This window comes from Corvus cornix, chromosome 11 (genome assembly GCF_000738735.6).
Source record: "Corvus cornix cornix isolate S_Up_H32 chromosome 11, ASM73873v5, whole genome shotgun sequence".
NCBI lineage: Eukaryota > Metazoa > Chordata > Aves > Passeriformes > Corvidae > Corvus > Corvus cornix.
Genome location: NC_046341.1, coordinates 4,342,703 through 4,483,715, shown reverse-complemented (window position 1 = coordinate 4,483,715; position 141,013 = coordinate 4,342,703). Strand labels below are relative to the sequence as shown.

Genomic DNA, 141,013 nt, shown 5'->3' with positions numbered 1-141,013 from the left:
CCTCAGATTAGTCTGGAACAATCTGTGTTTAGAGGCATGGTTAAGGTAGACAGGAGGTGGTTATGTCAAAGCCAGTATATTGCAATTTTGTTGTAGGTTGCTGGGAATATAATGAACCAGCTTTATGCTATAGCAGTACTGGGTTCTTTTGCCTGTGTGCTTGAAGTTGCTATGATCTAGGCCCTGGACTTCTGCTGCTTTGGAGACAGATGATAAGAAAACGAATTTTGATTGTGTCACTGCAGGAACTCAGCAGTAGTTTTATAGTGTTTTTGCTGAAATCCTGAAACTTTCCTGCTCTGATAAGAAATCTTGTAAAATGAGGTATTTTTTTGTCAGAGCTTACCTACCCCCAAGTTATGCTGTTTTTTATTAGCTTTATTAGTAGCAACATGAAGTTATGCAATGAAATTTATCAAAGAGGAAGGTTAGTCAGCAGCTTTGTATACTAGGGTTTATATAAGCAAGTTCTGTCTTGATTTTGTGTTGATTTTGTTTTGATGTTTACCATAGTATATTTTTTTTTTCAGCTGACTCTAAAGATGATACTGATAAATGGTTGTGTGGCTTGAATATCTTGTATCAAGAGGTCATGAGTGCTCCCACACCTGCAATCACAGAGAGGTACGTGGATGTGTTTTCACTTAGTGAGACTGGGAATTGAAAGTGGAAAATCTGAATGAAATTTTTAAGGTGCAGCAAGTGGTGCTTGCCAGTTACATTAAGAACACTCTCCAGTTAGTGTATGACACTGAAAGATCACATGGAAATTCTCAACGTCTATTTTGCTACATACGTGCTCTAGAGTCACACTCTGCTTCATACACTAATGTGAACTTGTATTTCACCTTGTACTGTGCACCCAAAACAAAATCTCTTCATGAGATCACAAGAACACCTGGTGTTTGTGTGTTGGCTTCTTGGAAAATTCAAATGTCAGCCATATGAAGGTGAAACTGCACCCTTAATCTTCAGAGGATGTTGCACGTGAAACTGCTCAGGCTCAGATTGCCGGTTCTGTTGACAAGGTTTCAGTGATACCCCATTGCTTTTCATCACTGCTGGCATTTTTGTTTGTGGCCACTGCTGTTACTTGTTGTGAGGATATGCTCTGCCCTTGCTTGCTCCCTGACCAAACTGTGGCTTTGACACTGATGTTGTCAGACAAGAGTAATTCCTATTGAGGCTGAAGATCAGCTTAGCAGTGCATTCATCCTTTAGGTCAAAATTGTGTGTATATATGTACGTAGTTACTATTGATGCAACTAATAGTATTTTACTGTGCATCTAAAACTGACATGCACTGTGATGACGATTTTCCTTAAAATTGTCTAAACCCCCTCTCCCTTCCCTCTAGTTTTTAATTTTTATGCATCTAACAGATATCTAAGCCAGCAGCTCAAAGATAAATCTGGCAGAAATCACTGACTTTATGGAGTTACTCCAGTTTAGATTAGCTGAAGTTTTGGCTCACTTTATCCTCTTACATTTTTACAGCTTCTGGTTACTCATTCTTTTCTGTCCTGCCCACCCTTCCCCTTCCTGTGTTGTTTACGTGACTTTAAAATGCAGCAGAAAAGTACATATTTACAAGTGTGGTTAAAAAAACTGGCTGGATCCTTAGATGCTGCACTAGAAATGTTTTTGCTTTACTAAAAGAAATGAATCTTAAGACTTTTAAGTACTTCTATTGAGTTTTGTCTGTGGATTTTGAAATTTCATTGGCTGTATATTCTTTATAATTCTTAGATTTATTTCTTTTTTCTCCCTCCTTTCCACAAGCTGGCTGAGAAAGCAGATCTATTCTGTTGATCAAACTAGAAAAAATAGGTAAGAAGCTCTGTCTTTTTTCAGATGTTTATAGTAAACTTTTGTTTCAGATTCTAACATGGAATGAAAAGAAATAAAGAATTCATTGTCCAAAATGTCGAATATGAGACCCCTGAAAATGGCATTTGCCCTTGCTTTTGCTAAACACCATGTGTCCATAGCACTCACTCAGGTTTATATACGTGGTATAGTGAGGAAACAAATGATGAAAACGAAGTATTTTAAATTTTAGCCTAGAATTACTTCGCCAAAATGAGTGAGCAGTGTGTTACTGTAGAGGTTGAACGCAGCTGTGCAGGTACCTCAGGTTGCTTGCTTTGTAGAGGCCTTTGCCCTTTCACAGCCGAGTAGGAGCTGCTTGGACTGTGCAACCTGCTGTGAGCTCTCCTGTGCAGCTGTGCCACCAGGACTTCCCTCATTGCTGAGCTGTGTTTGCATTGGAGTGACCAGGCTCTAACACAGACAGACCAGAACCAGCAACTGGCCTGGCCATGGGCTTGTCTCTGCCAAGTATTTGAACAGACCAAAGTCAAAGAATCACCTCCAACCTGGTGCTTCTCATGTGAAAGAAGTCCTGTGGGTTATAGCTCCCAGTGTGATGTGTGGCTTCATGTGTTTGAATTTCAGTAGTTCCTTTCAGGTCTATGTGTGATGTGGGTTTGTAGCTTTTACACACAAAGGAGACCTTTTTTTAAAATTAATTCAGCTGCACACCTCTCCTTAGAGTTACCAGAAATCATACGACACTGAGAAGAATGTTAACCTTTCCTCCCCTCTGTGTTACTATTTCACCATGATTTTTCTCTTTGTCTGGAATGTGCATTTGTTTCTGAAGTGTAGAAAGGCTCATGCTTTTCCTTTCATGTTCACCTTTTCCCAAAAGCAAACTGCCGTGTGGTGTTTCATTGTGCGACTGAGGCCGTGTTATTGCAGGAAGTTACACCCTTGTGCAGACAGCCTGTGGCACTCTGCAGGGTGAGCTGAGACCCCACTTCAGATCTGTGTTTCCTAAACTGGCCACAGCTGGGAAGGGGACAGTCCCATCCTTTACTGGATATTGACTTGTACCTCCTGATGCATTTCGAGAAGTAACTCTGCAATGGGTGTGTTGTGGGGGTTCACAAAACGAAAGCAAATGTTTGGATGGAGCAGCTGTGGCTGACAGTAGGTGTCTGCTGAAGAGGTTCCATTTGTTGCTTTAGGGTTGTTCTACTGCTACAATGCAGTTTGGTTGGGACCAAGGAGACTTGCACTGCGGAGAGGGTAGTTCTTCCTTCTCTTCCTAAATGATTCATGCTCTTAGAAAAATTCAGGAAAGGAGTTTGGACTGAGCTCTGTTGTGTTTAGAGCTGTGGTTTTTAGGGAGGTTAATTGTAAAGGTTAGGCTTCCAGGCAAGTGCTGTTCCACAGGTTGAGTTTTTTTCTGGTGGTCATGAAGTCCCAGCTGTTTGTTTTCTCTTGCACTTATCTGGCCAGAGGAAATTGTTTGTGCTTGGTGTTTAGGGTACAAGTGGAGTGCTCGTTCTTGCTTCTAATAGTGGTTTTTTCCAGAGGTCTGGCGACAAGGCGGAAAGCCAGGAATTTCCTGAGTTCTAATCTGGCTTGGGCATGGACTTTGGCTTAGTTCCTTCTTGCTTTGCCTCTTTCTCTACACAATGGAGATGAGAATATCTCACGGGGTAGCTGCTTGTATGGACACTGTAGAATGGGAGCGTTACTTTCATCTATGTGCTAATTGGTTCTCTTGCTTTCAAGCAACTTTGTTCTGACCCTGGATTTGCAGAGGTTTAGTGGTTCTGAATTGCTCTGTAGGTCAAGGCAGGGCACCTCAGTCTTGTTTTGTTGCTTGCTTTAATATTTTGTGGGCTTCAGCAATAGGACTCACAGGTCTTGTAGTTGTGCTCTCTTGACTTGCTGCCTTGCTGTTATCTAGAATACTTTGGTTTTTGAAGTGTTGCTGGGATATCACTGGGCATTCTGAAACTCTGCAAAAAGAATCAGCAGGTCTGTGTAAATGGAACTGGAAGGGAAGACTTGGTTGGGAGAGGAGGATGAGATCATGTTCAGATGTTGCTGAAGGGAAGAGCCTTGCTGCTGTAAATCAGTGGTACCAGACTGAATAACATCTGGAGGAAAAGGTTAAAACGGTATTGAAAATTGGAGCTTTTTATTTTCTGTTTGTGCTCATCTGTTTGGTACAGCCTTTGTATGATGTTTTCTGTGTCTGGAATCCAGTTTCAGTGGAAGAAAGGCTGCAGTTCATCGGAGCATGTATAAACATCTACATTTGAGCTGATCATCTCGATCTGATTGATTGTTGAGAGAGAAATAGATATCTCTGCAACACGGTTCTTTTCATCCCAACATGGATGTCCAAATTAATTGAAATGCCTGTTTCTCCATGTCTAGCTTGCTTCCATGTAGGTGTTAAGTTTATAGAAGTTTATGGGTATGTGAGATGATCCCTACCCAAAATGTTTCAATAGTCACATTTTTGTGTTGATAGGAAATATATGAGTAGCTGACTAGAGACAACACAACTATGGTGATTTTGCTATCTTTTTTTTATCCTTTTTTTCCCCCCAGTATCAGTCTTAGAGAGCTGAAAACTGTCCTTCCCCAAGTAAACTTCAAAGTGAGCAGCATGAAGTACTTGAAGGATAAATTTGCGGTAATTACCTGATTACTTAAACGTGTTTGGTATTATCTGATAGGTGTTGATGTTTCTTTTTAGGACACTTTCTATATTTTTGATTCATATCATGTACCGTTAAATAAATTATATTGATTAATTTCTCTGGTTGGCTTTGCCTGTATCTGAGGATATAAGAAAATACAGACATAGATGTTCCTTCTTTCTATTGTGTGGTTGACCAAAGCCAACACTGGGTTTTAAGCTCCAGTACTGGGCAAGTACATAGAAAAGTATTTTGTCTTTCTGTTTTTTCTACATGAATTTTATCTTAATTTTTTTTTTAAATATGATCAAATAATAACCTCTTCTCTCCAACTAATGCCAATATTAATAACTTTTGAAGGTCATTCCATTCCTACAGGAACCTAGAATATCCCCACCCTTTCCTGCTTTCCAGCTCTCCACCCCTAAAGCAGACATTCTTGTTTCTGCTTCCCCAGCTAACAATGAGTAAATGAGGCTCTACTTCTCTCTCAGTTGTGGAAATGGAGTGAGGGTGCAAAGTGCAAGGCCAAAGATGGGGGCTAGGAGCACTGTCATAAACCATCTGTTTTCTTGTTTTTATTCTTAAAAACATAAATAAATTTAAAAATCCCAAGTGGTTAAAAACAAAGTTTTTAACAAAGTTGGAGTAGAACAGAATGCATGAGAGAATGCCAACTGGAGTAAGAGTAACTTGTTCACTGTGCAAGTTCAGGGAATTCGGAATTCACTGCACGCTTCTTTCTGTTGTAGGAAATAGGTGCTCACAAGGAAGAGCTTACTTTTGAACAATTTCATTTGTTCTACAAGAAAATCATGTTTGAACAACAAAAATTGGTAAGCTTTTCATAAATGGTCTTCATACTGTTCAACTGCTGCATCATAATAGTGAGAGCTGATTATCTTTTTGTTTGTTACTTATTTTCTTTTTTCCTCATTCTTGTAACAGAAAAAGGGTGCAGTGCTGTACCTGATGTGTAGATAACAGTCACTATCAGCAATTGGCCTAAGAAGATGAATAAGTCATTCATGTTGATTCTTGTGTGTTGGTAGTAGAGATAGGCAGAGATACGGGGTTTTTAGGAAGAATTCTTCTTGTGAGTTCGTTCAGGATGCAGAATGTCTTTTCATTAGGTTTGGCTGATCTTTTTTATGATAGAAGCAATTCCATATTCCAGATTACCAGCAGTAAGTCCATTACAGTCCATCAGACAGTCCTTGGGAGGCATAAATGCAGTGGAATTACATTTTAGCTAATTTAAGTGGGCAACTGCCTGACTACTGTTTCCTTGTGTTCACTGTACGGATTCATGAAGCTGGTGGAAACTGCATACATTTAGTGACTCTGAAAGTTAGGAACCCTTTAAAACTGTGTGAAAACACATAATTTGAAATTACTTGCATGAATGTCTGTGTTGACTATGTTCTTATTGTGTATTCAACTTTAATTTTGCAGATGCTAAATTAGAAGCTCCGATAGTCAAAGTCAGTGCTGTTTTTCTGCCAATAGAGCTTGTGCTGTTAAAAAGTGATGCTGAAATCTTGGTGGAGTGATAAAAACCCCTAGATTTACTGACGTGGTTTTAGTTTTGGCCATGAAAGTCCTGTTAATTAGCTTGAGCAGAAAGCTGAAGCATTAAACACACAGTAAGGAGCCTCTCTGACTTTGTTAAGCTCTTGTTATTGCCCTGTGTGAATCATTGCAAAGAAACATCTCAATTTGTTTACAAGTGCTTCGGTCAATTGATAAGTTTCCTGCAATCTCTAATGATGCTGTGCCAAGCTAGAAACCATTTAGGTTTTATATTCACTTGAATAAATATGATGGATGATACTTAACTCCAGTTTTTCTGGGATATCAAACAATAAAAGCTCCCCAGAAATTTGGCTATTTGTATAAGGTGCTTTATCTAAGCAAGTATTTTGCCTGAGAATTGTGTTCACATTGAAAGGCCTGAAGTGCAGTTGCCAGCCTTGGCAGTATGTTTTTTTAAATGCATTTAATTACAAATGTGTCTTGCCAATTTGTATGCAACTTCTCTAGAGCAGACAGGCATTTATTCCCCCTTTCCAAACCAATCGACATTATTAGATGGACTTAGATGGAAAATTGGATATTCTTTTATTATTTATTCTTTTTCCCTTTTTTATGTTTGTTCTTTTTTTGTTTGTTTGTTTTTTGTTTGTTTTAAGATTCTTGATGAATTCAAAAAGGATTCCTCTGTTTTCATTCTTGGGTGAGACTCTTCATTTGTATTATTTTTCCACATTTTCATATGGTCGTAGTGTTGCAGGATTGTTTTTTAATTACCTCACTGTTTTTTTAAAATTTTATTTATTTTTTTTGTTTTGATGTTTTAGTAAGTGAAAAGAAATCATGTATATTTTTGCATTCAGAAAGGTGAACTTACATTGGAAGCAAGTCCTGGTGATTGTTTTTTACTTTCTGACTACAAAAATGGTATGGACTGAAGTTACCTGTCCTCTGAATTTATAAAGAACTGAACAGAGCGATGGAAGGACAATTTGATGCAGATATTTTAGCTTCAGTCTGGAGAGTGGTGTGGTGCACAGGCTTTGCCTAGACCTGAGCTGAATGCTGACAGTGATGGTTTCTGCATCTTCCACTTGACAGACTTGACAGTTTAAGTAAGATGTGTATGGCATGAAGAAGAGGTCACAGGCCGTGCTAACCTGTTGATTGTGGATTAAACCAGTTTATCTCTTGAATATTACACTAACAGAGGAAGGAAGTAGCTTAAAAAGTCTGCTCTGAGTGTACTGAGTATTTCCTTAGCTCTGGGTCTTGTCATTAATTAAACCGTGAGACTGCTTAAAAGCACGGATTTATAAGCACCTTCCTGGTACCAGATGCTGCTGTGTTTGTGACTCACAAAAGGCAAATCAGTGATATCACTTTCCCTTGGTGCAGGTGCACCTTGTCTCCTTTTTCAGAAGATTTTGGTCTATCACAGTAGTTAATCTAAATATTGCATAGAAGGAATTACTTGTGGAAGTGTGGCTCTGTGATAATTTAAAAGAAGTTTTTCCATGTACCTCAACTAAACTTACAAACAGCCCGGTCAAGTTAATGCAGCTCATTTGCTTCAAAGCAACAAGTACAGATTTGGTGCTTTTCCCAATGAATCACTCTCAAAAGTACATCAGGAATCCAGGAGGCTCAAAACACAGTAATTGGATAATACAGTATTACAAGCCTACTCTAAATCCCACTGAAATTGTAAAAAGTCTCTTGCTGGTGGCAGCACCTTTGTACTGTAAATCCAAGATACAAATCCATGTCATCTTCTGCTGTAATATCTGATTACCCTCTGCTATTTCTTTAGCTTCACTTTCCTTTTCTTTTTTTAAAGAAATACTGACCGTCCAGATGCTTCAGCAGTTCACCTCCATGACTTCCAGAGATTCCTGCTACACGAGCAGCAGGTGGGAAGGTTACAGAAATACTGAGCTCTTTTTCTTGGGGTTGTATCACAGAATTCTGTGCTCATTAAAAAGAAATGTGAAGTGTCATAGAATATGATTGATGTCACTGTAATACTGGGCCTTGGAAAGATTTTTCCTTTGTTGCCATTGAAGTCCACAAGAACTCTTACTTTTCATCTGTATAAAGCCTCTGAAGGTGCACCAGAGGACCAGAGGGAGGACAAAGTAAATGAGGTTTTAACAAGCCTCCCCTTAGTCATGTAAATAAACAGACAAGGTTAGAAGTAAATGCTATGTGCAGTCAGAGATGAATGCCTGGCCTGGTGGCTGCTGTCACCAGAGGCACACTGGGGCAATGCCTTGGCCATGGCCCCATTTTTGCAGCTCTCACATTGCTGCCTGCCTGCATTCCAGTCAAAGGTAATTTCCTATTGAATGGTGCCAGTTAGATGTCCCGTGCCAGCAAGCACTTAAGGATGAAGGCAGGGATTGGAACTGTGTCTTCATGGATTTCTGTAATGCTATTTAGCACAGACTCCATGGGAAAAAATGGTGCAATATTTGCTAGGCACTGCTGAGCTCCAGGTTTACAAATGTGATTGAAAAGTGAGACCTACACTTCCTGTATAAGCTTGCTACTTTCTTTTTCTCCCAATTTCACAGTTTTCAAAGGATGTTCAGATTGCACTTAGAAATGAGAGAGATTATAGTTAAGGCATGTCCAAGGAGGCCAGCTTTTTTCTGCCTGTCAGTGCATAGATGTACTTAGGTAGTGTGTATGTATTTGTAGATCTCTCTGTTCCTTGTTTGATTTTTGTACTGAATAATACCACTTCTAAAGTTTTTTTCCTACTGTATTGTAACTACCTGAAGGAATCTTGGGCTCAGGATCTCAGTAAAGTCCGAGAACGAATGACAAAGTTTATTGACGACACTATGAGGGAAACTGCTGAACCTTTCCTCTTTGTTGATGAGGTGAGATAATGGTACTTTGTAGTAGTTCTCATAGACTTCTTTCACAGAATTTTCACTGGGTGGCAAGACCCCTAGACCCCTCTTGCTGCATTGCTGGATTTCTTTTATTCTCATATGGTAAAATTGTTTAAATTCAGTCTGTCTCTTTGTATCGTAGTTCCTTGCTTACCTTTTTGCAAAAGAAAACAGTATTTGGGATGAGAAATATGATTCAATAGAAGTGCAGGATATGAATAATCCTTTGTCCCACTACTGGATTTCTTCCTCTCATAACACGTAAGTTACCAAAAGTCGCGTTGTTTTTCCCTGTTCAAATAAATGTAGCACATGTGAGAGAGACAGTAAATTATGCCAGAAATGTGCTGTGTGGATGTGTAAAACCTTCCTACAGTGTGGTATAAATGTTGCAAATGGAGTTTCTGGGACTCCTTTTTCCCCTTCTCATAAGATCTTAGAGGTTTTGAGATACAACTCAGCTCAGCTGCCAGAAAATCCAAGTCCTATTACAAAAATAAAAAGAAGTATTGAGTTGAAACTGTTCTAAAAGCCTCTCTGCTTTCAGAAATTTAAGTTACTGAAGGGGCTTCCGTTCTTTCCAAGCACCAGTAGCCTCACTGAGCTCGTGTCAGAATTCATTAATTGTACAAAGTATGTGATGATGAGTTTGAACTGTCTTCAAATGAAGGGGGTTTGCTCACATAGCATTGTAGTGGAAAAAAAGGTGTGAAGGGAGGGAGGAGAGATAAATAAAATAATGCAGGGTATGCAATAAAGTGGATATGGATATGGCATACAGGTGTATTTTGAAGTATAAGGTGTGATATCACTCTAAATACCTTCCACATCCCTCCCACATGCTTATGCCTGAGCATGATGAGGTTTAAGCGTGTTTCAAAGCTCATGGTTTGCTCTCTAGAAGGATGTCAGAGTTGTCTGCTGTTTAGATTGAGCCTTTAGCCTCCTATAATTTGGTCCATTCAAAAACCTGATAGCATCACGCTGAGCAAAATCTGGTTCTTCCATCAGAAGTATAAAAAAACCCAAACCAAACCAACAACAACAAAAATCAGGATACATTCTCTATGACAGGAGGCAAAATATCACTGAGTGAGTGAGAATTGGTTGAAACTGACTCCCTGCTTTTTTTACCATTTTCTTTTACTCCTTAGATACCTGACAGGAGATCAGCTTCGCAGTGAATCCTCTACAGAAGCTTACATCAGGTGCCTCAGAATGGGATGTCGATGTATTGAGTGTGAGTAAAGAGCTTGTGGAGTGGTTTATAATATGTTGTCTGCACAGGTAGTTTCCTCTGTTTACCAAGAAAGAAAAAAGAACTGAAATCAAGAACTGTTTGTTTTCTGAATTTGAAGTTAGTCATATAAAAAACACTGATTCCTTAAATTGTTTTGCTTATGTCTCACCAATGCCTCATTCACTTCCTCTGATTCTTGTTCTCAGGCAGTTTTAAGATAGTCTTCCTAAATCTCCTCACTTTACAAAAAAATTCAATCTTGAATCTATATGAAAGCTTAGGATTTAAGCTGGAGTACTTGTGTAGCATAGATAGATAGTTTATTTAGCTGCATGGTAATACAGACAAGCCTAAGGCACAGAGATTTTTGTGATGTGGTGTCTTTTGTCATCCTGTTTAATTTACTTGTAAATCAGGTGATGTCTTGGTGCATTTGTTCTCCATCGATTGTGTATGTGTCTTCAGCTCTGTGCTTGTGTTCCTTATTGATAATTTTCACTTTAATTTCATGTTGTTTATTTGACTAATGCAAAATATATCTCATATTAGAGTTTCAGGGTTAAAATCAACAAAAGACAGAAGCTCTCAACTTGTCACTTGTTAGAGTGTCTTTACCCCTGGAAAATTACTGTAAACTAGTAGATCGACACTATAGTTGCCTGAATCTCTTATTTCCAGATTCCCACATAATATTGCTTGGGGAAACATTTTGTAGTGTATTTTATTTGTCTTGTTCTTACTTAAGTAAACTCAGTTTCCTCTGTGAGAGATAGAAATTCATCTGATAGACTATTTTATTAGAACAATAAGGTCTATGAATCAGTATGAACACTGGAGTTTTTATGTATCCTTTTTACTAGAGTCATTTAAAGAACTACTTGCTTTTTTATTTTTTCCACTGCTTGTCTTTCCTAGTGGATTGCTGGGATGGTCCTGATGGGAAACCCATCATTTACCATGGATGGACACGGACAACAAAGATCAAATTTGATGACGTAGTGCAGGCAATCAAAGACCATGCCTTTGTTACATCTGAGTAAGCTTGATTTTCCTTCAGCCTGTTTTCATATGCTTAGACCTTTCTGAACATAATTTCTCTGCAACCTAGAGAAAAAAGTAATCAGAGATTAATGGATTCCAGTAGTCTTCATTATTGCCACTTCTGGGTCTTTAATAGATGCAGTTTTGAGGAAAAGTCCCAGTGCATAATGATTTATTGCTAAGGAAGATAGTACCCTAAAGTGGTTTCCAGCTCCTTGTTTGGGTCTTTTTTTATTAAGTTGAAAGTGAAACTTCAAATGCTTAATAGTATGTCTTAATTCTTTTTCAAAAATTAACAAAATAGTACAATTGACAAATAATATGTCTGTCAGGTGGTGTTTGTGTTGTAGGGGAGGTCTTAGCTGAGAAGATACAAAACTCATAGCATGGCTCCTGAATTGGTAACATGGGTTTAGATCTGCATCTCTGCCCTTCTGTGACTTGTACTGAGACGTTCTTAACATGAAAAATATTACCCAGTACCCGGGAAAGAAATCAAGCTGTCAGTGTCCTGTTTTTCCATGTTACCACTTGGACACAGAGAGGCAGTATTTTCCCATGTGGATCACAGGAACACTGTGTTAGTGACAACCATAATATGCATTATGGTTTCAGACTCTTCTCATAGTCCATGTGAAGGAAAACAGACACGATTTTGAGGAGAGGAGAAACAAATTTTCACATAATGGTACTTCAGCAGTGCAACTGTGCCCAAAGAGCTTGAAGGGAATCTTTGTCCTTGCAGATATTCAAATCTCTGCTGGATAAAGTTCTAAACAACCTGATCTAACCTAGGAACTGGGTCTTCCCAAAGAAGGGGGGTTAGATGGACCTTCACAGGTCCCTTCCAACCCTGGCGTCTCTGTGATTGCACATCTGTTATTACTTGTTGTGTCTATATCTTCCTTTTGTCTTCTTGTTTCCTTTAAATATTTTCTGTCCTCTGGGGGCTGAGGGAGGGTGTTGTCTTCCTTGCCTTGCCAGCCGTAACAAAAAGAAATTGTCTTCATTCACCTTGGTTTTGTCCGCCAAAGATACCCAGTCATTCTGTCAATTGAAGAGCACTGCAGTGTGGAGCAGCAGCGACACATGGCCAAAGTGTTCAAGGAGGTGTTTGGGGATCAGCTTTTGATGAAGCCTGTTGAAGCCAGTGCAGATCAGCTCCCATCACCAACCCAGCTGAAAGAAAAAATCATCATCAAGGTAGGCTTGCTTTGTGTGCTGGGAGATAAAATAGGAGAACAAGAGCAGGACCAGAAATACTGTTCCTGACTTCACAGATTACTTTCAAGAAACCCCTTGCTTGAAGTGTTTACTGGTTACATTTGACAGTAATGTACAGTGTTCTGTAAAACTCTGTATTAAAGTGCTTGCTCTTGGTTTTCTTTGCAGTAAGTGTTGGCAGTTCAAGTGCCAGATCAAACGTCAGCTCTTTTCTAAAGGTCTTCCAGCTCCTGAAATGTCACTCTAAATTTCAACAAGGGTTCACTGCTGCAGATGTTCACCACAGAGGTTTTACACCATGTGGCATAAAAATGATAGAAGTATGTTCTTGAATAGAAAGATAGATCAATATTACTATTTTTCAAGACTGCCTTTCATTCAAGTGAAACCCAAAGCTCTTGCGGCTGCACACTGAGGTTGTGAGGATTTCACAAATTGATGAGTGTTTGCTAACTCAGTGTGATTTAAATACACAGTTTTGTGAGTCACTTGTGAAACACAGAGGCCCTGCTCTGAGAGGCAGTCCCCATTAGTGTCCTACCTTGTGGGCAGTGCAGGTGCCCACATCAGCTCTGTTGTGCAACAACAACACAACCAAAAGAAGACTGAAACTGTGGTAGAACTTTTCAAATGGCAACATTTGGTGAAGAATCTCAGGGCTGCTCATGATCTCTGTAGTAAAACAATAATTGCTTTTGTCCATGCTTCTGTTTTCTTGCTCTTGTAACAGTATTGCATCCTGTGTATTAAATATCTGAATGGAAGAAATAAGGGTATTGAATGTAAGATTGGAAATAATAGAACCCCACTATAAGGTGCAAAAGTTCTGTGCTTAAGTTTTTGGGGTTTTTTTTGTCCTCCCCAGACTGTCTGTTGTTTCCATGCAGAGCAGAGAGGGAACTTGCATAGGCACATGATTAGTAACATGACAGATCTGGTTTAAAGGGAATTACAAACTATTATGAGTGTGCACAAGAGAACATCCATATCACTCTGTGCTGTCTAAAAGGGCATTGACGAGTCTTTAAATAGATCAGCACCTGCCAGTGACCTGGTTGTGTTGTTTGGCTTTTGTTTGGAAAATGTTGTCAGTAGACAGTCAGAGGCAACACTTACTTCTCTGGCCTGTGAGATTTTTCAGATAGGTCTATCAAACTGAAATCAGCCACGAGTAGGCTGTGTGAACTGAACGTGGTTGAGGTCTGATGTGAGATGATTAATCCCATCATTAACTGCAGTTAAGTAATTGATATTGTCTGTGGCCCCTTGAGACACTTCTGTGAACCCTCTAAGGAAAGTAGAACTTGACTCCTTTTTCAATAAAGGATTTCCCCTTGTACTCATTTTTGTCATAAAAGAGTGAATTCCTCATTAATTTTAATTCCTTATCTTTTCCTTTTGATTTTTGTTCCTTATGTGCTGCTTTCTGCAGAAGGATTGCTGTTTATCCTTGTTTCTTGGTATGTGTCACTTCATGTTTTCTGTTCTCTAAAGAATGGTGAGATCTTATCAAACTACTTGTTTCTTCACTGCTTCAATGATACCTCTACTAGTTTTTTCTAACTTTTATTATGGGATCTAAATTTTAAAGAAAGAAGTTCCAACCCTGTTTTTTCCTTGTGGAACAACTGCTCTTATGATAATGACAGAAGGCGGCTGTGCAATGGAGGGAGATACTTCCAGTAACACTGAGTGTGCTGAAACATTATGACCAATTTTATGTGTGGTTCTCTCTGAGTGTATGTATGTTGGTTTTTTTCTTGTTTTTAAGCACAAAAAACTGGGGCCAAAGGGAGATATTGATGTGAACTTGGAAGAAAAGAAAGAAGAAAAGAAGCAACAAGGAGAACTTTACATGTGGGACACAATAGAACAGGTATTGTTTCTATGACATCTGCTGCAGGTTGTTACTCAGTTCTGTAATACTGAAAATTGACATAAATTTTCTTAATATTTGTGTAAGTAATATTATCAGTTGAACAGGTGTGGATGATGGGAAGAAGGTATTTTTTTTGTTGTTGCACCCTGTTTTGAGATTGTGGTTGAGAGTGGTTAGTGAGTTTCCCTCTGTTAATTGTTTTAATATCTCCTAACTTTCAGAAATGGACTCGGCACTACTGTGCTATTGCTGATGAAAAGCTTTCATTCAGTGATGATATAGAACAGAATGCTGATGAAGATTCATCCAAGGTGATGGCTGTGTTTTATTGTTTAAGCATGTTCTTTTTATTATCTCAGATTCTTTCAATGTCTACAGATGTGTGTTTTTTATGCCAATGAAATTGTACAGGTTCCATATCAGATAACAAGTGTGGAGATAAAAGAACTAAAAAAGGGTCTTTGACAAGGTCAACTCTACTTAACCTTATTTTTAATAAAATAACTTTTTCCCTTGGTTAATTGAGGACTTGCAAAGAGGAGTACAAGGACAATGAAATATAACTTCAGTGCTTATATGCTAGTGCTGATGTGTGCACTAAATCTTTTAAATTTACTGCTATTCTTAAACTAAGCAGAATGAACTATGTGTATTGTGTTGCTAATGTGTTACTTGGCTGTTGTGGATGGTAAAGCAGGGTAACAAAAAGGTGATTGGCTGGAGAGTTCAGGCCTACGAAGAGCTGAAACCCTGAAATAGTAAATTGTTATATATCACCAATAACAAGTACTTAGTTTCAAAGTCATTAAATTAGAAATGCGCTTTAAAAAATTCTTATTTTCTGATCTAGGAGGTGAAACGCACTGAACTGCACTTAAGAGAGAAATGGTTCCATGGGAAAATGAAAGGGGGGAGAACAACTGCTGAGAAACTGCTCCAGGAATATTGTGCTGAAATGGGTGGCAAGGATGGGACATTCCTGGTTAGGGAAAGTGAAGCTTTCCCTGATGATTACACCTTGTCATTCTGGTATGGTCATTGTCATACAAATTTAATGGGGGATTTATTTATTTTATGGCATTGCACAAAAATGTGTGCATTTTTCAAATACGCATTTATATATTTACAGCTGAGAAGAAGTAGGAATAGCACTAGAATGTTGTTGATGGGATTGGTAAAGACTACTTTCTAAAAAACTTCAGTATAGCATTGTGCATTTTGGCAAGGTTGTCAGGGCAGGAATAACCAGTTTGATTCCTCCCCCTCAGCTTTTCTAGTGTTCTGGCAGGATACAGGATTTGTTATTTCCTCAGTGAGTGGGCCAAAATTAGATATTTTAATTTAGGGATAAATTGCTGGTTTCTACACTGAAAAGGTAATCTCACGAGTTAGTCTTTGTTAGCAGAGATTGATCTTTTCAGTGTAAGGATTTTTCTAAAGGAAAATAATAAAGAATTTTCAGGGGGCTTTTTCTTTATGGGTTTTTTTTGTTTGTTTGTTTGTGGTTTTTTTGGGGGGGTGTTTTTTGGTTTGGTTTGGTTCTGGTTTTTTGTTTGATTTTTTTTTTTTTTTTTTTGTTTGTTTGTTTGTTTGGTTGCTTTTGGTAGTCTGGGTTTGGTGTTTTCTTTTTTCTTCTGGTCGGGACATTATGAGGGATAGCCTCAGATGGATTTCTGAATCAGAGAGCTGTCAGAGCAAATTTTACAGAATAAGTTTATGCCAGATTTTAAACTACTGTCAGTTGAAAATTATTTTTTTGGTCCTGTAGCCTCCCATGTCAGAATTTTTGTTACTTGTTACATTGGCTGTTTTATGAGATGACACAGATTTCTTGCCTCTTAACAAGCTCTCCAAGTAGTTGACCAGGAATGGGTGGGGAAATGCTTTGAAAGAAGAAAATCTGTTGCAAACTCTGCATTTCCCTTATGGCCCCTCTACTCCTTCAGGAGGTCAGGCAGAGTCCAGCACTGCCGGATCCGTTCCACCAGTGATGGGGACACTGTGAAATACTACCTGACAGACAACCTCACCTTTGACAGCATCTATGATCTCATCCAACACTACAAGGAGGCCCACCTGCGATGTGCTGAGTTTGAGCTGCGCCTGACCGATGCTGTGCCTAACTCCAGCCCTCACGAGACCAAAGCGTACGTAGAGCAGAAGACAAGCACTGCTGTCATGTCAGTGCCCTTGCCTTGCTTTAGGTGGGCGTGGATTTCTGCAGAGAAAATCCCCTGGATTCAGGAGCACACTTCAGTGTTGCTTGTCCATGGAAGCTGGGGGAATAGGCATCCTGAAAGATGCTGAGTGAGAGCACTGACTTTGTGAGAACCTGGTACAACAAAGAGTGGTCACTGAGAAAGCAATTTCCTAGCAGCAGCTGGCAGATCAGTGAGAACTGTAATGCTGTGGAAATGTGCCAGTTCTTCCTTTGTCTGTGCAGTGTTTTACAACACCCAGCGGGTTGGGTTAGATATTTAGTAGCTGGCTGTGGTTTGGACACTAAGTGGTCATGGTCTGTGCCATCTGGAAGCTCTGTTACTGGGGCAGTGAGCCCAAACAGCTACGTTTGCCTAATCCCACCCACCACCTCACCCTGTCAGAGCTGGTTAGGCTGACTTCACCCCGTGTGATAGGAACTAAGCATGGTGTTTATTTCCAGCTGGTATTTGTCTGCCATAGATCCTGGGCAGAGCTTATTCTTGTTTTTTGGCAGAACACTGTAATCACTGCCCTTTGTTCTGTTTTCTTTGCAGTGGGCAAAAGTAAATCTCCTTTGCATGTAAAATGCTAATCTGTGACTTTAAATTTATTTTTTTTGCCCCCCTGGGATCTGGGAGTCACTGACCACCCACACATAACTTTGGAAGTCAGTGAGAGGGGAAGGAGAATTTAAAGGTTAGAATTTCCTGCCTTTCTGCAGAAGCTGGAGCTACACTGCCAGTATAAGTGGCCACAGTTTCACTGAAGGCACTTTGGAGCCAAAACAGCTCCATCCCTATGGTGAAAGATAAAATCAAGCTCTGAATAAAAATTCAAATCCCTGGTGTCTTTCTTTTGTCTGTGTTTAGGCTTTATCTTAAATCTACTGTGTCAAAATGTAATAAGTACTGAAAACCGAATGACAGACTAAAAGCAGGATGCAGTTCCTTTGTTTCAGGAACAAATGCAGATTTATGTTTTATGATTTCAGACAGACAAGGTGTTCTGATATATTCGTGATGCTTTCATCCAAAATAAACTGCTGTCTTACAATGTTTTGTAATAAACTGCTGTCATAGGTGCCAAGATGGGGAAAATCTAATGCATAATTTTTCTTAGAACGTTTGAAACTCTGTTGTTAATAATGCTGTCTGTTATTCTTCATAAATGACATTTAACAAGCCTTGTAATGCCTTGCCTGTTCTGGTTTTTGACTGTTGCAGTTGGTACTATAACAACTTGAGTCGGGGTGAGGCAGAAGACATGCTCATGCGAATTCCTCGGGACGGAGCCTTTCTCATTAGAAAGAGAGATGAACCTGATTCTTTTGCCATGACTTTCAGGTAAGAAAAGACAGATAGGATTACCTTACCTAGCAGCCCAACAATATTCTGGTTTTTCTTATTTAAAAAATAATGTTTTTTTAGAGTCATGCTATTCTTGCTTTCAAACTATGAATAATTACCGTAGTTGATTTGTGCAGCAGGCCCATGTATGAGAGTGTGTGCAAGAGTTGATTTGTGACTGGCCTAAACGTTTATGCTTTTATAAAGATTGTTTGAGCACCAGCTGTCCCTTTCTTCGCATACAGAACTATGGATGGCCCTTCTTTCATTCCCTGACACTCCTTGCTAAAGGGTGTTATTTTGAAGTTTCCTTCAGTGCAGATTCATCAATTATGCTATCTCCCTATCACCTAGAAATCCTGACCTGTCAGATAACTGAAATGTCAAAGTGAAATTGTTGGCTCTTCTTGCCAGGGAAAGTAGTTTTGAATAGTTTTGTGATTCTTGTAAAAACATTAATGAAATATATAGAATTGGAGTGTTTTCCATTGTGCCTTCAGAGAAAATTGTGTTTCTCTGAAAATGTGTAATTTAGCAACATGTAAAGTTGCTTACTTACATGCATTGTTTGTTGAAGATGTCCAAAATTCCCCAGTCTCCTGTGTACTTTGGGTTGAAATTTTCTGTTGTTACCAAGGTGGATATTGAAGTAACTGGAGCTGCAGCATCTCAATAAAACCATTTCAAAGCAGCATCTTGAAAAGGGTGTAGGGGTCTTTTTGGGTGGGATGGTTGTCAATGGATGGTTTTACTGCATTTATCAATGCAAGCACAAACCTTGTATTTGACCACAAGAGATTTTTTTTCTTTAATAATTGATTTCTGTAGATACCAAAATGGTTATAATAATCATAATAATTGAATAAAAGAGACTTTGTTAGAGGGAGAAGTCATTTCACATGATGAAGGTGCACAAAACAGCTTTGGTCCAGTTCAGAGCCCTGGTGCTCTCCCTGCAAACACCGACACCTCCTGAGCTGTGCCCTTGTTCCGCAGAGCGGAGGGGAAGGTGAAGCACTTCCGAATCCAGCAGGAGGGGCAGCACTTTGTGCTGGGAACCTCGGCCTACTTCGAGAGCTTGGTGGAGCTGGTGACGTACTACGAGAAGCACCCGCTGTACAGGAAGATGAAGCTGCGCTACCCCGTGACGGAGGAGCTGCTGGAGCGCTACAGCACGGTACTGGGATACTGGGATGGACTGGGGCGCTGGGCTGGGCTCTGTCTCTGGTACAGGATCTCTGGGGGAGGTTAAGCAGGTCACTTTCTGTGAAACTGAGATGCCTATACTGACTTCTTTCACAAAAGTGTGAAGGACAGCTTCATCTTTGATTACAGGCCAACTTTTGCCTTCCCCATGATTTGATTAGAGAAGCCCCACTGTGTACTGGGAGTTGTTGCCCTACTAAAATGAGTTTTTTGATAATAGCCTTGCCTACCGTTGGCCCTGTCTTCTATTGCTGAAGTGGGCAGTGATTCTTAAAATGGTCATGCAGATGCCATTTGCTAAGTACTTCAGAAAAAATGAAATATTCTGCTGTACCTCTCACTCTGGACATTTCAGGGACAGTGTCCTACTGCCTTCTGTGGTAAAAGATACTTCTGAAGGCTGACTATTTGAGATAAGCATGAGGAAATCTCCCCAAGAGACTTATCTCTGGCTATTGACTAAACTAGGAGCCTGGATAATTGGCTGAGGATAAAGGTCTACTATCTGGATGGATGTGTTTCATTTTGAGGGAGATTTGCTTTGAAAAGCCTGAGGTGCTGTCTTCACTTTTCAAGTATATGTCTTTTAGAAGCTGCAGGAAACTACATCTGGCAGGTCTGAAGAAATCAAAACCTGGGGATTTTGTTTTTTTCTGGGGAGACTAAAAGGGACTAAAAAGATTTTAGACCTCAGGATTTTTATAATGTTGCCTACAGCAAAGGTTCTGTATCTTAGGACTGGGTTCAAATGGAATCACAAGGAGAGAATAAAATGAAAATATGACTCTGTATATTGTTTAGAGTTCTTACCTAATAGTGAAACCAATACTGGTACAAAAGTACTGTAACATGGAGATCATAAGGGCAGGTATTTCTTTTCTGGTTGCACACAGAAGAGTAATCACAATCAAAAAACCTTTTGACTGATTAAGTGATACCTTTATGAGGTATTGCTGTTCATTAAACTGAGGCATCAACTGATTAAATAACAAACTCATCTTCAGTTATGTTCAACTATAGAAGTGAGCAAAACAGAGGTGTCTGGCTTCCCTTCTCTTCTGCTGGGCTATGTGCTATCAAAAAGGTGGTTTCAGAAATGATGGTTCTATAAACATGAAGTACTTTTATAATTTTTGATTCCTGAAACTTGATTATTTTTTTCTTTCTTGTTTTTAGGAAAAAGATATTAATTCACTCTATGAAGTCAGGATGTATGTGGAACCTAGTGAAATCACCCCCACAGTGGTATGCTTAAAGAGAGATATTCACACTTACTGTAGACTTCTGAAAATTAGACTTATTGGTTTCCTGTTAGCAGTAATAAAAAGAACTGAAAGCATCAGGCTGCTTGATCTATGGGGGACTGGACAGCAGAAATTTAAAGGGTGTGACTTTTTTCTAGCCTCTCTTCAGAATTTGTACCCACCTATTTTCTTGTACAAATCCTGTTCATTTAGACTCACTTGGGCTCATTTGGGCACTTTTTGCTCTTGGGTCTGTGGAGGTGATTTGGTTTGGTGGGCTCCCAAATTAAATACCTGTGAGAGGGTTCAATTTGAGAAGGCCACATCTTCATGGAAAGAAAGTACAACATGAACATTGCTGTGCCTGTGGGTGTCTGTACACACTCGTTCCATTAGCAAGCATGTTCTGCATGCACAAATAAGTGCAGGCTTTATTCATGTGCTTTCTATAAAAATCTGGTGCCTTTGGTCTATTAATGAGTTATTAGAGTTTTTATTCATTTAAGAGATAGATCCCATTTTAAAAACAAGTGTCACAGCAAACACTGCTTATCTGGAGTTCTTGCTAGTGCCTACCTATTTGTAAATTCTCAAGAAAATCACCTGCTTGTAAATTTTGTGACTAATTCTTTTTAGTCTTTTTGGCCAGTGAATTTGCATTGCTGCTGAAGCATTTGTGTAGTAGTAAATTCAAGATAACGGTTTAGCTCATCCTGCTAAAACTGCGTGTCTTCCTAAAGGAAGTGTGACCAGCAGGATAGCTGATGTGATTTTGAAGTGGAGGTTTTGTAGGCACCTAAGCCTGAAAACTCCAAATGTTTATGAACACGTGTTATAAAAATAGAGGATTTATATTTCACCTTGTAGTTTTTTGTGTTTTTTTTTTTTAATTTTTGTTTTCTACCATAATTGTATTGCAGCACCCAAAAAAGAAATTTTTTTTATTTTTCCTTCTTTTCCAAGATGATAGTTGAAGAATACCAAAGTAGCATCACTTGCTTCCACCAATAGATGTCACTCTGGAACTTCAGTATTTTGTTTTCTAAGCTTCATAACCACAACAAAAAATAATCCAATCCTCTGTATTTTTTTTTTTAAGATTGCATTATTGATTATTTTATGACCTGTCCCCCCAGATGACCCCTTTGCTCTGTTTCTCTTAAAGCCTCAGAGAACAGTGAAAGCCTTGTATGACTACAGAGCCAAAAGGAGTGATGAATTGAGCTTCTCTCGAGGAGCTTTAATTCATAATGTCACAAAGGAAACTGGAGGCTGGTAAGGACAAAGATTCCTCTTGGGAGAACTTCTGGTGACTTACTAGATGGAGGAAAAAATGAACTTTGAGTAGTAGTTTTTAAAAACTGCCTGTTGTCTGATTGCTGCTTATTAACTGTGCCCTTATAAATCTTAATGCCAGTGTATTAAAAAAAAAACCCCAAACACAAAATCCCCTCATCTTCAATTCTCCTTTCATGTCTTTTTCATTTTTCTACCCCGCAGCAATAACCTCAGCCTGCAGAACCTTCATAGCCTGGTATATCCAGTATTTTTCCCATACTATCCAGTATTTTTCCCATACTATCCAGTATTTTTCCCATCTACCCTTCCTGGACATGTGTGTGTTCTGGGAAGTCATGCATCTCTTATCATTGCAATCATTGCTCTGCTTCTGTCCTTGCTCTGCTAAGCATTTTTCAGGAATCAAACCCACCTTTTTTAGTGCTCTGTACAGTCTCCTTTCATAACAGGTTTTCTTTTTTAGCTGGCTTGTAAATTGCTTGGAAAGCTTGGGAATCTAATGTTTCCCTGTAGTTTCTACAGGGTAATCAACCACATAATAGTATTTTTAGTACTGGAGGGGGAAAAAGCCTCTTAAGTCATTAATTGCAGTTTACAGTAACTGTAATTCCTCTGAAATCATCTGTTACTATAGTTAATGATCACTTTGTTAGAGCTTTTAGCTACTTCATCATTTATATTTTGGTGATAGCCAGCTAGACAATCTAGTGTGGGGTATTAATGACCAATTTCTTGGGGATTATTGCTTCATTAATGGCCTGTTGAAGCTCTTTAACTTTTTTTTTTTTTTCATTCTGTCTACTTTTCTGTTTAAATTCAGGTGGAAGGGGGATTATGGAGAAAAAGTCCAACATTATTTTCCATCTAATTATGTTGAAGATCTGTCATCTGATAGCTCTGCTGAGCTTGAAAATCAGGTGAGGGTTACGGTTTGAACACTACATTTCCTTGGCTATCTGCTGGAAGTGGAAGTCTGGTTTATACACTCACAGCTCTGTGTGCTGTGTTTGAGAGAGCACAGAATAGAGGAATGAATGCATTTTTCATTGTTCTCTGCTGCTGAATATTTTTTTCAGGGCATCCCATGCTGAAAGCTATTTAAGGAGATAGAATATCATGAGTTGGAAGGGACCCCTAGGTATCTGTGATTCTATGATAGCTGAATTGGTGAGGTTTTAGGAGATTCTGGTTGTTTCCTGCTCATAAAAAATCATAAACAGTTTAGATTTTTCATAGTTTGGCTAAACAATAACATGCCTGAAACTTAACTAGTTTTCCTTTATAGTCACTGTCTTAATATTTGCAAATAAGAAAATTATATGTCCAAACACACCTTACTTGTCATTTTACTCTTCATTATAGGGTTTTTATGCATAGCTAACCCAATCCTGTTTGTCAAAAGAATCTAAAAAATATGGTCCCGTGTCTTGGACAAAGAGCTCTTGAACAAAAGAAAACAGAACTCCACAGTAATAAGTTTTGACATTTTTGAATTTTAAAAATAAAACATTGAATTCTTTTGTTCTTCTGAAGCACTTCCAATGATTTTCTAGAAGTCTTTGTAGAAAACCACAAGTATTACATTTCCTGCCCCCTGGTTACTGTAACCTTAAGCAGACTTAAAAAATGAACAGTTGTGTCAGGACAGAAGCTACTACAAAGTAATCTTGTTTTGACTGCTCTCACTGAAGAAATCCTCGTGTGTTTTTTAGATATGAAAACAGGCTTTTAAACACAGGCTTTCAAACATCATAGTGGACATGCTTTCAGTAAAGCTGAGATTAGATTTAATGGTGCACATTTATTATTTGTTAATGTCCTGTGCATGTTCACTCAAGAGATTTAGGGTCAGATTTAACTCATGTTTTTCAGATCATTGAGGACAACCCACTGGGCTCTCTGTGTCGTGGCATTCTGGTGCTCAATACATACAATGTTGGTATGTATTTTCTGGTGCTTATATATGGACACCCGACCTTTCTCTGTTGAGTAGACTCTTTTATGTTTATCAGGAGGGATTTTAAAAAGACCAAATCAAGCCCCCCAAACACCTACTTGTATTAATATAGCCAGTACAACTAATATGTTGAAACTTCCTAACAGTATCTGCTGCAATAAATCAACAATGGCAGCTTAGAAAAAGAGCTGTTGGATTTCAGTATAAATTTCTTGCTATGGTTTTACCTAATAGTGAAAATGCCGCAAGGAAAACACAAAAAGCCTTTTGTCTTCATTCTGGAACCTAAGAATCCAGAGGATCCATGTGTTGAGTTTGCAACTGATAAAGTAGAAGAACTCTTTGAATGGTACCAAAGTATCCGTGAGATCACTTGGAAAACAGCAGAAGAGGTATTGCTACAAATTTATCTGTTGTTGTTTTAAATAATGTACTGCTATAAATTTACAATAGGTTTTGTCTTTACCTGCCCTCTACTGCTATATGTTGCTCTCACATGGTCCTTGACCCTCTTGCATAGTGCTGTTGTCTGTTTATTTTATTGATGCTGTGATTCTTGTTCCATAACCTCTCTGGGGAATGGTAGGTGAATTAGCATTTTACATAAATTGATGTTAACAGGAGTTTTCCAGCAGAGTACTGTCTGTGATGCACCCTGCCCCTCAGTGAAGTGGGCTTGCTAGGCCAGAGTAGATACCACTGCAATTTTACAGCTGGTCACACTGGTTCATCCCAGTGTTAAGCAGCAGAAGCTCCGATATCAGACTGTTCTTTTCAGAGCTGTGAATCCACCAGTGAGAATGTGTGAAATCTGAGCTGCCATTCTCTAAACTCCTCCTCTTTGCTAACTATTTTCCAGTGAATGCAGTGGCACTGATAGAGAATTGTTTGGCTAATACTTTGTTTGTAACTAATAACCACATTCTGGGTTTCCCTGTTCTTCAATAGTAGTATTTCCAAAAACTTGCCTAAAAATTGAAGGATTCTGCCTAAATTTAACTTCTATGTCCCTCTACTGCCACTTAAAGACATTCTTCAGGACTTGCTTTTCCTGCTCTGATGTACTAATTTACCTCCCTGTAATCCTTTCTAGTATTTAAGAAGTCTCTGACTTGACCAAAAAGTCCTTACTTTGGCTGTTCTTAAGGATACTTTTTTTTAATATTGCTTTTATTCACCTTTTATTGTTAAGTGGGTGATATGGTTGATGGAAAATGTGTTTCAGTATCACGTTGGCTCATGCTGTTTATCTGTCATGTGGAATGGAAGTGCTCTGAGGGTTGTCCTGATCCTATTTATAGCAGACAAGTTGATGTCTCAAGCAGAGGACTGTAAATACAGCAAGGGGAGAAGCAACAGGAGCTGTTGACCTATTGTTGGGGGAGGAGAGATACAGTTCTTGTGCCAGGCTTTCATTTAGAAATAAAAATGAGAAAAAGAGAAACATGACCTAAAAGAAGTGTCTCCAAATCGAATGTTTTTTATGCTACAACAATGGCTCTTCAGGAACCTGGCAGCTTTTTCTCTCTCTGTACAGTTGGAGAAGTATTAAACAGTCTGTGTTCAAAGATGCTTTAAAACTCATTTCTGTCACTTGGGAGGCCTTTCTCACAGCGTGGCCTCTACAAAGTTCACATGATAGACTGACTGCAGCATGGGGAGGGGATGAAGATGAGGCAAGGCCCTTGTTGTCAGTACAGTTAACAGGCTGAATTTTGGGAAGGAAAAAGCACAGTGAGTTAAGACTCTGCTGCAATGTGATACAGGGGGATTTATTAATGAGTTTGGTTTTGGGCAATGTCTGTTATGTACAAAAAATAAAACTAAGCTTCGTGTATCTTGTAATCTCTGCTCAGTACTGATACTTGCCATGCTCCCCGGGGTGGTTGTTCCTTGCTCTCCTGCTTGGTTATCACTAGAGGTTTCTGTCTAGAGAGGAGCTCATGCCACCTAAAAGTGATCTTTTACTGCTTGGAGCTCTGGTTACTGTTGAGCAATGTCTGGGAACTGTGGTGGATCACTAAGTACAATGAGGTTTGTACAGCTTTTTCTGAAGGTTATTTCCAAGTCTAAAAACTGTATTCCTCTTTGTCTTTCTTAGACTTCAATGTATAATCCTGGGTTCAGTGAGATATTCTGGAAACTCATGGCTCCCTAGTTCTGATTTTCATTCCTTTTATGTTTGTCTTGTTGAGGGAATTCTTTTAGAAGGCTTCCTGATTGCTGCTGCTTCATGATCTTTTGTGCCAAAGCTAATCACTGTTCAGTATGGGACTCTTCTAACATGTTTTATTCTGTAGCTGCTTCTTATGCCTGAAAAGCCTCCAGCCCAAATGTCTCCACTCAGGACATGTCTTTCTGCTTTCAGCAGTTCCCAGTCTCTGCTGGCAGGGAACATTGCTCAGCTTCCACAGAGCAGGTGCTTGCAAACGTGGAAGTAGAGAGTGGGTTTAGTAGTGGGGATTTCAACAAGATTGCACATGATTTTCTTACAGAACATGATGGGTTTGGTGCACAAATAGAAAACAACATAAGAATGATGCACAGAGGGTTTGAATTTCACTGTTTGGGAGTTACTAACAAGACTTAAGTTCTGCCAAGGATTATAAATAGATACAGAGACACTTCACTACCCTTTGCATTTTTTCTGCATACATTTGCATTTATATGAGGTATAGGGTTAAGAATGTAACTAAAATTGAATTGAGTAGAGCCACATTAAAAGAAAAAAAAAATGTTGCCAGGATTCTGAGCAAGACTGATCAGGGAAGAACTGAAACCCTTGCTTGTAAAAACCCCGAACACCACCTTTCTCCCCACCAAAAAAAACCCAAAAGTACTTCCCAGCTAAACCTCACTGTTTGCTTATTGCCTGTTCTCTGACTTGGATCTGAAAGGCCATTACATCTGTGCAAGTGTGTAAGGTATCAGGTAGGAATCTGGGCACCAGAGAAGGCATTCATTAGAGTGCACCCTGGAACTACTGTGCCATAATACTCAGTGTGCCTATCATCTAAAACTTTGTTATGTTTTCCAGGAGAACAGGAGGAAATACTGGGAAAAGAATCAGTTAATTGCTATTGAATTATCTGATCTGGTAATCTACTGCAAGCCAACAAGCAAAACCAAGGACAATTTAGGTATTGCCTTTGATGTTACATTGGAATTTTACCCTTCCTACTATCTTTACAGATGTTAGTTGGGATTTTAGGTCTGAAGATACAATCTATCCTACTGGAAAACAAAGTTCTGCCTCACCTAGGCAGTTTTCAATAGCACTTTGAAGCTGTACACCAGGGAACTTGGTGCTGTTCATCTATCACAAAAGAACTCTCACAAATTTTAATTAGTTAACTAGAGGCACCCTCTCAGATGTATATTCCATGGGGAAGCTCACTAGTTACATCTCAATTGACTTTTTTGAGACTAAAATCTCTGGCTGAACACTTGTGATTTGTTTGTAAAAAACCTTCATAAATAGGTTTACTGTGCATTTTTAAATTTTACTGTAAGAACATGTTTGCCAGGACTAAGCTGTTGGAATGATGTATGGCTTCATAATATAACTGGGCCTCTGTAAGTGCAGCTGTGGATTGTGACACTGAAATACGTACTTTTTATTCCAGTTTTTTGTCATTGCTACTGGAGAAGCCAACAAGCGTGCCCTTTTTCTTTAAGTTTCTTTGCAAATGTTTTTAATAAGCTGTCACTGCATTTAAGACATTATAATTATAGTCATTGTTTGAGGCATTGGCTAACCCTGGCTCACCCTTTCTTCTCCCCATTTAAACCTAGGAAAAGATGTCTCATTTAAATATGTGTTATAGTGATCAGAAGTACATTATTAGCAATGAGATGAGAACATGACTACAGGCTCTTATCTGCCCTTCTGTAAAGCGTGTGGCAGGCAGGCAATTTTAACTTTCAGCCTTGATTTTCAACCAATTTGCCGTGTCTGCGTGAAAACTGTGCCAATTATTGCATTAAAGGACAAGGCAAAACAAAGTAAAACAAAGTGTTGGTAAAAATACAGTATAACTGTCAACATCTTTCTTCCTTTGGTAACCACTGTTCTTCCTCCCATCCCTGTGTAGACAATCCTGATTTCAGAGAAATCCGTTCTTTTGTGGAAACCAAGGCAGAGAGCATCGTTAAGCAAAAGCCACTGGAGCTGTTGAAGTACAACCTGAAGGGTTTGACTCGCGTCTATCCCAAAGGACAGAGGGTTGACTCATCCAACTATGACCCGTTTCGCCTCTGGCTTTGTGGCTCCCAGATGGTGGCTCTTAACTTCCAAACTCCAGGTAATTTTCCCTATGAAAAAGGATCTAATGCATCTTCCATTTCACTATAAATGAGCCCTTTTCTGGCTCTTCTGCCTTTCTAATCACCATCCTATTTATTTGGACTTCCTGCAAGAAAGGGTGTTTAGTTTGCTTTTTAATGTGTGGGTTGCCATCCAAAGCTGGGCCCCAGAAACAGATCTCCAAAAGCCCTGTCTCTGAGCCTAACTGCCCCCAAACCCTGAAAGATTTATTTCACCTCGATCTCTTTGTGATAAGCAAGGAGACATGTTTACGGTGAGTTTCAGGTGGATGAATGGTTGTGCAGCCACAGGGAAGGCTGTATTCCACTTCCTGGTGAGGGCCAGCTAGTTTGTGACACATTGATAGGAAGCTAATTGGGGATGGAGATGGGGTTTTTTGGGATTAAAATTGGTGAGAAATGGCCTGTCAGATTCAGTTACTGAAGGAAGCAAGTCTCCCACCGTTCCAGCTCTTTCTGGTAAAGTGCTGACCAGAAAGAATTGCAGAGAGGAGCTGTTAATCTGGTATTTCCTTAGCTTTATTCCAGGGGATCTTGTGTTGTGACTGTTTAACTCTCTCCCCAGATAAATACATGCAATTGAACCATGCCTTGTTTTCCTTGAATGGACACACTGGCTATGTGCTGCAGCCGGAAAGCATGAGAAATGAGGAGTATGACCCAATGCCAAATGACTCCAAGAGGAAATTGCAGATGATTATGACAGTGAGGGTAAATCTCTTTTGTAAATTATGCTTTTTTACAAGTCATAAATATCTATAAAACTAAAAATAAAGCTATTATGTTTCAGAGCAAGATCTGACAGATTGTCAAAATACTGTTTTTAAATGTCAGTGTGTGTGAGAATAAAAGTAACTTCACTGGTTCCTGAAAAGAAATACATGTCTTTATCATGCTAATGAAGAACATGCTATAGGACTGAAACCACAATCCTGGGATGATTTTGTGTAATTTCTAATAAAAACATCAAATGAACTCACTTGAATTTCCAATCAAATGGGTTCTTAGTAGCAGTGTCCTACTGGAGATTGATTAGCAGCAGACTAACTAGTTTAGGGATTTTGAGTGTGAAAGAAAGATATTTATAATGACATGTAGAAACTAAACAGAAAACCTAATAAACTGACCCCCACTTCATCATATTTAATCCACTATGACTTAATCTGAATGTCATTCTCATTTTTCTTCAAGAGATGAGTTTATCATTGGAAAGTTTTGCCATCTTGACTGGGTGCCAGACAGGGTTGGACTTGTTTCTGTTCTCAGTTGCTGTGCAGTAAGACATGTCCTTTCACAGTATGTTTTCTGAGAAAGAGGAAACTCTTCACTACAGTTTAAAGATGAGGTAAACGGCCTGTGAATTCAAAGCAGAAATGTCTTGAAATGGGTATGTAATAAAGAGAGAAGAAAGATAACAAAACTTGTGCTACAGGCCTGGCCTGGAGCTGCACACTGTGTGTAATGAATGTCAGCTACAGTGCCTTTTTTTTCCACAATGAAAATCATTGAGTTACCCAGACTATGGAAGGTATTGTTATTGGTGGCACAGATAATACATGCAAACATATTCAAGAGAGAGAATGTGTACTTTTCCATGTTCTGGATTTTTTCCCCCCTCTCGTTCTGTAGGCTACTTCTGTTCAGCAACAATGATTCCAAGTTTCCTTGGGAGGTGGTTATAATTTACAGTTGCTTTTGCAGGTTTTAGGTGCTCGTCATCTCCCTAAACTTGGTAGAAGCATCGCCTGTCCCTTTGTAGAGGTTGAGATTTGTGGGGCTGAATACGATAACAACAAATTCAAGACAACAGTTGTGAGTGAGTATCTGGGTTTCTGTGTTGCTGGGATATGGTTGTACTTCCAGGGTACTTAAACAACGTGAGCAGAGGATGAGCACTATAGGGGGAGTAAGTTAACTGTAGCTCTGGACTGATGAGTCACAAAGGCTTGTTCTCTTGCTTATCTCGGGCCCTGTTAATTTGAGAAACTTCATTGTATATCAAATTTAGGAAAAACAGTACTGTTATAGTTTGGGGGAAAAAAGTCCCATTCTGTTATGTTGTTGCCCAAGCATAAGTTTTGTGTATTTGCATATTTTAAAGTATTACTGTCTTGAGAGTGCCTCCAACAGTGCTAGTCAGTTCCCAAAAGTCTGGCCCAAATGGGGAGTTACTACTGTGAGATCCAGACTGTGTTTATTTAAACGGAGGTTCTAAGACTGGCACTCCCTTGGAGACAGCTTGGGTGTATAGGGCTGTAAAACAGAGTAACTTGCAATGCATTAGAAGTCTGACCAAAGCTCAGTCCTGGGGAGTTCTGGATAAGGAATTTGTTTGTGTTTACATGAACTTAAAGAGTACTGAAATGGGACAATATTTCAGCCACTTCATATTTCACCATTTAGTATTTCTGGATGCAACAGTGTTCCTCTGGTGAAAAACAGGCTTTGGTTCTGATTGTCCAAACCAGTGATACCAGTGGAAAATAAACACAGAATCAGAAACAGAATGTGCATTGTGGCTCCTCGGTACTTCAGAGAAGATGATTATGATTTAAACTTTCTGTGGGAAGTGACCAAGACTTTAGAGAGCGAGCTTCCTGGTTGTGTCACATATAGCAAATCTTGGTGTTCTGTACATGACTACAAAAATTGGGCCAAGGTACATTAATCTTCCTAGTGCTTTTTTCCTGCTTTCTCTTGGATATGGAGCGTGAGGCTTATATGAGAAATTAATTAGCTTTCTTTTTTCTCTTTACAAATACATGTCCATGTACGAATACAAATAATAGCTTTTCTTCATGGATTTTCTTCCCTGCCAAGTTTCCTCCTAGTTCTCCCACCAAGTAAACAAATACAAACTTTCTGAAGCAAGGTTACAACATAAGACAGATGGTAAATAGGATTTTTGGGCTTCTGTATGCCTAGAAAATGTCCTGGGATACATACCCATATGTGAATGAAGTGAAATTATTGCTTCATCCTGCAAATGTTTCCTTTTCATTGCAGATGACAATGGCCTTAATCCAACTTGGGCACCTTATGCAGAGCAAGTGAAATTTGAAATTTACGACCCAAATCTGGCGTTCCTGCGCTTTGTTGTTTATGAGGAGGATATGTTCAGTGATCCCAACTTCTTAGCACATGCCACTTTTCCCATCAAAGGAATCAAATCAGGTGAGATCAGTGGTTAAAATGAGGTGCTGTTAAGCATTATTGTACTGTGCCAGACTCTGCTGCCAGGCTCCCTCCTGCCTCGATGAAGCTCCTTCCTCTGGCTTTAGTTTTCAAGAGCATGTGAAATCAGGTGTTTCTCAATTTTGCTAGTCTTGTCTTTTGCTTCTCTCCAACTGCCATAGCAGACCCTGCTCTCAGCAGAGGAGCATTTGAACACTGAAGAATGTTCACAGTGTGCACCATTTCTGTGAGTGCAAATTCCCCCTTGATGGTCTCTAATTGCCCTTTGTTTTCATTCCCCTTGCCCCAGGTTTTAGGTCAGTTCCTCTCAAGAATGGCTACAGTGAAGATATAGAGCTGGCCTCGCTTCTGGTGCACTGTGAGATGCAACAAGTTCTGGTGAGGACCACTGGGGTTTGTTTTGTGCACTTAGTGTGTCTGTTATCAGTTCTTTGTGGAAAGCAGGAACTGAGGATTCAGTTTTCTGTTCTGTGTCTGATGTGCTGTTGTCAGGCATTTCTTCTGCAGGTACTGGGGAAGACAAATAGCACAAATTGAGTTACTCTCCCTCTGGGTGGACAGATTACACGGTTGTTAAAAGAAATAATGCACAAACAAAGCCTCATTACCTCCAATAGTTTTTGCTGTAACAGCATGCTCATTGTCTTTCCTTGTTAGCTGACTGATGCCATGCAAAGTTAGCTAAAATCAGCTTTGGCTTCATAGAATCATCTTTTTTTTAAAGGTCCTACATAAAAAAAGAAATCACCTCAGCAATAGAAGATAGTAATTTCTCCCACTATTTCATTAAAATAAACAACCCAACAAGAAGACATATCTGGTTCTTAAAGAACTGCTAATCTGCTTCTTTTAAGCCTCTCTAAACACCTACTTGAAGTAGTAGTATTTTAAAACACATAAGGGAAAAAAAAATGATGCATCCTTGCTCATGAATGCAGGCATTAAAGCAGCTGATTTGTGAACAGTGTTTGTTGGTGTTCCAAGGGTGCTGCTGTATCATGTTGATTTGAAGGATATTTCTCAGAGTCTTTCTCAATAATATATTATGTAATTTAAATATACTTGTGATATGATGAAAGTTCAAAGATGCTTCTGGGAAGTGGCTGTTTCAGGGTGCTTTCCAGCACTGTTCTGATTCAGAGAAAAAAAAAAAGTTCAACTTCTTATTTGTAGTCTGTCAAATCATTCAGGCCCATGCTGCACTTCACACCAGTGTACATTATTTTTCTGATTGAAACATCAGCTTCTGTGAACTCTTAAGTCATTATGTCTCTGGAGGGATTTGTGCCTGCAGTTGCATACACTGAACTGGGAATTTCTGAATTCAGTCACACTGTTTTTCCCAAAGGAGTGGAAGCCTTTTTCAAACATGCTTTGTGGAGGTTTGTACGAAGCCACCTTATAAAACCTGATGTAAAAGGACAGCGTGTGCAATGACAGTGTTGAAAGCTGTAGTAGGTTCCTGTAGGTTCCTTCTGTGAGCCAGCCAGGGGTTCTGAGAGCAGGAGAGGACTAGAAGCTGAGCCCAGTGGTGTGTGTGTAAACAGGAGACCTATGTCCTTTCAAGATAATATTTAAATTGTTCATATTTAAATTGTTAATATTTCACGGACTCGAGTCTGACAGAGGAGGCCTGGGACACTGCTGCTTTAGGGCTTGCTGCCTTTGAGAAAATCGACAAAATCACCATTGCCTAATGCTGAGCATGGACATCACTTGTGGATGCATTGCAAATCCCTCCTGCTGTGGCTTGTCTTCAGGAACCCAGATCATTATTTGCCTGGGGCAGGAGCAGCTCTCAGTGTTGTTCACAGCAGCAGTCTGTCCCCCAATCTGTCAGCATTGACTCCTTTGACAGTAGCACATTTCACACTCTAGAAGCCCCTTCTGCTTGTTAAGCCAAATGAAGATGCAGCTCAGCTTGGTGTTTTTACAATGCCTGGTGTCTCTGGGTGGTAATGCAGTGGCAGGAGAACTTCCAAAAACTTCCTTTTGTTTGGCAGCCTGCAACAGACCCAGGCTTACTAAAGTTGTCAACTCTAGAACTTTTGCCAGATCATTCAAGAAGCATCAGAAAAGATCAAAGCTGCCTCTGTTTCTCTGCTTCCTTTTAAAAAGTGATGACCCTCCATAAAATGATACCATTTAATAACAGGCCTGTTTATATACAGAGCCCATCTGTGTGCTCTTGGAGATGAAATACAAAATTATGGCGAGGAATTACAGATGGCTGTGGAGTTTATTAGGAATAGTAAAGCAAAAATATTGTAGACATAAGCATGTACATTTGTGAATTATTATGTGGGGCCTTACGCAGTTCCTGTACAAGTTAAACAGGTTTTTTGATATTGTAGAAATTGTACTGTACTGAGGTGGTTGTTATATTTATAAGCACGTCTTATTTGCTTGAAAATTGATTTACTTCCTTCAGAAAGTGTATGTATTTCTTCAGCTTTTTCTGACTACAGTCAGCCTCAATGGTGTATATGTTCTTGACTTAAAGATTGAAGTGGACATCCTTAAATGTACTTTTGTGGATACATTTATTTACAACAAGTAACAGTAGTATATATGCTTCTTGATGGCTACACCTGCAAATTGGTAATTAACAATCTGCATTTCCTTTGTGATTTGGGAATAAAAAGTTTCCTACCCCTTTACAAACAAAAATTAAATAAATTACTCTTAAAATATTAATCAGTAGCATATCACTGAGGTTGTTTCAGTTGCTCCAACCCGTACCTGCATAGGAATGTGTTTCAGGAGGAAAAAGAAGGTTTAGGAAAGGATCATGTTGCTGTAACTGAAACCCCTTGGGTGTGTTGCTAAGCTATCAATTTTCCTAGATCTGGACTGAATGCAGAAAGAGGCATTCTTATTAGTATGCTGCCTTTCAAAATGTTTGGATTTATTACATTTATCGATTGCATGTCATTTCTTGTAGAAGGAGTATCTTGTTTTGCTGCTGATGTGAAAATTAAGACTTCAGTCCTGCTAGTTCTATTCCCCACTAGTAACTTTATAAAGAGGCAGCTTTTGCATCCAGAGTTTTGAAGTATTAAAATAATTTGAAGTCCTAAAGGGAATCATGATGATTGTTTTATAGTTGTGGAATATTTTGAGACCTTCTACTGTGGGCTACAACTGAAACTCAGACTTACTCAGTTCCTCTGCAAGTACTGAATTGCTGTAGTTACATAGAAATGCAGGATCTGTCTGTCTTTCTTGACTGTCTGGGTACTTGCTGCTGTTAGGGGTCCTATTTACCAGTCAGTATTTTGATCTTTAGTCTGTATTTCAATAGAAAATCCCCAGGATTGTCACCTTGTCACATGATACATAAATATGATGGAAGAGCCAAAAATGAAACATTTAAAAAATGTGTTTTTAATATTATTATAATCTGATAAGTCATCATGATACACTATTTTCTGTTCTTCCCTCAACAGACTGACATGCTCTATTAGGAAAAAATATTCTGATAGAAGTGTTTAGATACACAAATTTTGTGACCTGTGCTAGAACGTCCCTGATGCCCCTGTCAAGATGGTATGGCTGGACAGACTGTGGGGCTGAGGGGTTTTTTTAGTGCTTTCTAAGTTAGTTTGTTTCCAGAAACATTCCAGAAACATCCCATCAAACATTCTATGCAGCTATTAAAATGTGGTTAGGAAAACAAAATAATCCCCCAAACTCTGTTGATTCTGTGTCATTTTGGGAACGTGTTTTGCAAGTTACCTTGATTTCCAATATTCCTTTGAAGGAAAGTGAAGAAGAGCTTTATTCCTCATGTCGGCAACTTCGGAAGCGCCAGGAGGAGCTTAATAACCAGCTGTTCCTCTATGACAGCCACATGAACCTAAGGAATCCCAACAGGGATGCTATACTGAAAGAATTCAACGTGAATGAGCACAAACTACAGATATATCAAGAGACTTGCAACCGCAGGTGGGTTGATGATCATTCTCCCTTCCAAGGCAGCTCTGTCTAGACAGGATTTATGGTAAGGAAACCTCAAATATATCAAAAGGAGCATCTAAAGTGCTGTGAGGGTAGAATGAGCTCATCTGAAACAAGGAAGGGCTGCAGAGAAGCCAGGCTGGGCCTCAAGCCACTAGAGGCCAGCAGAAGCTGTGGAATGTGTGCTCAGTGACATCTCAGTTGCAGTGATCACAGTGACACTTGTAATCCTGTGAGATTTTATATCCCTCTCTTCTGCTTTCTGGGAGGAAAGCCTGGAAGTATACACAGACAAATAAATAAACCTCTTCATTCTTGCTGTGCTATCAGAGTTATGTCCCTGGAAATGTCATGCACATATGAAATATGTGGGAACAGATACACAAACCACAAAAGATAAAGCCAGTATTGAATTGTAACAGCACAGCATTGTCAGTTCAGTGTCAGTACATTATCCAGAGCTTAGGGGAAGGTTCCTTCTCCTTGGCCTTCCACTTTTGGGCTGAATGTGAGGGAGATAGAGAGAGGCTTCATGTACCAAGAGGAAGTTTTGAGTAGATCTCAAGACTTTAAATATTCTTACCCTTTATTGTGTGTGCTGAACAGCTGCATGAATCACTTGTTTGCTTCCATTTATTGAGGGAAAAAAATGGCAATGCTCATTGCTGATATATTGCTTGCCATTGGTATCCAAGTACACTGAACTTGGTAGACTGTTTTCCTCTGAAATTCCTTTTAAGCTTGACTTTTTCCTTTTCTTTTCCCTTAAGATTAAAGGAGAAGAAAGTTAGTAACAGCAAATTCTACTCTTAGAGCCCGTCATTCTTTGATGTGTGCTTTACGGTGCAGTTCAGGAAGAGATGAATTTATCCTGGTCATCCTACTCAGCGACGGTTTCATCAGATGGAATGACTGGAAGAAGAGGAGGAAGAGGAAATACGGATTTCCTTTATAGTTTCTTCTTCTTAAAAAAATCTGTTTTAATACCTAATAATTTATATTCTGTACAAAGCATACCCTCTGTGCAGGCCAGAGCTTCTGTGTATTCAAGATTTTTAAAACTTGAGGATGTGTAGTTGGATAGACCTCACTTCTCATTATCAGTAGCTGAAGTACAAGTATAAATCATCTCCTGTATGTGTGTACACAGGCTGAAGATAAGGCAGTCACAACAATTTGCATGCGTGGAATCACACCACTTTAACAACCTGGCTCCTCAAGATGAACTAGTAGTAAGTTTTTAATTTATTAAATGCTGTACAAGCACTTCTACACCAGCACTGTCATGTCATGTATGTTAGTCCTCAAGGCAGCAGATTGTGCTGCTGATACTGTATAAAATATTTTGGGCAGCTATTGTCTCTTATTAAAAGTTTTCTGTTACATTTTCGAGAACAAGATAATATGTTAATTTTGTTGAAAGCAAATACCCTCTGTGACTGTAGTTGTGTTTTTTCTGCTGAACTCTCTTTAAAGGTTTAGGAAAGGAGCAATGTGTGAGCCTCTATTCATAGCTCCTGTGAACTTGTGTTCACAGCCTCGAGGCACTGGGAGAAGTTCTAAGATATGCAGTAGGAGATATCTGTTTGTTTGCAGAAAGGGAAGGTATTTAAAATTCTGAGAACCACTTACTTTTGTACAGTATCATTTCTGCAAATCCTTTCAGCTGCTAATGTGCTTAGAAATGAATTTTTAAATGAACTGTCAATTTTTAATCTTGCAATCCTACGTAGATGATAGTCAAATGATAGTGTTCTGTAAATGTAGACCGTTTTCCCAAAATGTAACTAATCCAAGAATGAGAGTGCGCACAAATACAGAGGTGCATCCTCCTGGTGCCTTTAGTCAAATCAAGAACATGGAGCTGCAGATGAGAATACTTGTTAGATTAGCAAGTGTATTTTCGTGCCAGAGCAGAACTAAAGTGCTTCAATGGAATATTTAACAGCAGTTGTCATAATTTCTATATGTGTTGGTCCTTTGTGCTAGTGCTGTGTTGTTATAATCAAATTCCTGGTTGTCTTATCTCTACATGGGTGGAGTTTTGCTATCTATATTCCCAGCTTTAACTTCCAAATATGTGCAGAGGAGTTTAGCTTTTGGAGTGACTGCCTGAGGCACAAAATGCTGCTTACACAGAGCTGTGCTTCTGATCACAGAGGACTTGCACAGATTTGGGATTCATGGCCTGATGCAGCTGCCTCAGCAATTTTCAGTTTCTCTTGCTCCCCACGCTGTGACTTCTGTTGTTTCAAGAGGCACTTAATTGATGCCACTGTGCATTCACAGATGATGGCTTGAGAAACCCCTTTGAGATTTCAGCTATTGTGCAAAGACAGTATTGTCTCAGAGATGAAAGTGTTATAATGCTGTATCCCACAAAGGGGTGGCTTCTGTAAATGTTTTATTATAAAGAAATTAATTACTAATCACCCAACTGAAAATCAGAGAAAAGTTGAAGGCAATTCTCTGCTTTTTCATCCTGTCTGAAATCTCTTCAGTACCCAGCTGTGATTGACCTCTTCAAGGAGTAGATGGGTGTAAACCCTACTCAAACAAAGAAAAAAATCTCATCAACTGTGGATTTGGGAGGTGGAGCTGTAACCCAGACTGTTGTATAGAGCTGGTTTTATTTTCATTATCCAGGTCTGGATTGTTCTGCTTGTCAGAATTCTTTTTAAGCTCAGTTCCAGAGCAGACCCAACCCAACTGGCCATTTGTCTTGGCTTCCTTCATTCTTGTGTGTATTCCTGACACAGCACAGCCACTGTGTGATGGACACAGGAGTGAGTTCCTTGTGCTGCTCTTGTGCAAATATTTAAGAATTAGCACATTTTGTCGTCCTTTGAAAAGTCCTGTGCACATTCTCCACACATGCATGATGTCAGAAGTTATAAGAGGCACTCCATCAGTGTTTATGGAAATGCATTTTGTTTTACAGTAAGAATTTTTCCCAGACTATGATGTTACACTGTGTGCAGAATGAAAATACTGCAGTGACTCTCCTGCTGATTTGCAAGTGGTGGGGAAGGCTATGTTCTAACTCCTCTTGGTTCTTGCATTCTGTGTCTTATCTTCAAGACCTCACCTATCAGTTCTTCCTCGGGGCAGACTCTGTAGCAACTTTTTCACAGTTGCAACTGTTTGAGTATGAAAGTAGGTTTGAATGCGTGTGCTAATTTTTTTTAATCCAGGAGGGAAAACATTCATAAATTTTTGAAGTTAACAATTGTTAAATTGTTATATTCTTTTAGAAACTGTTTTAAATCATTGAAATAACTTATTTTAATAAATAATTTTTGATATCTCACATTAATGTGAATGATGCCAGGTGCTTCTTTGTTTAAGCATTGCTTGTTGAATTTCATTACTTTTGCCAGTCATTTGAAGCAGTGAGTTCTTACTGAAAAGTGATCTGCTGGTGTGGTATGGCGTGCTTTGCTAGAGGTTGGAAGAAGGGCATTTCTGTGTTTTTAAGATGAACTGACTTAATGATTGTCCAGTAGATAAGGGTATCATTGCACTTCCTCTGGCTCCAAACACATGAGGCAGAAGGAAAGGGTCAAAGATCAAGTTTAACTTGTGACTCCAAACCAACCTTTTTCAGTGAGAGGCAGATACAAACTCCAGCTCTAATGAGAATCAGATTTGTATGAGCTTGAACAATAAAATCTGAGCAAGGCAAAGATTAAATTTGTGGTAATTTGGAAGAAGAGTAATATTGATTTTTACCAAGAGATTGCACGGGGAGAACTGCTGCTGGGTGAATGCACTCTGCCTTTATGTGGTGATTTTTTTAATTGTTGGGAGTCTTGGGAACAAAATTTTTCTCATCTTTTGATCAAAATTACGTGCTTATTGAACATGAATCAGTATGAGGTGTCTTCAGCCTAATTCTTCTAGAAGATCATTAAATCAGCCAAATGGTCTTTATCACCTTTGCATTTGTAAATATTGGTACACATGAGTTTTGGAGTCCAAAAAATTGCTACATTTCGGTGTTTTGTTGCCTGTATTCTCACTTTTTTCCCACCCCAACATATGTATATATTTCTCTGTTGAAAGCATTTTGTTAGTTTTGCAGTTCTTTAACCTTGGTGAGATGGTGTGAGCTGTGCACCAGCCATTATCTTAAAATTCTCCAAACCACTTGGAAAAATCTGAATGTGGTGGGGAAGCTGAAGTGCAGTGGTTGAATTCTGCTACGGTAATGTGTCAGCATTTTTAGTGCAGTCCAACTAGTTGGCTTTGTTCCAGACTGAAATTCCATTTATATAATGAGAAATAGAAGTTAAATATAATGAAAATTAATCTTCAGAATCAGTTCAGAGATGAATTTATCTTCAGATCCATAACAGTATTTATAAGCATGCCCAGCTATTAGTTTTAAAAGAATTTAAATTAAATTAAAAGCAGTTTATTCATTGCTAGTCTACATTTTTAGCTGTTACTCCAGCAAAACAGGGAATTGTGAGCTTGACTAAAAAAAGCAGTAGTTCCCCCAACACTTGTGTACCCCTGAATTGCAGTTTAATCCCCAGATCTTTTACAATATGTGTAAATTATCAGTGTTCAGGACCCTTTTCTCTGAAGATCACATAGTGAATTATTAAATATGCCACTGATTTTGGAAAGTATGTGGAAATCAGTAATAAATAGAAACAAAGGGACATTTTGGTTGGGTCCCTTAGAAGGGCCTGTAAAAATCTGTTTAATTAAGCATCAAAAATAAATATATTTAAATGCACATGAAAAGTATAAGTTTTCATGTATATCTGGAAAATTTACACATTGACATGCTGTGCCTGAGGTTAAGTAGCTGGCCAAATATTCTTAAACTATTCACTTTAAACATCAGCAGCATTCATTATAGTGAGGCACCTATTAATTGTTCAGTAATTTTGAGGACCAGGAAAAATTGAATCTGAGCTATATTTTCATTTTTCTCTTTCAGTTTTTAGCTGCATTTCTGGTAATTCAGTTTCAGGAAACCAGGTAATAAATTAAAACTTGAAAAGAGACACAACACTTGAATTAATTACCCTAATTTACCCAGCAATTCATGCAGGAGGAGTAATGACAAAAAACAGGAAAAAGGAGCAAGAATTCTCATTGTAAAATACTTCAACTAGAGCAGCTGTGACTGTCCCTACTGGGATGGAATTTTCAAGCAATTTGAAAGTATCTCCTTGGGCCACAGACTGCCTGTTTTCCTTCTGGAAAGAGTAAACCTATCCTTCACCTCTGCTGTGGTCAGGACTTAGGTTTGTTTAACAGATGGAGCTAATTGACATGGAATTAATGAACCCCAGTGCACCGATGACGGCTCTGGGGTGTGTCCCCACATCAATCCCGTGTGCTGGAGCACACTCATGGAACATTAGGACAAAAAATGCTCTGTTATCAGAGAGTTCTGTCCTTGACTCCAGGCAGATGAAAAGCTTCATGCGTTGAGCTCAGCTTCTGCAGGAGTTGTGGTGTTTGGGGGTTTGTTGGGCTATTTTTGGCTTCTCAGGAGCTGCTGCTGCTGCTGTACCTCAAAAGCTGTCCAGGGCCTGAACGTCAGCCAGTACTGACAGCATGGATTTAGGATTCATGGCTTAAGGGACCCTTCCATAGGTTTTTTTCACTAACCCCACCATTGAGAAAATTATAAATAGCAGGAGCTGAGTTTTGCTAAAAGATTACAAATAGCAGAGAAAAGTCCTCTGGGGCACAGGAGTTCAGTTCCCTATGTTAAAAACAATTTTTTTTACAAGACTTAGAATGAAATACTGACGCTGTTTCTGTGCAACAGGCTTGTGCAATTTCTTCTACATTTTGGTTTTGTCTTCTGCTGGCATTAAATTTTTTAAATCTATTTCTGATAACATTGTGTCAAAGCCAGAGAACTTAAAGGGGAAAAGAACAAAGTGGTTTCTACTTGAAAAAAGAGAACTGTTGGAAAGAGAGCATCGGCCCAGTGCTTTCATGAGGTCATGACTGTCTTTTTTCAGTTTTATTAAAAAGAAGGTTTCTTCTTTCTGCAGATGATTATGTATATTAATGACTCCTGGAGAGTGGCCCTTGTGCCATCAGCACTCAGTTGGAGGCACATAAGCTCTTTATAAGAGAGTGCAACACTCCTGCTACACAAACAGCTTATTTGCTATTAGAGAGGGGAAAAAAAAGTGAGTTCTCTCTTGAGCTGTCCCTCAAGCTAAGTATTAAATTTAGTTTCTTTCATGGTGTCCTTACTGGTAGGGGAATGAAGGAGAAAAGTCAGATTTCAAGCATAAAAATACAAAAAGTTATCAATAGTGTGGGCTGGGGTTTTTTAAAGGTAAACTTCTCAGGAAGAGAACTCAACACTCAAAAAATAATGCTGTCTTCAGTCACCATGAGCTACAAAAACCTGCATCTTCTAAGCAGGGGTGGCAGTGGACTTCTAGCTTGGTTCCTCTATTTAGGCCCTCTTCTTTTCTGAGAATCTTTTAACAGTGCAATGGAACTCTCTGCTTCTTCATTACTTCCCCATTTCAATTGCAGCAGAGTTTAACAGAAGTATCTGGAAGTTACTATTAATTTAAGATCAGTGTAGCTTCAGCTATTAAAATGGAAAGACTAAAGAGGTTTGAAATTCCTCAAGGATTCTGCTTTTATCAAGGGGTACAGAAGCTGTAATGCTGATGAGTTAAGGGAAAACAACTTTGTGTTTAACATTTGAGGTGAAGTTTCTCAGTTTCTGTATTAAATTGACAGAGAGAGTTGCATGGAACAGCAGTGACCTGTATTTAACAAGGTCTTATCTTCTATTCTTAAAATTCCACAAAATTATGAGTTTCCTTGTAGCAAGTGTTTATTTCTATTACAAAGCTGAAATTCTATTCAGATGGTATCAGGTGTTAAAGAAATATTATTAAAGGCTAAAAATGTTTTATAAGTAGTGGAACGTGAATGCAATCACTCACCAAATGCCTTTGATGAATTATTTGTTTGACCACTCAATAATGCTGGGAAAAATCATAGGTTTTATTTATGAATGCACTTCATCTAGCTCATTCATTTTAAACAGGCATATTTTTCTGTTAGAAAAATCTACAAATCTGTGGTGCTTCAAGCACTTTGCTGTAATTTGGATTAACCACGGTGCATTTTCCAGAAATGTCATTAGATATCCCAGAATTAACTCAGGAAAGCATACCAGAACATATTCATGTAAAACCCCCATTTGTTTATTGTCTAGCAGTTTATCAGTTAATCTTGGTTAGGCATATATACATCCAAGCTGGGAAGCAGAACTGGGGTTTGGAATGTGATCAAAGAATAAGTTCATTCTCTTCTGGATCATGTAGCACCAACTCTTTAGGAATAAAGGGCAGGGATCAGGAGTATAATTCCATCAGGGAGGAAGAGTCAGCCTAAGGACATTTGTTCCATTCACTGTATTGTGCTGTTGTACCTGAGAATTAAATGCTGTTTGCAGTAATACTGAGCTTCACCTTGTTAGTGATCTTATCAATTTTACTTTGGGAGAAGGTATATCTAAAAAATGACACTTTTGTACTCAGCAGATCTGTTTCTTGGGGATAAAGCTGTTATTTACCTGAACCACACAAATATGTATTTTTTTTTAAATCTTTTTTTACCTGTCTGTCAGAACCAAGAGTAAGCAGAGAACATAACCAAATTCTGTCCTCAGCATTTCATCTTTCAGAGAGAAAATGTCGCTGCAGATGGAAACCATGAAACCAGCACAGCAATCAGCATCAAAAGCAGTCCTCCATCCCTAACCAGATGCATCATGGTGTAATTTCTTGGCTTTGGTCCACATCCCTGCGATCTAAACCACTCCACCACTTCATCCAGGCTGTACTGCTGGGGCTCATAGCCCAGCTCCTTCCTGGCCTTCTCCATGCTGAAATAATGTGTGACACCAGTTTTGTAAACCTCCGTGCGAGTGAGGAGGGGCTGGAAGTTATAAACACACCCTACGAGAAAATGAACTATTTCAGTAAGGAATGCAAAAAAATAGACAAGGGAGAGGGGAAGGCGCCAGGTTGGGAACTTGTAACCCAAACCTTCCACTAGCGGTCGGAAAAATTCAAAGTTATTTACAGGCCTGCCATCTGAAATAAAATAGGCCTGGCCTGCAGCAATGTGCTGCTTGCTGGCTCTGAGGGCCTCGGAGGCAAGGACATGAGCCTGGACCAGGTTGTCCACGTGTACAAACTCTACCAGACTCAGAGGGTCTCCATACACAAACTTAAACAGTCCCCTTTCAATGTAGCTGACTATTCTTGGAAGGTGTCTCTGCTCCCCAGGCCCGTAGATCCCTGCTGGGCGGAGAGCACAGGTCCTTAGGACACCTCTCCCATTTCCAAGCTCAGCACCGTTTGCCTCCAGCACCTTCATTTCAGCCAAAGATTTCGTTCGGGAGTAGTGATCAGGGTGAAGGTGCAGAGGTAGATAAGGCAGAGACTCGTCCCCATTTTCTATAACCTGGCCTCCAAATACCACGTTGTAGGTACTTGTATAAACCAGACTCGGCACTCCCCTGCTCTTGCAGGCCTGGATGACATTTTCTGTTCCTTTCACGTTAACATCTTCTATAAGTTTTCGGTTCAGCTGCTCCCTGCCAGACATTCCATAGGAAGCGATATGGAATATGCAGATGACATCTCTGAGAGCTTCTTCCACTTCAGACAGGCAACAGATATCCCCCTGCACGAACTTTATTCCCTCTGGCACAGTTTGAAGTGGCTTCACGACATCAAAGAGAATCACATTGACTCCCTTTTGATATATGGCACAACCTAAACTGAAACATGATAGAAACCGTATGTTAGGATACAGCACCATGGTGCATGAAACATTTCACCTGGAAGGGAGAGAAGACTATTAACTGTTTTCATGCTGATTATTTTTCTGATGGGAGTCTTTTAAATACTCAGCCACCTACTATAGGGAAGATCCAGCTGTGATAGTTTAGGTACTGAACTAATTTCTCACACTCCATCAATACTTGGAGAAGAAAAAAGAAAAAAAGAGGCAGAACTGCTGTAAACAAAAATTCTGAAGAGAAATAACTGTCTGAAGAGTTCTGTCCCCTTCAGATCAGCAGCTTTCAGATGTGCAACTATTGCCAAATATTTAAAAAAAAAAGCCGTACTTGTTTTATCTTACTGCTTTTGTGATATCCCAGTTCTGTCAAAACAACAGGTTGGTCTTTGCTGTTGTGTTTGAAATTTATGGAGGAGTGGGAGAGATGCTTCTAAGCTGCTACGAATGCTTTGCCACATGTCTACATTTTACTCCAAGTCACAGGTACTGACACAGAGTATAACTCCGGTGTTTCTCTTCCCCTTCCCTACATTTTTGTATGTCTATTGTGCTTTAAGGGGATGAGAATGGAGGGAAAATCCAAGCAGAAGTCAGATAGGCATCCTCTGAGATTTTTTTTTTCCTTCCCCTGACTTGAAATTAACTTTATTTTCTGGTCCTGACTGTGATCTCTCTCTCCTCTGTAAGCAGTTATAGTCTAGGGCTCAAAATAGGATTTTTTCTTTACATGGCCTGCAGAGCCAGCTACAGCAAGGGAAAATGGATTTCACTGAAATCTGCACCTTATTAACAACTGTAATCCTCAACCATCGCTGTTCATGGAAATAATACATTCTTGAGAGTTCAGCTGGAGTTGTTAATCTATAGAGCTAAGCACATGTGTAACTATTTGCATGTCAAAAGAAAAATGTGTGTACAAGTGTAGGCTTGTCCTTCCGAGCAGGCTGATGATGGTGATCCTATCCCCCCTACAGAGGTGAGCACACAGGTAAATGTCTGCGAGGCAGCTGGTGCTTGGCATTTGGAAACGGGATAACAGCGTTGCTGACAGCCTCTGGAAACAGAGTAACAGAGTTTGTTTAAAACTGAGACCCCGGATGAACCAGAAGATGGGATCAACTGGATCAGGTGTCTCAGGCCCACAGGTTTCCCTTTTACAGATGGATTTTGCTGCCTCCCCAGCAGCAACCTCTTACATTTATTCCTGTATGTAATAACTATTTAATGCACTAACCGGAAGCCAAAATAACCCCCTCCTCCAGTAATGAGGACTCTTTCCTTGGCAGCGCTTCCTTCTTCCATCCTCTTTCCTTTGGCACTGTGTGCTGGGACTGACCTATAAAACACATCGCAAACACACATATTAAAACCAAGCCGCGTTTTAGCATCAGCGCACGTTCCCGTAGTTGTTCATTGATCTCGTTCACGCTTTAATCGCAGCCCTTTGCCTCCCTGGCTGCCAGAAGGAGATTCAGCGCCGGGACCGCTCCAGAGGGACGCTGTTCCCGGAGGCGGCGGAGCCCTGTCCCCCCCGCTCGGGGGTCCCCCGTACCTGCGGTGCCGGTCCCGTCCCTGCCCGCTCCTGCCGCGCTTCCCGGGGCGGTGCCGGATCCCGGGAAATGGAGCCGGGGGGGCGGGGGCCAGCCCGAGATGGCGGCGGGCCTGCGGGCCTGTGCCGCCGCCGCCAGCCGCGCTGTGTGGGTTCCTGTGACGGGAGGGTGCTGCTGGCGCCCTCCCCTCGGGCCTGGGGCGATCTGAAATCGCGGTGGAATCGGAGCCTTTCCCGCCCCGATGTTTGTACCGCACCCCCGGCTCGGGGCAGCCCCCGGGGATCGATCCGGGCTGCGGATGGGGAGATGGGGTAGCACCGGGGGAAGGGCTCGGGGCTGTTGGTGGGTGGGAGCTGGACCTGCCCCGGCCCTGAACCCCCCGTGCCCTGGGCTGATCCCCCTGCGTGGGCAGCAGGGGAAGGGGGGGATTCTGCCCCTCTGCCCCGCTGAGGTCAGAGCCCACCTCCAGAGCTGCCTCCAGCTGAGAGAACTGGGATTGTTCATCCTGGAAAAGAGAAGGCTTCAGGGTCGCCTATTTGTGGCCTTCCGGTACCTGAAGGGAACTTACAGGAAGGATGGCGCAAGACTATTTGCAATACGTGTAGTGACAGGACAAGGGGGAATGACTTCAGACTGAAAGAAAGTAGGGTTAGATTGGATATTACGAAGAAATTCTTCCCTCTGAGGGTGCTGAGGTCCTGGCACAGGTTGCCTGGTGAAGTAGTGGCTGCCCCATCACAAGGCAGCTCCATGGGCTTTGGAGCAACCTGGTCTAGTGGAAGGTGTCCCTGCCCATGGCAGGGGCTTGGAACTGGATGATCCTCAAGGTCCCTTCCAACCCAAACCATTCTGTGATTCCCTCAGGGAGTGCCTGGAAGTGTCGTCCCAGGGGTGTGAGGCTTTGCAGAGGTCTGGGACACTTGAGAGTCTTAGGAGCCCTTGAGCCCTGGGCAGTTTGGGTGGACAGAGGAATTTCTGAACTTGTCAAACATTTCTTCATGCAAAGGGTTGTCAAGCATTGGAACAGGGAAGTGCTGGAAGTGTGCCAGAAAAAACTGGACATGGCAGTGCTGTGGTTTAGTTGACAAGGTGGGGTCAAAGGTTGGACTTGATGATCCTGGAGGTCTTTTCCAGCGTTAATGATTCTGTGATTTCCTGGTGCTCTGAGGGTACCACAGCTGCCTTCAAATGTTCCACCATGTCTGGGAGAGCTCACAGCATCTCCCTGGATGAAAGTGGCTGTCCCACATCCTGCTGCATTTGTCGTGTGTGTGAGCCACGGAACACACCCACAGGAGTCTGCAGTGCCCCGTGCAGAGGTTGAGTGGGAAGACACTGCACAGCACTGCCTGGCTGCAGCAGAACTGCTCCTGAGTTCAGCACCAGCAGCCCCAGCTGTCTGCCGGAGAGAGCCGTAATAGGAAAACAATGAAGAATTACATGATCAAAGTCTGGCTTGTGGTGTATTCCATTTTTCATCTGCAGAACAGAGCCACTTGGGGAATGCCAGAGAGTGGATCCAGTGTCAAAACTACTTAAAACCCTGCAAGTTTCTGTTTTGCAAAACCTTGACAGAAGTAGATGCAGTAGGCTCTGTTGTATTTTTGATTGATGGCTGGCAAGAACTAGAACTAAACAGATTCTAAGAATTCTGTAAGTACTAAAGATTTTTTTTAGCAATGGTTTCTTGCTGGTGAACCTCCTGGACTCTTAAATAGAAATTTCAAGATGGAGCTGGTGCTGTACCTGATTATACAGAGCTGCTGCACCTGTAGAGATGTGCGGAGTGTCTGGAGTGGAGGGCATCCCTCAGTCATAGCTGATTTCCCTGTTTCCTGTCTGTACAGCAGGAGAGTGGGTTTGAAACAGCCTTGAGGCATCCCCTAAGATACCATCCAGACATAAAATCAATGGCATGTTCACAGAGGTATGAGAATTCTAGCTCACAAGCAGAAAAAATCACTTATGTATTCCTAAATACTAAATATAAGGATTCTATATGGCTGCAAATGCCATTGGGGTTTATGCATAATCTTTGAGAATATTTTCCCAAGTGTTTAATCACCTGCAAAGTCCAAAAGAGTCCTGAACTTTCCCTGAGATCTGTGGACACAAGGTTTTACTATGAGGAGTCTCACCGAGATTATGGTACTTGGTGTCTTTCTTTTGATCTAAGAGATTGTGTTTGAATGGAATATTGAAGGATCACAGAACAGCTGAGGTTGGAAGGATATTGCCCTGTTAAACCCCCTGCATAAAGCAGGTTCAGCCAGAGGGGTTCCACGGGTTTCTGTTGGCATTGAATATCTCCAGGGATGGTAACTCCATGTTCAGCCACTTTCTCCTCATAGCTCACAGAGCTTTGTGCTGTCTGAGCAGTGACCTCACGCTCCATGTTGTGTGAGTAAATCCCTCTGTTTGAATAGGCAGCTGTTAACCTCAGGATGACCCTTGTCCTCTGGACTTTGGGATGTGTCCGTGCAGGACAATTTGCAGGATTGAGACCCCTCTCTGTACTTTCTGCTTTATCTTGCTCTCTGCCTGGTGGGTCATCTACAGTGAGTGAATTGTGTCAGGTTATCTCATAATTATGAATATTGTGACTATAATAAGGCTGTAGTTTAGATACTGTAAAGATGTTGCTCTTAAACCACTATCAGTTTTATTTCCCGTTATAGTGAACTGTCCTTTTTGGCTTCAGAGGATAGTGAGGAACATTCATTCCTTCAAAATGGTGACACATATGAAAGCTATGGGTAAATATTGTTCTCATTTTACAATGACAGATCTGATGTTAAGTCTTGACACTCTCAGATCCCAGTTTTGCACAACCCATTTATTTCTGTTTTTTCATTTCCTGTGAGAGTCTGCTTTTCCTAAGGTTTTTTGGACTTTCTGAATGTATCGTAAATTCTGTTTTGCCACCAAATAAACAGACTTCCAGTTTTATTTTGTATATAATAGAATGGCCTGAGATTGTGTCTTTCTTTAAAAAAACCATGTAAACCCTACTTTCCCCTTTAAAGATCCAGGCTTTTTGGAGCATGCCTTGCACGTGTCCCAGCATGCAGGGAATGAGACTATGCTACAGTCACTTGAAGAGATTGCATTGATGCCTTGAATTGCATGTCAGGATAGAAGGATTTGCAGTGTAAGTGGGAGTTATCTGCAATGAACCTGAAATGGGCTACAAAGGAATCCTTAAATCAGCTAAATAAGCAGCTGCTGTAAACAGTGCAAGTTAGAAAGCATGAGCAATGAAATAATTAATTATCCTTTCATAGTATGTTAGTTCATCTGGTTCCCTTTGCAATTTAAAATACTTAGCTGGTAAAATTATTTTTGTCATCAAAATCCAAAGTGTGCCAGCAGTACTATTTCAGGAAGCAGCGCAATATTTCATCTGGGGAAATAAACCTTAGCTTAGTGTTTTCTTATTATTTGATTGATTCCTTTTAGGTATTACTTAATTGTGATTTTTTTTTCACTGAACAATGCAATGAGAGAAGAGAACAAGATTTAAAACTAGGTTAGAACCAACCATGTTTATGGCCTTATTAAAACATACAAAACCAATTGGTTAAAATAGTACTGAAGAGGTGAAAACAGAACCTCCATTGTGAATGGAATTAGAATTGTAATGTTCAAAATTAGAATCAAACATTCAATCTAGATTAGACTGGAATATTTTTCAAGGAGGACAGTGTTATGGATAAAAATGCTAGTCTGAGTTTTAGTCTTGGCTCTGGCAGGGGGTTTCCTTAGTGACCTTCAGAATATTGATTTGTGTTCTGTGACAAGGGTGTCATTGAACTTCCACCCTGTTCAAAGTTGTGGTCGTGCTGGTTTCATTTGTGTTTCTGATGCTCAAATTTGTTTGGGAGCTGCTGTAAAAATGTTAGTAAACCAAGAAATAAATTGTGTGGATCTTAATAAGCTCAGAGAAGTGTGCAAGTTACACCCTTTGGAAATGTTAGCACTGACTTCTTAGGGCACCTGTTGACTGTACAGTGTTGCTTGTGGTAGTATCACACAGCTAGTGATGTGGAGATGACCATCCAAAGTGCTTCTAGTTGCTTTTTCCTGTCAGTTCCAGTAATGGAGAAACTCAGCCTATCTCTTCCACACTGAGAAAGGAAAAGGACTTCAGTATTAATTGTATTTACTGCTTAGTGAACACCATTCACTGAATTGTTCATCTGAGCAGTTGCTTTCTATCATTTTCCTAATCTAATTCTGCTGTGCTCTCTCTCTTTAGGAGATATGACTTTATGAACATTTCAGTCCTGACTAGAAGGAGGTGCAGGGAGTAGCAGATTCCTTATCAAAGTAGGAATTCACAAAATGGAAAGTAGCCTCTACTCAGCAGTCTTGCAGAGGGTGAGGCTGTTTGCAGAGTGTTTTGAGATCCTCGGGTGAAGGAAGATTTTTAATGTTGCACTGAAGATATGTGGGCTTTGTTATATCATTCTTTCTATACAAAAAATAGATCTCCATTTTAATATAGGTTTGGGATCATCTTGAGCATGAATGTGAATTTTGGGGTAAATATTAACCTGTAGCTAACAAGTTCCTTTTCATACCTGTCCAGAAGCTGAGTCCAGTGAACAACCCATGGAGGGAGGGGGATGTGATGCTGTCCCTGCTCACAGAGTGCTGTCCCTGCTCACAGAGTTCTGTCCCTCCTCATTTGCTTGAGGCAGCTCTGCTCAAGGCTGTGCAGGAGGGAACCTTTCATCCCCCCCCATTTCCCCAGGAGCAGCTCTGACCTGGGGTGTGGGTGTAGGAGGGTGCAGTCAGCTTTCAGAAGTTACAAACTACTCAAACTTTGCCTGTTTCACCCCAAAATATAGCTGGGGTGGAAATACCAAGCAGTTGCCAGTCAGACACCAACTACCTAAAGTGTCTGGATGGTTCCTTCTGCAGTTCCATACTCAGATAATACCCGTGCCCTGAGAGAGGGTGCTGTTGTACCACAGTGCTGATAGCACAGACATCATTAGTATTGCTGTTGTATTTGATGTCAGGGCTTAGTTACCAGCGAGGTATTTCACACAACACATGTGAACAGCCAGGTGTAAACAACAGGCTGATACAGGTTCCTCCTTCACAGAGCAGAGCAATTTAGGCTCAGTAGTCACACCTTGGCTAACTTGGATTTCCTGGGTGGGTTGCACTGTGGTCATCTTCAGTGCATCAGTTATGAAAAAATCATTACTATAAAAGACACTGAAAATGCTTGGAATTCTTTTGGCAAAGATTCTTAAGGAACAAGGTTGATTCTGAGGTGTCCATTCAGCAGTCGGAAGTGATGCATGCATTCTGTGGAGCCATCAGAAATTAACTTCTTCTCCATTCTGCAATGCTTTGAAAATGTAGATTATCCTATTTCCAAAAGCAGCAGTTATTTATCCTAAAGGGAAGGGAAGGAAGTTTGCATATTTTGGGATAAGTGAATGGTTGAGCACAGGACTGAGAATTGCCTGCATTCTCCCTTTTTACTTTGAGGACAAATTGCTGTTTGTGGTCTGTGTGTCTCTTTGTGTGCCCTGCAGGGCACATCAATCACCCAGTTTTTAGAATGAGTATATATTAATCTTCATAGCCTCTGTGGAGCTGAACAGAGTCTGTGGGGACTCAGCCACCCCTAAGCATTTCAGTCCAGGTGTCTGAAGTCAGTGTTTACTCCTGTGATATTGATCTTAAGCTCCCTTAAGCCTTGTGTGTTTTTTAAGACCTGATGTGTTACCTGATGTTCCGAGGTGTTGATATCTCTTTGCATAACATGTTGCACTGATATTAGTCCTGAGCTGCACGAGGTGATGCTATCCAGTGTAATTGAAGCACAGGTAAAAGCCAAATTTTAGCTCATCCTGTAACCTAATTAATAATTTCAGTATTGCAGAGGAGCCACACAGGACTGGAAGGGCTCAAGGACTGATCCTCTTTGTACCTGAAAGGATTATATACTTTAAAAGTTAGTATGTTGAGAAATGTCTTATGGGAAAACTAGTAGAATATTATTGAAAATACTCTCACAGGTGTTTTTGCTCTCAGAACAGGGAAGGACAGGTTTTGGAACACGGTGCTGAATGCCTTTGATTCTGTTAATTAAAGCAAGTCTTCTAAATTTTCAATAGGAAGCTGTTTCACAAGGTAATTATACACTTACATTTCAGTGATTGTCTGATTCAGTTTCAAGTGTGATTGATGTGCATCCAGATTTTTAGTGTGCCCTTATTTACCACACCAATATCAAGGAAAGGCTTCCCTGTTGAAGTAATTTATAATTTAATTCTGCTATCCATAGGTTGACAGAAATCTCATCCTCTCGTGGAAGCAAGATGAGGTTGGTCTGTTATGAATCGTTGACACTAATAATTGAACACCCAGTTGATGGTACTACTTTGATCTTTTGGAAGGATATAAGGGATCTTTCAGCTTCACAGCCAGCTAATCATGTGCTGTAGATACCACATGTAGAACAAACTCAAGGCAAAATGTGTTCATTAGTCCATATTTTGTACTGTGCTAATTTTCCGTGTGTGTGTAAAGGAGTCTGCAGACTCTGGTGGTGAGGATGAGATGTGTCAGCAAGAATATCAGGGCCTGAATTTGTTGTGGCATTTCTATGGGTTTCTCAGTGGGAAGTGTACTTGATGAGGGAGAAAGGAGGTGTATTTGCTGAGGAAATGTCTCCCATCTTCACACTCCTGGTGCCTTCATATTCCTCGTTCAGTCTCCCATTTTCTGGAACTGCAAGAAAACAGAACAGACACTGGCTTAAAAAATTTACTACCATTTTGTTCCGTAATGACCTTGAAAACATTCCAAAAATTTCATAATTTTTCAGAGGAAAGATTAGGTAAGAGTTTGAAGTAGGGGAAAACAAACTCAAAAAAAGACAAAATCTCTTGCTTCAGCTGTGCTTGGGCGAGATAACCTCCATAAGGCTTCCTTAATGGCATCTTGGTATTTACAAGAGCACCACGCTCTTTGTGTATTTTGATACCGATTTATTCTGTTCAAAGAAACTAATGATTGTAGAATTCAGAATTCATAAGCATTATATCATGGCCTGATGTGTGACTCTATTCTGAGCTATTTCAAAATAAGAGATTCTGACACAAACCTGAGTTTTCCTTCAAAAGAGATTTGTTCAGAACCAAAAATTTTGAAGGTTCAAAACACTTGGTCAAAACAAAATAAATCCAATAACTCTAAAATGGGGCAAAATTACTGAAGTTACAAAGATGAGATAGTTATAACATGCATTTTTCTTCTGTTCTAAAACCTTATTTGGACATGTTTTATCCTGGAATGGTAACATGAGGAAGGTGTTCAAAGTGAGATCTATTCAACTGGAGGTGTGCTATAGCTTACAGTAATTTACTGCAAGTTATTCTTGCTCCTAATTTTCACTCCTTGTGGCAGAACTTGTGGGTGCAGCATCTGCTCATAACTGATCTTGAATTTTTGCTACTTTTGAAGGAGAAGCAAGATCTGAATAACCAGGGAATTGAAATATCTGATTTTTTCTTTGATTCTTATGGTAAAACAGTTCCGAATGAGCTTTGCATTTGAAGTGCTGCTTCAATGTCTTTCAGAGAGTATCCAGCCCATATACACAGATTTTGTGCCAGTGGAAAACACTGGATTAATTCCAGTCATACATCAGCTTAATTCTTCATTCATCATAGGAACATGGAAGAATCAAACATCAAACACATTTGTGGACAAACTGCATAAACTGAAATGTTCTTCTAGATGACTTAGAGGAACAGCATGTTCTAGTAATTAGCTTTCTTGTATAATGAAGGTTTCTCAAGTCGAACACGTAATCTTCAAGTTACCAAAGGAAAAAAAAATTGTACCAAGGAACGCCTGGTTTAGCAGTTGTTGTTTTAACACTTTAGTTTTAACACAGAGAAAACATTGTCTGGTGCAGTTCTTTCCCCAAGTCTTTGACTTTACATTGCCTGAGCTCCTTTGCCCTTTTAAAAGCTGCTCTGGGAAAGCCTGTGGAAGCAGTTTGAGTGGCCAGTGAGAATCCCTTCAGTGTCATATTGTTAATGGCAAAGCCAGCAGATTTCACCGTTTGTGTTTCTCCTGTAGTTTTGGTCCTGGCTCCTTTGCCTACTGCCATAAATAAAGGTAATCTCTGCTAGGAGCAGGCATCAACTCCAACAGGCAGTTAATCACATTTCAACAGCATACATGTTATAAGCTTATCAGGCAGAACCATCCCACCTCCCATCATGTTTTATCTGTTTATGAAGAAAATGCCTTCCATAACTGTAATTGAGAAACCAAAATGACTCAGAGTTTGGAGGTGTCAATAAGGATATATTATGCAGCCAAACTCCCCGTGTCTTGTGTGCAAAATGGGTCACTCTGCTTTTGCCTTGTCAGGAAGGGTTTTGTTCATGATGGACTTCCCCTGGTGTCCTGAAGTTTATTAACTTGAAGAGAATTTCAAAGCTGGGATGTCCCTTGTGAGAATCGGCTACAAACATTCCTCCCATTTTGGTTGGAAACTTCCCTTATTATCTCTGGTTCAAAAAGACCCAGTCCAGTCAGGGCTGAGCAAGGAGGCAGGGCTCCATCTCCTGTAGGTTACACTTTAAAAAGGGGTCTCAGTTAACATCTGCTGCCACTGAGTCCAGTTTTAATGGATACTCTTGGTGCAATATTACATCTGTAATGTGTATTCTGTAATTCGGACTTCTTAAAATTAGAATTATCAGGTATTTGAGTTACTGAATTTCTTGAACAAGTTGACTTCTTGGTGCTTCTGGCCATAATAGCTGAAGTGATTATCATGGACTGCTATCTTGGGGTGAAGATGCTGTGTGTTACAAGCTTTTACTGTACTTCCTTTATGGAATAAATAGAGTAGTATTTAGTATACAAATTAAGGCTAAATTAGTATGCATGTGAATGCTACAGAGTTTAGTTCACATGCAGTGGCTAGAGCTTGTTCAGTGCCTCATGCTGGAGGCTGCACAACAGCACTCTAAGAAAGGTTGTCAGAGTAGTTTTTTCCCCTCTGGTGCCTTTGATCTGTGGCTCCATCTGCAGCCTTTGAGTTATGACTGTTGTATTTCAGCTGCACTTTCTGAAGTCTCTGGGTGATGGAGCTGTCCAATTTTGACTCTTTTAGTAGTTGAACTGTTCTCTTGCAGGTGAGGTACCAACTGTGAACCTTTAACACCATTTATGTATGTCTTCAAGATCCTTTACTGTAAATACTGATTTTATAAAAGCTTTCTGTGTTCTCTGGCATTTTAGAGATTTTAGAGATTACAAAAGAACATATTTATAGCAGCATAAATCCAGGTATGTGATGGCATTCAAAAGAATGGATGAAATTAATTGTTGCCACCTCTGCCCTTTTCATTAGAAGTCTTTGTATTTCCCTCTTAATTTTCTGTCTTGCATTTTTGTAAAGTTGAAGTTTCACTTTCATGGATAATTTGTTGAATGCATTCCTGTTTGTGCAGGTGTGTACAAGGCTGGATTGTGCTTTAGCCTCATGAGGTTGCAGTAGCTGTTTAATCTGCTCACAAAATTTCACGGAGTATAAAGTTCCAGTTTTAAAGTCTCCAGTGTTACCAATTTCTGTCATGTATCCCATGATCTTAGGGGGTCTTTTCCAACCTAAATGAGTCTATGATTCTTAGCCATTAAAAATACTCATCTGAGACTCAGCTTTGTACTTTTTCCATCTGTGAGGTATCTCCTCTCTGACCTCTGTTGGTTAAATCCTGAGTTTTGCTTGGAACTTCTGTTCTTAGAAGGGACACAGTGGGTGGCAGGGTCCCACTCAGCTCCTTCCAGCTGTATTTGGAGTAAAGGAAGATGTGTGAAAGGCGATGGAAAAGGTAAGAGTGGGGTGCAAAGAGTCTCTCCCAGAACTGTGAAACTGAGGCAGTGCTCAGGACTGAACTTGTAGCAATTCTGCAAAACAGCACCCCGTAAGGAACCTCACTGGGATTAGCATCTCACTGCTGCTATGTCCATAAATCCTAGCTCAGTGTGCCTCTGCTGCAATGCAGGTACAGTTTGTGCCTCACTGAAGATCTTGGATTTGAGACTCATTTTGACGGCAAGTTGGTTCAAGTTTGAGCAATCTGTGCCTTCAACAAAAGAGTAGGAAGAACCTCACATTCAGAATTTTAAAACTCCTGTCATTTTTAAAATTTAGTTTATTTATCTTCAGTAATTGTGCTTGGTTTTATCAGTGCTGAAATTTTGTTACTGATAGCAGACATGAACCAAGTGAGGATGATAACATCAGATAAAGTAGATAGAAGAGTGTGTGTAGGAAACACTCTGTGAATCACAACACTGAGGCCAGGTGTGTCAGTTACATTTGGCCATGGGCAAAATCTTCATACAATAACATTTTTATTCATGCTTTTGGCACGATTCCTGTGGATTAATAATATCTTATTTCCTTTTCTTTCTGTCTAAAAGCAATTTTTTTCCCACCCTTATCTGCCCATTTCCATATGTACATATGTAAACATTTCTTGCACTTCTCTGATTCAGAGATGCTGATGCCTTTCTGATGAGCCCTTCCAGTCTCCACTGCCCACTTTGGGTTTTCTCAGCTGGGCATCTTCCTACTTTTTCTCATTCTCCAGAGAAATTCTGTATCAGCATCTACAACACAATTCTCAGCTGGCCTTTGTTGTGCTGTCTATAAAATGTTATTTGATGGGGTGTAGCCTATGGGTGCTCCAAGAGCACTTCCCGTCAGGATGATCCCTGTGTAGGTGAGCACAGGACTGAGAGCCATGATCCAGGAGTTCTCAGCTGGGATTTTTTGCTTGATAGAAGATGATCTCTCTGCTTCAGTGCATTGATGTGTTCTGTGGGAATGGTATTTCCATCTTGGAGCATTTATGACCGCTAAGTGCTTAAATATTCCTGGTGGAAAGAAATGTCATTGAAAGAGAGATTGTGCCAGCAGTTTTTCTTCAAAATATCTCTTTCTTCTCTATTTTCAGCTCTAGAGTCTGGTATGTAGAGGTACTTAATTCTTTCCCACTTTTCCAAATGTAACTGGGTGCCTCATTTCCATTTGCTATTTTGAATGTAACTGTAGGGACAGAAGACTATGGATGAATCAGTTATCAGCAGTTAAACTTATGAAGGCAAAAATTATACTCCTAAGGATACAAGCATATTCCATCTAGATTTTTTTATTTAGTTTGAATTTTAGTAGTGAAGTTTGATCAATATCTACTGATTTGCCCTAGTACTTCCTGTGGTTCAGTTTAAATGACTGCTTGGAAAACCCCTTGCCTGTCTCTCTGCTACAGTCATTGAGTGGCTTTCTCTGGGACCATCTCTCATTATTTATATATCTTGTTTTTGAGCTGCATCATTTTATCAAATGTAATGGTAATCGACTCTTCTTTGTAACCAGTTATAAGGGTAAGAACTTTTAAACTTTAAACTTTCAAATGACATTGAAATTCTTATTTTATCAGCACGAAGATGTATTTGATGTGATCTTTTACTTTCTTTAAAAATAAAAATCCGGTTGAAAGGAAGCAAAAATTGCTCCTAGGTACTTTTAAATCCTAGCTTCAGTCCATAAATTTGACTGTAGTCTTAAATTGAAAAAACATAATATTTAACAGGTAACATAAAATCCTTAAGAATTGGATATGCTCTCTGCTTTAAAATGTTAGAACTCAGAAAAAGGGAATCAAACCCACATATGAGCTCATTGTTAAAAGTAATTGAGAACTAAAAGCCACCTTGGATACTTGTGTGTATCCTTTTAAACTTGATAGAAACTGAGAACTCTCCTGAAAGCACATGTCTGGAACAGCTCTTAGACATGAGCTATTTAATGATATTCCAGCCTGCTAGAATAGAACTCCTGTAACCTGGAACATTGTTTCCACTGCCAATGTGTTTACAGAATTTTTTGCCCCTCAGTTACAAGTGTAGTTCAGTGGAGAGCAAAAGTAGCTCCCTTGTGGTGCCCAATTGCATCCCATATTTCAGCTCAATTCCTGAAGATGTTTGTTCACTGCTGAGGTCCTATCCTGACTCGCATCTCTAACAGAGAGAGAAAAACTCTACCACATTATAGAGAATGGGTTAAGAACTAGAAAGGGTTATTAATTTTAATAACTGTGTTCTGAATCTGCCCATATATGTAGGTAGAAATACAAAAATCCCAGAAATCCTGGAGACAAGACACAGAACCTGTCTGCCATCTGACATTTTTGACAAGCTCTCCAGAATTAATCTGTCTAGGAGCTACTATGCTCAGCTTAATTATGGAAAGGCTGCATCTGTGTTCAAAGCTGTTGAGAGAGAGAGAAGAAAGTAAAAATGTCCACTAGGTTTGATTAACTGCTTTCAGCCTGATGAATAAAGACAGATGGTTACTAGTTATTTTTCCTTAATGGATGTTGGAGCTCCATTTGGTGGATGAATTAATGTTATAGGTCCCAAATCTGCCTTTGAAGCTATGCCTGCCTAACCCTTAGTGATTATAGCAAAGTTTCCATGCCTTCAAGAGAGAGGTTTGCCCTGAAGCTGTCATATATATATTTAAAAACAGTTTTGAAATTAAAAAATAAAAGTAAAGCCATAATTTACAGTATTAATAAAACAAGCTACGAACTCTGCACAGCTCTGGAAGGAATCCCTTACAAGGGGTGATTATTTTGAAGTGCCTGTGCAGACTTATCCCCACAGAATCTGTGCCTGTTTGGGAATGATCTCCACCTGGAGCCTGACAATATTTTAATACCGACTTTAAAACTTGGAGAAGTTCATTTTAAAGTAGCACTTGCTAGTTGTGTCACCTGGAAAGCGAAATAAATAGTTTTATGGTGTAGGTTCATTTGCATGAATTGATTATCGTATGTCAAATCCAGGTGGGGAAGGTCTTTAAGGCAGGCTCTAATTCTGCAGGTGTGCATGTTTAAAAACATGGCTATGAATATTTCTTTCCTTTGCTTGCATGTGAATATCTGTGTTTATTTTTAAGAATGTGCATAAGTGTCTGTGAGCTTGGGCTCCCGGGGAACATTTAGGCCTAATGGGTCTCGGGACTGTCATTCAGCAACCTATTAAATCATCTGTATAGTTTTAAGTGTGGAGGGTCATAGTGATTTTAATGGGATTAAATCTGCTTACATCCAAACAGTGTTTGAGTCGGGGTTAAGGTTACTGCATGATAAAAATTGTTTAAGATGGACAATATAATAAAGAGAAGCAAACCAACAAAAAATTACATTGAATATACAGATTTTTCCAGAGTCAGTCAATTGCCCAGAGAAAAAACCACCATTTAACTAAAATGCTGCCTGCCACAGAACCATCAAACCCCCCTACAGATCCTGAAAGGGACCTTGAGGGGTCGTTTGTCCCCCTGCTCCATGGCAGGATCATCTGTCACTGAGTCATTCCTGACAATGTTTGAATGTGATTGCAGCAGTTTACAAGCAGCACAAAAATGGCTGAAAAACAGCAGGAATTGGAACGTCCTTCAGGTCTCAGCACTGAAGGGGAAATCGGGGACATCCGGTACATATCATTCAATCAAAACAATAACGTAAGTCATTGATTACACACAGAGTGAGGTCACAATTCCTCAACAGGAAAAATACATGGCTTCAGCCTTTGGAAGTGAAGGGCTTGTCCTTCAAGTGACAGCAAACAGAGTGCGCTGAGGGCAGGTGACACTTTGTCATGGCTGATTGCTTAATGCTTTTTGAATCATGGCTCGTTTTTCATCATCATTTTGCTTTGGCTTTCACTTCAAAGGCTGCCTGATGTAACTCTGAGGAAAACCTAAAAATAAGCAAATTCCACTTATGAGAGGCAGAGATGTTTTTAAGAGTTTGCAGGTGGAGGGAAGGCACGTGGCAGATGTGCATAGTTAATAACCCCAGTGACAACGAGGAGATGCTACCACCCATTTCTTTCATCCCCTTTGCAGAGTCTGTGCTCAAAGCTCAGACGTTCTGGGGCTCTAAGCTGTATGTGATTCATTTTTGATGTTGTCACTATCTACAATGAATGACAAGTTATTCTGGTGATGTTGTAAATCCCCCCACGTCAAAGGGACTCTTCGAGACAGTTTCTCTGTCCACACATGCTTTAATCAGACTTTTGATTACTGTGCTTGCCTAGTTTTCTGGTTTACCTCTATATTTACATTGCTGTTTATGAATTTAACTACACCAAAAATTATGTGACTGTTGCATAGATAATACCTAAATATTTGAAAACATTTTGTGGTCCAACATTAAGATGTATGGAAAATGTTGGATGCAAACCAGATGTGTCTCCAGCCTGCCAAGGTTTGAAGACACGCTGGAGGAAGAGTTACAGAAAGATGATGCAGAGCGTGGTTTTTATCTGATGTAGATATGGTTGATAGGACGTGTGGTTAGGGCAAAGCATCAGAAGTAAGGCAGGCAAAACTGCATTTGCTTTTCAGGAAGCACCTGCAAAGAAACAATCAGGCTGTGGGCTATGAAAATGTGGAAATCCTTTGTGTTCTGAGCACAGAGATGCTGCTGTTAGCTTCAGAAAGGCAAAGCTGCAGAGAAGGGAAGGGAATAGGGACATGTAATAAAAATCTAGTTGGAAAAACAAACTAAATGTTCAGATGAGAGTACAGCTTATGTCTTTATTTCTCATTTATTGGGGCACCACTACGCTGTGCTCCGTCCTAGGCAGGGCTGGAATTTTTACTCTGAATATACGAGAGGAAATTTTAGGGAACAGTCTGTGTTGTCAGAGAAATGCACTAAGATAAAGTGGTATCTTTTCTTCTCTAGCACTGATGGTTCTCTGAAAATCGTTTCATGTTACTGGACGACAGAAAAAAGGCAAGCAAGTGTAATTTCTCATGAGGATAACCTAGAGATGATTCTTGGCTAACTTCCTAAAGAGTGCCTAATTGCCTTTAGGTTTTCTGATTCTGTCCTCTTCTTGGAAAATAATCACAATTGGGTTGATAAAAATGACTTATTTTGGAAAGAGTGCAACCTCCTTTTAGCTCTTCCTGAAAGCCCAGAGATACATGGATGTCTGGAGAGTTCGGGGAGAAAACCTCCCTTGCAAATACAAAGGAGTGCTCATAATTTTAATGATTTCTCTGATTTAAGATGTTTTGTCTATTGCAGAAAATTTACAAAGGGTGATTAGAATTCTTGTAAATACTGAGGCGGAACTTACAGCCCTTGGCTGCATTTACAGGTCCAAATTTGCCATCAGTACAGACATTCTTCACTCTGAGGTTCTTTTTTACATTTGAGAAAAAACCAGGAGATTTAGCTGAGAAAATTGTGGTTGCTGCTGTTGTTATTATTACTGTCTTTTGTTAGTATTGAATTTTGAGGAATGATGGGCTACAGTTTTTTGTTCACTGCCAAAGGTTGATCTTTAGGATCTATTGTCAATCTCTGAATTGACAATATTTACCATTATTATATTTCTAAAAACAAAATGTCCAGAAGCTTAGAGGTAAAAGATATTTATTACTTTTCTTTAATAGGTATACACTTTATTTGACAGGAATTATTTTCCCTAAGGTTCTATTAAGTAAATAGTTCGAAGATGAAGGAGAGGTTGCACAGCTTTATTTTCACTGGTACATAATCCTTTTTTGCCTTAATTCAGTTCATGCCTGTGAGTTCAGAGATCTTAATTTACAAAGATACTTGGCTGCATTTCTAGCTTTAGGCAGAGTAATGGTTTCGTTGTCTTTACTGGGACAATTCATGTGCTTCAAATTGAGTGCATGAAGAGAGAATAGGCTGAAGGAAGAGGATTATCTCAACCTTTGTACAGGAGTTCTGCAGAACTTGTAAGAGGAAAATCTGTTTGCCCAAATGAATTTTGTTTATGGAAGTTCGACAGTTTCTGCATCCAGGACAGACAGCCTGACAAGTATTTGTGTAGCCATCAAGTCCACCAGAATCCAAATGTATGAAGGTGTTTATGTTCTCTCAGAAGCTGCAGCAATAAAAGTAAGTAATTTCTTTTTTTTCCCTGCTCCTACATGTATTTACTCACTAGAATATTGTTTCTCTCTTGGTTAATGACTCATTTGTTGAAACGGATTCCAACCTGTTTTATGCTGAAATTATTTTCCAGGAAAAGCCTCGTTTACCAGAACCTCCCTTCAGAACCTGAAATGCAGAGCCCTGACCCAAGCCACAAAAGAACACGAAGCACACAGAGCAGGAGCTCTCAGGAGCCACAGCCACTGCCTTGCACAGCTGAAAAAGCCTGAATCAGCAGGCAAAACAGACAAAATAGTAAATTGAAGAGTTCTGTGGGAAATCGTAACCTGAAATGAAAAACAAATCTGTGACAGGCAGAGAAAGCTGAAACAGAGGTTGGATGTGTGGAAAAAGTGTGGCGTGCTTCTAGACAGTGTAATTGATGTTCCATGTGGGACAGAAGAATATCAGTTGTATCCAGCTGGGACAGCAGCTATTGGATATGGCTCATGGTGCTTCTGGCTGAAGGGAAAATGATGAAAGGAAAAAAATACTGGCTAGTAAATTATTGGAAAGCGCAAAGAAAGCCCATGGGAAAAGTGGCCAAAGAATTGAAAAACAATGCAGGATGAGGTAACAGAGACATGCCTGAAAACCTCGTGGTTGAACTGGAAGCTTCTACTATGCTGGAAAGCCATAGAGGCTTAAAAAATTTACAAACATCAGGAAAATTACTGGACTCAAAAGGGAGCCATGAAAAGCAAAGACAGAAGGGAGCTCATTACCAAGGCAGAACCAAGAAAGAGCTTGGTGATGTATTTCTAAGAAGTTGTGACCAGGCTCAGCTTCACCACATTTCAAAGGAACTGGGGAACCTGAACCTTTCTTTTGTCCTTTTTTTTGTGTTAAGAGCAGCAATCAAAAGCACAGGCTGCAGCCATTATGGTGAAAAACATAGAGCCAGCAAAGGATGGCAGGAGAAAACTTCAAGGAATGGGGAGGAAGTAAGTGAATATCTGTCAAGAAGTGATTTAACCTCCAGAATGGGAAGGTGGAGTCTACAATTTGATGTCTGTGATAAAGATCCCAAACATTGCGGGGGTGTCCTTGCTTTGTCCTGGGACAGTCTTCTGCAGGGATACTACAGCAGGTGAAAGGTGCTGTGACTGTAGGATTTGAAGGAAGACAAGCTGAATTTTTAGACTGGCTGTTCATGTTGCTGATTACCATGGAGTGATTGTTCTCCAGGAAAGGCATCTTCTTTTGCCATTGAGTAATTGGCCTGCAAGAGTCATCAGCATGGAGACATTTAGATGGTGGGGCACACATCTGCAAAGTCCCCAGGAGGAACATCAGGAACAGGCACAGAGATCAAAGTGCTCAGTGAGGGTGAGCAATGGCACAACAGCTGGCTCAGCCAGGATGGTTTCTCTGCTGCTGTTTACCACTGGCATGGACTGACTCTGGAATCAGGGTCCAGACTTTAGTACAGGCTCTGTAGCTTGTCAGGATATTAAGGGACAGGACATTGAGTTATTGTCAGGTGGCTCTGAAAAGCCATCTCTTCTCTTGGAACAAAGAACTGTCCTGGCAAGGGTAGTTGAGCTTAGCTCCAAATCAATTAACTTAAATCCATTCTCGTTGTAACACAGATGTCACAGTGATGCAACATCCTGACTGTTTGGAGGAGCCTTCTCTTTTATGGGAAACTATAAGAAGAAGGTGAGATAATGGTGCATATTCATAGCATGAGTAAGAATGGCATAGAGAAACAGGAAATAATGCAAACTGTATTGCAGTCCTAGGGTAGTGTACAGCTTTTAGAGCTGGAGACATCTCAAAGGGGTAAAGAGAAAAGTAGGTGCTTTTTCAAGAGGAGTAGTTGGCACAGGATAATAAAACTTACCTTGTGGCAAAATTGTGCTGAAAAACCCTCAAGCAGGAATCTGTCATTGCTGGTGTCAGAGAAAGTGCAGAGGCTTTGTGAGTTGGTACTCCACGCTAGAATTTCTCAGCCAGTTTTAGATCAAACCCTCCCTTCTGGTGTGCATGATCTACGCACTTACATGGAATTTTATTCACCCACCAGGGTGAACACATGGTCAGCTTCCCATTAAAAGAAGCCTTCAGTGGTTGTATTTTGTATTGAAATGATAAACTGAGCATTGATTCAGACAGAGTCAGTCCCCACAGCTGTTCTGCAGGGATGTGGGTGCAGACAGGTGCTGTGTCTGTGCACCACAGTGGGTGGGTGTATAAGGAACGCATGCGGCATTCCCAGCTTTCCAAATATCCCCCACCATGCCAGCTGTGTCTGAGGGAGGGGCTGTGCATGAGCACAAAACATGTTTCAGTGGGGGATGTGGTAAGGGAGTCTGGAGCAGAGGGGGACCCTCCAAGAGCTTGCTCTGCTGTGACCAGCCACGGTGGCCACCCCAGCGTGGCCCCGCACCCACCTCTGCCTGATCCCCACAGGCTGGAGGTGATCACTGCTGCCCCTCATCCCACTGTGGAAAAGCTCCATCTTGCTGTACCCTCAAGTGTGGGAGCTCATGCTCTAAATGCCAACACGTCTGTGATTGTCTAAATCGTGTGACAAAGACCAATGATGGAGAGAGCAAAATTCTCCATGAAAATATTTAAGAAGACGCCTTAATGGACATCAAGGTGTGACTGACCTCAAGAGCAGTGTGTTAATAAAAGCAGAAGCAGCAAATGGCAAAGAGAAGTGAAAATATTTTTCCTTTTGTGCACTGGTGGGAGGATGGGTGGATGAGTGTTCACAAGAGTAATGAATGATGAGCAGACCTTGAGGGTAGTGTTTCTTTAAAAAAGCGATCTCATCTCTGATGTAAACTACCTGCAGAGGTATGTAAACATTTTCATTGGCTACAAAAGTGTATATTCAACAGATTTCTAATCCCTTAAAACTCCAAAGGCGTAATGGAATGGAAATGTGCTCTGTTTCATGTCAGGTTTGCACCATGTGCTTCAATTTTCAGTGTCTGAAATCAGATAGATCAGCATTATGTTGTCTTGGAAAAGCAGCTATATCATGTTAGCTGGATCTGTGGTAATGTAGGCTTGTCTCTCAAATCACTTACCAGGCATTTTTAAACAGGGTTAAATATGCATACCTAAATTGTATCTCAATCCCTTTGGCTGTCTGGATTTTAAGGTTTTTTTTATTGCTTAAATAATGTCCAGAACACAGCACAGCAGGTGTTAAATCTCTCTAATATATTTAATTGATTACTTCCTCCCCTCCCCACAACTTGCTGTGGGTATCAAGCCAGTGATTTCTGTCAAAACCAAGGCGAATGTCAGCACTGGAGGTCAGCTGATCACTCAGTCTCAGGTGTGCTACCTGTCTTCACCTAACAAAGTGCCCCTAATGGCAAACCAGCAAAAACCTGTTCCCAGCCTCCCAGCACACCCTGAATGTCAATTTGCTGTAGGTATTTGCTGAATGTGGAGTAGGTAAATAGGCAAAGGTGGGCACTAAAGCAGGGTAGGTAATTTGGGCTTTTTGTTGAAAGAGGAGGATTACACATGTGTGATAAAGCCCAAGACAGCTTGTGTTCCAGGGATTAAATAACTGACTCATTTCTGTTACTGCCCATCAAAAACCAGTTCCACTGAAACTACACCCGAAGTTTTTTAAGCAGGAAAGCCCAACTATTTCTCATAAAGGAAACTTCCTTTTCTCACTGTCTAGGAAAGTGTACTTTAAAGATATATATAAAAAAAATATGGCAGTTAATTTTTTCCCTGGAGCCAAAGCTTGCTACATCATGTCCATTCCTGCTGCTGTCAATCTTTATCTAGCCAGCATATTGTTCAGAAGGTGGGGCTGTCAGGCAGAAGGAATGAAAGGTAAGCAAAGGAAGGCTTCTGCTCCTTGCTGATGCGAAGGGTAAGTGAGATCATGTCAAACCTTTAAACAGAGTCCCCTTTCCCTGCCCCACCCCCTGCTCCTATATAACACACACTGCACTTAGCAATACCTGCTTCCACCCAGCCGGGGGTGGGGCGTGAGTGCCGGCTTCTCCCCCCTGCCGATGGATGCTCTGGCCAGCAGCCCCCTTGGGTGGCTCTGCGCAGGTGTCTCCACGCTTGTTGGGGTCACCATGCTCTGCACGGCCCAGAGGAGCCCGCAGGACAAAGCAAAGGTGCTGCTCTGGAGCCTCCTGCCCGCCTTGCTGGGGCTGCTGTGTGTGGCCCCGCTGGGGGCTGGCGGGGGGCTGGGGGTGTTCGTGGCCGTGTGCCTCGTCTGCTCCGTGTGCCTGGCGGACAGGGAGCTGCTGCCCGTGGGGGACAGAGCCGTGTTCATCACAGGTAAGGTGCTGTCAATGCACAAAGCCAAACAAAAGCTGCCTTTTCTCACAAGTGGGCTGGAAAACTTCTTGTCCTCGGGTTAGTGCGTGCTTGTGAGAGTTCCCTTTATTCTTTTTGGTTTTTTTCCCCCTTGCTTGTTTTATTTGCTTCGGCAGAGATGTTTTTCCCAGGTAAATAAGTGCTCTGAAATTAAGTAGAAAAACATCTTAATAGATGCTATTACTTTTTAGTGTCTCATTTAATCTTTACAAGTAGCTTTTTAGACATACTTGTGAAATTAACTGGTGCAAGAAGCATAAGAATACTTATGATGGTCTAATTTTTTAGGAGAGACATTAATTCCCAGGAGCTCTCAGAATGCTACATTCATACATTACTTTTGTTTACTTGAATTAATTGTGCTGGTTATGCATGTGGAGTTGTCTTTTGGGGGATGTGCGTGTAAATAGTGCACACTGTGTCTATCATGCACATATTTTAAGACACTGGTTTGGTGCCATCTCTTTGAAACACTGAAACATTTGGGAGGGAGTAATTCCTTTCACTAGCAGGGAAAGTTCAGAGCTAATTAATTCAGTCTCTGTTACCATTCTGATCTACTCAAAACCCACTTTTGTTTTGCAGGAATGACATTTTTGTAGTTTTATGGCTTTTCTCCTGTTTCTTCTAAAACTTTTGGTGTTGTTTATTTAGATGTTGTTTATTTGTGTTAATCAAACCTTTAAACTGGAGTGTCTGCCAACTGTGTTTCTTGCACTCTTAATTTGCTGCATTTGTTTTATTTTCTTTGGTTTCCCCCCCTCTGGAAAGCTGAATTAAGTTGCTTTGGTTTATATAGCAATTTCTAGCAAAATTTCATTTCGTTTTATAGGGACACCTGGAAATAATTTAGATTTGCCTAGCAAGCTTTAATACAGGGATTAAGCATAAAAGTTGAGAGAAGACAAGCAGAGCAGCAAGTTCTCCCCTGCAGTTTATCTGCCAGCTGGGCTTCTCCCTGCAGGTGTGTCAGATGAAGATGGATATTGGTGTGGGGAATAGGGAGCGATCCTTTCCCACCCCTGCAGACTCAGGGGATGTGCTTGCACTTGGGCATCTCCTTGCTCTTTGTAAGACTGAAAATGTTCAGGGAAAAAGCACTCTCTGGGAGCTTATTTGCTGTGTAGAATCTGAATTAGAACAATATAAGGGAGTTAGGAACATCTGGGTATAGTCCAGTAAGGGAATGTGCTTTCCTTGTACCTGTGCTGCAACTGTCCTGAAGAAATGCAAGTTTGGACATCTCTGACAGCTGATTAACTTGAGGAGGCTCTTCTTTGTCTTTATTGGAATCCCATGCAATCAATCAAACTCTCCATCAACTGAAACAGAAGTTTTACTCAACGTGTTTTGGTAAATTGCACGGATTGTGGTGTTCTTCCCTGTCCCAACTACAGGATGTGTCTCCCTGTGCTTCTGCAGGTGCAAGTGCCTTTAAGTAAATTTTGGTGTCATTTTCTCCAGTTTAGAGAAGACCTCAGACAGGCACTTTGTGGAAGACAGTGACTTTAATTCTTTTTTTTCTTTTTCCCTCCAGCTTTCAGCCCTGCAGAGCTGTGTCCTGGGAAACTACCACATATCCCTCGTGAGACAGCTGCCTTTGGCCAGAGGCTGGAGCAAGCTCTGCTGCTCTCCCTGGGTTCTGTCACACGTTCTGGTCCTCTTTGGATGTTCCTTGTAGGGTGCTGCTCTACATTATTTATTTAAGCCAGCAGTTCACTGGAGTACCAGGATGAGGGAAAAACTGTGCCCAGTGGTCAAAATGCCTTTTCACCTGGGTAACTGTGGGCATGTGGGCAGGCTTAAAACCATTGCTGAAAGTCTGTTCTGGATCCTCTTGCTGGGAGCAAGAGCTCCAGTATCCTTAAAACAGACGCTCCTGGCATGAAACACTTTAGGGGTAAATGCAATAGCCACCTTTCCTAAAAATTAAATTGCCACCAAGATTCGAAGCAAGAGGAACTGTAAAATTCTGTCCTTGCTTAGTCTGTGTGCAGTGGGATGATTTTCTCCAGTTCATTTGGTCTTTCCATTCTTGGGGAGTGATTTGGTGCATGTTTGGCATGAGTCAATTGTAAATTCTCAGTAATGATTCAGTCACAGTCAGTAGTGACTGCTTTCCTTATAATAAATCTTCTCATAATCCACAAATTATTTCTGACATAGAAGCAAAAGTGTGGTCAGGGAGGAATTATCTTTTTTTTTTCCCCTATGAAGACCTAACTACTCTTTGAATTCTAGGAGTTGAAGAGTAAAGTTTCTCTGGACTTCAATAACAGGTCTGAAACTCAAATCATACTTTTTTTGGAAAAAAACGGGGACAAACCCAGCATCAAGCAAAGATAAAAACCACTTTTTTGCTGTTTTGGGATTGCTACGCCTGTCCCAAGTTCAAGTTTCATCGTATTCTGCCTATATTCAAGTTAAAGCTGCACTGTAAAACCTACTTGCTGGGAATGATGAAAGAGGAAGGATTTGATCTAAAAGTAGCCATCTTCACTAAAAGAAAAAGAAGGAAAGTCACTCCACCCCCAAACCTAGAAATCTGTCGTGTCTGGGATATTTGCAGGCTTCTTCATGTCTCTTTAGGGAATTCCAAGAATGCAGGTTTGTTCTGTCAGGTCAGGACTGGAGAAGCTTAATGTGTTATTTGTAGTGCTCTGGTGCATCTTCAGAAAATTGCAGACTTCAAAAATGCTAAAAATCTGATGCTTTGTTTTTTTTCCCCAAGGATTAAATAGAGCATGAGTAATTCTGTTCTCCTTTTTCAAGACATGCTGATTGATCCAGACATTTAGTACATGTTTTCCTCAAGTCACCTGGAAATAATATTTTTCACCTTTCAGGACTATAACCCCAATTAAAAGACAGAATCCAGAAATGAAGATCTGACATTATTACAATGAGTCTCTTTGGCAGTCGAATTCTATTGACTGCATATTTTGAATGTAGGAGCAGACCTGGGATTAACTCTGATAATATCTTCCTTGGTGTGCCAAAATCCCAAACTAACCCTCAGAAGTTTATGGTAGGGCTAAGTAGGGAGTACTGCAGCTCTTTCACAAATAAGAAAATAGTAAAAAATCTGGCAGGAGTTCCAGTCCTTTGTCTCACATTCAGATTTCCAGGGTTTGGAAACTGAACACTGGTGTAGTAAATTGTGATTGCAGGAGACCCTGGGATACCTCCATGGATCCTAGTGCACAGCAGCACCCAGGAGCTTTCTCTGCTGCAGTTGCAGTGGAGGGTCTGGTGCAGTACTGTGGAACAGGCTGATGCTTTACAGTGTAAAAACTATATTAATTTATTAAACTCCTCATTTTCCTCCTGATCTTGTCCTTTGCAAAGCTCCTGAAGCACAGCCCCTATAAACTCCTTCCCTGTCACTACCTGTGGTGCTTCACTGGGAGCCTTGCTGGGGACACGGGTGATGTGTTTCTTTTGTTATGGAGTAAGTTCCTCTGTAGGTGGAAAGAATGGAAACCAGAATTTTAAAAATGGAGAGAAAACACTTAAAATTAACTTAGAATACTTGAGGGTGTTGGTTGATGGGAAGCTGAATGTGACCCAGCACCATGTGCTGGCAGCCCAGAATCCAGTCAGGCCCTGGGCTCCTTCCATAGTCCTATGGGCAGCAGGGGAGGGAGGGAATTCTGACAGGGACCTGCTGAAGTGAGTCCAGAGAAGGCCACAAAGATGACCAGAGGACTTGGAGCACTTCTCCTGTGAGTACAGATGGAAAGAGCTGGGACGGCTCCAGGGAGACCTTAGAGGCCCTTTCAGTGCCTAAAGGGGCTCCCAAGAGAGCTGGAGAGGGACTTTGGACAGGGCACAAAGTGACAGAACAAGGAGGAATGGCTTCAAACTGAAAGACAGGAGGTTTAGATTAGATGTTGGGAAGAAATTCTTCCCTGTGAGGGTGGAGAGGCTCTGGCACAGGGTGCCCAGAGAAGCTGTGGCTGCCCCACCCCTGGAAGTGTCCAAAGCCAGGTTGAATGGGGTTTGGAGCAGCCAGGGCTAGGGAAAGGTGTCCCTGCCCATGGCAGGGGGTTGGAATGGGATGATCTTTAAGGTCCCTTCCAATCCAAACCATTCTGTGGTTTGTTCTGTAGCAGCAGCAAAATATTTTGTTGAAGGGAGAGACTTGTGAATCAAATTATTTGTTAAATATTCTTCATTGGTACCTGCTGGGAAGAATTGCACAACTGTGATCCCAAAGACCATTGTGTGTTTGGCCTCACAGTGCTCCCTGCAGCTGCTAGGTCATGGCATTATAGAGACAAAGTTTGGGGATAAGTTTGGAAGAGAATAGAGGGGATAAGAGAAATTCTGATGCAAGTTTGCATGAATTCAGTAGCTGACTTAGCACAAAAATGCCATTTTGAAGCTCTCTGAGGTCCTGAAAGCATTTGAAATGCTCTGCAGGTAAAGAAATACTTGCTTAGTTTTGGCTTGGTTACAGTCTGTAATAAAAAAGTGCTTATCTGAGGGATCTGTGTGGTGGATGTGTGAATAAAATAATGCTGCCTCTTGGAATGAAGAAATAGAACCCAAGAATTTGTATTCCAGTGCTCTATAATTGCTTTGCCCATTGGAGATTTAAAATTAAAACATTAGTGTGGGGTTTCTTTCTGTTTGTTTTTTTTTTTTTAGATACTTTATCAGGAGAACATGGTCTGTCAGTCTTTGAGGAACATTTAAATGTCCAGTTCCTCAAACTCCAGATCTGAACCTTTCTTTCTACTGGCATATGTATTTCAGGAACTTTGCCATCGTGTCTTTGTTTACATTTACATGGCTTTCCAATGTGTGTATGCATTTATTTATTTATTTTTAATGGTGGTATAGGACAGATGCACTTTCCATGCTTTTTTGACGCTTTCAGGAAGCGACACTGGGATTGGACATGCACTGGCTAAATACCTGGACAGCCTGGGCTTTGTTGTGTTTGCTGGGGTTTTGAACACGGATGGCCCTGGAGCTGAGGAGCTGCGGAGGACCTGTTCCCAGAGACTCTGTGTCCTGCAGCTGGATATCACCAATGCCACTCAAGTGAAGGAGGCCTATCTGAAAGTCTCAGAGAAAGTGCAAAACGCAGGTACAGCTTTTTTCTGCCCCCTTTACAATGGAAGTACTGATGTAGCAGCTTAGCAGGTGCATCTTTTAACTGTTGGCTACACCACGGCTTAGGTGTGTAGGTCATTTCCAGGGCAGAATCTTGGGCAGTCAGGATATTTCCATCCAAGACTTCTGTTTTTTGGGACATGGGAAGATGGTAGTGACTGGTCTTGGAGTGGGGAATGTGTATCTGCAGCTGCAGATCATCTCTGCTTTGGTCTGGAGGCACCATCCAGCTCATCAGTGCACTCCTTATGGAGATATTTTCCTGATGCATTGCAGCCCTGTGCTTTCTTCTCTTCCCAGGACTCTGGGGTGTTGTGAACAATGCAGGAATCCTGGGCTTCCCTGCTGATGGAGAGCTGCTCCCCATGAGCATCTACAGGCACTGCATGGAGGTGAATTTCTTTGGGGCTGTGGAGGTGTCCAAGACCTTTTTGCCGTTGCTCCGGAAATCACAGGGGAGGCTGGTGAACATATCCAGCATGGCAGGTGAGCTGAGCTAAAACAGAGTCCTGGAGCAGCAGGAAAACCAATGAACTTCCTTGGCAAAAACGCCAAGGAAGGTGTTGGTCAGTCTGGCTTGTCAATACTCCCAGGGAACAAATATTAAGATAATAAGTTCAGGTTTTTCTCTTGTTTGGGAGACTATTTCCAGAAAATTTCTTTTGTTTGGGAGACTACTCCCAGAAAACAGCCTTTAAAGAAGAGTTTAATGTGGCTAAAAATATGCTGTGACAAAAAACCCCAGTAAAATTCAGATCTTGTGTTCTAGATGCTATGACTGAAAACTTTGTGAGCTTCCATAAAGATTGGTGGTACATCGCAGGTATTTCTATAACATGTTCAGGCAGAAGTCTGTGATCACCTCAGTTTGTGATATCTGCTGATAACCTGGGAGCTCTGTGTTTATATTTCTTCAAGAAGATTTTGGGTGCCTTCAAAATACTTAGGCCTAACTTACTAGGAAAGTGGTATTTTTCCATGAAAGAAAAAATGAACAACAAACCTTTTTAAAAATTAACATATGCCTTCCATTTCTTTCCCCGTAAATTTTGCTATATATATTTTTATGTGTATCTTTATAACATGACCTTCTATTCTAGGAGGACAGCTGAGATGCTGAGATGTAGGAACTAATGTAATACAATAATGCAGTATCTGGTAGCCAACAGCTGAGGAGCAAGAGGGCTCCTTTGAAAAAGAGACCTACTAGAAGCAGGATGCCGTGCTGCTGGAAAGTATTTTGGTGTAGGATCTCTTAGGGATTTACTGTGTCACGTGCTTCCCATGTTTTCCTTTGCCCTTCTGCACAGCTGGAGTCCCCCTGAACCCTGCTGTACTGCTGGGGTGACTTGTGAAGGTGTCACCTGGTGTTCCCCTTTATGCTGAGGATGTGGCTGCAGTCTGGCTGTGACACTGTTTTATCTTTATAATCTCAGATTTGCTCTGTATTTGTATGTCTGTGTGTATGGCTCATTGCTGGCACTTTGAGAAATCAGGACTGAATTATCAGAAGAACCTTTCTGCTGCTGCTCTCAGGCCAGACCCCTGTTTCCTCTGCACACCCAAGTGAAGCTCTCAGTGTGGGTGCTTTGGGGCAGATATCTTAATTCCTGGTGAGAACACCTGACCTGCCTTGAAGGGATAAATGCAGAGCTTCCCTGTGCTGTGTAATTTGCCCTTCTTACAGGAGCTGATAATGACCCTGCTTAAACTAAGCTGCCTGCAGAGATGTTGTTGCACACAGGCTGGTTTGGGTGAAGAGTTTCCTCTTAACCCAGGGTCTGGGGGTCCTTTGGTAAACCATTAGTGGAGAAGTCAGTGAGGTCTCATTGTGCTGAATCTATTCCTGTCTGTGTAGGGCTCATTTAACTGGGCTCAGGTTAGCCTGACCTTAGAGGGAAAAGTATGTGATTCAATTGGCTCAAACCAATCCAGCTTCTTCAGATGCACACAGAAGAATAATTAACATATAATTGGCCTGACTTCTTCAAGGGAATGGCTCTATGTAAACAGCTTCTGTGATGCCTTGGCCATCCCAGTACAATACCCAACAGCACCAGTGGCTTACCTGAAAATTCCCCTGTATCTGAAGCATTTTCCTTTAAAATACTCAAACACCTGGAGATGAATGTGTAGCACGTGAAACAGAGGCTCCATGGGAGGATGTGTCCAACCGCCCATTCAGGCAGGAGAAGGAGGGATGTGCCTCAAGAAAAGGATTGTCCATTGTGCTCCCTCCTCTGCTGCCAGCACAGCCTGTGGTGGCTGTGACGATCTTAAATCTGTGTGGTGATAACACCAGCTGGTGGAGGAAGTGGGAGGGCTGAAGAAGATGCTCAAATCAAAGCATGTTTGTGTTTTTCTAATGCTGAAGGAGTGGCAATCTGCCAGATTGTCTCTGCATTTGGAAGATACTTTCTTCTGGAAGCTTGTTTTTGTAAACATATACTGGGTGTTCTCTTAGCTTTCCCATCTGAACAAATGTTTCTGGGATTGAAAAAGATGGGATAAAACAATAGGCAGGGGATCTGCTTCTATGCTGGGTCTCAGGGAGTCCTGTCACTCGTGGGGTGTGATTCCAGCTTTGGTTTGTCCCCAGAGGTTTTTCTCCACTCTTGCATTATTGTCTCTGGCCTTTCTGAAACTGTCTGGAAAGAACAGAAAAGCAAGTTGGCTTTATAAATCCAGAATTGAGATGATTTACCCTGTTCTAACTGTGGGGTTGAAATTTGTGTTACGGAGACAAGAACAGGAGCATAAAACTACTGCTTCACTATTTATATGAACTAAAACATTATCTGTGTTTCTCAAACCAACAGCCATAACTTTCAGCAGTTTTTACCCTTAAATGCAATCCAGTTTATTTTTTCTGCCCTGCAAGGTGTCTTACCAGGTGTTACTGAGCATAACTGCTGTAAGCAACTGTTCATTTACAACTTTCACTCTTTTTTAACCTCTAGCAAGAGATGATTCCCTCACTAACTTGTCTTTAACCTCAGTGAGAGAGGCATCATTTTGGTTGTGCTGTAATTTGCCTCCTAAATCATAAAAATAAAGGCTGGGAAGAGCCACTGTCGAGGTTTATCAGGTTTCTATTGCTCCTGCAGGAGGCATTCCACTACCGATGTATGCTGCGTACGGGGCATCCAAAGCAGCTCTGTCCATGTTTTCTGGAGTAATGAGGCAGGAGCTTTCCAAATGGGGCATTAAAGTTGCAGCAATTCATCCATCAGGCTTCAGAACAGGTCGGTGTTTGACATTTTGGAATGTTCTTTCTGCCTCTCCTCTCTCTCTGTAGTTCAGCAGCCTCAAACAGAGCCCTGAGTGATTCTCAGGAGCTGGACTTTTCCCCCCGTTTTTTATGTGGGTTATGGAAATTAAGTTCTGTGTTTTTTGTGATAGATATTCCCTCCAGCTCTGCATGCTGCCTCCCTCCCTTCTCCTGGGCAGAGCTGTCTTTGCTCTGAGGCAGGACAGGATCCAAGCAGTTGGTGCCTTCCCTTTGCTCCTGCTTTGTTGGAGCTGACAAACGGAGCAGCACGGTGTGTCCAATTTGAGTGTTATGGCTCACTTGTCCTGCCTGGGAGCTTCAGTTCCCCCTGTCACGCCTCTCTTCCTCAATATCAGAGCTCTCTTTATTGAGCTGCTCTGTCTTGCATGGCAGTATCTGCAGCAATACCTGTCATCCTGCTTGCTTGCTGTCAATATCCTCTGATCTTTCCTCTCCACTCCTTTCCCCTGTGCTCCTGCTACTTTCTGTTCTAAACTCTCCTCCTTCTCCTCCAACTGAGCCCTTTTTGCAGAGCCTATCCAGGTTCCAGACTCATCTCCTGCTGCACATGCCCTCACTGCACCCCATGCCTGCCCAGAGCATTTTTTATGTCAAGACCAAATCGAATTGGTCTTTTTCATAAAATGCTACTTCCCTGAACGCTTCCCCCCTGGGAAAGGGACCATGTGAGGCTCTGGGCTCTGACAGCCTTTTGTGGTCAGTGGAACCTGCCCGAGGCTTCACCTTCAGGGTCCTGCTTAGCTGTACTCAGGCTTCTGGGTAAAAATGAGTCCTGGGATTTGAGATTTAAATATTTATTTAAGTGCTTTTCTTTATTTGCAATGCTTAATTTTTGGTAGTTAGGCAAGAATTGCATTGGAGAAGCCCCTGCTTTCATTCCTACATGATGCAAATGGTGTGAAAAAAGAGATTAGAGTTCTAAATCTGTCCTAATAGAAGGCTAATCCTTCAGGAAACTAGTTATTGAAATATTAATGTCACTTGTTGAAAGGTCAGCTTAGCACTTGGCCAACCCAAGTGAATCCTGTTCATCTTAGTTTGCCTGTCTGTCCTCAGTTGTTTGCAATAAATACGTGTTGGAAATATCCACAGAATGAATTGGGAGAGAGTGGCAAAGTGGGGAGGAGGGGGAAAGAAAAAATGCTGATTTGGCTGTGAGAGAGCATTTTTTGGGAGAGCAGGGAGCCAAACGGGGCATGAACTTTGTGCTTTTAGTGTAGCAAAAGTACTCACGCTTTTCCTTCTCTTCCAGCTAAAAGCACTGGCTGCTGACCAGCTGTGGTGTTTGTTCTCCACTGACCCAGTTTAGATCAACTCTGTCTATTAATTACAGATTTATTATTTTTAAATCCAGCCCTAAATGCACTTGTTATCCTGTGATGTTGCTACTGCAGGTATCCAAGGCACATCTGAGCAGTGGGATAAGCAAGAGAAGGAGCTGCTGGAGAACCTCCCGGCAGACACCAGGCAGACCTATGGAGAGGAGTATTTCCTGGGGCTGAGGAAGTACCTCCTCGACATGCCCTCCCACTGTGCCCCTGACCTTTCCCCTGTGCTGGATGCTGTCCTGCATGCTCTGCTGGCCAGGAGACCCCAGGGCCTCTACACCCCTGGCAAGGGGGCTTACATCCCCTTCTGCATCTTCTGCTACTTCCCCCTCTGGTTCTATGACTTCTTCATTAGTAAGATGCTGAGTGCTGGCCCTGTTCCAAGGAAGCTGAGAACATCACAAGATGAAGGCAGGAACCTCTGAGGTGTCCACTGGTGTTTATGTCACTGGATGAGATAGGTGGGAAGAACTCTCTAAGACACTGCTACTTATTGTGCTGTCTTTGTTAAGTTGCATTGACACTGCCTTGCAAAGAGAGAAATCTTTGTGTTAAGAGCAATGTTTGGGAAAAGCAGTGGATAAACATAAATAGGAAGCTCTTCCCAGATGGGGGCATTTTTTGAGGAATTTCAGTGTTTTTCTGACGTCTTTGTATCCTGCTTTCTGTGTAAGGTACCTCATGAAATTATGCAGCTCCTGCCTGCTTCAAAAGGCATCAACAGCACACAGAGAGATATGTGACATGTTTTTTTAAAACAAAACAAAACCCCTTGAGAGTCAACAACCTTAAATCTTGTAAGAAGTTAAATATATTCCTATTGTTGAAGAGACTTAGAGCTGTGTAATGCAAGTCTTTTTCTCTGCAGCTTCAGCCTAATATGTTTGGGATTTGGTGTTTTGGTTCTTTTGCTGTTGAATCTGAGAAATGATTGTCCTTTTTCCCCCCCCAAGTTTTGTGATGTATAGTATTAAAGCTTATTATGTGTTCTCTTTGCGAGATTAAGCAACATAAATTTAGTTGGGGGGGGAAAAAATGAATGCAAACAGATCAAGATGTTTATGAATAAATATATATATATATAAAAATAATTTCCTTCCTTCAGTGATAGAAATAGTCATAGTGAGTGTATCAGCTGCTAATTTGATCTGTCTGGGTCATTCTGTGCATTGCCTGTATATGCCTGTGCTTATCTAATTGTTACTAAACTCTAGTGTCACTTCTGCTTTTTGTACAATTCCTTACTCAAGTCTGGGTTTACGTGGAACTCATGTTTTTGCCCATTTCTCCTGATACCTTCTTACGTCTCTGCTTTGGGATGAGTTTGTGCTCACTCATCTAAGATCAGTCAGTGATTCAAGTGGCTTTGCTGAGCCCAGTGTCCAACTTCTGATAGACTGGGGTCACTCCTCTTCCCTAATTCCATGCCAGGAGCAGCAGGTGCCCTCCCTGGTGCCCTTTACCATAAACCCCTCACCAGTGGCAAGTGGTTGGGCAGCTCACCTGTATTTTTCCTACCTTACTGCCTTTTTGCATTGTCTGTCACATCTCTGGGCTTTGAAGGCTGTGATATTTTGAAAGAAATCCTCATCCCCCTGCGTCCCATGGTTTGGCCATGTGTTCTGTCTTTTACAAGATGCATTTCTTTTCCAATGATGAAAAATTAAAAGTGATCTCATTCTGGGCTTTAAATGTAGACATACCTTTTTCCTTTCCTTTCTGAGCAACTTCTAACTCTTCTGTCATAATCCTACTGCTGTGCTGTGCTCTTGCACCCAACTGGCCAAAATCACTATTTAATTTGCAGCTATGGTATTTATTCCATCACTACTGTGTCTGTTAGATCAATGCAAGAGTCCTGTAAATGCACAGAGGATGCTCAGAGGGCTTGGGCCATCATTTGAATCTGTGTCCAGTGGGGGAGTCCTCCTGTCCTGTACATTTTGTCACAATTGCTGCTTTTGCTGCTGAAGTTTATCACCTGCTGGGTTTATATCAGTGCCCTGATTGCAGACTTTTGCTTTCCTTGGAGGAAGTGTGCTCAGTGTTTTGAACTCAGGAACTCTGAGACTAATTCTCTCTCTCTTTGCCAATTTCTTCCTTTATCTATTTCCCTAATTTTTTATGTGTCACCAAAAACGTGTAATAAAAAAATATAATATTTAGTAACCAGATGGTTGTGACTTTGTCTCATCTCACCCTTTCTGCTTTTTGTGGATCAGTGCTACATTGACCCCCTTGTTTCCATAGCAGGAGAACACTGAGGAGGAAGGGGGTGTGGGGAGTGTTCCCAGGGAAAAGGGACAAGATGGCAGTTGATGCCCCATTTTGGGCAGGATGTGATCCCAGTTGGTTCAAAAGCAGCTTGTGAGCTGGAAGGAGAGATGAGTGTGAGCTGAGGGTGTGCTGGGTGACAGCCTGTGAGTTTTGGCTGCCTGCAGGGTGAGGGAAGGTGCTGCCAGGGAGCCTATCTTGATCTCCATTGTGGATGGAGGTGGCTGTTTTTCCCTTCATGCCCAATTTGGGTGTAAATTTTGTGGGCTGGAATTTTGCCCTTAGGCACATTATCCATCATATAACCGAAATTTGTCTTAGCAGTCAGTCAGCTGCTTTGCCTAGCAATCTCCATAACAATCTTTAATTGTTGCTTTGCTATTTGGCTGTGGTTATAAAATGTAATTTTTTTTTTTCTCCCCTTGACTTTCCTAATAGGAATATTATCTTGCACGTTGCAGACATATTAAATTAGGCATTTACTTGGAGGTTTTGATTTCATTTTATTTTTTTAACTTTTATTTCCCAGGAAATTTCAGCTCAAAATAGTCATTTTATGTTTCTTTACCTAACTACAAAGATATTTTAGCAAGTCTCTAATAATTGTGATATCAAAGATTGTTATTGTTTTATCCCTACAGGGATCTTACTTCGTGTTTTAAAGATAATTCTGTTGTAACACATTATTGAATTATGTGTCACTTAATGGGCTCTAGTACTAGAAGGAAATTTCTTTTGCTAATGGCTTGCATGGAATATAATCCCAACTGAGAGTGGCAGAACTGCAGAATAAATTGTGGGATTTTGTGGCCAATAAGTCCACATGGATGTTAGTGCTGACACTGGCTCATGCTCTCAAGAACAAGTGCCTGGGTGTTATGGTCCTTTGCTTACCGTAAAGGCTGATCTGATACAAAGATATTTTGGGAGTGGGAAGAGAGGATGTTGAGTTCTAGCAGTGGAAAGTGTTGTATTAAAAAACCCAAACTAGTTATTGTGATTTGGGCCTATTTTCAAAGATAAAAAACTTTTAACAAAATGCACGTGCTGTGAGGAAAAGCATCTGAGAAACTGAAGAAATTGGCTGTGGCCCTAAAAAAGACTAATAAATAGTCTAAAACATCACTTAATGCCCCACAATAATCAGGTGTGTATATATTGCAAACACATGTGTATGGTGTAAAAAAGGAGTTGTAAACTATGGAAATCATGGTTAAAGAGCAGGTTTTATACACAGCCCTCTGATCCAGCCTCTGGAATGCTGTTGTGACCCAGAAGTAAATGCTGTTGGATGCTTTTTACAAAGGAATTCCCTGGCTGGTGTCCTGGGATCCCACTCTCCTGCTCTGCATTCATTGCTCTGGCTGCCACGTTCTTTTTCATGTGAAGAATTACTTGAAGATACACAGCTTTGGGGAGATGGAAGGTGAGTGATAAAGCAATTTGTTTTTATAAGGTCTTTTATTCTGGCTCCATTTCTCTTCTTCATGGGGCCCCTGATGACAATCCTGCCTGCTGTGTGCCTGTGTCACTGCAGGCTGGGGAAGATTTGTGTTTTCTTGTGGTTGTGTCACTGACTGGCCATGGCGGGGAAGTTTTGGTGGCCACTTGCTGAAGAACCATCTCCATGTTTCATGGAGTGTTATGTATGGGACTGCCCATGTGGTAATGAAGGAGGTAAGGGAAAGGGCTGAGAAAGTTTAAAGTGTGCTTAAATGAGAGCTCCGACTGGGGGTTTGGGTTGGATAAAAGAGGTGGTGTAGGAGAATGGGGAGTACAGGTCACTGAGTGTTACAGACTCATGTAGGGGCAAGGATTAATCCTAAAACTGCTTTCAAGCTCTGTAGGAGGTTGAGCAGACCCATTTTTTCACTAGCAGGGCCAAAAACAACCATGGGGAGAAAGGTAATAGTCACTTTGTCTAATTTAACGAGCATGAACAGAAATGCCATTATTTCTAGACTAAAGTACTTCAGATTTTGCCAGTTTGAGTCCCTGCTATCTTCAGAAGAGAGGGAATAACTTCCATGTTCCTCTGGCATGTGTGAGGGGTTGTGTTGTTTATAGTTGCATATCAAAAGTTGCTAGAATTTTGTATGTATTCTTTGTATCAAGAGGATGCTGCCAGGGAACTTTCAGGTCTCAGTGATGTCAAAAGACTCTGGTTTCACTCTAAATTTACTCACCTGGGCACAGCATTGCAGAGGTACAACCAAAATGGGTCACATTACATTTGCTTGAAGCCAAGAGTCCACATGTAGCCATCAGCACCCATCTGGGCACCAGTTGTATTTGCAGCACGTTTGGGACAAATGTGTGAGTTTGGACAGTTTTCCTAAAGAGACTGGTTCTGGCATCTTTTCTGGGTTAGTGTTGTCTGCTTTACCCTGTTTATGTCTGTCTTTTGAAAGTCAGCTGGATTCCTAAAATCATGCAACCCCAGAGGGCACTGTGCATCAGAGAGTCATCATATTTCTAGGAACGCTCAGAGAAATTAATTTGAAATCCAGTTCATGCAGGCTTCAAAGAAAAAGCGTTCAAACAAAAAAATCTTGGCGCTTGCGAGGAAATTGCCTGGGGAATTTTTTTTCTCCCAGAAGTCTGAAGAGACATAAATGGAAAGTATTGTCACTGTCAGGAAACACCCTGCACAATGCATCCTGGGGTGCAATCATTCCTGACAGAATTTTCCAGATGGTGCAGGGCTCCCTGGAATGCAGACACCATCCCAGGCAGGATTTTGATAGCAATGCTTTTGTCAGTCAGGCTGAACATCAGAGCTGTTGCTGTTCAATTACAGATGTATTCTGGCAACCTTGAGGCAGCGGGCTTTCACCATAGTAAGAGAGGTAATTGCTTTTACTTTTAAAGCATGACCAAACCATAAATCATGAATCACTGACATCTCATGAAAGAAGGTGAGTTTTAAATCCCTTTAATAGGATAAATGGGTTTTAAGCATGTTGTATAGGTCATTGTAACCTAAGCTAATGAATCTGACTTTAACAACCTGTATGAAAGTAATTACAGTGATATAAACAGCCTCCACAGGTTTAATACCTGGAATATGTAGGTTAAACGATCCAAGTTTATATCCTTGTTCATGTTGTTGCCTGTAGCTTTGGAAAGAGCACTCAACAAGCCAGAAACTAATCCTGGGAGGTAAGAATTTGGATCTCAGCATCTGCCATCAGTAAGAAAAGCAGGGACAGCTCAGTGGTCAAGGGGTGGCTCTCAATGCTGGTGGAGCCAGCGTGGCCTTTGCTACCAATCTGCTAAACCAGGAGAGCTCTGGGAGGTGCAGAGTGTGTCACTCTTTCCACAGAGCCTTTCAGAAGTGACCTGTTGATTAGATGTTTTTCTTCTATGAGTTGTTCATTCTGCCCATGTTTCCCTGATATGGGACATTTCCCTTGTGGGTACTGAAGGACATGTTTCAAAATAAGACCCAGAATACGGAGCAAAGATCAAGGGGTGTGAGGATGAAAGATATAAAGAAAACAAAATGACAGTGACCCAAAGGGGAGGAAGGCTATAAAGGGGAGGAAGGAAGCAAGAAGGATGATGCTCAAAAAATGGATTTGGGCAGGTTCAGCTCCAGTGGCATGTCATACTCTGGGTTAGGTTGACCTATCCACTGTCTCCCACCACCTTCTTCAACACTTAAAGTGTCATTTAAGAGGCTGTGAGATCTGAGACTTATCTGAGATAAGTCTACTTCAGAGTCTTACATTACTTGGTCTTGTAGCATCCCAATCCACGACGAAACAGGACATGGGGTGTTGTGGTGAGGACAGGGGTGGATGCTCCAAGCTTGACCTGTGTTGGGTGGTAATGGGAGACACAAATCTTATATTGGGGAGATGTTGGTGAAGCATTGCATTCCCACACAGCCCACACAAGCCCAGCAGTGCTGACTTCTTTGCTCTCTTTCTGTGTGGGAAAGAATATCACGGTGTACTTGGTTTCATAATGGAAAAAGAGAAATTATTGCCCCTTAGCCATAGTAATTTACATATCAGCAATCTGTGAGAGAAGGCAGTGCTGTCTGTCTGGGCTTCCTGTGGGCTTACACTGTCAGCAGCCAGCACCAACACTGATCCACCAGCATGTGTGGAAATCTCTGGTGCGTGCCTGACACAGCGAGCAAAGCACTCAAGATGAAGATGATGTGTCTGAGAATGGCTCGAGGGTGATTTATTCCCCTGCTGTGTGGGCAAGCCCTACCTTTTCAGACAACGGGTTAGGAGTCAGTGTTATGGCTTCTGTGTATCTCAGAAAGCATCTTTTTTGCCTTTAGTTTCTCAGATGATTCATGGAATCACTGAATGGTTTGGGTCAAAAAGGACCTTTAAAGCTCATCTCATTCCACCCCCTGCCATGAGCAGGGACAGCTTCCACTAAACCAGGTTATGCAGAGCCCCATCCAACCTGGCTTCCAGGAATGGGCATGCACAACTTCTCTGGACAAACTGCTGCAGAGGTTCACTGCCCGAAGAACAAAATCCTAAAGGACTAATTTAATTAAAAGGATGAATTGGGGAAGGCAGAGCAAACAGTCTTAATTAACAGTGCTCTAATGTATATACAGCAATGTGATCGTGTTGCGTGCTTGGATAGATGAATTAAGGCAATGATAGGCTCTAAAAACTTAGCATTTTTGAAAATGTTTTGTCACACAGAAATGTGTTAGAAGCTCATGATGGGAGTTGGCTGTTTCATAGCGTGATTTGAAATGCATGTTCATGCAATACTAGAGTGTGGGCTGTATCCCTTTCTCCCAAATGTTGCCACTATGGTTGCAAATGTGTTGCCTTAGAGCAGGAAGAACTGCTCTTAAAGGTTAAAAAACCCCAACCAACCAACCAAAAACCCCACAAAAACATCCCCAAATTGACACAAAACCATGGCTTTGGGCCATGCCATTGCTCCCTCTGCCTTTTGCAAGTGTTCTTAAGGATAGGAAAAGGCTAACAGTAATATTAAAGAAGAACTGATGCTAAAAGCAAGAAGACAAATGATTCTGCTCAGCCTACTGGTTTAACATATGGTCTGGAGAAGCAAATGGGATGCGGTGACAGACCCACATGGACCATAATGGATGGCTGTGTTCAAGGGGAGCGGCACAACAGCCCTGCTCAACTGGAGTCAGCTGAATTTGGGCACCAGGGAGGAAAGGGTGCCTCAGCTGGAATGAGGGCAATGTGATGGATGTGCCATGTACCAGTTAGAGCTTAAAGCTGAAATCTGTCAAGGTGGTTTTGCGCAAAGGAGATGCGGGAACTCCTGGCCTGGGAGAGGTTGTGTCCCTGCTGTTGCTGGGGTACACAGGCAGCAGTTGACTGAAGTGGATTTTTTGGTTTGTTTTTGTGTTGGTAGTTGGTTTAAAGCCTCTTGAAAGCATTGTTGGGCATCACAGACTTCCTCTGTGGGGAAGGAAGAAAGGAATTATGGGCTTTCACCCTAACACCATCTGAGACTCTTAACTGTGGGATGCGATGTTTGCACCCCACTGTCTGTCTTTTAGGGGATTAATGACTGAAGATGGGAATCTTTGTGGCTGTAAGGAAAAGCTTAGGCTTTCCTGACTGTGTGAGCTGGGAGGCAGCTCTTGAGACCTTTCTCATACCTTACTCCAAAAAAAAATCCAGTGCCTGCAGAAAATAGTCAGTCCTGACCATTTTGAGGGAATTGGCTTAGAAGAACCCAATTCTTCTGAAAAGGTTAATCTTCCTCATAGAGTTTGCACAGCTTCCTGGTTGTAGGAGCGTACCAAGTGTAGGAGCCTACACTGAGTGTAGACACTACTTTTGGTTTTCCCCTGTTACTCCACAGGGCTTGCTCAGCCCAGAGGACACTCTGTTCTGGCAGTGCGTGTGTCTGGGTGAGGAGGGGAAGCAGGGCTGATGAAAGAGGGTTTGCCTGTGGTTGCCCATCTGTTAGGGTCTGATGGTCTCATGTTACTGACATCACTTTTGCCACCACAGAAACTGGTTCCCCAAAGCGGCTGCTGCTTGGTCTTGAGCTGGTCTTGAACAATCCTTGCTCCTGTGCTGCTCAGTGTGCAGCTGTACATCTTGTGGAAGCAGGATTGCTATGGAGAACAGGGAAGGACAGCCACTGTGAGGCTGATCCTGGCTTCATCACAGCCTGTGGCAGCACTGAGTGGCCTGGCAGGACCCTACCTGGATGTGTGACACACCTTCACAGGCCTTTCTCTTTCCAGAGTGACATCAGTGCTGTTTGCTCAAGCAGGACAGAACTTGCACATCAGAGCTGTGTTAGAGCTGCCTCCATCTTAGTGTATCTTTGCTATGAGTAGAGTCACTGGGAATGGAGACAAATGTTGGCTTTCCTCTGGGGAATGGGCAGTTCTTTTACATCCATTAGTTTATTCCTGGCACACATAGCTTGGCAGGAATACTGCCAGAACCCCAGTAATGCCTGCAGGATGGCCAGGGCAGCATCCCATGCTGCTATTGCAGGAGGCCCTGGAGAAAAAGAAAATGCTTCCACAGAGAAATGGAAGCTCTTCAGGCTTGGTTTCCTTAACCTTTTGAAGCCCTGTTGTAGCTTGGGTTGTTCCTGGTTCTTAATGGATGTTTCTACATCTAACAAATTCCTGGTGCAGTAATTGGTTTTTCAATACTGAAGCATTTAAGTGTCTTAATTTTTACACTAATGAGCTGGGATTCCCCACGGGTTGTCTCACAAGCTGTTTCAGCATCACAGAATTTCTCTGTGCCAAGCATCACTGGTATCTTTTGGGAAGCAGGAGTTTGTGACCCCTCCATGCCATTAAGCTGGCTGCTCTCTGCCTGTGTCAAGGGTGACTTTGACAATCCAATTTCCTCAAGGCAGCAGAGCTGCTCACTGATCTTTCCCATGAGCAGCTTTCTACCCACTTCCAACCTCAGCCAGCTGAAGCTCCTCTTTCTCCTCGATCTGATTTATTCAGCAGCTTCAGTGTGACTTGGGACCAGCAATAAAAGTGGAAAGTAGGTGTTGCTGGGGCACAACTCATCTCTTGTGTGGAGTATTTGGAGGAATGTTGCTGGCACCTCTGTGCCAGTGCTCACAGGGACCTGGTGGGATAGGATTCATTGGTAAAATCCTCCTTTCCCTAAAATCCAGACAGCAGAACATGCTGCTGCCTGCTTGGCTGCAGCCACTCCAAAAGCTGCTCAGACAGCAATCAGAGGCTGTGTCTCTCTGCCAGCATATTAACAAGACAATTTACTATGCCTTGCTAAATATTTACAGCATGTTTACACCTGAATTTGAGCAACAGATTCTCTCACCCAAAGAGATGCTGTGGGCTGTGAGAAATGATGCAACATACTAAAAAAAAATATTCCCAAGGATCCCTAAAATACACACCAACAAACACAGCTCCTCTGCTGTCGAGCTGTGGTCTCCTTAACTCCAATAATGTAACTTTTGTAAGATTTAACAGGGAGACAAGCAGATGATTTAGCTGTTTTTCTGTGGTAGATGAAGAGGAAAAATCAGGCTGGAGTGGTGTGCAGGTACCACCTGGAGGATTTGAAGGAAAGCAGGGATTTTCATGGCTGAGCTGCCTCTGCTGAGCCAGGTGTTCTGAGGATGTGTCATTTTGATGTGTGCTGCCAAGAGGGACAGGTGGAACAGTGCCTCTCTCTGAATGACAGAGGTGAAAATGATAAGAAGCAAGGCAATGGTGTGCTGTGAGGTGCCATCAGGAGCAGGTAACGAGAAATCCCAAGTGCCAGGCACAGGAAATTTGGAGTTGGCTACAGGACATCTCCCATCAAACCTAACACTGCCTTCCCGAGGTGTCAGGAGATGGCCTTGGTCTGCTGAGCACAACCCCTGGAGGCAGGGGGCTACCAAAGGCTTCTCTTGGCAGTACTGCACTGCATCCAGCCCAGACTGGTTCTTACTGGTGCAGTAACCCTACAGCTCTAGAAAACAGAGCAAGGACTCTGGATTTGGTAGCTTTGAGATCACATATTATGTAGAAAGTTTTTGTTGCTTTTATTAAAATATCATTGCCCTCATATACATTTTTGGGACTGAACATGTGGCCAGTTGCTGGTGTTACAGTGATGGACCTGCAGCAGGTAATCCTCACTGTTTGCAATGAACAAGTCTGGGCTACTTTTTATTAAAAAAATTGTTTTTTGCACTTCAAGAACATAAACTTAGTGATAAAAACAGTGGGAGCTAGTCTGAACGTACTAAGGAGGTGGTTTGCAATGAGGAGCACAGTACACACTGTCCCAGCCTAGAACAGCAACTAACTGCAAATTTTCTTCCCAATTTAAGGAAAGAGAAGTGCCAACCATTTAACCTCCTTGCAGACACACAGTGTCCCCTTCTTTAGCTGAATGCACTGAACTGAGGTATCTGATATTCTCATCCTGAGTAAATGCTTACAGCCAGGAATATGTAGAGTGAGATTCACAGGATGTTCTCATTAAAATCTAGATCCTTGTAAACAGCAAAAGCCAAAGGAAAACAAATACAGGGCTTGAATGTACAAACGAAATCATACTTCATGCATAATTAAGAAGAAATTGTGAAATCTTCCCAGGCATGGGAAGCACTGCAGTTTGATGCAGCTGGCTGTTCAGAGCCTTGCCAGGGCTCCCTGCTTGTTTATCCTAAGCAAAAAGCATTTCAAGGGGAGGAAGCCAAGCCCCAACACCAGCAGTCTTTTCTTGTGGTCATCTACATTGAACTGGAAAGCACGAAAGGTTCGAAGCCCATCAGCCCCTTACCAGGACTTCAGTCTTTGTGCATAATGTCTGAATAAGTAACAGGTCGGAATTAAACAAAACCAAAACAAAGCGTGAAGGAATGAGAAAAACTGTCTCAGCTTACTGCACTAAGGTTGAACTGGAGAGAGCTCTCTCCTTCTCACCCATCCTTTCCTGACTGTGGGCTCTATTTCTTTCTTTGTGCCCATGATGGCCCTCAGGCTGTATCTGCTACAGGTCCCCGCCAGACAGCATTAATTAAAGTGCACCTCTCCCTGCAGAGCCCTTACACCCCTCTCTTGGGTCCACCCAGGCAGATTCAATTTTTCACCTTGAAACTTCTTTTTGTTCTTCTTAATCTATGTGACTGCCTGGCTGTGCTTCTTAATTAGATGAGTTTTATTCTTTTAAATCTTATCCAGAAATACAATTTTATCAATTCTGCAGAGGTTCAGAGAAATATGAATGACAGCCTCTTGCTATTCCATGATTTTACAGCAGCTGCCACGAAGGGTTTGTGCAATGATGGAGTTTATGAAGCCAGGAGAGAAAGTTGTTCTGCAGTTAAACAGGAGATGCTGTAGTTGTGTCAAAGTCTGCCATCTGTCATGAAAATACAGCTGAAAAGGCAGAAATGTAGAGCGTGAGTGCATCCTTGCAGCACCTGTGTCCTCTTTGTCCTGCAGAAATACTCCTTGGCCTCAGTGAGGTGAAGCTGTGGTTGGCCAGCAGTGGGGGGTGTCTGTGACAATGGCCACGGGGTGGTCAGCGAGGGGCATTGGCCATCTGTGTGCTAAGGAATCCTGTGGGCTCCTCCTGCTCTTGGCATCAGGAGAGGCTCAGCCTTACTTTGTCCAGCTGTGCATGATCCTGCCATGGATCAGATGGGCTGGGTGTGAAGGGAAAGCTGAAAAGAGCACCAAGATAATCCTGTCAGAGTAATTCCTGCTTAGCCACTGGTATGAGGAAGTGTCTTGGATTTCAGAGCAAAGTCATCTTTGCTTTGTCTCATGCAGAGACCCTCAGCTGGATCAGGGGTGTAAATTTTGGGTGTCAATAGACACTCCTGAAACACCTGCTTAGAAAAAACACACAGGAAAGTTCCTAGAAGCGCTGGCAGAGCCAAGCTGTGTCTCCTATCCTGGATGTGAGATTCAGAAAAGTGAATATCAGCTCCAGTGTTTCCCTTGCAAGGTGTCAGGTGTGGGATTTGTTTCCTTTCTGGGATTTCTGGGGAGCTGACTGTGCCACAGACACTGAGGCTTCAGGACGTGCCCTGTTTGCACTGGGACACATGGGGCTCTTTGCACCTGATCTTCTGAAGCGGTCCTCTAATTAAATTTAAGATCCAATTATTTTAAAGGTCTGTGCATGCCAAAATTTGGATATATGTTAATGTGACTTGGGAGCCTGCAATTCAGCACAGCAAATGCCCTCCATGAGTTCCTGCCCATGAGTCCCATGGGTGCTGATCTGCATCACCAGGCAAGTGGCTGCCTCTGAAAATTTGTCTGTACAAGACACCTCTGAGTTCACTCAACACACCTGTCATGGAAGATGGAACTGGGTGTCTCTCTCCAAAGTCCCGTGTAATGTCCCCACCACCAGACAGTTCTCACCTCCAGCAAAGTGATAATGCTGGTTTTCAGCAGTCAGATTTGCCATTTTCAAGCACGAAGCCAGAAGGAGGTGGGATAATGCAGTTAATTTAAATGGACTATTTCACTTAGAAAATCCTCTGCTAATTCCTGCTGTTTTCCAAGCTGCTAAAAAATTTAAGATGACAATAATGTATGTCATTGTAGACAAGTAAAATAGCACAATTAATTGCATTTTAATTTTTCAACCTCTTTTGTCTTGCAAACTTGCAAGAAGGTTGAAAACCAGGATGTTAAAGAGAATAATTAAGAATAATAAGAGGTAGGGTTTGTATCAGAACAGTTTTACCGTGAGATATATCAGTTTTACAGTGGGATAAATCAAACATCTGCATGTAGGAACATGCAGACAATTTACTTTTTGCTTGTCTAGGCTCATCTTGAGCCTGTGTTGTCTCCCTGAGCCTTCACCTCCAGGTACAGCACTGTGTCAGTACCTGTCTTTTGTACAAGTCAGCTCCAGCAGGGATGTGCAGGGAAAAGGAAGATATTGTTTCACTTGGCTTCCCCAGTAAATCTGTCTCCTCAATGTGACAGGAAATCTGATGATGCACTTCAATTATTCAGCTAATTGGGAGATGAGTTAATTTTTGTGTCAAGCTGTGCAAATAAGTCAATGGGTTAAAATCCTCCCAGCCCAATACCAGTCTTTTTGACATGCCTCTGAAAGCCTGTTCCTTTTCATGCTTTCCTCTACACTAAAAGAGAGGTTAATATTATTTTTTTGTTCCAGAAAGAAAAAAACAATATCAAGTGTTTTGAAAGCTGTGACCTGGAGGCTTTAATTGTGCTGTGCAGTCAAGGGCAAGGCTTGTATTCAAAATTGCAGAGACAGACAACAAGGTGGATCAACATAATAAAAGTTATTCAGCTGAAAGAGAAAAAAAACTGCACCAAAAACCTGGAGATTAAATATTTACTGGTAAGTGCAGAGAAAAACGTATAAAGAGGTGGTTGTGTTCGGAGTTTTAAAGACCAAATTACCTTCCCAGCAAAACGGCTGCTAAGTGAGGTTTCCATCCCACCAGCAGCTGCTTCCTGCTGACGTTGGTGGCTTTTCTGTGAAATAATGGGGCAATTATGACTTGTTGACCTCAGGAGTGTTCGTAGGGAACAAGAGGAGAAGCACCAGTTGGTCTGGGCACACTGGCACAGCAGCAGAGCATCACCCATCAGCAGGAGCTCCAGACCGTCTCTGGGACAGGAAAGCTGAATTTTAGTTTTTTTTTTCTTGCAAATAATGCCTCAGGCTGCTGTGACTCTGGCTGTTGAAACATGTTCTGTCCCACAGAATAGCTTTGACTCTTGCAAAATGAGTGAGTGGGTCCTCAGGCTGAGCAGGGGAGATGGAGGCAGTTGAAGTCCCTGTGCTGAGGAGCCGGGTGCTGCCACATCTCCCTTTCCCATCTGCAAAGGGCAGCCTAATGTGGGAGCACTGCAGCAGCGCAGATGGGCTGAGCTGCAGAAGGTAACAGAGCACTTCTCCAAATTTTCCCTCCAGTGCCTGAGCTTCTGAGGCTAATGAAGCTTTAAGGGATAATGTGAATTGCTGCATAAATTGATATCCTTTGTTAATTGCATCAGCATTTTGCTTTGATGAAATTCTAGTATAAGGTGCCAAGAAACTAATAACATACAACATCAATACCTATTTTACAAAAAACAAAAGTCGATGATTGATTGATTGAACATCTGATGATTCATGGAACCATAAGCCAGGTCACCAGGCAAGGTTTTTAAAAGTTCAATGGAAAAGTATTTCAACATGGTAAAGGATTATACCTTTAAAAATATCAACCCCCAAACATTGTCAGAACATGATTCAGGCTACTAAGAGGAAGGTCACCTTGTTCTGCTTGCTGAGATGAGACTTATCACCACCCACTAGTTGCTTTAATCCTCTCTTGCTTTTCCCCCTCTTTGACGGCCAGCCAGTCATCTCATCCCAGTTGCAGGAAATCAGGTGGCCTGAAACACTGCTGAAGGTCTTCAGAGCCAAACTGCTCTCAGGCCAGGGCTGCTGTGAGTACCTCACCAGCATTTTCATGGCCAAATTGGATAGAAGCACATTGACTCTTTTTAGCTTGGGGTCTGACAGAAGGAGAAGCCCTGGTATTCTTGCACGGCTCTGCGTTAGATGGTTGATAGCAAACAAATTGTTATTACCTGGTGTCTCAGTTTGAGATGAATTGGGAGGAAATACTCCCAGGACACCTGACAGTTGGTTGGAAAGAGAAACTCATTCACTCGAGTTTTTTAAGGACATAAAAAATCTCACTGAAGTGGTGCCATCCCCAGAGAGCCAGGGGCTGCATCCTGTATGACTGTGACCTTCTTTGCTGCTCCCTGCCAGCTTGCTTACCCTTATTTCAGGCACTTCTCTCTTGACCTTGTGGCAGCCTCCTCTTACTGCTGTGGTGTTGACAAATGCATTTAATATCTGCAACTTCTGTGCTCCAGTGAGACCCCTCCCCACCACCACTGTGCAAACCAGAGGTGTTTGCACAGGGTCACACAGGGCTACAACAGTGACACCAAAGCCAAGAGCTGATTTTGCTGTCCTGCTGAAGGCAAGGATTCGATGCCCTTATTTTCTTAGGTGTAATTTGTGATGGAAACTGCTTGTGATGGCTGTGAGGAAATGGGTGGCTGTCCACTGGTGTGGGAGGCGGGTGCTTGCCCAGCCAGCAGTGGGGGAACAAAACCAAACACCCTGACAGATTCTGGGAACACGTAACTCCTGTAAACCACGGACAAAAGCACTGCTGCTTCCTGAAAATATAAAAAGTTTGAATGAGAAGAGAGTAGAGATGAGCCCAAAGGTCATGGGATGGTGTTTTGGGGATGTGCACACACCCACCTCCTCGTGAGATCCAAGGGTTAAAATGTGTCAGCACTTGAGAAAAAACCATCCAAGTTGCATAAAAGCATCACTCATTTCCAAATGAAGGAAGAACTGAAGAATTCCATTGAAACAACCTAGGTCATCCACCAGGATTTCCTCACCCATCAGCTTCTGGCTCCTCCAGTCCACCTGCATGACTTTTATTCCCATGTATTCCTTTTTCATTGGCACCAAGCATGTTACTGGAAAGCCTTATTGAATGATATATAAGTGTCTACAGGAAAGTACATTGCTAAAGAGGTTTTTGCAAACAAATAATTTCAAGCCAATCTAATCTATTTCTGAGATGGAGCTGCAGTATGCATTGATCTGGCTTTATCCTCACAGGACTTTTAACGTTATGCCTGTACCATTCCTTTAAACCAGTGGAGGAAATACAGGCTAAAAAAATTTACAACAAAGTGGATGTATTAAAAAGGGGAAGGATGAGAAGACTGTTTACAACAAGAAGTAGGAAAAGGTCTGAGCTCTGCAGTGGTTTAAAGGCAGGGGGTAGGATCCCATCTGCTCTTGCTATCCCACATCCTGCACCCACGGAACTCTCACGATCTCAGCTCTGCATCCCTGAAAATCATCCAGGGAAAACTTATGGATGTTTTGTCCAGTTGCTCAGGCCGATTGTACTGGAATAAGTCAGTTCTCCCTTGCATAAAGGATAAGGTGATTAAGTGTATTTGAAATTTCTGTGGTCATGGGCAGCAGTGTCTAAATCACACCAAGAATTGCTATTAAGTCCTGCCAACATGAAGAATTTGCTCTTGTTAAATCTGATTCCACTTTTCACATTAATTTAGCTAAATTAATGCAAGTCACAGTGTATTGAGAGAGTGGCTTATTTTAATTAATCTTAAACCAGTTCCAGGTCAAATGCAATAACTAGGAAGAAGTCGCTAAAACTGATATAAGTGTGTCTGCACAGGGATTTCCCTGTTTGATTAAATGGGGTTTAAGTCATGCTTTTATTTAAAATGATGCAACTTTCATGTTCAAAGGTTTGGATCAGTTAAGCAACCTTAAAAATTTAACTCCAAAAAGTTAGAAATTAATAAAATAATCAGAGAAGTCAGCAAGAAAAGCATATAAGAGAGATCCAGGACATTATTTTCATTATTCAGTTGGTTTAGTCATTGGGTTTCCCTGTCCCAGTTGGCCCTGCAAGCTGTGGCACTGCGGAGCAGCACCAGGTAGGTGTGAAGCAGCTGAAATCTGGTCTTCAGCTTCTCCTTTCCTCCATGTTCCTGAAACACAATGAATTTCTCTTGCTTTTTAAACAGTGTGATGAAAGCAGTGGCATTGCAGGCACTTGGATTTGATCCAGCTGGGGGAATGACACTGAGGTAAGTGTGGAACACTGATGGACCATTTGCTAATTCAGGACAGGTACTTTGTGCCACAAGGGTGCAATTCCCAAATGAGTGGATCCCAGACCTTGCTCCCTCACAGCCAATTATACAGCTCTTATCAATTATATGCTTTGTTGAGTTTTTTTAAACCAACCCAAAGGAAGTGTGTATGTATGGAAGATAATTGCTAACAGCACCATTCATAACTCTTCCTCTGCTTCCAGTTCATGCCTCAACACTTGATGTTACCCATTATGCAGAGATCAATGTGTCAAAATGAGGTAGATTTATAGTGAAGATAATTCTGCTTCTGACTTTGAAAAAAAGAGTGTGATATTTTCACTGAGTTAATCAAAGGAATTCAAAGGGGGTTTAAATCTTTCAATTTTCCATGGCTCATGGAGAAGATGAAAAGTGTTTGACCTCTAGTAAACCAACTGAATTCATGTGGTGGCTCTGTAGATAAATAAAATGTCCACCCAGACAGAATATTGATTACTTAGGTGCTATTTGCTGAATCACAAATAGGACCATCAAACACAACAGCAAGAAAGTATCATAAAATACATCAGGGCATCCAAAGTGCTGGGTCTAATGCAAAGAGACAAGTTAAGTAAGTGGTTTTAAACTAACAAGGCTGAGAGGTGGCAAGCTACATTGCTCCACTGCATTTTTCATGGCAGTGGCTCTACACCAGCCACCATGCACTCTGGCACCTGCTTTAGGGGGCAACTTGTTAAAGGGACTGAGGTTGTCATGGAAAATTTGGCCTCCAAATTCAGCTGGCACTGAGACATGAGGCTTTGGGCCGGGTGATTTACCAGAGAAAGAATTACCCATCTGTGCCATTTGCAGCTGTATTTTTTTTAAGTGCTGGCTGTGAATCAGAGCTCACAGACTGCTGAGCTGACCAACTCCTGGGGCTTCTGGTGCCCCTGGAAATGTCATTGCTTGGGACAGTGGCCACTCTCACACAATGGTGGGATCAACATGCAGGGAGGATTCATCACCTCTTGCTAGACATTAGGAATGAAAGGGCAGGGTTTTTCCACCTCTTAAGAGACCATAGTCTGGATGGATATACCTGCCTTGTTTAAACAAACAAACAAACAAACAAAAAACAAACCAAAAAACACCAAAAAAACCCCCACCAAACCCAAAAAAAGCAAATCTGGGGATTTTGAGTAGGGTCTGAGTTCTGAGCAGAGACTTTGTGACTCTGATCCTATGAGGGATTATCACAGGTAGAACCTGTGTCTCTGGGTCTCTGGGTGGGCAGAGGATACAGGATCACCTTCCCCACCTGTCAGGGGGATCTTTTCCATGTTGAGCAGGGTGGTGTGGGAAGCAAGACAGGAGGATTATGGAAAATGTGGCACGAAAGACAGAGGTACACTTATTTTTGCCTTCCTTATGGAAGTGGGCTCTGGCCAGTCCTGCTGGGTATTACACAGGTTTTACTATCAGAAAAAACTGAACCAGCAGCAGGGTACAAAGAGAAAAAGTTACAGATATTCTCACATGAAAGAAATTAAAATAAGTAACTTTTGCTCTTTTATATTTGCTCAAGAAGTCACCACGAAATGCATATCCCATTTCACCTTCTTTCTACCGAAAATACAAAACCTGCAATTAATTCCAAGTGTAGCAGCACTGCTGGAAGAAGTGATCATAAACCAAACCTCAGAATAATAATCTGGGTAGTAATATTTCTAAGTTGAGATCATTTTGGACTTATCATCTTTGGCCGAAGTTCCAAGCCAGGCATATATTTTCTTTTGTATTAAACATGTTATGTGTCATGAGGCAAAAATGAAAATAACCCTGGACTTATTTTATAAAGCTGTCTTCAGACAGTGCTGTAAAAACTGTTTTGTTTGACTTCTCTTGGATGGCAGTGGACTTCAGATTGAAAGAATATGTGCTGTAGGGGGACCAGAATAATCCTTTCAGCAGATGTGGGTATCTCCAGTAATTCTTGCTGTAGGGTATAAACCTCTGGATGTGAGCAGAGAAATGGGATGGATCTGGGTCTGATGTGGGTATGGACACTTTCACCCCACTGTGGAAATCTTGAAGGGAATGTATTCAGAAAGAGACCCCTATTTACAGTAATTTATGCCTTTCAGGGCTTATCCAAAACCAGTCTCCCAGGGATGTGTGGAATTACTGCATGAACTGAGGTCGATACCTCAGCTCCTTCTGAAGGGGTTTTATGTCGCTGGGCTTTGGTGTACATGAGGGGGTACTTGCACAAACACCTTCTTGGACCCAAAGAAGCAGAACAACAGAAAAAGGATGAACTGGACTGAGAATTTAACAGCTGAAGAGGAACAGGCAGGCATTGGGGCTTGTGCCAGTATTTAGCCATAGGGGGAGGATGATGAAAATATCTGTGTTAAAAAACCCCAACAGTTGAAGACCAGGGTTTTAAAGATAAAAACAAAAGAATTTGGTTCAATTCAGTATCTAAATATCTTAGAAGTCAGACTGCAGGTTCTATGTCTAATGGGCACACACCTGAAGTAGCACCAGCACCTTGGTGTTAATGGGGGAGAGAATCACCAAAAGCAAAGAGGGATTTTTAGGCTTTGGTGTGGGCTGTGCTGCTGCCATGGGAGACTCCAGGAGGGACCTGGTAGGATTTGCACACCCCCCCTTGCTCTGTGCAGCACGTGTTTGGACACATATCTGGGGAGGTTTCCTGCATTTTACACTGGCACAGGTGTGGAAGTTGGGACACTGCAGTCAGGCTCCAGTGCTCACTGAGCTGGTGGTGGATTGCCAAAATCCCACCTCTGTCTGGGGCTGACTTTATGTGATTTTGTGCCTGTGAGGTAAGAGATAAAGTGGATCTTCCTGGGGTTACAAGCACAATATCTAATCTTTATCCCCTGGATTATGAATGGTGTGATTCCAGGTTAATAATTAACAGTGAAGGTTAATGGAAATGAATGTGTCAGCTGTGCTGATCACTGGGGCCCTTTGTTTTCCTATGGCTTCACACATTTTGGGGATGGAGGAATTCCCAGAAGTGGCTTTGCTGATTTGTTTGTACATGGAGCCATTTGGCCCATCTCATCCCCAAATCTTCCCTTGCCCCCTTTAATGCCCAGATGGTGCTGCTCTCCCTTTGCTGCTTCTTTCCAGGCAGGAATACCAAACAGGGGGGATAACCTTACAGATAACAAGGCTGGGTAATTAAACAGGGCTCCCATAAGTGCATTAAGGTTTAGCCTGATGCCTAGCTGGAGAAACTTGATTTTTAAGATATCAGACTATCCTCCTGCCATCAAGAGACAAAAGTCTTACCCATGTGTACAGGTGCTCTGTCTAAATCCTCCCAGAGATGGGACACACAAAATCAGGAGTCTGGGTCATTTCCCCCTTCTCTGAGCCCTGTGTTCATTGTAACAGGTGGATTATCTTCTATTATTCATGATTACTTATTTTCCTCTTATTTTCTTATAGTCCCGGCTGGGCAAAGACTAGCAAGGAAGTAAAATCCTGGTGACATCTAGTGGCTGCTGGGGCTTCTCTGAGGCAATAGAGGTGAGAGTGCCTCTGCTCTGGGCATTTCAGCAGGCTGTACACAGAACAGAGATGGAACTGAGCCTTTCAAGACCAACAGACTCCCACAACCTGAATTTAGAGACCTTCCCATCTTGCTCAAGGACAGTATTTCTGGAACTGCTTTGATTTGTGCAGCAGTCCAAGCACTCCTGTCCCACCTTCCTGGTCATACCCAGCACCCGTGATGCTTTAGAGACACCAAAAATGGGTGATGTCACCAAAGTGGCCTTTTGTACCCCAAATCCTGCTTCCTTTAGAACAGCCCCCGATGTGCCAGTGCCTGGCTCTCTGTGGGTGATGCATTCACAAGCACCACAGACTGGCAGTGTGCTCAAACGTACCGCAGGAAGATTGACTTGCAGATGCCTGGTGAGAGAAATTTGGGCCAATTACAGAAATATTTTGAAAAGCCAATTTGCAAGGAACATAATGTGGCACTATGTTTTAATTAGCAAATCCAAAAGGAAATACTGAGTGAAGCTGGAAGATCTGGGGCGGGTGCTAGAACACAGGCTGGCTTCATGCCAAGCAAAACTGGTACTTAGACAAGGAACATTGCTGTGATTTGAGTTTGGACACACAGTTTGGGCAGCCTGCAAGAACAGGCCACTGCCAGTGTGCATCAGCACTTGTGGGTAAGTGTGGCTGAGGAAAAGTTTGAAAGAAACAACTGCAGAAAGGAAGCAACACCTGTGTGCTTGAGGGCTTGTGGCAGCTGTTTCCCCCAGGGCAGGCTCGGGGAAGGGTTACCCTCATTAAGGCTGAGCACAGATGCCAGCTTGGTCTTTTCCCACTGCTCTGTGCCTGGAATGGGGAAACAGGCTTTGATTTCGTGATGAATGAGTGAAATTGTATTTGGGTTCTGCTCGAACAAATCAGCAGTAATTTCAGAGTGCCTGAGCCAGGGACAAGGCTGGCACGTGTGGCAGCGCTGTATTTCTGCTGGTGTGCTCTCCACGCCTCAGCAGGCAGCCACAGCCTGGCGTGAGCTGGGCACTGCCTCACCCAGCCAGGACTCCTCAGATTCAAACACAGAATCAACACACAGACCCAGTTTCAAGGAAATAAAAAATACCAGAAGTGTATAGCTGGGCGGGTCATTCCTTCCCACGCACCATCTGCCCCTGCAGTCCAGTCCCACATCTCCACGTGCTCCCGTGGTCATCCAGCTGGCCTGGCTGTGGGTTGCTGTGGGCAGCTGGGCAGCAGCTTGCCCGTGTCCTGCACTCATGGCTTGCTGGGGCAGTTTGAAAGCGAGAAATTACAAGGGAAACTGAGGCTTGTGCTGGTGCATTTGACAGGTTTCAGCACGGCCAGACAAGGTGTCCAGCTAGTAACGGGGGGTGGCCTGTCATGTATAATTCATCAGGAAATGAGAGCTGTAATTATCATGTGTTTGCACAGCAATATGCCTGTAATTACTCGATATATTTACACCCATTACAGCTCAGTACAGAGAGAAATGAACCCCTTCCCCTTTCGTGCTGGGATGCTTCCAACAAAAGCATGAATCTTCAGCACAGTCAGGGCTCAGACCACCAGCACCCTTCTAGGAGGAAAAGGCAAGCAGTCTTCCTTTTAGCAGGAACCCAGGTTAAAAATGATGATTGGGTACCATCCAGGCAGCAGACAGGCTACGTGGGAATACAAGAACCCTAAAAATAAAGAGGCAGAAAGAAAATCCCTGAAGGGAGCAGGTTGCAGAGGTGGGAATGCAGCACATCCCTGGCAGCAGATGTGGCTGGAGAAGGCTCTTGCCAGCCTTCCCCTGGCTCTGGACTGCGTGGCAGGAGTGGCACCGCCCCATGGGAACTTGTCTCCTTCCTCTGCTGCAAAATGAGTGAGAGCTGAACCCACTGCAGGTGAGCAATGCATTGTCCTGCAGCCCCTGTCAGCCTGGGCTGTGCAGAACGCTTTGATAAGTGGGATCTGTTGATGGGGACTCGTACTTCACTAAGGCCCCTTGCATAAAGTGCCAGTCAGAGTGAATTAAGGAGGCAAGATCTGAGCATGAATAAATGTTTTAAGACTGGGGATTCACTTTTGTTTATAAACACCTAATGTTATTTTAGCATTCAAGTCCAATTTTCAAAATGGAGTTGAGAGCAAGGCTCCCTGGAAGCCCTAACCTTGGGGCTTGTCTGTAGGAGGAACTCCACCCGCATTTCTCCTGTAGTCAAAATGTAAGTGAATTAAAATAAATCCAATTATGGCCATGTTTTCTCTGATGGAGCACATCCACACAGGCTCACCATCTGCTTTAACTAATCTGTGCTATGAATTCATAGCCCTGTATTGTTCAAGTTAGTCTTCTAAGGTATTTTTGGGAAAACAAAGATTAAATCTGTTCAAAAATAGGATTTACAGTAATGTTTATGTAAGGGTGTTCTACATAATTTCAGTCTTGTTCTGAACTGTTTTCCATGCAATATTAATCTGTTTTCCAGCTGATGAAATGAAACAAAATGTGGGCTAACTCTTAATATGCAACCCCTCCCTTCGGACTGACAATGGTTTTGTTGAAAGGGTTCCTGATTGAGTTATTACATTGAAGTCAATATTTTCATTACTTAGTTGCTTTAGACCTTTGTTTTCTCTGTCACTCCTTACCTTTTTTACCAGTTATCTCAAGGAAAGACCTTCCAGTGCTGCTCCTGGCAGAGGAATGCGATGAGAGCTGGCATGATTTCATGTGCCCACCATGGACATTGGCCCTCAGGACCCTGAGCGTGGCAACGGGTGAGTGCAAAGGCCAGGTGCTGCATCCAGCACACCCCACACCCACTCCTCCTGCCCCAGGTAAAGCACCAGTGGCTCTATATCAGCTTTTTCCCAGGGCTAATGAGTCTCCAATCAACAAGGACTTTTGTCTGCTGGGCACTAATCTAACAGAGATGTGGTTGTAATGAGGTAACAAGGTTCCAAGTCATGTTGATGGAGGCTATAATTTCATTCAAGGCCACTTGCATAAAGTGCCAGTCAGAGTGAATTGAGCAGCACAATCCTAACATTTTGCCTAAATTCAGCTGCAAAACTTTTAATAGCCTCTTTCCTTACCTTTGAATTTGTCTGTTGCTGTTACTCATCAGACAAAACGTGGTTGTGTGTTGTTGAGACATGGAGGAGAGTTTCTGAAGAGGTAATGGTGTCACTTCAACTAATTAACAGTATTCAAAGGAAATTGAGATCTTTTTAGGCTGTGGCTGACACAGAAGACAAAAGGTGTTTGATGTCATGACCAACAAATATCCTCTGGTGGCTCCACAGAAAAATAAAATGCTTGTCCAGAAGCATTACTGCTCATTTAGGCTCTCTTTAATGAATCCTGGATGGCTCATCAAAACTGAAATGGTGTTGATACCAGATGTATCTGAGCAGCCAAGGTGTTGGGATTTCTAGATGTGGACAGGCCATGTAATTTGGGTGAAAGTAGCAAGCCAGAAGGTGTCTTTATCTGTGGCATTACCCCCTGCCCAGGCACCCCATCCCTTGCTTGGCAGCACTCAAGAGCCTTTAAAATCCTGCTGACCCCAGAGCAGAAGGAGACAAAGTCAACATGGATGAGTTCAAAGGGCAAGAAATTGTTACAGAAATCTCAGCTGGCTTCTACCCAGCACACACCCCCCAGCAGCTCTCACACCATCCTGACTGCCTGTAACTGCTTCACAGAACATTCATTCTCCTGGCTCTGAAGCTCTCCTGGACGTGGCCAGGCTCTGCCACCCATCCCCTGCCACTGCAGGGACATGGACACAGCCGTGTCCCTTGGTCCTTTCTCCCTGCTCACCAAAAGATGCCAGCAAAGAGCTTTGGTTCCTCGGGCTCAGCTGCCAGCGCTGCACACCCGGTAACTGATTTTTCTTGAAAGACCTGATTTTGGCATATTCCCCAGTGGGACTGGAGTGCAGAGTGAAGTCTTATTCTGCTGATCTGGATAATGTCATCAGATGGAGACAAATGATTTTTAAGCAGGCATTTCCACTAATTTCAGCAGTGGATTTTTTCCAATTAAAAAAATAAAAGACTAAATCCCATGTGTTGCCCATGCAGGAGTGTGGTCTATAATATTTAAATTGCCATATCCCGAAGGCTGAGTACAATGGAGAAATCAACAATTCAGGAAATAGGGAGTGTAGATTTGCATTGGCCTTGAAGAAATTGTATTCTATAAAATCTTTTAAGATAAGGAAAAGAGGCAAGATACTTTTATAGAGTTCTCTGAGTTATAAAACCTGTGCCATTAATTGAAGTTACAGTAGGAATGGGATGATGGGATGGAAAGAAAGGAGATGGAAGTGCTTAGATGATAATGAGGGAACCTGGGCTCTGTGTTTGGGAGAGAAGTGAGGTGATTATTAAGGAACAACAACAAAATTTTAAAGGCATTTGGTCATCAAAGCTACAGGGATATCTGCAGAAGAGCTTTATGGACATCCCAGCCCCGGTGACCCACACACAGCCAGAGCTCTGGGGGGCTGCACACACCATTTGCTGCAGGCACACACCAGAGGGATTCAATAACTCACACAGAACTAACAGGACTTTCACGTGTTGAGCACAAACCCGGGTGTGCAGCCACACATGACATGTGTACACACACGTGTGTGTTTGCCTCCAAAGCTGCCTGGTTTTGCATTATTCACACACCAGAGCCAACAACTGCCCCAAAAAACTCAGCCAAAGCTGGTTCTCCCCTCCCAGCCCAGGAAACCCTCTGTTGGCATAGCAGCTGGGCAGTTTTCTGATCACTAAAAAATCTTCAGAAGGATTTTAAAGCTCTCTAGAGGCCAGGGATCATGACGGTTCAGTAGGGCTGGAGGTGGAGTAAAATCACAGTGACATCTAGTGATCACTAATGTTTCACAAAGGTGCTACCAGTGGAAACAATAAACACATACAAAAACCAAAAACCAGCATTTTAAACACATAGCACAAAAAAATCAGAAGCCAGGGAAAGAGGTGGGCTACAAGTGAGGGCAGATGATGTGAATCAAAGTGCTGCAGGGCTGACAGAGAGCAAAGTGCCGCAGCTGTGGAAGGGCTGGGGGATGATTTCTGCAGGGATCTTTCCTAGGTCTGCATTTCTCCCTGCTTCAGCAGAGTTTGCTGATGGTACTAAATTGCAGCACATTCATATAAAAGAAACTTGACGTTTTGGAGACTGGGAATAGAACTAATAAAATGATGTGCAGCTTCCAGAGTATGAGCTAGTCCCCAGAGAGGGGAAAGCAAAATGAACCCTATTCTGTGGCTAGAATATGTGGTGTGGCAGCAGCTCTGCCTCAGTGCCAGACAGACACCGAGGGAAAAAGGAAATAAAGAGGGAATGCCAGCTGGGTATCAGAGTTATGATTCAGGTTTGCATCTTGAACCAAAGCAGGATTTGGGTTTGTGCTTGGCAGCAGTAGGAACTAGCTGGTTTTGTGATGTTGATTGAGTGTTTTCCACTTCAGGTTACTGATTGACTGATGGCAGTTTAAAAAAAAAGATTTTTCTTTTGGTTGTGAGTATCAGCCAGGCAGTCTGGCCCATTTGGCCAGGCTGGGCTTCAATTCTGCTGTCCTGCCCAAGCAGCCTGCTGGGGCTGAACCCCATTAATGGTACATTAATTAGCAAAGGCTTAAGAAAAACTCTTTCTCCAAAGAGGATGGGGCAGGACATTGTCTATTTATGTTTTCATTGTGCAGAGTGATGAAAACCCAATCAGACGGATTAGCTGGAGTTATAACAGGGACAGAGAACTGCTGCAGTTGGTGAATTGATTTTGCAGATTTAACCCAGGAATCTTTGTGACCACATAAATATGCAGGCAAATTTTTGTGTGATGAAACATTCAGGAGCTCCTCTGACAAAAGTTGAGAAGGAAGCCCTCAGCCAATTTCCAAGCCCTTCCCTTGAGTACCCAGAAGCCAGGCAGGTTTAGTCTCTCAATTATTAGCTGAAAGCAGAATATACATTCTCACTGTCTGATTTTGGATGCCGCTGGAGAATATCCCTCAGATAGATGAGTAAGAGGAGAGACAGATTCAGGCACATCAGATGCTATTGGCTGCCTCTGACTGTTGTGAGCAATAACCACAGAATGGGAGTTTATTAGAAATGGTAGCACAAATTAACTACTGGGTTTCTATGATTAGGTACGAGATTTTCTAGAAGGAAGAAATGTGTAGTGGGACTTCAGGTGCTGCATTTCAGTAAAGATTTTGATACAACGCTGTCTGGAAATTCATTAGCTATGCTGACATAGACAGGAATTAGAGGAATAATTGCAAACTGGCAAAAGACAAATGATTTGGTGAGGTTGCTTAGTGCTTTCATGGGGGATGAAGGGGATGGTGTTCACTCGCTGAAGGATTTACAGACCTGCTCACTCCATCTTCCCTGCAGAGCTGGAGAGCACCTGGTGCCACTCATGAAAGCTGGAAAATGAGGAAAAAGACATTGCAGATGCTTTGCTGGCCTGGCTGGCTGCTGAGTCCTGCTGCATCTTGGAAATTTCCCAAAGGGTTTGCACAGCTCCGATATTTTAGCAGAAAGCTATCCTGAGTTGAAGGCACTTTATTCCATCACCACCCCGTGTTCAAGGTCTCAGCCTGCAGCCCCAGAGACAACAATGTATTTGTCAACATCACGTTTGAGTCTGTTTGTGGGGCCCAGGGGATGGCAGGGGCTGCACTGGAACACAAGGTGCAGTGCCTGGCGCTGGGCAGGTCCCAGCACAACTGCTGAGAAAGCAATTAAAAATAGCATTAGTGTGAATTGACAAATCTAGTGCTTGGTTTGGTCTCAGAGGGATGTGGCTGAACCACAGGCTTTTCTCCATGACAGCTCTATTTATTTTAAATAGATGAGCAGAAGAGATGTGCCTCCAGATGCTTAAAAAGCAGGTGGTTACTTTTCAAGGACTGTTTGACCAGAATTTCACACCACAACTCCTGTTAAATATGGGTTTGGAAGACGGATGACAATCTTCCATCATGACAGAATCCTCAGCATCTGCCTGTGAGGAAACACTGCTCTGGGTGTGGCATCAATTTGCAACAGTGTGATGAGGAAAAGAAGTACCATGACCACTGCGAGGAAATGAGTTGCCTTTTACCTTATGGGATGAAAATGCCCAGGGATGATGTATTAATTAATCAGGTTCATCATCTCACAGCAAAGGCCATTCAATAGTTTGTATGATCAAGGATCAAATTGCTTCTTGCTAGGAAAAAAGTAATAATATTGTGGGTAATATGTGGGTCAGCACAGCAGGTGTGGAGCTGGTTTTTGGGAAAGGGATGCTTCCTGGCATAGCTGGATTCCTGGATGCTGGATTTCTGACTAGATTGAGCAACTTGAATTTTTTTTTTAACAAGATTCACTCAGCTCCCAATGCAGAAGTGATTTTAGATCCCACCAGCTATGACATGACAATTTACATGGAATTTCTTTCCCCATGCTGCACTCCAAAATATGACTCCCTGCACTGACCACATCTCAAATCTGCTTCCCAGTTTTCAGCCCCTCCCAAACTCCTGGAGGACTCATTTCTCCTCCCATCCCTCCTCAGGTACCACAGTGCAATGTGTCAGGCAGCAAATCCATGGGCAATTCCTCCAGCTCCTTTTGCTCCCCTCCTGCTCCAGGTGTGAAAACTTCACCTCTCTTCTTTTCCATGCACCTCTACATGGTACCCATCGCTTTGTGCTGTCCATACCAGCTGTAAACATAAAGGGCAGGCAGAAGAAATCTGTGAAAAGGGTATTTAAGTGCGCACAAGTCCCTGCAGTGCCACTGGGGAGTCGCACGAGTGCCCCCCCGAGCGCACTGCAGGGCAGAAAGCCAATAAAATCCCAGTAAAGGTAGAGCATTTTTAATCCAGAGCATCTCTCCTTTCTTTTCCCCAGTTGTACACCAAGCTCAGCAGTGGAGTGGTGGGAATACTTTGTCATCACAAACATATATTATTTCTGTGATGTGTGTTAGTACATTGTAATGAAAATGTGTTTCTCAAAGGCACAGTTGCTTTTATTCCCCTTTGCTGTCACTGTAACATTCTGTTTCCCACTCTTCACCGAGATAAAAGGTTTTCTTCCCCACCCTACCTCCAATAAAAAATATAAAACCTGAGTAATAGGAATGACAGAACTCGTGTAATTGTTCCTGCTTTGCAAGCTTCCAGGCTGATTGCCTGAACCATGACTGATCCAGATTCCCACTGAAGTCCATCAGAGTTTTTGCACTGAAGCAACAGTTTGGTTTTAGAGGAGATTTTTTGAGGAGAAAGCCCAAAGCCATTCTATTTTTCCTTCAAAACCTCAGTGAGATAAAGCCATGTTGTTCCCCTTGTAATGGAATTCAACTGAATTACGACCATTTACATGTAAGAGATTTATGCTGAAACCCTCAGAGCTGGAAGACCAACGTGGTCTCCTCGGTCTGCGTTGACACCCTCAGAGTTGGTTTGTGTGAAAAACCTCATCTTGGCAGGGTAAAATAAGCAGAGGAGATAACTTTTGACACCGACCAGCCCTCAGAAAGATGCATCAGATAGAGGAAACACTAAAAGCGAGATTTGGTCTCTTCTTCACTGAGAAAAAGCCAAGAAATGTCCAGCACAGCTGTTCCCTTCTGTAGTCCCAGGGGGAAAAGTTTCTACTGGAGCTGCAGGCTCATCCTTTGGCTGGTGGGATGGACAACACCTGACTGCACATGGTGGATGCTGAGGATACAAATCCAGAAAGATATGGAGCCACAGCTTTGATATCTGGAATTATGTAAGGAAGACAATGAATGTCAAGCATGAGGGAGTTCTGCCACTATGAATATGTTTATAGGTGTGAATATTATTACCAGTCTTGGATTAGGGCAGCCTGCATCTATTAAATTCCCTTTGGAAATGAAAGGCAAGAGCCAGACACTTGGCTTTGGGTGTGCAGTGTTTCCTTTCCCAGGAAAGTAGGAATCTGACCTTGTGTAAGAGTATAAGATTTTATACTAATTCCATTTAAAACACCTCAATTGCGTTATTCCTTTAAAAGTCTCTCTTCTTATTTATATATAGTTTGTATATTAAGCATAATATAACAAAATATAGTAAGTATAGTAAATATATTATAATATTATATCAGTAGGATCTGACCTTGTGTAAGAGCATAAGATTTTATACTAATTCCATTTAAAACACCTCAATTGCATTATTCCTTTAAAAGTCTCTCTTTTTATATATGTATATAGTTTGTATATTAAGCATAATGTAACAAAATATAGTAAGTATAGTAAATATAATATAATGTAATATAATATAATATAATATAATATAATACCTTGCTTTTTTATACAATGTGCCAGAGAGGTGATTATAGAAGGGAGCAGACACTTGACTTTTACCTCAAATAGGTCACCCAATGCTTTTATTTCCCCAAGCAAATATTGCAGCATCTAATACTCCATTAAAGCAGGGAGGGAGGGCTATTTGATGAGGCCTCTCGGGAGAGTTAGGGTGAGAGAAGGACTTAAGTATTAAATTTAATGTTGTCAGCAGTTTAAATTTATATAAAAGTGAGTGCAATTACAATGAGGATCTTCTGGAAAAAGCTCAGCCAGCTCCAGCTCCTGCCAAGGTTGGGAAATGGCGTTTCAGTGTCCAGGTGGACAGCAGTGTCCTTTCCAAGGACATTCCCATTTGCACGTTCACCCTGTGGTCGTGTTCCCCATCCCAGCAGGCCCGAGCTGGGCTCTGCCCTTGGTGGCTCCTGGGGACAGGTGATGGCATGTTGTCACCATTACTCACAGCTGTGATTGCAGTGTATTGCCCCACCTGGAATTAGCCCTGATGATCTGGCACGGCACTGAACAGATTCCAGCAAGGCTTGGGGATCAAGATCAGCCTGTCCTTACCTTTAGCACTCCCTGACTGATCTTTGCCCTGTACTGGCCTTGGGCACACCTGGGGAGGGTGGGAGCTCGTGGTTTCAGTGGCTTGGCTGTAAAATTTGCATGAAGAAAATGGAGAGTGATGCAGGACACTATGTTGGGATGAGAATTTGAAAGACAACAGAAGAAAATGCTCAATATCAGATAGGTTTTAGGGAGAGGAGTTGAAAAACCTGAGTATCAAAGTACCAGGGAAAATGGGTTTTGCTCCTACTGGGTTAGAGAACACGTGTATTTAAAAAGGACCCCAAAGTTCTCTGGAAAAGACCCTGAGCCAGTTCACACAAGGGAACATGGCAAGCATTCAGTTCTGGCACCATCTGTGGTCCCAAATAACTCTGGACAAGAAGCATGGATGGGTCTCCTCACATGTTGTACAGAGATGGGTCCATGGAATTTCAGGATGGTTCCCATCAGGACTGGGATCTTTTGGCTTCTCCCTGTGAAAATGAGGGTCTGGGGGAAGAGAAGGAATTATTCCATGTCAGCAAGATCCAGCCAGGAGTATGAACTTTCTCTTTGTACTGATTTGGATCTGCCCAGATGAGCCCGACAAGAGCAGGTTCTCCTTTCCTTTCAGCATCTCTTGGCTTGGGCATGGGTTTTCTGTTGTGGGTCACAGACCAGCCACTTACAGGATGATAAAGAGCCAAATTTTGATATGGGAGTGGAGCTGTGTAATGGGTTATCAGAGACATCTTAGTTTCATCTGATTTATTATCTCTGCTAATTATCCCAATAAATCAGTGTTTGAATGGAACTTGTCGTTGACACTAAATGTGAAGGACTGGAACTACTGTTGGGGAACTAACAGGGAAGATCCAGCTGTAGATGTCAGAGAATGAATGAGTCTTGACAAAATGCAAGCAAAACTGGGAGATACAAAAGCAATATGAAATGCACTGAGAGGATGGAACTTCCTACGTGTTAGTACTCCGTAGTCATCACTGTGTCAAGAGCATCTTCACCATCAATGACATCTGCAGGTGATTCCTGTGGGCAAAGGCCAAAGGAGACACACTGCTGGCCCAGGGCTTCCTTACCTTCAATGAAATTTGCTGTAATAAAAACCACATGGAAATCACAGAGAGCAAAGGCAGCACTGAGGCTCCTGTGCTGCAGACTGGGGTAAGCAGGTTGCAGGTGCAGGTTACTGTGCTAAAATCTTGCTGTTTTTCAGAAAGAGTGCAAAACCCTTCTCAGACTGAATGCACACAAGCTTTCCTTCCCCACGTTTCCAAACAAATAGTAATCTAATGGCTGGGAGAAAAAAAAAAAAAACTACATCACCCCGGTGCATCCAACAAACTACTGAAACAAAAACCCTTCTGGTGACAGCCTGAGCAGGCACCTGCAGGCAGCATCAAACAAGTGAAAATGTGAAGCAGCCTCTGCTCTAACAACAGCCCAGTTTACACTGCTGCTGGCTTTGCTGGCTCATTCCAGCTCTCACGCTCCACCCTTTGGTTTGTTTTTTTTGTTTCCTTTTTTTTTTTCAGCTCTTGCAATCTGACAGAGGCGGGTGAGAAAGCAAGTTGAAGGAAAGGACATTGCCCAGAAGAGCAGCTGGAGAGCAGTCCTCAAGCCCTGTCTGTGCTAAGTAGAGGACAGCCAGCCACGCCACTTGCTTTAGCCTAGAACCACCCCCAAGCCCCGGAGGTACACTGGCACTTGCACTGATTTTCCAGGTAAGCCTTTTTCTTAACCCCCGGCTCTTGGTAGCTGAGCGCTCTCTAAGCAGGAAGTTAAATCTGTCTGGAGACAAACAGCAGAAATGGTGCAAGGGCAGAGCAGGGAGTGCTCAGCTGCTCAGTGTGGTAGATATGCTGGTTTATTTACTCAGTTGTGAGCCTCAAGCAACTCAAGCATTTCTGCCATCTGCCTCATTTCAGCAACCCCATTAAAACAGCCCTGTAAACACCCTCCAGAGATGGACAGACAGACAAACCCCACACTAACATTTTCCCTGTAAGTAAAAAGTTACTGCACATGTTCTGCTTGCTGTGGTGGAGGGAAAGGAAGGGAGAAAAAGGGAAAAACAGCTCATTGCTGGTGATGCTGGTTTAAAATTCACATGGCAAGAACTAAGCTTGTGCCAAGTTTTCAGAAATGAATAGAGTTGTAGTTCCAGGAAAATCCTGGGAACAGCCAAAAGTTGAACAAATAATCTCCTGACTCTGATGCTCTTAACCCCATCATGGATCACTCAGGCCTGCTCGGATGTTGAGACATGGTGATGGCCACGATGCAATCAATAGTTAGAGTTCTGTAAAGCTTCTATCCTAAAGGTCATGTGGGGACCCAAACCATGGCACCCTCTGCTTCTGCCAGGATATTACACCAAATGGAAATTTTTCATTTTCATTGTTTTGTTTATGTACTGAAAGTACCTTTCCAAAATTCCCATACTATTTTGGGTATGCCATTTTTCATCAGATTGGGAATATAGTCCTGCTGGAACAGTTGGATATTTTCCCTTTGATTTTACTTTGGGAGTTGCATACAGGAACAGAAAGCATTTTTGGACCTTTTTGGGTCGAAAATCTGAACAACACTGCTCCATATTTACAGATGTCTGAAATTTAGCAGTGTCTGGGGAGAAATAACAAAAGTCCTTGGCTCCATTAAAATCCCATTCCTTCTGTCGAGGGCTGTGAGGGCTCGAGCTGCTTTCCATCCCCGTGTTTGTGAAACAGCCTTGCCCTCTGCCATCCCAGAGGAGGGCAATGCCTGATCCCTTACCCATGGGCAGCCACCCACCAGTGGGAAGACCATGAGCAGAAGGAGCAACTGCATCCCAAAAAATGATCTCAGAAAATGTGACGCCCTTGAACCTTGTTGTTCAGGCCCAAACCTTGGTTTCCTCCTGTTGCTATGATAGGGCTGTGATTAGCTAAACTGTGCTGTGAGGAGGCAGCTCACAGTGGGTGCAGTAAAAAGCCTCCCACAGCTTTTTCTGCCCTAAAAAAACCTTCTGCACTCCAGGTCATGTCTGCTATCTCCGGCATGGAGAGCAGGAGCAGGTGAGACCAGCTTGTGCCAGGCTGCCTAAACAAATGAAATACCATGGCAGGACAGATTTGCTTCAGATTTAGTTGCAGAGGAGGCTCTGGATCACTCTGCAAGAGTGGGAGGGTTTGTTTTCTGCTTTTGCTTTGCTGAGTCAAACCACGAGCAAAGCAGTTCAGATCTGGAGAGTCTCAGTTCCTATAATTTCTAGCAGAGAAACATCGCTGCTACTGCTTTTGTTCCTTCCTACAGAGATTTGTAGCTTTGCTGGGCAGGAACTCTGCTGAAATGTGCTTAGCACAGCTGGAGCCTCTCGTCACAGCTGTAAAAGAGGCAAATAAAAATAACATTTGTGCTCATCAGCAGCGTCCCATTGGCTTCTCTCAGCACTATTACTCAGCTGCCTTTGATACAGACATTAGTCAAATCCTGCTCCTCTTCTGAGTGCCCCGTTATAAGGGACGGGGAAGAGCCTTCCACCACTTCTGACATAGCCAATTATTTTTTCCCACCTTTCTCTCAGAGGCAGCATGGACATCCAGGAGTATTTTGCCAGAATTTCTTACCAGGGCTCCCACAATAAGCCAGACCTGGCTACCATGTCAGATATATTCCAGCACCACATCCAAGCTGTCCCTTTTGAAAACCTCAGCATCCACTGTGGGGAAAGCATTGAGCTGGACCTGGAAGCAACGTACAACAAGATAGTGAGGAAGAAACGTGGGGGCTGGTGCATGGAAAACAACTACCTTCTATCTTGGGTCCTGAAAACTCTTGGCTATGACGTCACCCTTCTGGGAGCAAAAGTTTATGTCCCAGAGCTCGACGCCTATCCAGATGAGATCGACCATCTGCTGCTACAAGTGGAGCTTGATGGCAAATCCTACATTGTGGATGGGGGGTTTGGGATGGCCTACCAGCTATGGCAGCCAATGGAGCTGATTTCGGGGACGGATCAGCCGCAGACTCCCGGGGTCTTTCGTTTCCAGGAGGAGAGCGGGACCTGGTACCTGGAGAAGGTGAAAAGGAAGCAGTGCGTTCTCAATCAAAGCACCTCCACTTCCCACAGTGTGGAAAATGAAGTCTGCCGTCGGGTTTATCTCTTTACCCTTCAGCCACGAGACATTGAGGAGTTCAGGGGCTGCAATGCCCACCTGCAGACAGCACCTGACTCGCTCTTTGTGACCAAGTCCATCTGCAGCCTGCAGACTGCTGACGGCATCCGGGCACTGGTGGGGTGGAAACTCACAGAGATAAAGTACAATTATAGGGACAATATGGATCTTGTAGAAATCAGAATCATTGCAGATGAAGAAATGGAGAAAACACTGAAGGAGAAATTCAATATAACACTAGACAAGAAATTTGTACCCGTCAATACAAGCAGGTTGTCTCTGTTCTAACTCACTGCCTGAATTACAATTCAATTCAGTGGCATTACAGGCAACTCTTCCCTCTCTGTCTGACAAGCATCTAAAGGTTAATCTTTCTCCTTCCATCTACACCAGTGAAAGGCAGAACATACTAGCACGAACCTGGAAAAGAAATGGATTTTCACAACTATTCCTGCATCTCTTTTTGGTTTGGGTACAAATAATTTCTGCCCAGCTCAATCAAATCATTGCCCTTCTGTTTGTGCTTAGCAGGAAGCAGACTCTGCCCATTCCCTACTCCTTTCATCTCTTAAAAGCTTTTCTAAACACACCCAGTGGAGCTGGGCAGAATGATGGAGCGGTATGTCTTTGTCTTTATTACCTGGTGCTGCCACCTGGGGAAAATCATACCTGCTTCTTAAATGAATACTATATTATTTTGGGAATTTAATAGCCAAAACCACAAAGACATCCTGTGCTGAGTTTCTCCAGTTAAGCCATAAGCCTGTTCTTTTTGCTCTCACATCCACAACACCCTCTCATGTGGCAGTCAGGCCATCCCACACCTCTGTGAATTCACCATGTGAGTACTTGAGGACAGGCTATTTACGACCTAGAACTGATGATAAAAAACGTTAGTGACAACTCTGTGTTGTTTCAGGCTTTGCACAGCTCCTGTTCTCTCAGTGACAGAACCAAAGAGCAGTATTTCTTTGAACTGAAAGCATCTCCTGAGCATTTTGTTTGCTCACACTCAGCAGCAGACTGCTGGGAATACATGTTCCTCTCATCAGACTCTACTCCGGGTGTTATTGCACATTAATTATTATAGCTGAACCCAAACACATGCATAGAATTATTTTTCTGAAACGTATCTCTTCTACTGAGGATGTGTTTGCAGTGATACTAATTGTATTGATATAAGGAGAAACGATGAATCTTAATCACATACCTAACGGCTAAGATTTCTAGTAGGAGAAATTACTCAAATGTGACCACTTTGCCCTTTGAGAAGATGCTTGTTGTTCCTTTATGTACAAATCTTGGAAGCATTACAACTATGCACTTATAATTAAGCAAATTATATAAGTGAATTACAATTAAATAAAAAAAAAATCAAGCATTGTGAACTAGAATTATTCAGATTTTTTCCCCCCCAAATTACAGCATGTATTCCCAAACTAAAAAAAATGTCATTAATCACTGAAGTCATCCTGATTATTTGTACGTGCTAATATTTTCCAGCTAAGGCTTTTAAAAACACAATAACTCCCTGAACCTTTTTCACTTGTTATGCAGTATGTGCAGCTTTCTAAAACTAGCAATTTAGATTTAATAAAAGCTGCTGCTATTCTGCATATTCAAAATGTATTTCATAGAGACACAGCAAGCTCCTGAAACCCATGTCTTCCTAGAGTCAAATTCACCCACATGTGCTTGGCTTCAGGTGTGCAATAGTCCCTTTTAGCACATGAGGCTCTCCATCCTAAGAGAAATGAAATGTGGTTGTAAAAGAAAGAGGGGCTTCTTATGGTGAGGACGAGCAGCTTGCAACACAGATGGTCAGAAGAAATTGTCTCAGGATATGGCTTGTTTATGATCTGTGTTTTTCTGTGGTCCCCACGTTAGTGGGAGAGCTAAAGGAGCTAAACTCAGTGGGACAGCAGGGACAAAGCACTGAGATGCAGATAAAAGTCCAGGCAGGTCTTGCAAAGCGGTGGGGCAGGAGAAGATCCATGCAGAGCCAAGAATCCCCATCTTTTGAGGGAACAAACATAGGAAACACCTAAAAAGGGCTGTTCCATAGGCTCAGGGGGTACAGAACTATAAAATCACAGACCTTTGAGACCAGAGTAGGGCGTTACATCCCTTGCCCCTGAGATCCAGTGTGTGGAGGGCAGGAAGAGGGAAAGCCACTTTTCTTTCTGCTGACTCAACTCCCGGAGCGTGTGCCTGGCACTGCCCGGGTGCTGCTCCTCCACGGCACAGCTCAGCACTCCTGCCTCTTGCCCTGCTCACCCACAGTGTATTTATTGCTGAGCAATACAATGAAACTTGCTGTTGGAAGGGGAAAAAACAAACAAACAAAAAAAACCCCAGAGGCTTTTCATCTCAGATTGCAGTAGTTTGTTTATTCCTTATCGCTAACTTTGGAGGCAAATCCTTAAAGGCGCAGCAGGCTCAGGGAGCTCAGAGTTCTTAGGGAGCAGCATGTTCCCTGCTGAAGGACAGGGCTTCTCTTCGAACCCAGGGAAATTTAGACAACTATGTGACTTGGCAAATCTGACCTTGTTGCTTTGCAGGAGCTGGTGTCAGCCACGAGGAATAGATCAGTGTGGTGTGATTAATTCAACAGTTGCCATCCCCACCAATAAATCAGTGACTTTCTGCCCTGTATTACTCTCTGTCTATGATAAGCCACTTCCTGCAGGGATCCAGACCATATCAATGTCAACAATGTAAAATCTGCATCAAAATTTGCATGATTGCTTTGCTGCTTTAGCATGGGAGCACCTACCAAGGTGCCCCAGAGATTGAAGCCCCTGGGACTGAAGGGTTGAGAATGGGTTTATAGGTTATAACCACTTACAAAAGTTGCTCACGATACCCACGCTTTGCACTCCTGGAGGGCTTCAGTTCCCATTCAGTAACGTGGAAAGTTAATATCTCCTCAATATTGTAATCAGTCTGGGGACTGGACCATTTTCATGCTCTCCGTACAGCACCTGACACAATGACAGGACTTTCCACACATATGCCAACACAAATAAACCAATAAAACCGTCAGAATATAAACTACTGTAAAAGAATAAACTCTCTCCCCTCCTTGGCTGCTCTGCTGGAGGATAAGGCTGTCCTTGACAGGCAGTAAAGGCAGCCTGGACCTTTAAGAGCAGCAGTTCCCAGTGCAGCTCTTGCCTGTGAACTTTGGAACACGCCAGGGTGGAAAGCCTGAGCTGACCATCTGCAAGGTAAGCGCTGCATGCCTGATCTTCATCCTGTAGCTTTGCATCAGCCCCTTTGGAAAGCCCACCCCCTTGAGTCTGCATACCCTGTGCACAGTGCTGCAGGCGTATTAGCAAAGCACAAACTACAGGAACCCCAGGGCTGATGGGGAGTGTTGCACTGCAAGGGCGTTTTCCAAGTGCAACATTGAGTGTTTGAGAATTAAACTGACCCTTTTATGCTGAGCCACCGTGTATGAAAAACGCAGCAACTGATTCACGCTGTACCTTAGAATCAAACAAATAATACAGGCATGTGCAAGAGGATCCAGCCTTGGGAGTCCCTCATGATTTTAGCAGAGAAGAACTGATCCTAGTGTTCAGCCTAATTACAAAAGGACTCAGCGCTCCTGAGGGACATGTGCAGACAGGCAGAACTAACATCTGAATCTCACTACCCACGAAGCTGCAGGAACGCTGAGCAAAGCTGCTGCAGGGGCAGAAGTAAACAAGGCTGAGATCCGGACTGAGGCTCGGGATATTTGGCAACTCAGATTTGGAACGCAAACTGTCCCCCAGGAGAGGTCTTGCTCACTGCTGCAGCCTCGTCTCTCACACAGCAGGAGTGGCTGTGCCAAGGAAAAAATCTGCCTCCAGGAAGGCGAGGGAGTAAACGCTGATTTATGTGGATGCTCCCTAATGTCAATGATGTTGTAGTGCAGCTTTATTATGCTTAAAGCTCTTTAAGTATTCATTGAGATCAGAGCACATTTTGTCAGCCACTGCAAGGCTGTCTCTGAAGCAGACTTTAAATTGATAAGGCCGGAGAAGGGGCAGCTGGGGAAATTGAGGCACAGGCAGGGAATTTCTCCAACTGCTTTCCCAGTGTGTTTTCCTGAAGCCTCATTGCCAGCACCCCATGGGGGCTCTCCATGGGGAGGTTGCTTGTGGCTGGATGAGGGGAGCTGGTTTTATCCTGCCCTTTCCCCATATGATGGGACACCCAGACACAGGAGATGAGTTACAGGGAGGGCATCAGGTCTTCTGCTGCTGGCCCAGGGCAGGGACTGATCTGGTTTTGCTTGAAGGCAAATTCCAAGCATATCAGACCCACCAGGCTGATGGACTCCTCTGGACTCCTGCTGGTCACAGAGGTTCAGCTCGACACCCTCATAGGGAAAAGATGTTTCTATCTTCCTATGCAAAATTGCTGAAAGTGGGAATAGAGAGAAAAATGAGGCAGAGGACCACAGGATGAGCCTGCCAGTGAACACGTGCACTGTGTGTTGGGAAGGAAATGGCTTTCTACAAGTGTTTCCAAGGAGATCCTGCCAGAGATGAGTGCCCTTGTCCTAAAAAAGGGATGGAAAAAACCGTAAAACGCAGTATCAAAGAGACATTACTGTTTATTCATGTAGCCTCTTTGGGTCCTTTTGAAGTGAAAATGTTTATTTCTAATTCCCTTATTGGGATAATCCTCTATTCTATCATATTTTCCTGTGGGTTTGCATTAGCCAGTCTGAATGTTGGTACCAGTGCAGATGAGGAGCAAGACAACCAAGTCATGTGAGTTGTGCTGCTGGCATCAAGACTGGGGTTAAAGTCTAGAGATTAGGCCATTGGATGTGCTCAGCTGCTGGGGTGGGGGTACTTCCATCTATGGATTTGAGGTGGGACTTTCACAAGCTTCTGGCATGGACATGGGGTCAAACTGCTGGGGAGAGCAGTTGGACCAAACCTGAGAATATTCAGTGGAAGGGAGTTTCTCCCATCTCGTCCACATCAAAGGATTTTTGGAAAATCCTCCCAGGGAACATTCAACCATTTGCAGGAAGCAAGAAATCCTCAGACTTGTTGGAAATTAACACAGCCCTTAACAGATTGTGAATTGTTCTGAACAACAAATATCCTTGCATGGAAAAAAGCTGAATTAAATCTAAACTAAAGACAAAAGAAATCCTTGCAGAGGCCAGATGAGTCACTGGATTAGAAGTTTTACAGGGAACCTTTTGTATCCAGGCCACACAACCAGCGCCAGTGCCAGTGTCTTTCTGCTAATGAAAGGAAAGGGGATCAGAGATACAAAGACACTAAATATTTCCAATAAATTGAGCTGAAACTAAAGCCTTTAGTTCATAAAAGATGGTCAAAGAAACCAAAAGATTATGAGTATGCCTTGTATGTACTTTTAGATTGATTCCTTTGACCCTTAGGTTAGAAAAATTAAAGTTCCTTCCTTTCACAGCCAAAGCCTTGTCTAAACTCCCCAGGGAAATTTAAGAGATTAAGAAAACAACTACCTACTTCACATGGAAACCTGTCTGAAAGGGTGACACACTGAGATGTTAATCACAGTTAACGGAATCCATGAATGCAAAACCTTCCAGTTAAATTACCTGTGGGATAGAGAAAGAATTGCTTACCTGGTACAGTAAAAGAAACAGTAAGAACTTTCTGTGACTTTTATGCCGGTATGGTGTGGCAGCTTTTTTGCAAACCTGTTGTTTCTTGATTTTAGAAAACTTTTGTCATGTGGGATCCTCCTCTGTGGTCAGAGATGCTGTTATGGCATGTGCTGTGTCTTCCCATGGGAAAGACATCCACCTGGTTTGAAGGCAGCCCCTGAGAGAGGGAAAGCATTATTGCCACCTGCTCCTGTCCTTGTCTTTTTTTAAAGAAATACTTAAAATTCCTTTAGATCCTCATTAAAACGGCCAGACTACATTTGCAGGCTGGTTAACCTGTGCTACAGAAACAGGAGTGAACCCCTTGACAGCCACACAGCAGTAACTGGCTACTTTTCTGCTCACACAGGCAAAATGAACATTCAGGAGTATTTTGGAAGAATATCTTACAAGCAGCCCCATAAGGATGCAGACTTGCAAACCCTGACAGCCATTTTCCAGCATCACATCCAGACCATTCCTTTTGAGAACCTCAGCATGCATTGCGGGGAGGCCATCAAACTGGATTTGCAATCTACTTACAATAAGATTGTGAGAAAGAAGCGTGGTGGGTGGTGCCTGGAAATCAACCACCTCCTGTTTTGGGCCTTGCAAGAATTAGGGTATGACGTCTGTATTCTTGGTGCACACAGCTATGAACCAGCAGAGAATGGATACACTGCTGAGATGAACCATATCCTCCTGAAGGTGGTGATCAAGGGCGATTCCTACATAGTAGATGCTGGGTTTGGGGGTGCCTACCAGATGTGGCAGCCACTGATGCTGATTTCTGGGAAGGACCAACCCCAGGTCCCCGGCATTTTCCGCCTCATGGAAGACAACGGCACCTGGTACTTCGAGAAAGTCAAAAGGAAGCATTACATTCCTGAGCGAGGTGATACTGACTTCCCTGATACTCCAGAACTGGGGAATATCAGAAAAATATATAGATTTACTCTTGAGCCAAGACACATAGATGACTTCCAAGAGCTAAACACATACCTCCAAGTGTCTCCGGACAACATACTTCGGAAGAAGTCAATCTGCACTCTCCAGACCACCAATGGGCTTCTTGCCTTAGTTGGATGGACCTTGACTGAGATGAAGTACAACTACATGGAGGACATGGACCTGGTGACCATCACAACCCTTACAGATGAAGAGGTTGAGAAGACACTGAAAGAAAAATTCAAGACAGTACTGGAGAACAAACTTGTACCAGTAAATGTTCGTGGCTTGCCACCCAATCTAGTGGATAAGATCTAACTGTAACACTGTGCTGGATGGATCTTTAAATAGCCAACAGGAAAGTTCTAAAATTAAAATTAATTACATTGATTAATTAATTAATTTTTAACTTGAGCTAGTCACAAAGCTCGGTAAATTCAAGTACATTGCAAATTAACTGCATATATCGATTGCATATTTTTTATTAAACCTCTCCTTCTTTAGAAACCAAGACATCTTACTAGCTCTGTTTTGCTCATATGCAAATTGCTTTTTGACTCCTTAACTTTTTGCTCACCTTCTCAAGAACTCATTTTATTGCACATATATTTTGTGGCAAATGAGACCAAAATGATGCAGAAGGAGAGGTTGTGTTACCATTTAACACGAATGACCTCTAACCTTTTTTGGTATTATTTCCAATCTCGTCAGTGAATTTTACAAATTATTCACTTCCCTTAACAGTCTTAAAGTTGAGCTGAATAGGCTTTTAAAGACTTTGTAGAAAAAAGAAAGGTTAAGACTTTCTCAAAACAAGCCACCATTAGGTGCTGATTAGCTTATGAAAAGTTGAAAGACTCAAGTCCTGTTCCCTTTTCAGAAATTGGCTTATCCAAGGGTGCCTAAAATGTCCCAAAATCTCTCTAATTTTGAGTACCCACTTTTTCTGAGTCTGATTTATCTGTGTCTTTGAATTCAAAATAAAATCCACAGAAGATGAGATAATTCAATGGTTTCTAAAAATCAGGGATTTGGTATCAAAACTGGAAAACAAAAGTTCGATCAACCTTTGCAAACTATAATCTAAACTTTTGGGACCAAGGCTTCACGTGATGTCAAGAGGACATGACAGTATTACAGATAAAACTCTTCATATTTATTACAAGCAGCATTCTGCACAAAAGCAACTTTAAAAAGTGATATTTTGAAAGCAAAAGAAAACCCTGGGAGGTGAGCACATGCCACCAGTGTAGTTTCACAGCAGGATATCTGTTGGGGCCCTCCCCCCCCGCCATGGGGTCCTGGGAGAGGGGCCCTGGGGGGGGGAGACATGGGGTTTCCCTAGCCCCTGGTCAGCCTCATTCCATGTTCCCCTGCGCAGGCAAGGACCCTCGGGTCCCGTGATTGCCTCAGTTCCTCGTCAGAGCCCGGCCATGCGGCTGGAGAAATAAACATCTCTGAAACATCTACCAAGAATCAGTCCATATGTATTTCTTTTCCACGGGCCTTGTTGTCTGATACGCGTGTTGCAGTATCCGTACTGTAACAAATGGTGGGGAATGCGGGCAAGACACCAATCCCTAAGGACAGAAAATTCGTGAGTAAAAACCACTCTAGATCTCTCTCTTCTTGCCTTGGTTTGGATATTCTCTCTGGACTATGGAAGAATCATGGGAAATGTGGCTCTCTGAGTCGCAGAAAGAAATATATCTAGAAGTTAAAGGAATCCTTGAACAACAAAACAAGAAAGTATTTGTTTCAGGAGATTTAGAACATTTTTTTAACTGGCTTTTCAAAAATTGCTTTTATATTTCTCGAGACTTACTTTTTGATATTAATCCTCCTGGAATTACTGGAATTAATCACAGGTGTTTTTGACACAAAATCTGGGATGAGATAAGGGGTCAAACAAAACATGCACTAGTGATAGAACCTCTCCGTGCATTTCTTGTAATCAGCGAAGCTCTTGAGGAGCATTTGTATGGTCCCATTACCCCTAGAGCAGAGGATGGCCATAATCCCGTGGCTGAGACTGCGCGGCAGCCATCCCAGGAGCGCGTGACTGCAAATGGTACTGTACAGGATGTGCCATGAACGAGAGCGACAGAAAATCATCTGTCTTCAGCCAAGGAAAAGAGTTTGATGCTTGTTTTAGTCAACCACATAGACCTACGGGGCACCTGATGTGCCTAAAACTCAGGTGCTTCCCCAGGTGCAGTGTAACGTGCTCTTTGCCTTCCCCAAAGAGACCTCCTCTGACATTCCACCTCCATCGAATGAAGGGGAGACAGGCTTGACTGGGAGAGAATGAAATAAACAGCACTGCAGCGCTTTGAGGATGCAGGAGGCCAAGTTTAGAGCAGAAATGTAAATAAATATTTGCCATGGCATTCATTAGGTGTGGCAGCACCACAATAAGTTCCTGCTGCAGCTGAGGAGCTGAACAGATTGAGAAAGATCCTCTGTGGGCAAAAAAGGGTCATTTGTTCATCCATGGAGCACAAGGACACACATCCTGCAACACCCTGGCACCTCATTGTACCCACGAGGGCACAGATGAACGTCTTCCACCGCGAAGTGCTGGTTTGCAAAATAACAATTAATTTTAAAACGTTACAACGCCATTTGCAACAGCCTACTGTAATTATTGTACACAGAAAACAAGTTCATTCTGGTCTTAACCAGAGGAAGACATAAACATCTACTAATAGAGAAGAAACAAAGTTTAATTTGCTCACGGATCAGTGAAGTCCAAAAATGTGAATTCATTTTGGGTGGACTTTGCCCTTTTTTGGTATTTAAGATTCAGGAGCAAGTGCCAGCAGAGCTTAGAAAGACAACCCTCACAATCTGTATCCACTCCTGGCATCACTGACTGCTGCCCCTGTAATAAACCATCCAGAAACGGAATACCTCAATAGATAAAAAGGGATCTTTTAAGAGGTAAGTTTGTTTTCTTAAAAAACCCCTCCAAACAAAGATGCAAAACACCTGGTTTCTTTATGATGGTAAAGGTCATGGACAATAACATTCGCAACATTCTCTAGGAAAAATGTTTTTAAAATGTGTTGATATAGAGCTAAAATATCACCTGCTATACAGGGGCTCTTAAAGAGGGCAAAACAGTTCTATGCAATTTCAATTCTTCTACCTTTCACTCTTCAGGAGAAGCTTCACTATGAGATAGATTCTTTTGTTTAGATACAATAGTAGATATAAATTTAGAACTGCAACTTCTTGTTGGAAGTCATGCTTTTAGATAAATTTATTTAAAAGTATTTCAAGTGCAAAGGAAGCAGAAGCTCAATCTAATAATCAACAGATTCTGCTTTAAGGGAATAAATTAGAGCTCTTTAAAAACAACTTAAAAAAAATTACAAACTGGGTTGTACAACCCAGAAAGTCCATGTGCTGATGTATTAGGATAAAGGAAAACAAATAACATATTTTTAATAGTAGGATTGCTGATACTGTGTATAGTCCTGGTGAGGAATATTTTTGTATGAACACCTTCATTTGCACCTGTAAAGTTCTTCTGCTGATGTTTTTCTCTGCATAAATCATGGCCACATTTGTGGGGCTGCCTTTTCAGTACCTGCCTTTTGATCTGGTCTGCTCACAATTCAAAACAACGGTAGCTTTCATCTCCTGCAGTCCAGATCTAATGCTGATCAAGTGTATTATGGAGCTGCAGAAAAAAATTACAAGTAATATAAACTCGAGAACCAGTTTTATGCTTGTGTGATCTATTTAGCATTCACAGTCAGAGTGATAGGATCAGATATACTCGGATTCTGCAAATCAAAAGAAAAAATGCCATATTTTGGCATAAAAGTGTAACTTTTATGTTACACTTACCAAATATTACATTGAGAATATCCTCCAACAATGCTTAGATATCACTGAAAGTTAATTCCTCTCTGTAGGAGGTAATGTGTAGTTTTTGCTGCTGCTCTCCATTCTCTTGGAACAGCTGCCTCTACACCGTGAATACGCACAGCATGAATCTGCCACTGAGAATCATCCTGAGAAATCCCAGTTTGCAGTAAACATTCAGCAGTTCACTGCTGAGTTTTAGGATTGGTGAGTTTTGAGAAAGGTTGGGACTAGAGAGATGTAAAGCAGCCCCTGTCCATTTTCAGGGTACCCTGTGAGACACAGGGCACAGGAGGGAATGGAGATGTGCTCTTTGTCTTTTAGGCCACTCACCTCCATTCAGATCCATTATTCCAACACCAAAAGGAGTTTCCACAACACTCAGAGCAGACACAAGACTCAGTGGTCTGTGACTCTTCTAAATGTCAGTCTTTTCGGTTATAATTATCTGAATAAAACTTGACACTTCACAAAACATGCAGGAGTATCATGTTAACTTTTTGTAAGCGGTGGAAGAGCAATGTGTGCTGAACGAGCAATTCATTTACTGTCATGTCCATCAGTGGCAGACTCATGAAAAGAACACGTGAATCCTGGCTCAGACTATCCTCCCTCCCACTGGCAGATGACACTGCTTCCCCCAGTGACAATCCTGTCACTGAACAGTGGTTTTAGACCATTTTCCAGGAACCCTTGTACACACTCCCCAGCGTGATCTTATATTTCTTCTTCACCCCACTGTTACAATGCAAGTACAGCAAATCCCCATCTCACAGCTGCCTCGTATGAAACTGAAATGGCATCAGCTGTTTGCCAGAGGGATGACTCTAAGACAAAAGCAAACCTTCACGTGCACTAGTCTTTGCTCAGGGAGCCATTTGATAGGAATACTTGTTTCCTTTAAAAGCTGCTCTGATGAGGTTCAGTAGATTCAAGAATCTTTGCTGGCAGAGCCAGGGCAGCTTTCCACAGCATCATAAATCACTGATGTAAAGTAACCAAAACACAATTCCTTCCTTTACAGGTGAGATGAACCTTGAAGAGTATTTTGCAAGAACTGGCTATAAAGGCTCCACTGAAAAACAAGATTTGGAAACCTTAACCGATATATTCCAGCACCACATCCGTGCTGTTCCCTTTGAAAACCTCAGCATCCACTGTGGGGAGAAAATTACTTTGGAGTTGGAGCATGTTTACAACAAGATCGTGCGGAAGAAGCGGGGTGGCTGGTGCATGGAGAACAACCAGCTGCTGGGCTGGGTGCTGAAGGGCCTGGGCTATGACACCAGCTTCCTAGGGGCGTACGTGTTCAACCCCCACCAGAATGCCTACGCCACCCTCATGACCCACCTCGTGGTAAAGGTTGTCATTGATGGCACAGCCTACATCGTTGATGGAGGCTTCGGGGTGTCCTACCAGATGTGGCAGCCGATGGAGCTTGTGTCAGGGAAAGACCAGCCCCAGGCTCCCGGCGTCTTCCGCTTCACAGAAATAAACGGTGTCTGGTACCTGGAGAAAATGAGACGGAAACAATACATCCCCAACCAGAGCTTCTCCAACTCTGACCTGCTGGAGAAGAAAGAGTGCCGGAAAGTTTATATGTTCAGCCTTGAGCCACGGACAGTGGAAGATTTCCGTTTCCAGTGCACATACCTCCAGACCTCTCCAGATTCCCTCTTCACAAAGAAGTCCATCTGCACCCTCCAGACCACCGATGGATTCCGAGCGCTAATTGGGTGGACACTCACTGAGACCACGTACAACTACAAGGAAAACATGGATCTGGTAGAATTTGTAACTCTTGAAGATGAAGAGGTGGAAAAAACCCTCAAAGAGAAATTCAACATCACCCTAGAGAGAAAACTTGTCCCCATTAATATTAAAGGATCTTATACAATCTAGATGACCAGGAAAACCTATAGTAATGCTACGTGTGTACAGCACCTTCCACTGTCTGTGCAATCCTCACTGCAAGGTTATGGGATTCTTTTGCAGGTGACTGAAGGATACATATATTAACATGAGATTAAAGTGAATTTCACTTTGGGAAAAATCAGGAATTTAAGACTCTTGAGTCAGTTAGGTAAAATTATTTGCTGCGAGATGACTGCCGTTCAATTTTTGGCACAAATGTAGGATTTGATTTGAATCTGGTTATAAGCTTGGGTAAGAAATATGTCTGGGGAATTTTGGACTGCCTGTAGCACATGAGTATGGATTACTAATTGTGATAGGCTGCCAACACATTATCTAAGGTTATTATAGGGAGACAAGTCATCTGTGAGCATTTAGACAATGAAGTACACACTTAAAACTTCATTTTTCACAAGATCCAACCACTCACAGCTCATCTCATCCCTCTACCTTTAATATGAGTAAAACATAGTCATCTTGGAAAGGAGCAATAGGAGGCATAATTCTTTCACCATCATCCTTAGACAAGCCATAGTATGAAATGAAAATTATCATCATGTGCATCCCTCTGGCCATTACTGCAGTAAACTGCCCCAAGTAATTTTTGGTATGTACCTATTCTTCTGGTGATGAAAATTCTATATATTGCAGTGTTATTGTGGCTGATGGGCTCTCAGGAGCAAACTACTAAGCTTTGTTTCTGAGATGCAATCATACTATAAAATGTGACTGGTGCTTAAATGCCACAGCTGGCTTAGACTTACTTTTGTCCCAAAAGGGGTGGAAATTCTGTATTTTTAGCATTGCATTATATTTGTATATGAAGCTAAGCCCGCTATACCCTTAATTCTGTCCTGCAAACATGAGAGTCCACATGACTGTCCTGAATGGATACCATAGCCCAGGAACTTTAATGCCATTAGTGTCTGTTCATCCGTATCAAAGTGAAAAAACAACCCAAGGAGCCAGCGAAATCGAAAGGAAACCTTTTCTTTTATTTCACAATCACTTTTCCCCATTTTCCAGAAAATGTTGTTCTTCCTACCATACTTCTCTGCAAAAAGCCCAACCAACAAAACCACTAAGACAGGGGAAGCATTCTTAAATGCATCTCTAAATGCATCAAAAAATAGCAGAAACACCAAAAACCACTCTCTCTCCCCAATCTGTAATTAGCCTGAGTATTGGTCAAATGTTGATTCCTCCCACTGAACAGTGTATTTTTGCTCAAAGACATCATCCGATCATTAATCTCACAAATGCTGTAAGTGTATACCTAAAAATAAATAAAAGGAAAATAAAGACATTACAAGGTGTTTTAGGTACAGCTGCCCCCAGCTGCACTGACTCCTGCACACACCATCCCCAAAGTGACGGCTGGTCAGTCATACCACTGATCTCCTGGCCAACCCTTCCCACCTCAAACTTCTTAGGATCACAGGATCACTGAGGTTGGAAGGCCCTTTAAGATCATGGTTTTCAACAATGAACCCAGCACCACCACCATGTTCACCATTAAACTCTGTCCCCAAGTGCCACTTCCAGGATGGCGACTCCACCACTACCCTTGGCCGTCTTCCAGTCCTTTACAACCCTGTGAAAAAAATTTTCCTAGTATCTAATCAAAACCATCCCTGGCATAACTGGAGGGATTTCCTGTTGTCCAGTCACTTGTTACCTGTTCCTTGGAATCTGTTACCTGTCACTTCTTGAACTAAACAGGCTAATATTGAAAAAATGCAGCACTGGTGTTGGAGATGGTGAGTTCCTACAGGTACCTGGGTGAAGAGGTTGTAGGCTGAGGAAGATGATCACTGAAGGGGAGGCCCAGGAGTCATCTCTGCTGGGCTTGGCAGCCAGCAGCTCTGGGCTGGTTGTGGTGTGTGCCAGCTCCTAGTGTGACTGGCCGTGGTGGCAGCTCATGGCCTGGGTGCACAGATACTTGCACAGGGATGAGGAACTGAGAACCAAGCAAGAGGTGAGAGGGGACACTGAAAGATCTTACTGAGGCCAGAACACAGCTTTACTATTAATAATGGAATTACCGAATTTGTTCAGTAATTTGTGTTCAGGTTATTCCCTCACATTAAATGTTCCATTAAGGGTTTTTACCCCTTTGTAAATGATTGATCATGACAAGGTGTTCCCCAAGACCTCAGGGAACATTACAAGCTTCACGACACTCACCACCTCCATTCTATCTGATGGGATTCCCATGTGCATTCACGCAGTTCACCAAACCACTTTTCTCTGTGCCATCAATCACAGTTGTTTCCTTGTCTTGCCTCCCAACTTCCCTAGAGGTGTTCCTGCTGTTGCTCCCAGATAATTGCTTGGATTTTTATATGTAAGGGTTTCTCGGGCAGTCATGGCCTCCTATCAGCATTTAACTGGGCCTGCAGTGATAGGACTCACCCAGCAACCCCTTCTATTGTTTGGTTCTTACCAAAGATCTACAGAGTTGCTGGTGACTGAGGCTCCAACCATCCCCCTGACTCCTATCTGTTAATAACCATTCTCTAAGAGGGATTTTTCATCTTGCTGCGACAATTATAAGCAGGTCCTCACTGTGCAACATGAAACCACACAAAGAAACATCAACATGTACAGCTAAGGAACAGTTTCACAGTTTAACTAAAGCTCCCCAAAAGCTGATGAAAGCAGGTTATTGAGGTGTGAATGCCAGGCCCAAAATACCTCTTAGGTCTGAGATGAGAATGGTGTAAAGCCGAACAAAACCAAACAAACCCTGAGGCCTCATGCTGAGGTTCCATTAGCAAGGCAGTATTGTAGAAGGTGATGTTCTCCCAGCCTGAAAAGAAAACAAACAACCAAGCCCTTAAAAAGCACCAGCTCTCACAGAAACTTGAATTCACATGTGGAAGGGAACTGTGGGATGTCTGACATCCTTCCCTACCACCATGGTTTATTAGCACTCTCTGAGAAAGGTTTAATGAGAGCCTAAGCGATTTTGCAGTTTTAGTTCTGGACTGTTGTTCAAATGAAGCAAAACAAATGCTTAGAAACCACCCCCCTCTGCCCCCAGCCTCATCTAATTCCAAATACAATTTAAAAGTATGGTATTCCAATTAAGAGAAAGACAAGACAATTTCTTTTAAAGTCTGAATGCTGGATGAAGTCCCAGAATCCCAGCCCAGCTCCTCATTGCACACACAGGCAATGCCCAACGGCAGCGACAGCCACCTGTGGTTGTAGCATTGCATAATGGAGTGTCTCTTTAGAGAACAAGACACAGAGCACAAGAAACACGGTTCAAACTCCACGGCACCACTGAACATCCTGCCCCTCCCCAAGAACCAAAGTTTAATCAGCTCAAGCATTACTAAATTCACACTGGATGGCTCACTTCAGTTGGACTCTGGTCCAGGACCTTTTAAGATCCAATACTAAGCAGAATAGAAACAAAAGAGAAACATCAGCAAGAAAGATGAAGTTGTTCAGTACTTCCATGTTTTCAACCCCAGCAGTTATTACAAAATATGCACCACCAGCCTGCCAAAGGGAGGGACCAAACTTCACATGACAAGGGACAGACACACGCAAGCTGTCAGTGAGCACCACCTAGAACCACCCTTTGGGCACCTCAGGGTCACAGGCACAAACACTTCTGGTGCCTGGTAACACTCTACCAGTTCCATTTTGAAGGTAACCATTTTCTGTAATAAAAACACTACTTACCCAACTTGCTTCTGTCTTCAAAGAAATACTTTTCATTTAGAAACATCACCATGTGGGAAAGTCCTACAGCTTAGGAACTTGCACATAAAATGCACTGGAGTCTGTGTCAGAGCCAAGAAAGCCTGAATTAATGGAGGCTTGCATTATGAATATTTCACTGCTACACTTACATCTCTGTCAAGAGAAGTTCAAGCACAGATTTTATACAGCAGAATGTTTCTACCTCAGGTAGGAAGCTCGAGTCAGACTTAAATCCATACATATATACATGTATTTATACCATTGGAAATGCAGACAGGTATTTCAGAAGGTCCCACCATATCTGCTTGTAACTCTGTACTTAAAGTACATTTAAAAAGTCACACAGGGCTGGGCTTTGCTTTTGTCTTGCTCACAATAACACACTATGGATGGTGCTTTTAAGGGCACATTTTGCAAACTCTCCATGAATAAAAGATTGTGCTAAAAATAAGTAGCTGGTCTTACTGTAGCACCGAGCCAGCTGAATGTGAACAGCAAAGCCCCCAGATTTAAAGACAATAAACTGACGTCTACCTTTTCTTCACAGTTGGTGTTGGGCATGCTTAGGAAACAGAATTACCCTTCCTCTGTCCCAGTTCCAGAATCATGGATTTTCTAGGAAGCTCTTCAGCTTCTCCTGTGCTTATCCATGCACCACGCCACTCACACTTCCAGCTATCCCTCCAGAAGTGACATGAAATTAAGGAGGTAGAACGCCCTTTAACTGATGAGAATTACCCCCCATTGGACTGAGCAGAACCCTGCAACACAGGAGAGTTCTCTGCAGAACCCTGACAAAGGAAGACTCCACATGGAATTCATTTGAGCCACTGTTGTTACCAAAACAACCCCAAAGCTTGTTTACATGGCAGCACTGGAAACTTCCCCAATCCACGGTCTCTCAGGACACGCACTTGCAGTGACACCTCCTGGCTGCTGGTGGTTCACCAGAACACACTTTACCCCTCAACTATTCAGCACAGCTATGCAGAAATTCACTCTCCCTTCAAGAAATGTGTTCAGAGAGAGAGGAATCATTTTCCTACTAATAAGCAAGAATAATGGGATATATTCCAAGTTTTTCTTGTGACGACCAACAATAAATCATTTCTTAGCTCAGGTCACATCTTCCATGGGAAGAAAAATGTCTTGCCATCATTAACTTCTTTTCAGCTAGCAGTAATATATGATCCGGTTTTAAGTAATTGAACCAGTAGCATTTAATTAGCTCTGAAAAACTATCTCAGATTATGAATCACAGCCTTTCCACCTGCACAAAGTACCCTTACTAGGTTAAAAGTATATTTCTCTTTCCATGTGTGATTCATCTTGAATATCTAATTAGGTGCTCCTGATATATGGATTATAGTTGGATTATAGTTCATATATCACATGCAAAATACAGCAGACACAGTGTGTCCTTCTTTAAATAATTGAGTTTCACGTCTTGCTTCACTGAGCTGTTAAAAAAAGACCGAAAAAAGCCTCGTGCCCATGGCAGAATGGCCATTCCTTGCTTCAATTAACAAATTCCTCTTTCTCCAGAGAGCCAGCATTGAGGATGAGTAACTTGGATATCCTGAGGAAATGCAGGCATAGCAATAGTTCTTGTTGAAAGGCTGTACACAGAGAACTGCTATGATTTTAGACAAGACCAAACTGACATTTTTTAACAGACCCAGGAGCACCAACAGACTAAACAGAATGGTGTTTCCATCCTAGCACAACTTCAGATTGCTTCATCACATGCTAAATAAATCAGTGCACTCAGCTAATGTCGGGGGACATCTGTGGCCAGCACAAAACAGGATCACTCCTTGTATCAGCCTGTGTTAAGCATAATTTTCTTACATTAAATAAGCTAATCCACAATCATTAATGACAAAAGCCCACAGTTTTTATTCAGCTTTCAATTATGTTTCTGAAACTGTTATTATGCTTTTATGACAGACTTACATAATTATAAGATTGGGTTTTTTTGCTGAAAAAGAGGCAAAATTAGCAAACTTCTTTCAGAAGGCAGAAACTAAGACTCACAATCTGCTCAGATGTCAAACTGTAAACGTCACCCAATATTTGGCTTGCTGTATAAAAAAAAGTTTCACTACAAAATCCTCTATTTTTAAATAAACTTCATAAAAAATAAAATTCCATAAAGTGGATTTTATCTCTCTGTTCTTCTCCCATCTTATTTTTAGCACAGTAAAAAAGCCCACAAACCAAGCATGTTTCTGCTGACTTTTTTCAATTTGAAGAGAGCGCAGGTTTCATTTTCGTAATAAAAGCAAGCGGTGAAAGCTGAACTGCCTTACTGAATTGGACACAGCTCATCTTTGCTCCAAATACTCTTTCAGATGTTATCCTAAAGTGTAAATAGCGTTGCTTTTGATTGCATGCAACTCAATTTAACTATGCATAACATTTAAAGAGACTGATGGGATGAATGCCCCACTCATGAAAAGCTGCACAGAGAGGAAAGGATGTACAACATCCATTGTATACACACCCACTTTGAAAAATGTCTGTCCTGCGGATGGTAGAAATTTCAATGAGAATAGAACAGATTCACAAATCCACCCTTGGCATTAAATAGCATAAACTCCAAACAATCTCCAGTTCTTGGGACTCTGTTTGGTAGGCATTAGGTAACAAGCTCCACTTGTGCAGTTGACATTAATCCTGAGGTTTTAAGAACATTTTTTTAGCTCTTTTACTAGGTCTTGTGTTACTATTCCCCTCTTCAACTTCATCCTCTTCATCATCCTTGAGTACACGTTGGTCCCTTTTTCTCAAAAATTTCTTCCCTATTGTTCCTACTAATGTTTCATATCTGTAGAGAGAATAAAAAAATTTCTTTTACTAAAATCAGAGGAAAAATCGTGGCACATATCCTAAACCTAATTAGCAGTTTAAGTGGTGGTCATTAAAAGCTTGGAGAAGCACAAGTACTACATGAGTTATTACATTATTATTCACTCTGATAGTTTCAGTGTGTCAGCAACTGGTAACAAGGAGGGAATGAGCATGGAATACCTGGATATCAAAGGGCAGAAAACCCCTACAAGTTATTTTACCCTCAAAAGTAATGGAGATTCCAGTGAATATACACCAGCATTCCTGGAAAATCAATCTGAGACAGTACCATATCTGCTGTGGGCTTTTGTTGTTTTATTTTGTTTGTTTCCTTTTTGGGTTTTATTTCCCCACACACATAATACAGTAACATACCATATTCGTAGCCAGTACTGATTATGTCATAAAATGTAACTTACCTTCTGGCCATTTCTTCATCTGACACATCAGCCTCCATTTTATCATCCTCTTCAATTTCTTCTTCCTTGCACTTAGAGTTCATTTGGACCATTAACTTCTGAAAATGAAGTAAGAAATAGCTCAAACATGTAACCATGACACAATGGCAACTGTGCTGAAATTCACTAGAAGAGAATAAAAGGTAAGAATTAAATTTAATAGTTATTTGCTGTTCCTGGTTACGCTATTGTTATGAAAACTCATGAAGAAAAGGCAACAGTCTGTTGCTAAGCTGAGTTTAGAGTTTGCCTTTGGGAAAAGAGGCAACAGAGAGAATAGTGTTTTCAGTGTATTGTACTACTCAAACATCCTAAAGGGCACTCCAAACATCTCCAGGAGACCAGAGAGTTAGATCATAATTAATTTTTCACTGTGATGCTAGCACATAGACCTTGAAATGGTTTTGTTAAGAAGGAAGAATATCTTCAAGGATTTACAGTAAAAGCCATGAAGCAATCATATGCTGAGTCACAGGGACAGCAAGTTCAAAATATCTAAAGAATCCCCTAGTAAATCACCTTGCATGCCTTCTGCAAAGCTCTTAGTCTTTACACCTTCATCCTCCTGCTTCAGTTCAGTGGTAACGTTTTTATTACTGTCCCTGTGTACTTCCATCAACATGAATCATGCCAGAAAGAAATTAAAGACTCTCTTGCCCAGCATTTTTACTTTGGAACTCTAAGCCCTTACCTACACAAGTAAGTGTTGAATAAATAGGGTTTAATGTTTGTAGATTGGACTCTGCATTAAATGTCGGGAGGAAAAGTGAGCTTTTGTCTTGGTGAGCAGCATGTGGGATGGCTTCCTCACTTCAGGGAGAGAAAATCTGCAGGAGTCATGCAATTACCGACCATCAATACAGGCAAGTAAAAAGATTCTATTTACCAGATGCTGCACTGATCAGCATTTTGGCTTGAATGATGGAGTTCCTGTACATAGGAGGATTTATGGAAGGTGCTGCAAAGGCCAGTAAGGATGCAGTGTGAACACTCAAATCCCCATCCCCAAGGGCTTCAATCCTAATGTGAGAGCACCTCAAACCAGGACATTGAAATGGTACCTCAATTTCTGGATTGAATCCTTTGAAGGACATTCTGCCATAAACGAGATCCTCACATCGCAGAAAGCTTCTCTCTTCTATTATACAGCTCCTGCATGAAATCCCAAACCCAGCATTTTGTCAAACACTGCACTTTAAAATAATCAAATTAAATAAATGCAAAAAGGATTTGCTACCTTCCCCCCACGCAAATAAACAAAGCCACACTGTACTTTAAACCATCAACTACTTTCTGCTTAATTGCTCTGATAAATCTTTCAGTACAAGGAGCTTAGAGTGCAAAGGAATACTTTTTGCCAGTAAAGCTGAGCTAGTTCCACAAGCAAAATTAACTCTCCTAACAAAAAGCACTCTTTGCTGATATGATTCCACCTACATGAGTACTTTTGCCAGAATAAAAATACCACATAATATCACTCCCCAGGTGGCACTACTATACCAGCAAAAGCTTCTAATTAATTTTTCATTGTGCTGTTAGCCCTGGCATTAGTTGAGTCTGTCAGGATATAAAACACTGTGTCATTCTTTGTTCAGCAGAGACAGACTTCTCCTTCTCCCTCCTTTTTTGTCCTCTTTTAATGAGCATGGAGTGAGAAAAGAAACATGACCCTGAGGCATTCACAATACACGTGTCAGATAAAAGTACTTCCGTGGATTGTTCCATCCTTTTCCTCACACACATGTATCTGTTCCCTCATCCTCTTCATCTCCCATGTAAAACAAACTCTCATGATCACAGAATTTAAGATTAAGCTCATTGTCCTGCCTCAAGGCACACATGTGCCATGAATAGCAGAGGTCCAGCTAACCTGTCCTCAAAAGACTTCCCATGATGAAGAATCCAGTGTCTCCTCAGACAATCCACTCCAGAGATTCAATTGCCTTTTTGTTACAAAAATTCTCCCAATGTCCAGCTTGAACATTCCTTCCTACAACTGAAACTCAAATACCTTTTTGTCATATCCATCAAGAGTAATGGAAAAGAGTTTATCAATGACTTTATTCAACTACAGTTAATTCCTTGGGTCCCAGCTTTTTCAAAACTATGTATGTTCTCTCTCAGTGGAACTTTTTTCCACTTTTGAAAGGATGAAACCCAAGCAATTTCAAAAGCAGTTCTCCTGCTATTTAAAGCAACTTTCTAAAGAGCAGGACACTTTTTTCCTTATTAGCTAAGCCTTCGTTTATTTTTGCCATTATCTCTCCTATTTCAAAACCAGGTTTTGCAGTGAGCTGGACACAAGAGGACAGAACTGTCCTGAATCAACTTAAGCATGTGACTGGAGCTGAATTTACTAACACAAGGTTTCAAACTTTTTTTCAAATGAAGGGAAAAAGCATCAATGAATGAATTGGACCCTGACTGAAAGAAACGAATTACGTGCATCTAGAAGAATGTGTGAGTGGAAGAAAACAATACACACAAGAACTGAAAGTAGGTCAAACTACACTAGGCAACCTCAAGAACAGCCCTAAAAATAAGTAATAAAAAAAGTTGTAATGCCAATCTGTCACTATTTTTGCTTCTGTTAACTGGTTATTTATAATACTTACAGGAAAAAATATGAATATGCTATTTCCATTTCAAAACAATCCAGTGATGATAAGAAGTACAAAAAATTACAAGCTTACTCTTTTTCCTTTAGATCTGGTACATCAAGATACCAGTGTTCTTCACTAATTATCTTCTTTTCTTCTTCTTCTAGCTGTTTTTTAGTTTGTGAATCCAAACCCCTTTGCATGAACTACAAAGAAAGACACAAACACACAGCTTCAGTTTCTGCATCATGAGTATCTTCTGAACATGCAATAATTACATGATGGCAATTATGCATTACATAATGTTCAGTACTTTTTGTGATTCTTTTCTCTGAGCTTGGTCAAAGTTTGGGCAAACAGACAATGGAAAACTGAAACAGCTGCTGATCACAGCTATCTACTGAAAGTCAACAGTCAGTCACATCTGTACTTACATATAGAGAAACAGACCTCTTCTGGCTAGTTTTGATGGATTGGAGCTCTCACAATTCCCTAACTTTGCTAAGGTTTTTCTAATGTTTCAGCAAAGGCCAGAGAGAAGGTAATGGTGTTGAAGTTATTGCTGCACATCAGCAACCAAGTCCACCCATACAAACAGCACTGGAGCTCAGAGCTGGAGATAGGTCATACCAGGCTGACCATTTTTTGAACCATCTATACTTTCAGCCATCCTCTTCGTTTCTCAGATTTAATGAACTGGATTGCGTTTGTAGCTCTGAAGGTGCAACCTGCCTTTGGAACTGGAAAACGTCAGACTTTGAAACTAGACTATGAGGAAAAGTCTTCTGTCTCCTGCTGTGCTAAAGAAGATGTTCTTAGCTCTTCAGTTCTCACTGACCCACCAAAGGACCGGTCCAGGAGTGTATTTAAGCACCTGTTAACTCACTGCAGGAACAATCTGCCAAAACAGCCAAGACCAATAATGAAGCTTAGGGCAAGATTGCTATTTTTTCCTCATACAAGGGCACTCCTGTCATTTGCTTCCTTGATGATAACCTCTGTCAGAGGATGGGAACAGGAAGGTAGGAACAGTAACCTCTCAACAGCTGGGAGTAGAAAAAGACATCTGTCATGGCCTATAAAAAACTGCTGAGAGCACAGAACCCCAGACCTGAGGCCTGTGAAACAGCACTTTAATTTCCATTTGTCTCAGGTGCCTGAACTGAGTGACAATTAAGTCTCAACAATGTCAATGAAACGTGCTGGAAAAAACCAGAATGCTTCACAATTTTATAGTAATAATCTGTATAGTCCCAGCCCCCTAGAAGTTGGAACCTTCCTTAGGATCTATAGAAAGTGTTTGAGTAAATGTATCTGTCAGAGGTCTACATTTATACCAACCTAACTCCCAGACAGAGGCAAGTCTAGCAGTACAGTTCACACTCAGTCCTGTAGCAACAGACAGGTAATATAGATGTGTAATGTATGTATTATATACAACCCACACCTTTTCAGTCTTTACAAAATGCCCAATGAAACCAAACTCAGAAGTACAAGCCAACAGAGCTAATGTCTCATTTTCCATTTCCATTTCTATTTGCATCCACTGTACAACATCTTTAATGAAAGAAAAATTGACTTCTGTTTTCTGAGTCGATTCAAAATATGTCAAAGCTTTCCAATTAAAATTACAGTATCTTCTTGAGGAAAATAAGTGAATCTATCATGTGGAAAAACATATTGCTCAAGGAAATTGGTTAGCCAGTCAGAAATCTCGACACAAGAAATTCTGCTACAAGAACCCAATTAAATAATCATTTCACACTCCATTTTAAAGATTATGTTCCTAAAGATTACTACAGGAAAAACCTAGATAAAAATTATGTGATCAGGTTTATCTCAAATGTAAACACGCACTGATGAATTAAAAATATACCCACTGTGGTAGACACAGAATATGTAAGTCAGTAACTGAGGGGTTGTTTGGGTGAGTTTCCCCAAGCAATGGGACCTGGATCAAATGGTGCCAGATCTAAAAGTTTTTTTCCATGTGGCCCAGTATTTAGTGCAAATGGTCCTTCCAACACCACCAACCACCCGTCACCTGTGGGTGCCACCTCACCCACCTGCTGAATTCTGGTAATACATTGCATCACTACCTGTAGAGGCAGCTGCTAAAGGCTTAATTAAAACATTTGTAAACAGGAAGATCTGCAGAAACAAAGTGCTCAATGCAAGATCTGTGTATGACCTTTTCAAAACCTACTGATCTCTTCAAAGCTGGTTATTACTGCCTGGACTGTGAACCTGCAAATGTCATGGCAGCATATCCACCTGCCTGGTTCTCCATGGCCTTCTGCAGAAAAACACTCTAAAAACCTGCTTTTGAAATCTCCAGGGGGTTAGTGAACTGGCAAACAACAGAAATAGAAATTTCATTTTAAAAGTGTATTATATAAAAATAAGGAAAAATAATGATGCTGCCATCCAGGTTATGGGAGTCCGACTGTGTCACACATTGCTGGCTGACTCAGCTCAACACCTATTCCCTTTTGAGAGTGAGGCAAGACGTATTTTGTTCCTTCTGTGAACAAGTTTTAGATTTAGCAGCATCTGTTAATTAGGGTAAATATTCCATCATCCAACTGTAGCAGAGTGCACTTTATGTGAAAAATTGAACTGAAGTCAGGTAACTCTTTTCAGCCAGAATGTGAAATATAGCTCCATATAAATACAAGGGGGAAAAAATAGCTAAATAAAACACCACAAGCAAGAAGCCACAAAGGCCCCATCATGTTCAGTTTAAAAAATTGAATATTAACATTAAAAAGAAAGAAAGGGAACTCAACTTTTCCTGGTTGTTTTCCAGCAATAAAGGACCATCAATCAGAGGAGAACGTACTCTACTGAATTAGGAATTGTAGTACAAGGTGTGAAGCAGAATCCATTAGCCAGTGAGCAGAGACTAATTTCAGACTGGTGACACTAGATTCACAACTCCAAGAGTAACAGGCACATGGGGATGTTACTAAGATCCCTGGCATTTATGAGTTGGGAAAGGTGGTTAATACTCCCCATGCAGGCTGGGATTTCCTTAGCCAGTAATGTAAACAGGAGTAAAAACAGACACACCAAAACCTAAACGTTTTTTCCTCCTCAATACTAAAAGCTCCACCCCCAAGTAAAGCAAGCAGCATCGATATTTTCATTTCAATGTGCTGGTGGTGGGAAATCTCTTTATTTAAATTCGCAACAGGCAACCCAGCTGCAGAGGAGCGAGGTGCAACGAAGGCACTCCCGTGAGGTGCGCTGGAGCTGGCTCTTGAGGCCAGCCTTTGCTGGAATCACGAAGTTGCTCTCTTGCACCAAACCTTGCAGTTTGTAACCTCCGACACCTCTCGACGAGTTTAAGCAGTTCGGTGTCGGCAGCAGCGATGTCCTGCCGGGGAAGCAGCCCAGCAAGCCCGAGAGGGCCGGGGAGCTGACCGTGGATAAACGTATCTGTATTTAGTGTGGGCGATGAAATCCAGGGCACACCGACTGCCGCCCGTGAGCCCAGGCTGGCGCCGCGTGGCCGGCGATGGGCACGGGAATGCCCCACACCAAGGGCTCCGGGACGGCCGCGTGTGGCCGGGGACACCCACCCCGGCCCCGGCTCAGAGCACGGGACCCCGCTCGCCACCGGTGCCGGCCCGGCCCTGGGGGCCGCCGCTTTCAGCCCCCCCCCCGCAGGCCTCAGACACCCTCTCCCCTCCTCCCCCCTCACCTTCATGCGCAGCAGGTTCTTGGACAGCTTGGTTTTCACCTCCCCGGCCATGGCGGCCCGCAGGCCGCGGCGGATCCCCGCGCTCGCGTAGCGCCGAAGCCGCGCACGCCGCAGGAGGAGCGAGGGGAGGCGGCGGCGCGGCTCCACCCTCCGGCCGGGGGCGGCCTCGGGCACAGCACCCTGCCCACGCCCGCGGGAGCCGCGGGGCCCGGGGGATGCACCAGTGATGCAAAACCAGCGATTAAAATAACTACGGTTGTGCGGCCTGAGGGAGATCGGGCGTGTGAGCAGGACATAAATCCGCCGTGGTATAAAATGGTAAATCGGTAGGGGAGCCTGACATGCTTTACCCATGCTGGTGTGTTGTTTAGTGCTGCTGGCTTACAGCTTCATCCATAATTTTCTGATTCTTCAAAAAGTATAAAATGCATCTCACATTGGCATTTGGAGACTGCTTGGCTTGTTAAGCTTGTATTTTTTTACAATCAGCACAGACTTACTGGCAAAAAAAAAAAATCACAAAATGGTCAAATGTGATTAAAACTGGAAAGCAATTCAAAGATATTATAAAAAGCCTCAAAACTTTGTTAGTCTTGAATCGTGATTTGTGAATTCAGTGTTGGCAGCGCTGTTGTTGGACTGCCATGCTGGGCTCTGGGAGCTGAGGAGGAAATCCTGATAGGGAATTGCCAGCTGACTCCCAGTCACAAGCGTGTACCACAATTTCTCTATATATCCTCATAAATCAGATTTCTGATGCCTGTTTTGACATTTGGCACATAAACTGCGTGATAAAGCAATAAGAGTGAGGGTTCAGTGTTCAAAACTTTAATGAACTGGTGTGCTTCAAAAGACAATTTAGGGAGAAAAGTTCCCGTATTTGCAAGATGTAGGTCAAAGCTTGAAGAACTCTCTAAAGATTTATGCTCTAATAGACTCCAGAGAAAGGTATAATGAAGGACAAAACCTGATTGCAGTGGGAAAGGAGGAAGAATTATCCACATCCAGGCATCCTTATTACACATTTAAGCTCAGTGGACTAAAATGACCACAAATGCCAATGAAACATGGAGCCACAAATGCTTCAAGGAGAAGTCATAACACTGCATGAAAATATTTAATTTTCATATAGGGAAGGCACCTTCATTCCCAGGCTCTGTAAATGAGTTGAAGCCGCTCTGAAGTTCAAGGCCCCAGTGAGAAAGTTGCATTGTGAGTGTGGGAGCTATGCTGTTTAGCTCCTTCTCCTTTCCTTTTCTCATGAACAGCTATCATCCCTTCCCAACAAAAGAAGGCTGGGAAGAAATTTGCCATTTTCTGAATACAAATGTTCATCAAAGAGTGAATATGTTTGAATCTTAGTGAACAAATCAATAGGAGAAAGCTGTTAATTAAGATAATGGCACAGTACAGCCAGAATCTGTCCATTTTTGGTGTTATGTTCTATTTGCCATGCATTTTAATAATGCATTTACTTTTTGTTGATCATTGCAAATCAGAACCCTGTGTTTAATTGCATGACCTTCAATGTCAGGGCTTTTCTGAGCAGTTTCAGTTCATTTACAGTCCAGGAATGTACTTCGAATGATTTCTTCTAAATACTGCGCTCTCCTCAGCACTTCTGCAGCCACTGAGCTGTGGTAGTGCTCGGCTTTGCTTGATGGCCTTTGCAAGAGCTGTTTCTGTCCCTCCACCCTGCAGAACGTCCCAGCTCAACAATTCCACAGCAGACTCTGCTTATAGCCTGTTGGGGATTTGGGTATCGCACATAACAGCTGCCCTATACCTTTGATGGGAAGGAGCACCGTACCCCCAACTCTTTGGGAGCTAAAATTTACATCACTGTGCAGTGTCTAACTGGGATGGGGAGAGTGCAGGGGGTTTCCACCTTATCTAACCATGAAGATTATTCCTGGTGCTCCCTGGTCCCCACTGCACCCCGTGTCTTGGTGCTGCACCCTGGGCTTGCACAGAGTTGCTGCCACTGTTTGTTGGCACATCAGCTAAAAACCAGCCTCGATACAGCCAGGGAGAAGCATTTTGCAGTAAAAGCAGTATAGGTTCTGTGATGTTTATTTAGAGAAGTGGAGATTGTAAAAAGGCTGCCACAGAATGTGATCTATTTTGGCAGTAAAAAAATCCGAAGGAAATTTTTGGGTTACATCTCCCATCACTTGAATTGGATGGGGAGGTTATAGATAACAATCAGCTGCCTTGTGGACCAAATTATACTGTCTGGTAAATGTGAAGACACTCCATTGATTGTAGGAGAAATTTTTATGATTTACTGGTGGTGGAGGCAACTCAGAGAATAATCCAGCCCTGTAAATACGCCTGCTTTTGAAGTGGAGCGAGGGTGAAGAGCGTTAGGAGAGAAAAAGAATCTCTCTATGTTTAGAGAAGAATCGAGGGTCATTGTAAGTGACAATTAGACGCCTCTCCCACAGCTCTGACTGCTGCACAGCAGCTCCATTTTCAACCTGGAAATCCATTTCTTTTTCAAAACAAAAATACTCAGGGAAATAACTCGGGGGAAAGGAGCTCCATCTCATCAAAGATTGTACAAAGGGAAATGTGGTCCTTTCTCCATCTAGTAATTACAGAAGTCAAATCAAAGTTGTCGTTAACAATATTGAAGGAGTAATCTCTCTTGGAGCAACACGTGGCAGCTGTGAAGTAACTTCATGCCAATGGGATCTAATTTGAGGGAACCTGTGGCTTCCTTTTCCCATAACCTTTTATTTATTCATATTCTCATAGTAGTGTGATTTTAGTGCAAAATGGGTATCTCTAACCTTACAGCAACCTATCAGTTGATTTGATTTCTTCTGAGCTGTCTTTGAATTCCAAAGCAGCTTTTTACAGCTCTCAGAATACCTGAAGCCTTTTTCCTCCCTTGCAAATATCAAAATTCTTCTAGTATGACAGGCGAGTCATTAATTTGTGTCAAACTCCTCTACTGTGTTTTAAGTAAGGATATTATGTGTTTTTCTCTATGAATGAGGAAAAGAAAATGAGAAGTGGAGCTGCCGGAGGTCTGTTTGCAAACCTGAAAGGAAGGTGTGAAGTGCTGTGTGCAACTGGGTGGGATCAGAAAAGCAGTTTTGTACCCCGTGCTCCCTACAGAGAGAGCGTGAAATCCTCCGCGTGGCAGAGGTGCCATTTTCAAGTGGAGGACTCGTTTTTCATCTCTCCTGCTCCCACCCCGCTCTGAGCCGCTAATGCATGCGGTGTATTGGCAGCTGCTGAGGTGCTGGGTGCCGGGGGATTTGTTACAATATTCATCACCTTTGATGCGCTCATGTACAACCCGCGCTGCTCATCCCGCTTCGTACCTCATCCACGGAGGATATGGGGTAGCTCCAGCTCTCCTTCACACTGCACCGACTCATCCTCTTCGCTTTTGAAGCCCCCTTTTCAGGCATTGACACCGGTTTAGGTGGCAGCTGACACACACAGTGTTTTAAATCGCTGCCCCGCATTCCTCAGCTGACCGCAGGTTTTCCTGTGGATGGGGACCATATGGAAAGAACGCAGCAGGAGCCAGACTCCTGTAATTTGGGTAATACGGATCTGTAAGCACAGTTCACGTTGCTGACTCTTTCCTTTTAATAACCTTAGGTGGTTCACAATTTATGCAGCATGGAAAGGTGTATTTTAAAAATGTGTTTGTGGAAAAACAGTTACAAAATCTCCAGAACAACCAAGATGTGTCTTTGGAGAAAATGCCTGGTGTCAGTTTGGGAGAGGACAGTTCGTTCTGAGTGCTTTTGGCTGGTCCAGTGGCAGGGTGACCTTTGTATGAATAAATAGAATAATTCCTTTTTGATTACAGAAAGAACCAGCCTCATAATGGTAGCTCCCTACATTCTGCCATGAGCTGGAGTGATGGAGGGAACACATGCTGGTCTGTGGAGAATTCTGCTGGCATGTGGAGAAGTCTAAATATTTGAAATTATTTGATATATCCCCATGTTAGGAGTCAGAGCAAAGAGAATGACTGCAGAACAGTGTGGAGCATCCTTCTCTTTGCTTTCCTTTAAAAATCAGGAGGCTTTTAACTTTTTGGATTTGATGGAATCGCAATTAAAAGAGAAAAGGAAAATATTGCCTTCCGTTTGTTAACTATAAAAATGCAATCCAGCAGTGCTGCTGGTGCTTTGCTGTTTCCCAGGTCAATAAATGGCTCCCCTGACTTTAATAAACATTGATGCTGCAGGCTTGTTCTACAGTGATTGAACATTTTTATAGTTTCAACCACTCACATTGCATGAAAGCTTTAAGATTTTTTTCTTTTTTTTTCCACCCCTCTTTTTCAGGAGGGTTGGTTCTGATTGATTAAATTGTCATTTTCAGAGTTAGTTGCTGAATTATAACTTGGCATTTTTAACCATGCGATTTGTTTAAAGAGACAGCATTTTGATATAGCAAAGCAGCTGAGAATTTTTAAGCAGTAAAAAGAAATTTTGTTCACTTTGTTCTCAGCCTTTCATCACTGCCTGACAGAAATGCTCCTGAAAACAACATGAAAGCTATGATATGAAGAGAAGGTACTTAGATCCATGCTCACTTCTTTATTCCATCATGGAGCTGATATGTGCAGAACTACATTGATTTTGATTAGTACTCAGATACCTCATTGTTGTTCACATGTTTATCTTTCTGAGGAGGAAGGGAGGGAGGGAGGGGGGATTAGAGACATAAAATGAGTGCCACCCAATGTGATGTTAAGAGTAAGTGGCAGCACTGTACTTTGGACCAACCCCTTGATACGCACGATAGATTTCTTTGCACCAAAATGATCGTTCTGATTAATAACTGCAGGGGTTTCACCTATATCCACACTGAGCCTGGTTCAAAGGGACAAAGACCCTGTAATTCTTTAGAAAATGGGAAAATCACATCTATGTGGTGATGCCTTCATTTTTTGATTCAGCCAGCTGCCACATTTCTTCTCAGTGGATAACTGCTTGGTTTCCAGGTCTGCTTTTTTTTTTTACTTTCCTTCACTCCCCCCCAATTTAAATCTATATTCAAGACAGTAAAGCTGAAGTAAATGAGACTCACATAAAAAACATGTGTGTTCAGAATGTGTTTGAAAAGAAAGGCCAACAAAACTGTCCTCTAGAACATAACAGGATGTCTTTTGCTTTTGATTTACAGTACCTGCAGGGGAAACAGGATAATCTAATGGCCTGAA

The 141,013-nt window shown here is 42.0% G+C and overlaps 7 protein-coding genes and 1 long non-coding RNA gene across 13 annotated transcripts in view; 6 read left to right on the top strand and 2 right to left on the bottom strand.

Moving 5' to 3' along the window:
• PLCG2 (phospholipase C gamma 2) overlaps positions 1–38,373 on the top strand; it is a 56,801-nt gene extending 18,428 nt beyond the window's left edge. For 2 of the 3 annotated variants that reach the window (XM_039558366.1, XM_019288298.3), the window contains exons 4-33: positions 531–624; positions 1,783–1,830; positions 4,417–4,501; positions 5,261–5,344; positions 6,701–6,744; positions 7,882–7,954; positions 8,828–8,929; positions 9,087–9,205; positions 10,099–10,184; positions 11,100–11,220; positions 12,260–12,428; positions 14,221–14,325; positions 14,550–14,639; positions 15,179–15,357; positions 16,275–16,475; positions 17,754–17,873; positions 18,873–19,053; positions 20,259–20,327; positions 21,492–21,601; positions 22,446–22,542; positions 23,498–23,564; positions 23,817–23,974; positions 26,620–26,722; positions 27,677–27,886; positions 28,474–28,619; positions 29,610–29,724; positions 30,915–31,082; positions 31,393–31,481; positions 34,867–35,051; positions 35,834–38,373. In XM_039558366.1, the coding sequence (XP_039414300.1) occupies positions 531–624; positions 1,783–1,830; positions 4,417–4,501; positions 5,261–5,344; positions 6,701–6,744; positions 7,882–7,954; positions 8,828–8,929; positions 9,087–9,205; positions 10,099–10,184; positions 11,100–11,220; positions 12,260–12,428; positions 14,221–14,325; positions 14,550–14,639; positions 15,179–15,357; positions 16,275–16,475; positions 17,754–17,873; positions 18,873–19,053; positions 20,259–20,327; positions 21,492–21,601; positions 22,446–22,542; positions 23,498–23,564; positions 23,817–23,974; positions 26,620–26,722; positions 27,677–27,886; positions 28,474–28,619; positions 29,610–29,724; positions 30,915–31,082; positions 31,393–31,481; positions 34,867–35,051; positions 35,834–35,876 (3,461 nt within the window). In that variant the 3' untranslated portion in view covers positions 35,877–38,373. Of the gene's footprint in view, positions 1–530; positions 625–1,782; positions 1,831–4,416; positions 4,502–5,260; positions 5,345–6,700; positions 6,745–7,881; positions 7,955–8,827; positions 8,930–9,086; positions 9,206–10,098; positions 10,185–11,099; positions 11,221–12,259; positions 12,429–14,220; positions 14,326–14,549; positions 14,640–15,178; positions 15,358–16,274; positions 16,476–17,753; positions 17,874–18,872; positions 19,054–20,258; positions 20,328–21,491; positions 21,602–22,445; positions 22,543–23,497; positions 23,565–23,816; positions 23,975–26,619; positions 26,723–27,676; positions 27,887–28,473; positions 28,620–29,609; positions 29,725–30,914; positions 31,083–31,392; positions 31,482–34,866; positions 35,052–35,833 lie in introns of those variants that run through there. The other variant, XM_019288299.3, reaches the window with a different exon arrangement.
• A 3,882-nt stretch (positions 38,374–42,255) lies between these two features.
• SDR42E1 (short chain dehydrogenase/reductase family 42E, member 1) lies at positions 42,256–45,998 on the bottom strand. Of its 2 annotated transcripts, none has more exons than XM_019288300.2 (3): positions 45,900–45,998; positions 45,121–45,222; positions 42,256–43,863 (listed from the first exon to the last, which is right to left on the bottom strand). In XM_019288300.2, exons 1-3 carry the CDS (start codon positions 45,938–45,940, stop codon positions 42,756–42,758), a joined length of 1,251 nt encoding a protein of 416 aa, XP_019143845.2. In that variant the 5' UTR covers positions 45,941–45,998; the 3' UTR covers positions 42,256–42,755. The 2 variants fall into 2 exon arrangements, with proteins under 2 accessions (XP_019143845.2, XP_010401800.1); XM_010403498.3 differs by lacking the exon at positions 45,900–45,998 and adding an exon at positions 45,439–45,834.
• A 17,849-nt stretch (positions 45,999–63,847) lies between these two features.
• Positions 63,848–77,724, top strand: HSD17B2 (hydroxysteroid 17-beta dehydrogenase 2). The gene is made up of 5 exons (XM_010403499.4): positions 63,848–65,769; positions 70,694–70,906; positions 71,233–71,418; positions 74,040–74,177; positions 75,619–77,724. The coding sequence occupies exons 1-5, from the start codon at positions 65,493–65,495 to the stop codon at positions 75,975–75,977; spliced, it is 1,173 nt and encodes a 390-aa protein (XP_010401801.3). The 5' UTR covers positions 63,848–65,492; the 3' UTR covers positions 75,978–77,724.
• Positions 77,725–92,073: 14,349 nt separating this feature from the next.
• On the top strand, positions 92,074–96,012 carry LOC120410625. Its single transcript, XR_005602918.1, has 3 exons — positions 92,074–92,314; positions 92,405–92,467; positions 95,945–96,012. It is a non-coding gene; the product is annotated as an uncharacterized LOC120410625 (long non-coding RNA).
• An 11,504-nt stretch (positions 96,013–107,516) lies between these two features.
• Positions 107,517–111,479, top strand: LOC104691828 (arylamine N-acetyltransferase, pineal gland isozyme NAT-3). The gene is made up of 2 exons (XM_010403501.3): positions 107,517–107,655; positions 109,500–111,479. The coding sequence occupies exon 2, from the start codon at positions 109,507–109,509 to the stop codon at positions 110,377–110,379; it is 873 nt and encodes a 290-aa protein (XP_010401803.1). The 5' UTR covers positions 107,517–107,655; positions 109,500–109,506; the 3' UTR covers positions 110,380–111,479.
• On the top strand, positions 107,572–118,032 carry LOC104691827 (arylamine N-acetyltransferase, liver isozyme-like). 3 transcript variants are annotated; one of them, XM_010403500.4, is made up of 2 exons: positions 107,572–107,655; positions 116,109–118,032. In XM_010403500.4, exon 2 carries the CDS (start codon positions 116,114–116,116, stop codon positions 117,002–117,004), a length of 891 nt encoding a protein of 296 aa, XP_010401802.1. In that variant the 5' UTR covers positions 107,572–107,655; positions 116,109–116,113; the 3' UTR covers positions 117,005–118,032. The 3 variants fall into 3 exon arrangements, with proteins under 3 accessions (XP_010401802.1, XP_020439286.1, XP_019143894.1); XM_020583697.2 differs by lacking the exon at positions 107,572–107,655 and adding an exon at positions 113,240–113,321; XM_019288349.3 differs by lacking the exon at positions 107,572–107,655 and adding an exon at positions 115,651–115,737.
• A 1,482-nt stretch (positions 118,033–119,514) lies between these two features.
• Positions 119,515–123,357, top strand: NAT1 (N-acetyltransferase 1). The gene is made up of 2 exons (XM_010403503.4): positions 119,515–119,629; positions 121,587–123,357. Exon 2 carries the CDS (start codon positions 121,592–121,594, stop codon positions 122,462–122,464), a length of 873 nt encoding a protein of 290 aa, XP_010401805.3. The 5' UTR covers positions 119,515–119,629; positions 121,587–121,591; the 3' UTR covers positions 122,465–123,357.
• A 4,713-nt stretch (positions 123,358–128,070) lies between these two features.
• MPHOSPH6 (M-phase phosphoprotein 6) lies at positions 128,071–135,954 on the bottom strand. Its single transcript, XM_039558417.1, has 5 exons — positions 135,814–135,954; positions 132,201–132,313; positions 130,569–130,659; positions 129,469–129,566; positions 128,071–129,026 (listed from the first exon to the last, which is right to left on the bottom strand). The coding sequence occupies exons 1-5, from the start codon at positions 135,862–135,864 to the stop codon at positions 128,870–128,872; spliced, it is 510 nt and encodes a 169-aa protein (XP_039414351.1). The 5' UTR covers positions 135,865–135,954; the 3' UTR covers positions 128,071–128,869.
• Between the last annotated feature and the right edge of the window lie 5,059 nt (positions 135,955–141,013).

Coding starts and splice junctions, on each gene's coding strand:
- MPHOSPH6 (XM_039558417.1), bottom strand. CDS start 135,864: ATGGCCGGGGAGGTGAAAACCAAGCTGTCCAAGAACCTGCTGCGCATG. Junction 130,660..132,200: donor CCAGATCTAAAGGAAAAAGA/GTAAGCTTGTAA, acceptor GATTTCATGCAG/GAGCTGTATAATAGAAGAGA. Junction 129,567..130,568: donor GATTCAATCCAGAAATTGAG/GTACCATTTCAA, acceptor CTTCATTTTCAG/AAGTTAATGGTCCAAATGAA.
- HSD17B2 (XM_010403499.4), top strand. CDS start 65,493: ATGGATGCTCTGGCCAGCAGCCCCCTTGGGTGGCTCTGCGCAGGTGTC. Junction 70,907..71,232: donor AGAGAAAGTGCAAAACGCAG/GTACAGCTTTTT, acceptor TTCTCTTCCCAG/GACTCTGGGGTGTTGTGAAC. Junction 71,419..74,039: donor GAACATATCCAGCATGGCAG/GTGAGCTGAGCT, acceptor TTGCTCCTGCAG/GAGGCATTCCACTACCGATG.
- LOC104691828 (XM_010403501.3), top strand. CDS start 109,507: ATGGACATCCAGGAGTATTTTGCCAGAATTTCTTACCAGGGCTCCCAC.
- NAT1 (XM_010403503.4), top strand. CDS start 121,592: ATGAACCTTGAAGAGTATTTTGCAAGAACTGGCTATAAAGGCTCCACT.
- LOC104691827 (XM_010403500.4), top strand. CDS start 116,114: ATGAACATTCAGGAGTATTTTGGAAGAATATCTTACAAGCAGCCCCAT.
- SDR42E1 (XM_019288300.2), bottom strand. CDS start 45,940: ATGAACAATCCCAGTTCTCTCAGCTGGAGGCAGCTCTGGAG. Junction 45,223..45,899: donor AGCTGGAGGCAGCTCTGGAG/GTGGGCTCTGAC, acceptor TGTGTTTTATAG/GTCAGTCCCAGCACACAGTG. Junction 43,864..45,120: donor GGGGGTTATTTTGGCTTCCG/GTTAGTGCATTA, acceptor ATCATGTTTCAG/TTTAGGTTGTGCCATATATC.